At 34.0% G+C, this 123,219-nt stretch overlaps 20 protein-coding genes and 1 pseudogene across 20 annotated transcripts; 5 read left to right on the forward strand and 16 right to left on the reverse strand.

Moving 5' to 3' along the window:
- Positions 1-23,216: 23,216 nt before the first annotated feature.
- On the reverse strand, positions 23,217-24,506 carry LOC106453269 (annotated as a pseudogene).
- Positions 24,507-24,636: 130 nt separating this feature from the next.
- Positions 24,637-27,088, reverse strand: LOC106396297 (SWI/SNF complex subunit SWI3A-like). Its single transcript, XM_013836647.3, has 7 exons — positions 26,868-27,088; positions 26,281-26,786; positions 25,768-26,202; positions 25,486-25,628; positions 25,355-25,407; positions 25,123-25,268; positions 24,637-25,040 (listed from the first exon to the last, which is right to left on the reverse strand). Exons 1-7 carry the CDS (start codon positions 26,950-26,952, stop codon positions 24,864-24,866), a joined length of 1,545 nt encoding a protein of 514 aa, XP_013692101.2. The 5' UTR covers positions 26,953-27,088; the 3' UTR covers positions 24,637-24,863.
- A 236-nt stretch (positions 27,089-27,324) lies between these two features.
- Positions 27,325-28,886, reverse strand: LOC106396298 (60S ribosomal protein L7a-1). Its single transcript, XM_013836648.3, has 4 exons — positions 28,729-28,886; positions 27,900-28,442; positions 27,706-27,798; positions 27,325-27,605 (listed from the first exon to the last, which is right to left on the reverse strand). Exons 1-4 carry the CDS (start codon positions 28,729-28,731, stop codon positions 27,474-27,476), a joined length of 771 nt encoding a protein of 256 aa, XP_013692102.2. The 5' UTR covers positions 28,732-28,886; the 3' UTR covers positions 27,325-27,473.
- A 1,554-nt stretch (positions 28,887-30,440) lies between these two features.
- Positions 30,441-33,328, forward strand: LOC106450443 (magnesium/proton exchanger). The gene is made up of 9 exons (XM_013892097.3): positions 30,441-30,643; positions 30,969-31,403; positions 31,469-31,644; positions 31,747-31,865; positions 31,965-32,131; positions 32,215-32,330; positions 32,426-32,642; positions 32,728-32,857; positions 32,940-33,328. The coding sequence occupies exons 2-9, from the start codon at positions 31,013-31,015 to the stop codon at positions 33,235-33,237; spliced, it is 1,614 nt and encodes a 537-aa protein (XP_013747551.2). The 5' UTR covers positions 30,441-30,643; positions 30,969-31,012; the 3' UTR covers positions 33,238-33,328.
- A 255-nt stretch (positions 33,329-33,583) lies between these two features.
- LOC106450444 (blue-light photoreceptor PHR2-like) lies at positions 33,584-35,432 on the reverse strand. Its single transcript, XM_013892098.3, has 4 exons — positions 34,369-35,432; positions 34,038-34,282; positions 33,896-33,961; positions 33,584-33,804 (listed from the first exon to the last, which is right to left on the reverse strand). The coding sequence occupies exons 1-4, from the start codon at positions 35,338-35,340 to the stop codon at positions 33,720-33,722; spliced, it is 1,368 nt and encodes a 455-aa protein (XP_013747552.2). The 5' UTR covers positions 35,341-35,432; the 3' UTR covers positions 33,584-33,719.
- A 3,776-nt stretch (positions 35,433-39,208) lies between these two features.
- On the reverse strand, positions 39,209-40,628 carry LOC106450442 (U1 small nuclear ribonucleoprotein A-like). Its single transcript, XM_013892095.3, has 5 exons — positions 40,427-40,628; positions 40,184-40,356; positions 39,922-40,015; positions 39,747-39,832; positions 39,209-39,671 (listed from the first exon to the last, which is right to left on the reverse strand). Exons 1-5 carry the CDS (start codon positions 40,548-40,550, stop codon positions 39,372-39,374), a joined length of 777 nt encoding a protein of 258 aa, XP_013747549.2. The 5' UTR covers positions 40,551-40,628; the 3' UTR covers positions 39,209-39,371.
- Positions 40,629-44,066: 3,438 nt separating this feature from the next.
- On the forward strand, positions 44,067-45,407 carry LOC106450441 (RING-H2 finger protein ATL5-like). The gene has a single exon (XM_022718976.2). The coding sequence runs from the start codon at positions 44,367-44,369 to the stop codon at positions 45,054-45,056; it is 690 nt and encodes a 229-aa protein (XP_022574697.1). The 5' UTR covers positions 44,067-44,366; the 3' UTR covers positions 45,057-45,407.
- Positions 45,375-49,483, reverse strand: LOC106450439 (probable pectinesterase/pectinesterase inhibitor 20). Its single transcript, XM_013892092.3, has 3 exons — positions 47,472-49,483; positions 46,765-47,211; positions 45,375-46,208 (listed from the first exon to the last, which is right to left on the reverse strand). Exons 1-3 carry the CDS (start codon positions 48,016-48,018, stop codon positions 45,514-45,516), a joined length of 1,689 nt encoding a protein of 562 aa, XP_013747546.2. The 5' UTR covers positions 48,019-49,483; the 3' UTR covers positions 45,375-45,513.
- A 2,064-nt stretch (positions 49,484-51,547) lies between these two features.
- On the reverse strand, positions 51,548-55,236 carry LOC106454410 (protein SEED AND ROOT HAIR PROTECTIVE PROTEIN). Its single transcript, XM_013896533.3, has 2 exons — positions 54,933-55,236; positions 51,548-52,029 (listed from the first exon to the last, which is right to left on the reverse strand). The coding sequence occupies exons 1-2, from the start codon at positions 55,096-55,098 to the stop codon at positions 51,671-51,673; spliced, it is 525 nt and encodes a 174-aa protein (XP_013751987.1). The 5' UTR covers positions 55,099-55,236; the 3' UTR covers positions 51,548-51,670.
- On the forward strand, positions 52,036-54,685 carry LOC106454409 (transcription factor IIIB 60 kDa subunit). Its single transcript, XM_022720226.2, has 14 exons — positions 52,036-52,188; positions 52,263-52,314; positions 52,436-52,490; positions 52,576-52,697; positions 52,773-52,849; positions 52,927-52,983; positions 53,056-53,162; positions 53,281-53,375; positions 53,463-53,528; positions 53,607-53,678; positions 53,826-53,969; positions 54,052-54,162; positions 54,311-54,456; positions 54,545-54,685. The coding sequence occupies exons 1-14, from the start codon at positions 52,169-52,171 to the stop codon at positions 54,546-54,548; spliced, it is 1,128 nt and encodes a 375-aa protein (XP_022575947.2). The 5' UTR covers positions 52,036-52,168; the 3' UTR covers positions 54,549-54,685.
- Positions 55,237-56,411: 1,175 nt separating the features above from the next.
- Positions 56,412-57,057, reverse strand: LOC125608879 (ethylene response sensor 1-like). The gene is made up of 2 exons (XM_048779445.1): positions 56,903-57,057; positions 56,412-56,802 (listed from the first exon to the last, which is right to left on the reverse strand). The coding sequence occupies exons 1-2, from the start codon at positions 57,049-57,051 to the stop codon at positions 56,631-56,633; spliced, it is 321 nt and encodes a 106-aa protein (XP_048635402.1). The 5' UTR covers positions 57,052-57,057; the 3' UTR covers positions 56,412-56,630.
- Positions 57,058-57,220: 163 nt separating this feature from the next.
- LOC125609575 (transcription factor IIIB 60 kDa subunit-like) lies at positions 57,221-59,574 on the forward strand. The gene is made up of 14 exons (XM_048781091.1): positions 57,221-57,248; positions 57,323-57,374; positions 57,496-57,550; positions 57,627-57,757; positions 57,831-57,907; positions 57,984-58,040; positions 58,114-58,220; positions 58,339-58,433; positions 58,512-58,577; positions 58,656-58,727; positions 58,869-59,012; positions 59,095-59,205; positions 59,355-59,482; positions 59,571-59,574. Exons 1-14 carry the CDS (start codon positions 57,229-57,231, stop codon positions 59,572-59,574), a joined length of 1,119 nt encoding a protein of 372 aa, XP_048637048.1. The 5' UTR covers positions 57,221-57,228.
- An 848-nt stretch (positions 59,575-60,422) lies between these two features.
- LOC106450438 (ethylene response sensor 1) lies at positions 60,423-63,378 on the reverse strand. The gene is made up of 6 exons (XM_048779446.1): positions 63,207-63,378; positions 62,023-62,939; positions 61,587-61,955; positions 61,253-61,519; positions 61,044-61,171; positions 60,423-60,943 (listed from the first exon to the last, which is right to left on the reverse strand). Exons 2-6 carry the CDS (start codon positions 62,926-62,928, stop codon positions 60,772-60,774), a joined length of 1,842 nt encoding a protein of 613 aa, XP_048635403.1. The 5' UTR covers positions 62,929-62,939; positions 63,207-63,378; the 3' UTR covers positions 60,423-60,771.
- A 960-nt stretch (positions 63,379-64,338) lies between these two features.
- Positions 64,339-67,736, reverse strand: LOC106450437 (fumarate hydratase 1, mitochondrial). The gene is made up of 18 exons (XM_013892089.3): positions 67,583-67,736; positions 67,335-67,493; positions 67,143-67,260; positions 66,898-67,047; positions 66,708-66,818; positions 66,531-66,614; positions 66,258-66,356; positions 66,127-66,177; positions 65,998-66,047; positions 65,837-65,918; positions 65,664-65,758; positions 65,513-65,579; positions 65,381-65,431; positions 65,197-65,292; positions 65,012-65,110; positions 64,898-64,927; positions 64,740-64,805; positions 64,339-64,590 (listed from the first exon to the last, which is right to left on the reverse strand). The coding sequence occupies exons 2-18, from the start codon at positions 67,475-67,477 to the stop codon at positions 64,504-64,506; spliced, it is 1,479 nt and encodes a 492-aa protein (XP_013747543.2). The 5' UTR covers positions 67,478-67,493; positions 67,583-67,736; the 3' UTR covers positions 64,339-64,503.
- Positions 67,737-69,609: 1,873 nt separating this feature from the next.
- Positions 69,610-74,517, reverse strand: LOC106450436 (kinesin-like protein KIN-14I). Its single transcript, XM_013892087.3, has 18 exons — positions 74,216-74,517; positions 73,940-74,106; positions 73,733-73,876; positions 73,427-73,660; positions 73,263-73,334; positions 73,067-73,135; positions 72,897-72,971; positions 72,695-72,826; positions 72,519-72,600; positions 72,163-72,432; positions 71,979-72,085; positions 71,721-71,899; positions 71,456-71,617; positions 71,112-71,365; positions 70,867-71,030; positions 70,660-70,773; positions 70,089-70,585; positions 69,610-70,009 (listed from the first exon to the last, which is right to left on the reverse strand). Exons 1-18 carry the CDS (start codon positions 74,334-74,336, stop codon positions 69,907-69,909), a joined length of 2,946 nt encoding a protein of 981 aa, XP_013747541.2. The 5' UTR covers positions 74,337-74,517; the 3' UTR covers positions 69,610-69,906.
- Positions 74,518-78,881: 4,364 nt separating this feature from the next.
- Positions 78,882-81,023, reverse strand: LOC106450435 (nicotinamide adenine dinucleotide transporter 1, chloroplastic). Its single transcript, XM_013892085.3, has 8 exons — positions 80,565-81,023; positions 80,370-80,465; positions 80,147-80,253; positions 80,013-80,061; positions 79,816-79,925; positions 79,495-79,678; positions 79,336-79,430; positions 78,882-79,254 (listed from the first exon to the last, which is right to left on the reverse strand). The coding sequence occupies exons 1-8, from the start codon at positions 80,626-80,628 to the stop codon at positions 79,039-79,041; spliced, it is 921 nt and encodes a 306-aa protein (XP_013747539.2). The 5' UTR covers positions 80,629-81,023; the 3' UTR covers positions 78,882-79,038.
- Positions 81,024-82,564: 1,541 nt separating this feature from the next.
- Positions 82,565-83,921, reverse strand: LOC106395220 (putative F-box only protein 15). The gene has a single exon (XM_013835732.3). It carries the CDS (start codon positions 83,886-83,888, stop codon positions 82,728-82,730), a length of 1,161 nt encoding a protein of 386 aa, XP_013691186.2. The 5' UTR covers positions 83,889-83,921; the 3' UTR covers positions 82,565-82,727.
- A 240-nt stretch (positions 83,922-84,161) lies between these two features.
- Positions 84,162-85,389, reverse strand: LOC106454408. Its single transcript, XM_013896531.3, has 2 exons — positions 85,150-85,389; positions 84,162-84,853 (listed from the first exon to the last, which is right to left on the reverse strand). The coding sequence occupies exon 2, from the start codon at positions 84,804-84,806 to the stop codon at positions 84,381-84,383; it is 426 nt and encodes a 141-aa protein (XP_013751985.2). The 5' UTR covers positions 84,807-84,853; positions 85,150-85,389; the 3' UTR covers positions 84,162-84,380.
- Positions 85,390-86,250: 861 nt separating this feature from the next.
- Positions 86,251-86,912, forward strand: BNAA05G00490D. Its single transcript, XM_013896530.3, has one exon. The coding sequence runs from the start codon at positions 86,405-86,407 to the stop codon at positions 86,753-86,755; it is 351 nt and encodes a 116-aa protein (XP_013751984.2). The 5' UTR covers positions 86,251-86,404; the 3' UTR covers positions 86,756-86,912.
- Positions 86,913-87,554: 642 nt separating this feature from the next.
- LOC106450433 (protein disulfide-isomerase like 2-1) lies at positions 87,555-90,023 on the reverse strand. Its single transcript, XM_013892083.3, has 11 exons — positions 89,765-90,023; positions 89,560-89,644; positions 89,372-89,469; positions 89,223-89,278; positions 88,858-88,975; positions 88,745-88,772; positions 88,556-88,647; positions 88,301-88,457; positions 88,090-88,214; positions 87,899-87,998; positions 87,555-87,803 (listed from the first exon to the last, which is right to left on the reverse strand). Exons 1-11 carry the CDS (start codon positions 89,914-89,916, stop codon positions 87,729-87,731), a joined length of 1,086 nt encoding a protein of 361 aa, XP_013747537.2. The 5' UTR covers positions 89,917-90,023; the 3' UTR covers positions 87,555-87,728.
- Positions 90,024-110,795: 20,772 nt separating this feature from the next.
- Positions 110,796-114,543, reverse strand: LOC106403182 (transcription factor MYB12). Its single transcript, XM_048779447.1, has 3 exons — positions 114,012-114,543; positions 113,117-113,246; positions 110,796-111,960 (listed from the first exon to the last, which is right to left on the reverse strand). Exons 1-3 carry the CDS (start codon positions 114,142-114,144, stop codon positions 111,078-111,080), a joined length of 1,146 nt encoding a protein of 381 aa, XP_048635404.1. The 5' UTR covers positions 114,145-114,543; the 3' UTR covers positions 110,796-111,077.
- Positions 114,544-123,219: the final 8,676 nt, after the last annotated feature.

Below are 123,219 nucleotides of genomic sequence, written 5' to 3' on the forward strand. Positions count from 1 at the left end.
GGGAGTATTACGAAGTTTTGATAAATTAATTGACAAAAACTTAAAACGATGCCCATGTACCATGAAAGAGAGATTAATATACATTAATACAAATGAAGAATGTGTTTAGAAATTTTAAAACTACACTAAAATCATAAGCTTCAGTATATAGAGCATTTACCGAAAATTCAATATTTTCGTAGGGGTTAACACATAGATTTTGAGAAAAATTCAAAAAATATGAAAATATTGTTTTAATGCATAGTTGCATCATTCACCAACATATGACGAAGTTCAAAGAGGTTTGGAACTTTTGTTGTCTTCCTTTCTCTAAAAAATAGCGATTTTATAGTGCTTAGTCCACCAATTTAGGGAGTATTACGAAGTTTTACTAAGTTAATTGACAAAAAATAAAACGATGCCCATATACCATGAAAGAGAGATAAATATAGATTAATACAAAAGTAGAATGTGTTTAGAAATTTTAAAACAACACTAAAGATCATAGGCTTCAGTATATAGAGCATTTACCGAAAATTCAATATTTTCATAGGGGTTACACATAGATTTTGAGAAAAATTCAATAAATATGAAAATATTGTTTAATGCATATTTGAATCCTTCACCAACATATGATGAAGTTCAAAGAGGTTTGGAACTTTGATTGTCTTCGTTTCTCTAAAAAATAGTAATAGTGCTTAGTCCGCCAATTAAAGTAGTATTATGAATTTTACTAAGTTAATTGATAAAAAATTAAAACGATGCCCATGTACCATGAAAGAGAGTTTAATATTCATTAATACAAATGTATAATGTGTTTAGAAATTTTAAAACAATACTAAAGATCATAGGCTTCAGTCTATAGAACATTTACCGAAAATTCAATATTTCCGTAGGGGTTAACACATAGATTTTGAGAAAAATTCAAAAAATATGAAAATATTGTTTTAATGCATAGTTGCATCCTTCACCAACATATGACGAAGTTCAAAGAGGTTTGGAACTTTGTTTTCTTCCTTTCTCTAAAAAATAGCGATTTTATAATGCTTAGTCCACAAATTTAAGAAGTATTACGAAGTTTTTCTAAATTAATTGACAAACTCTTAAAACGATGTCCATGTACCATGAAAGAGAGATTAATATACATTAATACAAATGTAGAATGTGTTTAGAAATTTTAAAACAACACTAAAGATCATAGACTTCAGTATATAGAGCATTTACCGAAAATTCAATATTTTCGCAGGGGTTAACACGTAGATTTTGAGAAAATTTCAAAACATATGAAAATATTGTTTTAATTCATAGTTGCATCCTTCGCCAACATATGATGAATTTCAAAGAGGTTTGGAACTTTTGTTGTCTTCCTTTCTCTAAAAAATAGCGATTTTATAGTGCTTAGTCCATCAATTTAGGGAGTATTACGAAGATTTACTAAATTAATTAACAACAACTTAAAACGATACCCATGTACCATGAAAGAGAGTTTAATATACATTAATACAAATGTATAATGTGTTTAGAAATTTTAAAACAACACTAAAGATCATAGGCTTCAGTATATAGAACATTTACCGAAAATTCAATATTTTCGTAGGGGTTAACACATAGATTTTGAGAAAAATTCAAAAAATATGAAAATATTGTTTTAATGCATAGTTGCATCCTTCACCAACATATGACGAAGATCAAAGAGGTTTGGAACTTTTGTTGTCTTCCCTTCTCTAAAAAATAGCGATTTTATAGTGCTTAGTCCACCAATTTAGGAAGTATTACGAAGTTTTACTAAGTTAATTGACAAAAAAATAAAACCATGCCCATGTACCATGAAATAGAGATTAATATAGATTAATACAAATGTTGAATGTGTTTAGAAATTTTAAAACAACACTAAAGATCATAGGCTTCAATATATAGAGCATTTACCGAAAATTCAATATTTTCATAGGTGTTACACATAGATTTTGAGAAAAATTCAATAAATATGAAAATATTGTATTAATGCATAGTTGCATCCTTTACCAACATATGATGAAGTTCAAAGATGTTTGGAACTTTTGTTGTCTTTGTTTCTCTAAAAAGTAGCGATTTTATAGTGTTTAGTCCACCAATTTAGGGAGTATTACAAAGTTTTACTAAATTAATTGACAAAAACTCAAAACGATGCCCATGTACCATGAAAGAGAGATTAATATACATTAATACAAATTAAGAATGTGTTTAGAAATTTTAAAACAACTCTAAAGATCATAGGCTTCAATATATAGAGCATTTTCAAAAAATTCAATATTTTCGTAAGGGTTAACACATAGATTTTGAGAAAAAATCAATAAATATGAAAATATTCTTTTAATGCATAGTTGCATCCTTCACCAACATATGACGAAGTTCAAAGATGTTTGGAACTTTTGTTCTCTTCGTTTCTCTAAAAAATAGTAATTTTATAGTGCTTAGTCCACCAATTTAGGGAGTATTACTAAGTTTTACTAAATTAATTGACAAAAACTAAAAACGATGCCCATGTACCATGAAAGAGAGATTAATATACATTAATACAAATTAAGAATAGGTTTAGAAATTTTAAAACAACATTAAAGATTATAGGTTTCAGTATATAAAGCATTTACCGAAAATTCAATATTTTCGTAGTGGTTAACACATAGATTTTGAGAAAAATTCAAAAAATATGAAAATATTGTTTTAATGCATAGTTGCATCCTTCACCAACATATGATGAAGTTCAAAGACATTTGGAACTTTTGTTGTCTTCCTTTCTCTAAAAAATAGGGATTTTATAGTGCTTACTCCACTAATTTAGGAATATTACGAAGTTTTACAAAATTAATTGACAAAAATATAAAACGGTGCCCATGTATAATGAAAGAGAGATTAATATACATTAATGCAAATGAAGAATGTGTTTAGAAATTTTAAAACAACATTAAAGATCATAAGTTTCAGTATATAGAGCATTTACCGAAAATTCAATATTTTCGTAGGGGTTAACATATAGATCTTGAGAAAAATTCAAAAAAATGAAAATATTGTTTTAATGCATACTTGCATCCTTCGCCAACATATGATAAAGTTCAAAGAGGTTTGGAACTTTTGTTGTCTTATTTTCTCTAAAAAATAGCGATTTTATAGTGCTTAGTCCACCAATTTATGGAGTATTACGAAGTTTTACTAAATTAATTAACAAAAACTTAAAACGATGTCCATGTACCATGAAAGAGAGTTTAATATACATTAATACAAATGTATAATGTGTTTAGAACTTTTAATACAACACTAAAGATCATAGGCTTCAGTATATAGAACATTTTACGAAAATTCAATATTTTCGTAGGGACACATAGATTTTGAGAAAAATTCAAAAAATATGAAAATATTGTTTTAATTGATAGTTGCATCCTTCACCAACATATGATGAAGTTCAAATAGGTTTGGAACTTTTCTTGTCTTCCTTTCTCTAAAAAATAGCAATTTTATAGTGCTTAGTCCATCAATTTAGGGAGTATTACGAAGTTTTACTAAATTAATTGACAAAAACTTAAAACGATGCGCATGTACCATGATACAGAGATTAATATACATTATTACAAATGTAGAATGTGTTTAAAAATTTAAAACAACACTAAAGATGATAGGCTTCAGTATATAGATCATTTACCGAAAATTCAATATTTTCGTAGGGGTTACACATAGATTTTGAGAAAAATTCAATAAATATGAAAATATTGTTTTAATGCATAGTTGCATCCTTCACCAACATATGATGAAGTTCAAAGAGGTTTGGAACTTTTGTTGTCTTTGTTTCTCTAAAAAATAGCAATGTTATAGTGTTTAGTCCACCAATTTAAGGAGTATTATGAAGTTTTACTAAGTTAATTGACAAAAAATATAAAACGATGTCCACGTACCCTGAAAGAGAGTTTAATATACATTAATACAAATGTAGAATGTGTTTAGAAATTTTAAAACAACACTAAAGATCATAGGCTTCAGTATATAGAGCATTTACCAAAAATTCAATATTTTCATAGGGGTTAACACATAGATTTTGAGAAAAATTCAATAAATATGAAAATATTGTACTAATGCATAGTTGCATCCTTTACCAACATATGATGAAGTTCAAAGAGGTTTGGAACTTTGATTTTCTTCGTTTCTCTAAAAAATAGAGATGTTATAGTGCTTAGTCCACCAATTTAAGTAGTATTATGAATTTTACTAAGTTAATTGACAAAAAATTAAAACTATACCCATGTACCATGAAAGAGAGTTTAATATACATTAATACAAATGTAGAACGTATTTAGAAATATTAAAACAACACTAAAGATCATAGGCATCAGTATATAGAGCATTTACCAAAAATTCAATATTTTCATAGGGGTTAACACATAGATTTTGAGAAAAAATCAAGAAATATAAAAATATTGCTTTAATGCATAGTTGCATTATTCACCAACATATGATGAAATTCAAAGATGTTTGGAACTTTTGTTGTCTTTGTTTCTCTAAAAAATAGCGATTTTATAGTGCTTAGTCCACCAATTTAGGGAGTATTACGAACTTTTACTAAATTAATTGACAAAAACTTAAAACAATGCCCATGTACCATGAAAGAGAGATTAATATACATTAATACAAATGAAGAATGTGTTTAGAAATTTTAAAACAACTCTAAACATCATAGGCTTCAATATATAGAGCATTTTCCAAAAATTCAATATTTTCGTAGGGTTAACACATAGATTTTGAGAAAAATTCAATAAATATGAAAATATTGTTTTAATGCATAGTTGCATCCTTCACCAACATATGATGAAGTTCAAAGATGTTTGGAACTTTTGTTGTCTTCGTTTCTCTAAGAAATAGCGATTTTATAGTGCTTAGTCCATCAATTTAGGGAGTATTACGAAGTTTTACTAAATAACTTGACAAAAAATATAAAACGATGTCCATGTACCATGAAAGAGAGTTTAATAAATATTAATACAAATGTAGAATGTGTATAGAAATTTTAAAACAACACTAAAGATCATAGGCTTCAGTATATAGAGCATTTACCGAGAATTCAATATTTTCATAGGGGTTTACACATAGATTTTGAGAAAAATTCAATAAATATGAAAATATTGTTTTAATGCATAGTTGCATCTTTCACCAACATATGATGAAGTTCAAAGAGGTTTGGAACTTTGATTGTCTTCGTTTCTCTAAAAAATAGAGATGTTATAGTGCTTAGTCCACCAATTTAAGCAGTATTATGAATTTTACTAAGTTAATTGACAAAAAATTAAAACGATGCCCATGTACAATGAAAGAGAGTTTAATATACATTAATACAAATGTAGAATGTGTTTAGAAATTTTAAAACAACACTAAAGATCATAGGCTTCAGTATATAGAGCATTTACCGAAAATTCAATATTTTCATAGGGGTTAACACATAGATTTTGAGAAAAATTCAAAAAATATGAAAATATTGTTTTTATGCATAGTTGCATCATTCACCAACATATGATGAAGTTCAAAGATGTTTGGAACTTTTGTTGTCTTTGTTTCTCTAAAAAGTAGCGATTTTATAGTGTTTAGTCCACCAATTTAGGGAGTATTACAAAGTTTTACTAAATTAATTGACAAAAACTCAAAACGATGCCCATGTACCATGAAAGAGAGATTAATATACATTAATACAAATTAAGAATGTGTTTAGAAATTTTAAAACAACTCTAAAGATCATAGGCTTCAATATATAGAGCATTTTCCAAAAATTCAATATTTTCCAAAAATTCAATATTTTCCAAAATTCAAAATTTTGAGAAAAATTCAATAAATATGAAAATATTCTTTTAATGCATAGTTGCATCCTTCACCAACATATGATGAAGTTCAAAGATGTTTGGAACTTCTGTTCTCTTCGTTTCTCTAAAAAATAGCGATTTTAAATTGCTTAGTCCACCAATTTAGGGAGTATTACAAAGTTTTACTAAATTAATTGACAAAAACTAAAAACGATGCCCATGTACCATGAAAGAGAGATTAATATATATTAATACAAATGAAGAATGGGTTTAGAAATTTTAAAACAACATTAAAGATTATAGGTTTCAGTATATAGAGCATTTACCGAAAATTCAATATTTTCGTAGTGGTTAACACATAGATTTTGAGAAAAATTCAAAAAATATCAAAATATTGTTTTAATGCATAGTTGCATCCTTCGCCAACATATGATGAAGTTCAAAGAGATTTGGAACTTTTGTTGTCTTCCTTTCTCTAAAAAATAGGGATTTTATAGTGCTTACTCCACTAATTTAGGGAGTATTACGAAGTTTTACTAAATTAATTGACAAAAATATAAAACGGTGCCCATGTACAATGAAAGAGAGATTAATATACATTAATGCAAATGAATAATGTGTTTAGAAATTTTAAAACAACATTAAAGATCATAGGTTTCAGTATATAGAGCATTTACCGAAAATTCAATATTTTCGTAGGGGTTAACATATAGATCTTGAGAAAAATTCAAAAAAATGAAAATATTGTTTTAATGCATAGTTGCATCCTTCGCCAACATATGATAAAGTTCAAAGAGGTTTGGAACTTTTGTTGTCTTCCTTTCTCTAAAAAATAGCGATTTTATAGTTCTTAGTCCACCAATTTATGGAGTATTACGAAGTTTTACTAAATTAATTAACAAAAACTTAAAACGATGTCCATGTACCATGAAAGAGAGATTAATATACATTAATACAAATGTATAATGTGTTTAGAACTTTTAATACAACACTAAAGATCATAGGCTTCAGTATATAGAACATTTTACGAAAATTCAATATTTTCGTAGGGACACATAGATTTTGAGAAAAATTCAAAAAATATGAAAATATTGTTTTAATGCATAGTTGCATCCTTCACCAACATATGATGAAGTTCGAAGAGGTTTGGAACTTTTGTTGTCTTCCTTTCTCTAAAAAATAGCAATTTTATAGTGCTTAGTCCATCAATTTAGGGAGTATTACGAAGTTTTACTAAATTAATTGACAAAAACTTAAAACGATGCGCATGTACCATGATACAGAGATTAATATACATTATTACAAATGTAGAATGTGTTTAAAAATTTAAAACAACACTAAAGATGATTGGCTTCAGTATATAGATCATTTACCGAAAATTCAATATTTTCGTAGGGGTTACACATAGATTTTGAAAAAAATTCAATAAATATGAAAATATTGTTTTAATGCATAGTTGCATCCTTCACCAACATATGATGAAGTTCAAAGAGGTTTGGAACTTTTGTTGTCTTTGTTTCTCTAAAAAATAGCAATGTTATAGTGTTTAGTCCACCAATTTAAGGAGTATTATAAAGTTTTACTAAGTTAATTGACAAAAAATATAAAACGATGTCCACGTACCCTGAAAGAGAGTTTAATATACATTAATACAAATGTAGAATGTGTTTAGAAATTTTAAAACAACACAAAAGATCATAGGCTTCAGTATATAGAGCATTTACTAAAAATTCAATATTTTCATAGGGGTTAACACATAGATTTTGAGAAAAATTCAATAAATATGAAAATATTGTATTAATGCATAGTTGCATCATTTACCAACATATGATGAAGTTCAAAGAGGTTTGGAACTTTTATTGTCTTCGTTTCTCTAAAAAATAGAGATGTTATAGTGCTTAGTCCACCAATTTAAGTAGTATTCTGAATTTTACTAAGTTAATTGACAAAAAATTAAAACTATACCCATGTACCATGAAAGAGAGTTTAATATACATTAATACAAATGTAGAATGTGTTTAGAAATTTTAAAACAACACTAAAGATCATAGGCTACAGTATATAGAGCATTTACCGAAAATTTAATATTTTCATTGTGGTTAACACATAGATTTTGAGAAAAATTCAAAAAATATGAAAATATTGTTTTAATGCATAGTTGCATCCTTCGCCAACATATGATGAAGTTCAAAGAGATTTGGAACTTTTGTTGTCTTCCTTTCTCTAAAAAATAGGGATTTTATAGTGCTTACTCCACTAATTTAGGTAGTATTACGAAGTTTTACTAAATTAATTGACAAAAATATAAAACGGTGCCCATGTACAATGAAAGAGAGATTAATATACATTAATGCAAATGAAGAATGTGTTTAGAAATTTTAAAACAACATTAAAGATCATAGGTTTCAGTATATAGAGCATTTACCGAAAATTCAATATTTTCGTAGGGGTTAACATATAGATCTTGAGAAAAATTTTAAAAAATGAAAATATTGTTTTAATGCATAGTTGCATCCTTCGCCAACATATGATAAAGTTCAAAGAGGTTTGGAACTTTTTTTGTCTTCCTTTCTCTAAAAAATAGCGATTTTATAGTGCTTAGTCCACCAATTTATGGAGTATTACGAAGTTTTACTAAATTAATTAACAAAAACTTAAAACGATGTCCATGTACTATGAAAGAGAGTTTAATATACATTAATACAAATGTATAATGTGTTTAGAACTTTTAATACAACACTAAAGATCATAGGCTTCAGTATATAGAACATTTACCGAAAATTCAATATTTTCGTAGGGACACATAGATTTTGAGAAAAATTCAAAAAATATGAAAATATTGTTTTAATGCATAGTTGCATCCTTCACCAACATATGATGAAGTTCAAAGAGGTTTTGGAACTTTGATTGTCTTCGTTTCTCTAAAAAATAGAGATGTTATAGTGCTTAGTCCACCAATTTAAGTAGTATTATGAATTTTACTAAGTTAATTGACAAAAAATTAAAACTATACCTATGTACCATGAAAGAGAGTTTAATATACATTAATACAAATGTAGAACGTATTTAGAAATATTAAAACAACACTAAAGATCATAGGCATCAGTATATAGAGCATTTACCAAAAATTCAATATTTTCATAGGGGTTAACACATAGATTTTGAGAAAAATTCAAGAAATATAAAAATATTGTTTTAATGCATAGTTGCATTATTCACCAACATATGATGAAGTTCAAAGATGTTTGGAACTTTTGTTGTCTTTGTTTCTCTAAAAAATAGCGATTTTATAGTGCTTAGTCCACCAATTTAGGGAGTATTACGAACTTTTACTAAATTAATTGACAAAAACTTAAAACAATGCCCATGTACCATGAAAGAGAGATTAATATACATTAATACAAATGAAGAATGTGTTTAGAAATTTTAAAACAACTCTAAACATCATAGGCTTCAATATATAGAGCATTTTCCAAAAATTCAATATTTTCGTAGGGGTTAACACATAGATTTTGAGAAAAATTCAATAAATATGAAAATATTGTTTTAATGCATAGTTGCATCCTTCACCAACATATGATGAAGTTCAAAGATGTTTGGAACTTTTGTTGTCTTTGTTTTTCTTAAAAATAGCAATTTTATAGTGCTTAGTTCACCAATTTAGGGAGTATTACGAAGTTTTACTAAATTAATTGAAAAAATCTAAAAACGATGCCCATGTACCATGAAAGAGAGATTAATATACATTAATACAATTGTAGAATGTGTTTATAAATTTTAAAACAACACTAAAGATCATAGGCTTCAGTATATAGAGCATTTACCGAAAATTCAATATTTTCGTAGGGGTTAACACATAGATTTTGAGAAAATTTCGAAAATATGAAAAATACTGTTTTAATGCATAGTTGCATCCTTCACCAACATATGATGAAGTTCAAAGATGTTTGGAACTTTTGTTGTCTTCGTTTCTCTAAGAAATAGCGATTTAATAGTGCTTAGTACACCAATTTAGGGAGTATTACGAAGTTTTAATAAATTAATTGACAAAAACTCAAAACGATGCCCATGTACCATGAAAGAGAGATTAATATACATTAATACAAATGAAGAATGTGTTTAGAAATTTTAAAACCACTCTAAAGATCATAGGCTTCAATATATAGAGCATTTTCCGAAAAATCAATATTTTCGTAGGGGTTAACACATAGATTTTGAGAAAAATTCAATAAATATGAAAATATTATTTTAATGCATAGTTGCATCCTTCACCAATATATGATGAAGTTCAAAGATGTTTGAAACTTTTGTTGTCTTTGTTTTTCTAAAAAATAGCGATTTTATAGTGCTTCGTCCACCAATTTAGGGAGTATTACGAAGTTTTACTAAATTAATTGACAAAAACTAAAAACGATGTCCATGTACCATGAAAGAGAGTATAATATACATTAATACAAATGAAGAATGTGTTTAGAAATTTTAAAACAGCTCTAAAGATCATAGGCTTCAATATATAGAGCATTTTCCGAAAGCTCAATATTTTCGTAGGGGTTAACACATAGATTTTGAGAAAAATTCAAAAAATATTAAATTATTGTTTTAATACATAGTTGCATCCTTCGCCAACATATGATGAAGTTCAAAGATTTTTGGAACTTTTGTTGTCTTTGTTTCTCTAAAAAATAGCGAGTTTATAGTGCTTAGTCCACCAATTTTGGGAGTATTACGAAGCTTTACTAAATTAATTGACAAAAACTCAAAACAATGCCCATGTACCATGAAAGAGAGATTAATATACTTTAATACAAACGTATAATGTGTTTATAAATTTTAAAACAACACTAAAGATCATAGGCTTTAGTATATAGAGCATTTACCGAAAATTCAATATTTTCGTAGGGGTTAACACATAGATTTTGAGAAAATTTCGAAAATATGAAAAATATTGTTTTAATACATAGTTGTATCCTTCGCCAACATATGATGAAGTTCAAAGATTTTTGGAACTTTTGTTGTCTTTGTTTCTCTAAAAAATAGCGAGTTTATAGTGCTTAGTCCACCAATTTTGGGAGTATTACGAAGCTTTACTAAATTAATTGACAAAAACTCAAAACAATGCCCATGTACCATGAAAGAGAGATTAATATACTTTAATACAAACGTATAATGTGTTTAGAAATTTTAAAACAACACTAAAGATCATAGGCTTTAGTATATAGAGCATTTACCGAAAATTCAATATTTTCGTAGGGGTTAACACATAGATTTTGAGAAAATTTCGAAAATATGAAAAATATTGTTTTAATGCATAGTTGCATCTTTCACCAACATATGATGAAGTTCAAAGATGTTTGGAACTTTTGTTGTTTTCGTTTCTCTAAGAAATAGCGATTTTATAGTGTTTAGTCCACCAATTTAGGGAGTATTACGAAGTTTTACTAAATTACTTGACAAAAACTCAAAACGATGCTCATGTACCATGAAAGAGAGATTAATATACATTAATACAAATGAAAAATGTGTTTAAAAATTTTAAAACAACTCTAAAGATCATAGGCTTCAATATATAGAGCATTTTCCGAAAATTCAATATTTTCGTAGGGGTTAACACATAGATTTTGAGAAAAATTCAATAAATATGAAAATATTGTTTTAATGCATAGTTGCATCCTCCACCAACATATGGTAAAGTTTAAAGATGTTTGGAACTTCGATTGTCTTCGTTTCTCTAAAAAATGGAGATGTTATAGTGCTTAGTCCACCAATTTAAGTAGTATTATGAATTTTACTAACTTCATTGACAAAAAATTAAAACGATGCCCATGTACCATGAAAGAGAGATTAATATACATTAATACAAATGTAGAATGTGTTTAGAAATTTTAAAACAACACTAAAGATCATAGGCTTCAGTATATAGAGCATTTACCGAAAATTTAATATTTTCATAGTGGTTAACACATAGATTTTGAGAAAAATTCAAAAAATATGAAAATATTGTTTTAATGCATAGTTGCATCCTTCGCCAACATATGATGAAGTTCAAAGAGATTTGAAACTTCTGTTGTCTTCCTTTCTCTAAAAAATAGGGATTTTATAGTGCTTACTCCACTAATTTAGGTAGTATTACGAAGTTTTACTAAATTAATTGACAAAAATATAAAACGGTGCCCATGTACAATGAAAGAGAGATTAATATACATTAATGCAAATGAAGAATGTGTTTAGAAATTTTAAAACAACATTAAAGATCATAGGTTTTAGTATATAGAGCATTTACCGAAAATTCAATATTTTCGTAGGGGTTAACATATAGATCTTGAGAAAAATTTAAAAAAATGAAAATATTGTTTTAATGCATAGTTGCATCTTTCGCCAACATATGATAAAGTTCAAAGAGATTTGGAACTTTTGTTGTCTTCCTTTCTCTAAAAAATAGCAATTTTATAGTGCTTAGTCCACCAATTTATGGAGTATTACGAAGTTTTACTAAATTAACTGACAAAAACTTAAAACGATGTCCATGTACCATGAAAGAGAGTTTAATATACATTATTACAAATGTAGAATGTGTTTAGAACTTTTAATACAACACTAAAGATCATAGGCTTCAGTATATAGAACATTTACCAAAAATTCAATATTTTCGTAGGGGTTTACACATAGATTTTGAGAAAAATTAAAAAAATATAAAAATATTGTATTAATGCATAGTTGCATCCTTTACCAACATATGATGAAGTTCAAAGAGGTTTGGAACTTTGATTGTCTTCGTTTCTCTAAAAAATAGAGATGTTATAGTGCTTAGTCCACCAATTTAAGTATTATTATGAATTTTACTAAGTTAATTGACAAAAAATTAAAACTATACCTATGTACCATGAAAGAGAGTTTAATATACATTAATACAAATGTAGAACGTATTTAGAAATATTAAAACAACACTAAAGATCATAGGCATCAGTATATAGAGCATTTACCAAAAATTCAATATTTTCATAGGGGTTAACACATAGATTTTGAGAAAAATTCAAGAAATATAAAAATATTGTTTTAATGCATAGTTGCATTATTCACCAACATATGATGAAGTTCAAAGATGTTTGGAACTTTTGTTGTCTTTGTTTCTCTAAAAAATAGCGATTTTATAGTGCTTAGTCCACCAATTTAGGGAGTATTACGAAGTTTTACTAAATTAACTGACAAAAACTTAAAACGATGTCCATGTACCATGAAAGAGAGTTTAATATACATTATTACAAATGTAGAATGTGTTTAGAACTTTTAATACAACACTAAAGATCATAGGCTTCAGTATATAGAACATTTACCGAAAATTCAATATTTTCGTAGGGGTTTACACATAGATTTTGAGAAAAATTAAAAAAATATAAAAATATTGTATTAATGCATAGTTGCATCCTTTACCAACATATGATGAAGTTCAAAGAGGTTTGGAACTTTGATTGTCTTCGTTTCTCTAAAAAATAGAGATGTTATAGTGCTTAGTCCACCAATTTAAGTATTATTATGAATTTTACTAAGTTAATTGACAAAAAATTAAAACTATGCCCATGTACCATGAAAGAGAGTTTAATATACATTAATACAAATGTAGAACGTATTTAGAAATATTAAAACAACACTAAAGATCATAGGCTTCAGTATATAGAGCATTTACCAAAAATTCAATATTTTCATAGGGGTTAACACATAGCTTTTGGGAAAAATTCAAGAAATATAAAAATATTGCTTTAATGCATAGTTGCATTATTCACCAACATATGATGAAGTTCAAAGATGTTTGGAACTTTTGTTGTCTTTGTTTCTCTAAAAAATAGCGATTTTATAGTGCTTAGTCCACCAATTTAGGGAGTATTACGAACTTCTACTAAATTAATTGACAAAAACTTAAAACAATGCCCATGTACCATGAAAGAGAGATTAATATACATTAATACAAATGAAGAATGTGTTTAGAAATTTTAAAACAACTCTAAACATCATAGGCTTCAATATATAGAGCATTTTCCAAAAATTCAATATTTTCGTAGGGGTTAACACATAGATTTTGAGAAAAATTTAATAAATATGAAAATATTGTTTTAATGCATAGTTGCATCCTTCACCAACATATGATGAAGTTCAAAGATGTTTGGAACTTTTGTTGTCTTTGTTTTTCTAAAAAATAGCGATTTTATAGTGCTTAGTCCACCAATTTAGGGAGTATTACGAAGTTTTACTAAATTAATTGAAAAAAACTAAAAACGATGCCCATGTACCATGAAAGAGACATTAATATACATTATTACAATTGTAGAATGTGTTTATAAATTTTAAAACAACACTAAAGATCATAGGCTTCAGTATATAGAGCATTTACCGAAAATTCAATATTTTCGTAGGGGTTAACACATAGATTTTGAGAAAATTTCGAAAATATGAAAAATACTGTTTTAATGCATAGTTGCATCCTTCACCAACATATGATGAAGTTCAAAGATGTTTGGAACTTTTGTTGTCTTCCTTTCTCTAAGAAATAGCGATTTTATAGTGCTTTGTCCACCAATTTAGGGAGTATTACGAAGTTTTAATAAATTAATTGACAAAAACTCAAAACGATGCCCATGTACCAAGAAAGAGAGATTAATATACATTAATACAAATGAAGAATGTGTTTAGAAATTTTAAAACAACTCTAAAGATCATAGGCTTCAATATATAGAGCATTTTCCGAATATTCAATATTTTCGTAGGGGTTAACACATATATTTTGAGAAAATTTCGAAAAAAAGAAAAATTCTGTTTTAATGCATAGTTGCATCCTTCACCAACATATGATGAAGTTCAAAGATGTTTGGAACTTTTGTTGTCTTCGTTTCTCTAAGAAATAGCAATTTTTTAGTGCTTAGTCCACCAATTTAAGGAGTATTACGAAGTTTTACTAAATTAATTGACAAAAACTCAAAATGATGCAGTTGTACCATGAAATAAAGATTAATATACATTAATACAAATGAAGAACGTGTTTAGAAATTTTAAAACAACTCTAAAGATCATAGGCTTCAATATATAGAGCATTTTCCGAAAATTCAATATTTTCATAGGGGTTAACACATAGATTTTGAGAAAAATTCAATAAATATGAAAATATTGTTTTAATGCATAGTTGCATCCTTCACCAACATATGATAAAGTTTAAAGATTTTTGGAACTTTGGTTGTCTTCGTTTCTCTAAAAAATAGAGATGTTATAGTGCTTAGTCCACCAATTTAAGTAGTATTATGAATTTTACTAAGTTAATTGACAAAAAATTAAAACGATGCTCATGTACCATGAAAGAGAGTTTAATATACATTAATACAAATGAAGATTGTGTTTAGAAATTTTAAAACAACTCTAAATATAATAGGCTTCAATATATAGAGCATTTTCTGAAAATTCAATATTTTCATAGGGGTTAACACATAGATTTTGAGAAAAATTTAAAAAATATTAAAATATTGTTTTAATGCATAGTTGCATCCTTCGCCAACATATGATGAAGTTCAAAGAGGTTTGCAACTTTTGTTGTCTTCCTTTCTCTAAAAATAGCAATGTTATAGTGTTTAGTCCAACAATTTAAGGAGTATTATGAAGTTTTACTATGTTAATTGGCAAAAAAAATAAAACGATGTTCATGTACCATGAAAAAGAGTTTAATATACATTAATAAAAATGTAGAATGTGTTTAGAAATTTTAAAACAACACTAAAGATCATAGGCTTCAGTATATAGAGCATTTACCACAATTTTAATATTTTCATAGGGGTTACACATAGAATTTTAGAAAAATTCAATAAATATGAAAATATTGTTTTAATGCATAGTTGCATCCTTCGCCAACATATGATGAAGTTCAAAGAGGTTTGGAACTTTGATTGTCTTCGTTTCTCTAAAAAATAGAAATGTTATAGTGCTTAGTCCACCAATTTAAGTAGTATTATGAATTTTACTAAGTTAATTGACAAAAAAATTAAAACGATGCCCATGTACCATGAAAGAGAGTTTAATATACATTAAAACAAATGTAGAATGTATTTATAAATTTTAAAACAACACAAAAGATCATAGGCTTCAGTATATAGAGCATTTACCAAAAATTCAATATTTTCATAGGGGTGTTAACACATAGATTTTGAGAAAAATTCAAGAAATATAAAAATATTGTTTTAATGCATAGTTGCATCATTCACCAACATTTGATGAAGTTCAAAGATGTTTGGAACTTTTGTTGTCTTTGTTTCTCTAAAAAATAGCGATTTTATAGTGCTTAGTCCACCAATTTAAGGAGTATTACGAAGTTTTACTAAATTAATTGACAAAAACTTAAAACAATGCCCATGTACCATGAAAGAGAGATTAATATACATTAATACAAACGTATAATGTGTTTAGAAATTTTAAAACAACACTAAAGATCATAGGCTTCAGTATATATGATGAAGTTCAAAGATGTTAGGAACTTTTGTTGTCTTCGTTTCTCTAAGAAATAGCGATTTTATAATGCTTAGTCCATCAATTTAGGGAGTATTACGAAGTTTTACTAAATTACTTGACAAAAAACTAAAAATGATGAACATGTACCATGAAAGGGAGATTAATATATATTAATACAAATGTAAAATGCGTTTAGAAAATTTTAAACAACACTAAAGATCATAGGCTTCAGTATATAGAGCATTTTCCGAAAATTCAATATTTTCGTAGGGGTTAACACATATATTTTGAGAAACATTCAATAAATATGAAAATATTATTTTAATTCATAGTTGCATCTTTCACCAACATATGATGAAGTTCAAAGAGGTTTGAAACTTTGATTGTCTTTGTTTCTCAAAAAATAGAGATGTTATAGTGCTTAGTCCACCAATTTAAGTAGTATTATGAATTTTACTAAGTTAATTGACAAAAAATTAAAACGATTCTCATGTACCATGAAAGAGAGTTTAATATACATTAATACAAATGTAGAATGTGTTTAGAAATTTTAAAACGACACTAAAGATAATAGGCTTCAGTATATAGAGCATTTACCGAAAATTCATTATTTTCGTTGGGGTTAACACATAGACTTTGAAAAAAATTCAAAAAATATTAAAATATTGTTTTAATGCATAGTTGCATCCTTCGCCAACTTATGATGAAGTTCAAAGAGGTTTGGAACTTTGATTGTCTTCGTTTCTCTAAAATATAGGGATTTTATAGTGCTTGGTCCACCAATTTAGGGAGTATTACGAAGTTTTACTAAATTAATTGACAAAAACTTAAAACGATGCCCATTTACCATGAAAGAGAGATTAATATTCATTCATACAATTGTAGAATGTGTTTAGAAAATTTAAAACAACACTAAAGATCATAGGCTTTAGTATATAGAGCATTTACCGAAAATTCAATATTTTCGTAGGGGGTTAACACATAGATTTTGAGAAAAATTTAAAAAATATGAAAATATTGTTTTAATGCATAGTTGCATCATTCACCAACATATTATGAAGTTCAAAGATGTTTGGAACTTTTGTTGTCTTATTTTCTCTAAAAAATAGCGATTTTATTGTGTTTAGTCCACCAATTTAGGGAGTATTACGAAGTTTTACTAATTTAATTGACAAAAACTTAAAACGATGCCCATGTACCATGAAACAGAGATTAATATACATTAATACAAATGTAGAATGTGTTTAGAAATTTTAAAACAACACTAAAGATCATAGGCTTCAGTATATAGAGCATTTACAGAAAATTCAATATTTACCGAAAATAACACATAGATTTTGAGAAAATTTCGAAAATATGAAAATACTGTTTTAATGCATAGTTTCAATATTAAGAGCATTTTCCGAAAATTCAATATTATCGTAGGGGTTTTTAACACATAGATTTTGAGAAAAATTCAAAAAATATTAAAATATTGTTTAATGCATAGTTGCATCCTTCGCCAACATATGTTGCAGTTCAAAGATGTTTGGAACTTTTGTTGTCTTCTTTTCTCTAAAAAATAGGGATTTTATAGTGCTTACTCCACCAATTTAGGGAGTATTACGAAGTTTTACTAAATTAATTGACAAAAAATTAAAACGATGCCCATGTACCATGAAAGAGAGTTTAATATACATTAATACAAATGTATAATGTGTTTAGAAATTTTAAAACAACACTAAAGATCATTGGCTTCAGTATATAGAGCATTTACCGAAAATTCAATATTTTCATAGGGGTTAACACATAGATTTTGAGAAAAATTCAATAAATATGAAAATATTGTTTTAATGTATAGTTGTATCATTCACCAACATATAATGAAGTTCAAAGATGTTTGGAACTTTTGTTGTCTTTGTTTCTCTAAAAAATAGCGATTTTATAGTGTTTAGTCCACCAATTTAGGGAGTATTACGAAGTTTTACTAAATTAATTGACAAAAACTTAAAACGATGCCCATGTACCATGAAAGAGAGGTTAATATACATTAATACAAATGTAGAATGTGTTTAGAAAATTTAAAACAACACTAAAGATCCTAGGCTTCAGTATATAGAGCATTTACTGAAAATTCAATATTTTCGTAGGGGTTAACACATAGATTTTGAGAAAATTTCGAAAATATGAAAATACTGTTTTAATGCATAGTTGCATCCTTCACCAACATATGATGAAGTTCAAAGATGTTTGGAACTTTTGTTGTCTTCGTTTCTCTAAGAAATAGCGATTTTATAGTGCTTAGTCCACCAATTTAGGGAGTATTACGAAGTTTTACTAAATTAATTGACAAAAACTCAAAACAATGTCCATGAACCATGAAATAGAGATTAATATACATTAATACAAATGAAGAATGTGTTTAGAAATTTAAAACAACTCGAAAGATCATAGGCTTCAATATATAGAGCATTTTACGAAAATTCAATATTTTCGTAGGGATTAACACATAGATTTTGAGAAAAATTCAATAAATATGAAATTATTGTTTTAATGCATAGTTGCATCCTTCACCAACATATGATGAAGTTCAAAGATGTTTGGAATTTTTGTTGTCTTCGTTTCTCTAAAATAGCGATTTTATAGTGCTTAGTCCACCAATTTAGGTAGTATTACGAAGTTTTACTAAATTAATTGACAAAAACTAAAAACGATGCCCATGTACCATGAAAAAGAAATTAATATACATTAATACAATTGAAGAATGTGTTTAGAAATTTTCAAACAACTCTAAAGATCATAGGTTTCAATATATAGAGCATTTTCCGAAAATTCAATATTTTCGTAGGGGTTGTTAACACATAGATTTTGAGAAAAATTCAAAAAATATTAAAATATCGTTTAATGCATAGTTGCATCCTTCGCCAACATATGATGAAGTTCAAAGATGTTTGAAACTTTTGTTGTCTTCGTTTCTCTAAAAAATAGGGATTTTATAGCGCTTACTCCACCAATTTAGGAAGTACTACGAAGTTTTACTAAATTAATTGATAAAAACTTAAAACGATGCCCATGTACCATGAAAGAGAGATTAATATACATTAATGCAAATGAAGAATGTGTTTAGAAATTTTAAAACAACATTAAAGATCATACGTTTCAGTATATAGAGCATTTACCGAAAATTTAATATTTTCGTAGGAGTTAACACATAGATCTTGAGAAAAATTCAAAAAATATGAAAATATTGTTTTATTGCATAGTTGCATCCTTCGCCAACATATGATAAAATTCAAAGAGGTTTGGAACTTTTGTTGTCTTCCTTTCTCTAAAAAATAGCGATTTTATAGTGCTTAGTCCACCAATTTATGGAGTATTACGAAATTTTACAAAATTAATTAACAAAAAACCTTAAACGATGTCCATGTACCATGAAAGAGAGTTTAATATACATTATTACAAATGTATAATGTGTTTAGAAATTTTAAAACAACACTAAAGATCATAGGCTTCAGTATATAGAACATTTACCGAAAATTCAATATTTTCGTAAGGGTTAACACATAGATTTTGAGAAAAATTCAAAAAAATATGAAAATATTGTTTTAATGCATAGTTACATCCTTCACCAACATATGATGAAGTTCAAAGAGGTTTGAAACTTTTTTTGTCTTCCTTTCTCTAAAATATAGCAATTTTATAGTGCTTAGTCCACCAATTTAGGGAGTATTACAAAGTTTTACTAAATTAATTGACAAAAACTTAAAACTATGCCCATGTACCATGAAAGAGAGATTAATATACATTAATACAAATATAGAATGTGTTTAGAAATTTTAAAACAACACTAAAGATCATAGGCTTCGGTATATAGAGGATTTACCGAAAAATTCAATATTTTCGTAGGAGGTTAACACATAGATTTTGAGAAAAATTCAAAAAATATGAAAATGTTGTTGTAATGCATAGTTGCATCCTTCGCCAACATATTATGAAGTTCAAAGAGGTTTGGAACTTTTGTTATCTTTGTTTCTCTAAAAAAAGCAATGTTATAGTGTTTAGTCCACTTATTTAAGGAGTATTATGAAATTTTACTAAGTTAATTGACAAAAAATATAAAACGATGCCCATGTACCATGAAAAAGAGTTTAATATACATTAATATAAATGAAGAATGTGTTTAAAAATTTAAAAACAACTCTAAAGGTCATAGGCTTCAATATCTAAAGCATTTTCCGAAAATTCAATATTATCGTAGGGGTTGTTAACACATAGATTTTGAAAAAAATTCAAAAAATATTAAAATATTGTTTAATGCATAGTTGCATCCTTCGCCAACATATGTTGAAGTTCAAAGATGTTTGTAACTTTTGTTGTCTTCTTTTCTCTAAAAAATAGGGATTTTATAGTGCTTACTCCACCAATTTAGAGAGTATTATGAAGTTTTACTAAATTAATTGACAAAAAATTAAAACGATGCCCATGTACCATGAAAGAGAGTTTAATATACATTAATAAAAATGTAGAATGTGTTTAGAAATTTTAAAACAACACTAAAGATCATAGGCTTCAGTATATAGAGCATTTACCGAAAATTCAATATTTTCATAGGGGTTAACACATAGATTTTGAGAAAAATTCAATAAATATGAAAATATTGTTTTAATGTATAGTTGTATCATTCACCAACATATAATGAAGTTCAAAGATTTTTGGAACTTTTGTTGTCTTTGTTTCTCTAAAAAATAGCGATTTTATAGTGTTTAGTCCACCAATTTAGGGAGTATTACGAAGTTTTACTAAATTAATTGACAAAAACTTAAAACGATGCCCATGTACCATGAAAGAGAGGTTAATATACATTAATACAAATGTAGAATGTGTTTAGAAAATTTAAAACAACACTAAAGATCCTAGGCTTCAGTATATAGAGCATTTACTAAAAATTCAATATTTTCGTAGGGGTTAACACATAGATTTTGAAAAAATTTTGAAACTATGAAAATACTGTTTTAATGCATAGTTGCATCATTCACCAACATATGATGAAGTTCAAAGATGTTTGGAACTTTTGTTGTCTTCGTTTCTCTAAGAAATAGCGATTTTATAGTGCTTAGTCCATCAATTAGGGAGTATTACGAAGTTTTACTAAATTACTTGACAAAAACTAAAAATGATGCACATGTACCATGAAAGAGAGATTAATATACATTAATACAAATGTTGAATGTGTTTAGAAATTTTAAAACAACACTAAAGATCATAGGCTTCAGTATATAGAGCATTTACCGAAAATTCAATATTTTCGTAAGGGTTAAAATATAGATTTTGAGAAAATTTTAAAAAATATTAAAATATTGTTTTAATGCATAGTTGCATCCTTCGCCAACATATGATGAAGTTCAAAGAGGTTTGAAACTTTGATTGTCTTTGTTTCTCTAAAAATAGAGATGTTATAGTGCTTAGTCCACCAATTTAAGTAGTATTATGAATTTTACTAAGTTAATTGACCAAAAATTAAAACGATTTTCATGTACCATGAAAGAGAGATTAATATACATTAATACAAATGTAGAATGTGTTTAGAAATTTTAAAACAACACTAAAGATCATAGGCTTTAGTATATAGAGCATTTACCGAAAATTCAATATTTTCGTAAGGGTTAAAATATAGATTTTGAGAAAATTTTAAAAAATATTAAAATATTGTTTTAATGCATAGTTGCATCCTTCGCCAACATATGATGAAGTTTAAAGAGGTTTGAAACTTTGATTGTCTTTGTTTCTCTAAAAATAGAGATGTTATAGTGCTTAGTCCACCAATTTAAGTAGTATTATGAATTTTACTAAGTTAACTGACAAAAAATTAAAACGATTCCCATGTACCATGAAAGAGAGATTAATATACATTAATACAAATGTAGAATGTGTTTAGAAATTTTAAAACAACACTAAAGATCATAGGCTTCAGTATATAGAGCATTTACCGAAAATTCAATATTTTCGTAGGGGTTAACACAGATTTTGAGAAAAATTCAAAAAATATGAAAATATTGTTTTAATGTATAGTTGCATCTTTCACCAACATATGATGAAGTTCAAAGATGTTTGGAACTTTTGTTGTCTTCGTTTCTCTAAAAAAATAGCGATTTTATAGTGCTTAGTCCACCAATTTAGGGAGTATTACGAAATTTTACTAAATTAATTGACAAAAACTTAAAACGATTCTCATGTACCATGAAAGAGAGTTTAATATACATTAATACAAATGTAGAATGTATTTAGAAATTATAAAACAACACTAAAGATCATAGACTTCAGTATATTGAGCATTTACCGAAAATTCAATATTTTCGTAGGGATTACTAACACATAAATTTTGAAAAAAAATCAAAAATATTAAAATATTTTTTTAATGCATAGTTGCATCATTTCCCAATATATGATGAAGTTCAAAGATGTTTGGAACTTTTTTTTGTCCCAGTTTCTCTAGCAAATAGCGATTTAATAGTTGTTGATCCCTTCCCCCACACAAAGTTCTATTCTACACTATGCCTACACAAACTAAAGTCTAAACCCAAGAAGGACAGTACGTTCATTTCCATCCATCAGGCTCAATTCGAAAGCTCACAATAAGTTTACCTTAGGCATTTTCCTAATTTCCTACTTCTCATGATTCTTTGTCTGAAGATTACAACGCAACGTGGATAGTAAATATTTAAGATCCTTTTATTTGCGGTAAAAAAAAAAGGTAACTTTTTTTTATAAAAAAGAGGGTTTATGGATGCACTATCCAGCTTTCCATGAAGAAGCTACAGGGAGAGATGTAACACCAAAGATGTCTAAAACCATAAAAGGGGCATTCGATTAATTGGCAAAAGAATGGCAGAAAAACTCCAGAGATGCTTCATCTCATGCAGTTGCTATCACAAGATTCGTAAGATCAAACTAATTTCAAAGGAGGAGAAGATAACAATTTGGATATAGTTCAAAAAGTAACATGTCTCTGATAGTAATATAGCAGAAATTTCTCCAAAGAGAATTAATACATATAACAATCTCCAAAAAACTAGTTCTCGATATCTTGAGGTGGAATCTGATAAGGAACACTATGTGGACCACTTGCACTATGGAGATAGAAGGGGATGTCAGACACATCCACAATTCCCATTTCATCATAATCATAGATGATAAGGAACATGCTGCCAGGAAAGGAAGAAGCAGGGACACAGAAAGGTTCAGACATTGAGAGGAACATGGCGAGATCTCCCATGTCTTGAGTGTAGACAGCGTTTCCTTCATCGTCTAGCTTGAACACCATTAAAAATTCTGTTTTCATTATGTCAACACCTTCCTTGTTCTTCGCTGTCTTCTTGTACTGCTTAACCAAGAAAGTCTCACGGGTGGGTCTTGACTCAACCAAGTGCTCGATCGTGAAGCACGAATCCATAAGCTCACGTGTGGCCATGTGAAGCTTAGTAAGGTTTTGGAACTGTACTTTGTGCAGCTTGGGGTCATCGCTGCCAGCAAGGGTCCCATGACCCGATGAGGTGTCCTCCAGATCCGAGAACATGACACGGGAGGAGGAGCAGAAGCAAGGGTTTTCGATCTTAATGTTGGTCCACTCGGGACTCTGACCAGCTGGTTTGCAAAAAGCTGAGCTGAGGTCCTAAGAACTTGACAGCCACGACACAGTCCTCATCATCCTCTGGAGAAGATGATGACATTGACACGTTGGTGATGATATTGGTTTGGCAATGAGGAAGGGTCACAAGAGGAGGCAGAGGGATACGTTTCGGATTTGCATCCGATGCTACAGGGTTTAGATCGTCTACGAGACGCAGGATTCCATCTTCCTTCAGAGTAGCTATCCACCCATGAGATGCCCCTATCGTTAGGGTTTTTTCATCATCATATTCTTTAAACACCAACTCCAAAGGTATCATCTTGTCAAGATCAGTCACGGAACGTTGATTAGCATAGGCAACTTCGAGTCTTCCTAGACCGTTTTCACTAGGAATAGCGCCCATGATGGAACAAGGAGGGGTTTGCCGCCGCAAGGAATTAGTTGACAAGGCCTTAGAGAGAAGAAGAGAAACAGAGGAGGATCTTCTCACTCCAAGACGGCTGAGAAACAAAGACATATGAGTGAGTGCTGTTAAACCAAAAAACAAAAAAAGCCAAGAGAGAACTAATGATCTTCAATCTTCTCCACCTAAAACATCTCCCATTAATACAGAGAAATAGCCTTGCCCACCAAGTTTTTTTTTTAGGTCTGATATTATTCACTATTTATTTTTATTGATACAGCAAAAAGAGCCTTACTCATTACTGCCTCGTTTCTTTTATACTTGTATTTTTTTTTCCTTTATTGCCGTTTTGCTACTCTCGCGGTCAATGTAGTGGAGATCGTTGGACCTCACACCCATTTTTAAACATTCAATTATTTCTTTACCGTAGTCTCTCTCATACATGTAGTAACAACAAAGAGACACCATAAAGAAAAGGCCAAAAGTGAACACAAACAAGTCCATCTTTAATCTCTCAACCATCAATCCTCCCCTCCTACGGACTAACAAATCCTTGATCTACATTAATTAGAAGGATCATTATTTATTTCACGCAAGTATGATCCCAACGTTTGGTAATACCGCCACTAAACGCGCTTTGCAGAACGCTAATCCTCTCTTGGATAATTGTTTCCTTTGCCCCCTCCATCACTTTCTCTTCCGCATCCATTATCACTTCCAACTCCTCCAGAAACTTCAACTTGCTCTTCATCTTCTTCAGCTTCATTTCAATTAAAAAACAGAACGACTGTGGTCAAGACACAACACAACAAATAATCTTCTGTTCGAACCAAGCAACCTACCTGTTGGTCAATTACACTCGCAACTAACAATTCCATCTCTCTTTCTTCTTGATCAGCCAGGACTTTTGCATGAGCAGCCGCGGCTCCAAGAGCTGTTGCCACTGACACTCTCATCCTTAAACCTACGGGTAGGTCCTCAAGCCCCTCTGCATCGTTAATTAATAAGTATTATAAAAATCTAAAAACGTCTTGAGCTTTTCATTATAAACACTAATTGGATAATAGAATTTACCTTTCTCTTCTTGCTGTTCCTCAATATCTGATGTATCTTTGTCTCCAACAGATCTGTGAAATATCGAAAGCTTAACATTTAGACTTGGCAACGATATGAGAAGCAAATTAAGGAGGGTTGGAGAATCAAACCTGTCAGCCGCAGAATTTTTGTAATCACTGGTTGTTTCGAAAATATCTTTAGGACAAGAGGCTTCATCACAAAGAGCAGCAATTGCAGCTTTTGCAGCAGCGGTTGTGACAGATGGACCAACTTTGCATGCCATTGCTGCGACCTGTTGCACAATATATGCAAATATTGAAATCTCTTTTTGGTTCCAGTAAAGCCACTCTTTGCTACAGTTGAGAAGTCCGAGTATTACACTCAACTATGGAAAGATAATATGATGAACACAAGGCAAACGGTTTATTAACCTGTTTCATAAGGTAACTATCACCATCTGACATCATTGCAGCACGTTTCCTTTTTGCTGGAGGCTCATCTTCTTCATTTTCTTCCCTCGTCTCTGTTTCCTTGTGTTCTTGTCCGTCAGTTTTCATCTGTTGCACAAGATTGGATGGAGACGAAAGGTGTTCATCCTCGGTGGGGACAGAGGATCTGAGTCTTCCGGAGGCAGAACCCATCAGAAAGTCTCCAAACGGGAGCTCAATGAGCTTGGAGATACAGTCAAGTCTAGACTTGGTAGAAACACTTTGTGCAACGAGTTCCCAGTCATGTCCATGTTTGAGCACAGATTCTAGCAAGAGAAGGGTCTCTTCCTCGGTCCAGGCAGCTGCAGCAGAACTGCCAATCAACTCTGCGGAATTGTTCTCCCCCCCATTCTTGAAACACTTGTCGCATAAGTTACTCTGCCAAACATCTTGTATGTTAAGAAAGAAAAGACAAGCCAATCCATAAACAAACATAGAAAAAAAGGAAAAAGTAACCTTGTTATTATGTTCATAGAAAGCAGCAGAATGAGAAGGACAAGGTTGTCCACAAACCAACGCAGGCTTCTTGAAAACATCTGAGTAAGAGGTCAATGGGGGAAATGTGAGGGCAGGCTCAGCTCTTTCCTCAACAAGGGGAGGTGCGATAACAGGTCTCGTAGAATTAGGGGTAGAAGTAACTCGAATCCCAGCGGGGGTGGTCCCTTGTTCGATCTTAGCTTCACTCTCCTCCACTACCACATCATCACTTTTCTGGAGGAAATTGATCAAACCCCATTTTTCGAGGAAGAGAAACACTTTGCGGAGCAAATTGACATCGCCGATGAGGTACTTGCGGATGCTGGTGAAGGTGAGCCTGCGAGAGGTGTCTTCTCTGTACTTGTTGATGATGAAATCTCTGTACTCCTTGTAGACCTTTGGGGTTCGAGTGATAGAGCTCTCACTGAAGAACTCAGTAAACTCGCGTCTCTCGATTTCGTGTATATCATCCCATACGAACCAACCTATCACCAACCATTATCAATCGCAAAATAGAAAGATCTAAAACGATGTTAGAGATATATAAAGAGTTGAAGGAGACATACTGGATTGAGCAGGGATGGTGTAGAGCTCAAGCTCAAGCTCAAGCTCTGCGTCTTTGCTGCTGCTTCGATCTGTCGTCACTTCCATCTCCTCCTTCCTTACAACAACACAGATTCCCTCCAAATCTATTCAGCCCCCTTGAATCTCTCTCTCTCTCTGTCAATATCACTATATCTAAACTTCTGACACGATAAATTAAAATCAAAGGGTCAATTTCCTAATTACTTCTTCTAACCTTGCAGGAACTTGGGTAAATTTTAACAAGAACCAGGCCCAAGCTGTTAACCTCTTTGTCAAAGCCCAAGAGTCAATGCCATTATCTATCGGATTCGAGCCCATTTATTTTTTTTGTCCAAAGATTCATTTGACTTGGTTAATTTTGGCAGTGTCATTTTAATCTGCTATTTGAGTTTTTTTTTTTAATCAAAAGGGATTTGATGTCAAAATAACCACCAAACAAGTTTAAAATTGGCAGACACACCATAAAGATAATTAAGCTTCAAGAAGATGGGAACGGTCCGAAGAAATTGCAAAACATCCATAAAAGAAAACAAAGAGTTCCAACAGCTAAACAAAAAAACTTCGCAATAAGAAGAATAGATCCCTTCTTAGTTCATCCTCTGGGCAGCCTCCTTTGCAAGAACCCTTTCCTTGGCCTTTGTCTTGGCCTGTGATTTGGATCCCATGATGCCTCCACCCCATTTCTTCCTGTACTCCTCGTACTTGTCGTTGAAGTTTGCCTCCACACCCAAAAAAACAAAAGTTAAAACATCATAATTTAGTAAAAATGTTTTCTGCAATTCACCATTATTCTATTGTCAACGGAAGAAGCCAATTTACCTTGATGGCCTCAAGGATCTTGCTGAACTCTAGCTTGTCCTCGTTCTTGACTGTGGTCAAACACAAGCAAGCAGCAGTCTTCTGGTGAACGACCTGGATGTAATAATAAATCAGGGTTAAGAGTGTAGTGTGCAGACAAACACTAATATGAAATGTAAAACCTATGTAGAGAGAGGCGAGTTATATAAACATACCGTTCCAAGACGAGATTTGCCTTTAACAATGCAGTAAGGCACTTCCATCTTTCTGCAAAGAGCAGGCAGCCAGACGACCAGCTCGATGGGGTCAACATCGTGAGCAATGACAACAAGCTGCGCCTTGTTCTGCTCGATGAGGTAAGTGACGTGGTTGAGCCCATACTTGACGACAATGGGCTTCTTGGATTCAGAAGGCTTTCCCTCAGCCTCGGCTTGAGCCTTTTTCAGAAGACGATCCTTCTTAGCGGCCTTGTCCTCTGGCCTGTACTTCATCAGAACCTTGAAAAGCTGGGTTGCAAGGTTCTTGTCAAGGGTCTTGGTGAACTGGTTCAATGCCGGAGGGACCTTGAGCCTCTGCTTGAGGATACGCTTCTGCCTCTGGAGACGGATAGACTTGGGCCATTTGATGTAACGAGTCAAGTCCTTCTTGGGAGGCAAAGCACCACCAATACCAAATTGCTTTGGCCTCCTCTCAAATAGAGGGTTGGTTACTTTCTCCGTCTTCTTCTTGGCAGCTACCTTCACTCCTTTCTTGGGGGCCTAACAACCAAATCGAGGCGTAATCAGTTCAAATGAAGTTCGGAATGCATTCATTAGCTCTTTTATACCAAACCTAACAATCCGCAAAATCTAAGCAGGTCAGTAATGCTAGTCTTCACCGTAAGTATGTTCAAGCGAAAGCATCTAGGAGGATGTTAAAATGGCTCATACCATACGAATTGAGATCTATTCCGTTGATTCTACCATGGAACTAAACTACTACTACAAGATCTCCATCAAATCAAAAGAACGTATAAACAAACAAAGAGAGCGAAGAGAGATGTACCATCGTCGCTCTCCTGTGCTGCACTCCAAATGATGTGGTCTCTCAAACGGACGGCTGAGTCAAAAGGAAATGTTTCTTAGGGTTTTGCCTTTATATATAGCTCAACTGATAGGGTTTCTTTACTTTTGATTCAAGTTTAAATTACATATATACCCTTATTTCATTTTGTCACTAGATTTATTAACTTACTACTTACATGTTTATTTTCACGTTGCATGTCAACAAGGCAACAACAACAATTCAAGTTTTTTTTTAAAATATATTTCTAAAAAATAACAACAATTCAAGTTCTTCAATGTTTTATTCGTTTTTCTTCAAAAGGAACACTAACACCAAGTTATTACAACATTAAAACAGAAACGAGTTAAACCATAAGGAGAATTGGAGAAACAATAGCAATTCCGACCTACACAAGGCTCGTTATTGATGATGATCTGATCATTGATAATACCAAATGCAGCTTGATTCGAATAGTCTTCTACTTATTAACAAAGACGGTTCGAGTTAATTGGTATTAAAAAGGAGGGAGAGAGTTGAAGCAAAATGTAGTTTTTTTAAACGGCGGTGACGTAGAAGCTTGTTATCAAAATTGGCTTGACCGTAAGACGTTGGCTACTGAATCCAATTACACTGCTGCGCGTATATCATCAAAATGATATCTCGATAAAATTAAAATCTATATAATTATGACGTGCGTTGGATGATATTAGCACGTAATAACATACCATGACAACGAACACATATTTTGGACAATTTGGAGTCCCACAAATTACACGTGATGAATAGGTCATAGGTGTCACCGTGTCATGAATGTCACACATCAACTACTACTATTAAATAGCTAAAATAAGCGAATGTGCATCAACTATTTGCTAATCACCGCAAAATAATTATTTTCTTATGTATGTATAAATGATACATAAGTTTACCACCAGGAATATTAGCAGATATGTATCCAATATTACATAGTTTTGGTTTCACGTGACTCTCGAAGCAAACGTTGTATGGACTATGGTTCATGGTTGACAAAAATAAGCAAATATGTACAGGCTCCGGGGGATAAATCGCAAAACTATCGTCCTCGTGTGAGATTCTCTTTTTCTTTTTTCTTTTTTGGTAAGCAAATGTTGCAATGTTCTTTTAAAAAAATGTTTCAATGTCAATATTGATCTTTCTAGTTTACACGTGATAAATAATAAGGTGGATTGCTGTCAATCTCACACATCAGATAATATTAAATAGCTCACTAAATATATCAAAGAAAAGTGTAGACCAACTACTCAAATAATTATGATTTACTTATGTGAACATATATATCGAGGATGTAATTCCCAAAATTACTTGTAGTTTTGGTTTCACGTGAGGCTTGCAAAAATATTTATAAGAAAATACAAATTTTAAGCAGATATAAATACTAGCTCGGAGTCGGAGGCATAAATCTCAAAAATCTTGGTCTCATATGTGAGAGATTTTATGTTGGAAGCAAACGTTTCAAGGATGATATACAAACTCATTAATCGATTAGCACAAATTAATTTGTGCATGTGAAAAGATATGATGCTATAAATTATGTTATTCTTAAAATTAATAATAAAAAAAATTATAATAAGGGTCTGATATTCTTATAACTTGCCAAATTAAGGCGATAAAGTAAAATCTCACGAAGTCAACAAAGACATCAAATAATTTGTGGCCACGTGTCGGTCACAGATCCGTGCAGAGATACATTTGTGGAAGAGTCGTCCGTCATGCAGGGATGGGATTTTGATTTTCGATTAGAAAGAAAGCCTTGATTACAAACAATATAAATAAATGGCTCGCAAGTCGCCACCGCCAAATCCAATCAACTTGTCTCCTCGGAATCCTTCTCCCGTGATCGGCGGATTGTGAATGCCGTTCACCGAGATTTTCTCCGGTACGTTAGCATTGATTTGTTTCTATTTCTATTTCTTCCATTTCCACACGTGGTGGTTATGAGTTACTCTGTTTCTTCAGATTTACCTTCTTCATTGCTTATATGCTCTCTCTCTTCTAACTTGCCTGAGATTTGTTCGTGAGGTTTTAAGAACCCAATCTTTTGATCTCTGTCTGGATTTTGATTTCACACACACATGCAAATCTCCCGAGACTAGAAAGTAGCTTTTTTTTTTTTTTTTTTTTTATTCTGGTACATTGGATTTTTACTTGCATGCTCCGTTTGTTTCGCTTTTATATTGGATTATAATCGTTGCATGTGGCAGATTCTTTTCCCCAGTGAGAGCACAAGTGTTATCATCATCCTACAATGGCCTCGATTCTTAACCAGACTCAAGAGCTGCAGCAGTCTTCTAAGGTTCTTGGCCATGTAAGATGCGAAAGCTACTTTCTATTCCCCGGAGAAAGCAATCTATCTGATGGTCTCCGAGCTGTCTTGTATTTTCTCGGTCTCGCCTACTGCTTCATCGGCTTGTCAGCCATCACCGCAAGGTTCTTCAAATCTATGGAGAATGTGGTGAAACATTCCCGTAAAGTGGTTTCAGTTGACCCCGTTACTAAAGCTCAAGTCATCACCTACAAGAAAGTTTGGAACTTTACCATCGCAGACATCAGTTTGTTGGCGTTTGGAACTAGCTTCCCTCAGATATCTCTGGCTACTATCGATGCTTTTCGCAACATGGGCGAGCGCTATGCTGGAGGTCTCGTCTTGTACTTGACTTTTTAGCTCTAAAAGTCTTGACACATTGTTGTTTTGTTTGTATAGGTCTTGGTCCTGGAACACTTGTTGGCTCGGCTGCTTTTGATCTTTTCCCTATCCACGCTGTTTGTGTCCTGATGCCAAAGGCTGGAGAACTCAAAAAGATATCCGACTTAGGTGTTTGGCTAGTCGAGCTGGTTTGGTCTTTTTGGGCTTACATTTGGCTATACATAATCCTTGAGGTAGTGTTTACTGTGAAACTACCTGCCTAAACATGTTCTGTTGAAGTTTAGTACTCAATGAACGTGGTCTTAAGATGGTGTTTCTTTTCATGTGTCACATAGGTCTGGTCACCAAATGTAGTTACACTTGTGGAGGCATTATTAACGGTCCTGCAATACGGTTTACTTCTAGTTCACGCGTATGCGCAAGACAAGCGTTGGCCTTACTTGTCTTTACCAATGTGGGGTTTCTTCTCCAGCCTATAGTACTACTAGTTTCTGCAAAATGGATTTCCGCTAATGATTTGAATCTTTGTGTTTGTATATGATTATCAAAAAAGGTCAAGAGGTGATAGGCCAGAGGAGTGGGTTCCAGAGGAGATTGATACATCAAAAGATGACAATGATGTTCATGACGTGTATTCGGATGCTGCTCAGAGAGCTGTTGAATCAGGAAACAGAAACATTGTTGATATCTTCTCTATTCATTCAGCTACCAATGATGCAGGTAACTTCAGCGTAATTACTAATCCACGTTATCTCTGTGACTGTTGTATATTAAAACTTCCCCTGTAACAAACACCTTTGTAGGCATCACATATCATACAGTGGCAGATACTCCAGTAGGATCTTCTACGAGTAAGCGTATGGCCAAGAATGCTACTGTTTTTGACATTTGGAAACAGCAATTCGTAGATGCAATCACGGTAAGAGTCTTCAGCTTACCGTGTGCTTTTGTTTTAGATCATCATCAACACAAGTGTCTTAACTTGTTTCTCTTCCAATTCCCTAATCAAAACAGTTGGAAACATCTGAATCCAAGAAAATTGATAGCATTTACCTTCGAATAGCCAAATCCTTTTGGCAATTGGTCCTTGCCCCTTGGAAAATTGTTTTTGCATTTGTGCCACCTTGCAACATTGCTCACGGTTGGATCGCTTTTATCTGCTCGCTTCTCTTCATCAGCGGAGTAGCCTTTGTTGTCACAAGATTTACCGACCTTATAAGCTGTGTCACTGGTACACACACACATAAAGCTCTGAAAACTTCCATCAAAAGATTCAATATGATATTAGCTTTTGAACAATTGTAACACTCTTGCAGGTGTAAACCCATATGTGATAGCATTCACAGCACTAGCAGCTGGAACTTCATGGCCAGATTTAGTAGCAAGTAAAATTGCTGCAGAGCGACAACTCACAGCAGATTCAGCCATAGCAAACATCACCTGCAGGTTAAAAAGAAAAAAACTCAAAAGCCATTTCAAACTAATCAAAAAGATGTTCCAATGATCTTTTTTTTTTTTTTGGTTGCAGTAACTCGGTGAACATATATGTGGGGATTGGAGTTCCGTGGCTGATAAACACAGTGTACAACTACTTTGCATACAGAGAGCCTCTATACATAGAAAATGCGAAAGGACTAAGCTTCTCTCTGCTGATATTCTTTGCGACATCAGTGGGATGCATAGTGGTGCTGGTGTTGAGAAGGTTGATTATAGGAGCTGAGCTTGGAGGTCCAAGGCTGTGGGCTTGGCTTACTTCTGTTTATTTCATGTTGCTTTGGGTCATCTTCGTTGTTCTGTCTTCTTTGAAAGTTTCAGGCATCATATAAAAGAAGAAGCAAACAAAAGCCAAGGAGAAAGGAGCTACTTTGTAATAATTTGCTAAACATATGTATTACAAGTCTAAAGAATATTGAAAATGAACTGGGGTTGTGTCATTGGCTATATATAGAAGGGTTGGTCAGATTTAATGGACTGGTTTTTCTACGATCCATTCACGCATGTCTTAAAGATTAAAAACAGTAGTAGTTAGGATTGCAAATTTGATTATTTTCGTGTGCTTTTACTTTTATTAGTATCTCTAATACATTCTTAGCCCTCTCAACGTGGTGATAACACCAATGGATCGGATCGGATCGGATCAAAAATGTTTAGAACTAGAAAGCGGCAACTTGATTAAGCAAACAAAATGAGATTATAATTCAATTCTCCGGACACTCAGGGATGTAGCAGTTAAGTCCTGCCTCAGATAGCAGATAAATTCGCAACTACAAAAACTATGGGATACACCAGATAGTTATAATTTTGAAGGTTAAGCAAGAGCGCCGGTACATGCTGTAGCAGGACCAGCCTCCTCCACCTGCGTCTTGGCCGAGCTGTACTTCTTGGTTATAAACCTGTTCCCAAGTTATCAAAAGAAGATAGATTCAGACAAAAGACAAATTCTACAAGTGGATATAATTTAAAAGTAAGCAGGAGCTCGCTCACCTGAAGAAATCTCTCCATAGCAACTCATACATCAACCAGTTCAATCCCGTATCTCCTGGTCCGTTCCTGATAAAAATCATTTTCAAAGTATTTGCTAAAACTACCCCTTTAATATGTCAACCTTGAAAGAGCGACCATTTACCTTGGAGTAGAGGGGGTGGTTGAAGCAGAAATAGTTTTCTTGAGCTCGTCAAACATGGAACGAGGAGAGATGCTTCCCATGGCTAACCAAGGAGAGATCTTGCAAGAGAAGTTTGCACCAAACACACTGTTATTCCCTCCTTTCTGATTGCCTCCCTTGGTCAAACGAGCTTGACAATCAGCTGCAAAGCTCTTTAGCCTAGTCAACGCCTCTGTCTCTCCTCCAACCATCGTCGGTTTCCCCTCCTAGACAGAACAAAACGTTCAAACAAAGTTTCCACCTTTCTAAATGCTAACACATAGTAGGGGGAATCAAATAAAGCACAACAAACCTGGCTGGTTCGGGCACTAGGGTTGATGCCGAGGTCCAAGAGAGAAGGAATATCGCCAAGCTGAACGTCTCCACGAGAGGGCAAGCTTTTCAACTGATCCAAAGCTGCGATCGTCTTCCTAATCTCAAGCTTCTGAACTTTGTCCTTGAAGGCTCCGTAGTTGGAAGGCAAGTCTTCAACTTTGAAAGGCAAGTCGTCTAAATGATAGAGAGTGCTTCCCCAAAAGAACTTAACTTCAACGCCTTCCTCCTTCATAGCACTCTCTATCTTCCCTTCCGCCTTAACCTCGTCGTGAGACACTTCCCTGTGAGCGTAAACCGCGTCGGCTCCGATCTCCTTAGCCAATTCCACCAGAACAGCTTCCGGTTTCCCGACCCTGACGACGAGGTTCGACCCTCTGGCCTCGAGATTCTTCCGGAGCTCGGAGACGGACTCGATGAGAAACTGGGCGCGGAAGGGACCCGTCTTGTCGAAGCCGGAGGAGGATTTGCCGTAGTCGCGAGGGTCGAAGCAGTAAACGGGGAGAACGGAGAGGCACTCGTCGTTGGCGGAGGTGAGACACTCGTTGTCGTGGACGCGGAGGTCGTTCCGGAACCAGACGACGGCGGATCGGCGGAGGGCGGCGGCGGAGGAGGGGTCGAGGGGGCGGCGGGGGACGATGGAGAGAGGGGAGTGGAGGGGGTTGGCGGAGAAGGTGGATTTGAAGGAGATTCGGGAAGGCAAAGGAGGAGAAGGAGACGAAAGGGAGGAAAGGGAGAGGTGTGTGAGGTAAGAGGCCTGCGTTGGGATCTTGACCTTGTTTGGATGATGTGCGAAGAGGTGTGAGAATCTAAACTGTGTTGTTGTTGTTGATAAGGGAGAGAAGGAGAGAGACAGCGAGGCGATTGGTAGACAAGGACAAGTGACAATGGCGTGTGCTTCTTCTTCTTCTGTCGATTTCGTTTCTGCGTCCACTACCACCTTCGATTCCATTTTTGAGAGAGAGAGAAGAAGAGAACACTGTCTGAGATAGTGAGGACGATAAGCTATCGTCGATTCTCTACCTCTTTTTCTTCATTTCTGTTCATCTTCTTTGTTTTGGTCGTATTCAAGCCCAATGGGTATCAAAGGTAAAGAAAAAAAAGGCCCAAATGTATATCATGTTTTTTTAATAGAGATGTTGGTTTTCTTTTCTGTTGACATTTACAAAAAAAAAAAAAAAATATATATATATATATATATATATCTATTTAATTATTACATTACTTGTGTAAACATTTACATTGAAATGTTGTTTTATTTTGAAACAACAATTTTTATAAATAAACTAGCATAGACTTTACGAAGACAAAGCTTGAATAATAAGAGAATTGAAATTTGGATGATGTAATGTTTTTTGGTGTAATAGTTTCTCTTTGCTATACATTTCCACTGTTATTGATCATTTCTTTCACGTATATCAAAGATAATATTAATACCATATTATTCTCTTTGCTTGTATAGTATCACTAGAGGAAATCACACATAAAATATACAAAATAAATTCAAACTATTGGTGTCCAAAGACAAGAAGATATATATTAAGCTAGTTGAAAGCTTCCTAATAGTTAATTATCCTTATGCACAAATGATTTCATCACTTACAAAAAAAAAAAAAAAAATTAAACGTCAACTTAATTGTTAAGAAAGGTTGGAGTCAGTACACACTACTACTGAAACCTTTTCTTCAACTTAGCAGCAAAACATTCTAAAAATTTCAACATCAGTCTCATTATATTCATACATGTGCATGTGCTTAATTCCCAAGAGAAAAACTAACCACCATATACAAAGAAACTGTGCAGATCAACCAACCTAATTACTGGAACCATTCGCAAACAGACTTTCCTGAAAAGTAAATATCTGTATATAGTCTCAAGTCCACTCTTACTACCGCCAAATATAGTTTAAGTTTAGCAAACGCAAACACGCATACACATGACTAAACATCCATATATATACACGAGAATTTACTAACCATTAAATTTAATTCATATAGGTCAGTAACAAAAATAATTAATAGGAGTTAAAGACCAACAAAGAAAACGTGAGCCTTGGCTGTTCTGAACCCGATCATGTTGGAGAGGATATGTCAAAGAAAGGTTGAAGGATATAACATCAATGTCAATGGTGAGGAGCTCATGTTGGAGGAGGGGAGCACGTGCAAATTACATGAGATAGATCTCGTGTTTGTTGGTTTGCACGTGCCCTGCTTCTCCAACGTGGAGGTTCTCATCCGCATTTCCAAGAAGATATGTGATGTTTTGTAATATGAGGAGGTGTGGTTATGGAAGCTTTGTATATATAGGCCCAAAGATCGCATTAATGGAACATATATACACGAATATGTATAATGCATATTGGCGTGACTGTGTTTTACGTAAGGCAAAAGAACCATGCCATGCTATGATGGCACCTCACGCAAAAGAAGGGCTGATGAAGAAAAGTGAGAGAGTGAAGAGCGCTAAAAAGAAACTAGATCTAAACAAATCAATTGTCTTATAATACTTGCTAGTGTACAAGCTTTTATTTTCATTCAAAAAAAAAAATTAAACGTGGGTCTTGTCTGTCCTTAATTTCACAAACTCTATATAAACCGTAGGTGTACCATATGAAGTGTTGTTTGCAGGATCCTATGCAGCCTGTCACACTTTGACAAGCAATATCTTAGGCCTACCTCTCTACTAATCTTATAGCATCTACACTATAATAAGAAACATAATTTCCTCTTATTAATTAATTTATTATACATCCGTCAAATTTTCTATAGTTTTTTTTTGTAAAAAGAAAGATTTAAAAAAATTTGAAAACCAAACAAATGCTATAGCATATCGGAATGTCAGTATTAAATTAGAATTCTGGATGTTTACTCGATTCTAGTATATTTTATAGCATATATGAAGGATATTTGATTCTAACTAACTAAGATTGAAAAAAATAGTTCAAAAAAAAAAACTAACTAAGATCGACCAAACATATAATTAAAGTTCCTACTATCCAAGTATTCGACTACTCCCGAAACATATACAAATGTTTTCTTTTAATCACGGATTCATCAAAATACAACTGATATTATAATTATCTATTTAGTGGTAATCTACATTACATTTTCTTAAGCTATTGTAGTATATTTTAAAGCTTTTACATTCAAATATGAAATTATACATTTTCTCTCTGTAACGTTTATATTGCATACATAAAATGTTATCATAGTTTTCTCTGTATATCATGATGACAAATGCCAAAGTATAATAGGAGACTCATTTGAATTAATAACATACGTGTGTGTGAGACAGAGAAGGATCAAAAAAAGGGGAAGGTGGGTCGTCAAAGACTGTTGGGGGCAAAAGAAGAGAAGAATAATGAAAGAGTGCACGTAGGGCTTTGCGTGTTGGCCTAACTTTCTCTAACACTAAAGAAAAGCATTCAAAATATGATGAGATTGTAAGGCCCCTATGTTGATATCATTCCTCCCTCTCATATTAATTGTGTATAGTATTTGGTCTATGTATATACTGTTGAATCCTCGACGCTTGTGTAAACATAGACTCTGGATAGGTAAAGTAATTTGTGGTCTTACTAAGTTACAAGCTAGGTAAAATCCTATATTAATTGAAGAGCCTAATCGGCGAATGTTTAAAGGTATCCAATAGTTGTACATATAGTATAGTGACATCAAATGTACATGTTTAGAGTTCACCTATTGTGAAAAAGTATTAACATGTACATGCAGTTTTTTTGGTCTAAACTTTTTATTATTTTTTGGTCTAAATGTACATGCAGTTTTGGTTGATAACTACTAGAACGATGGGAAGAGATAGTGATTATAAAGATTTTCCTTACATATACTAACATGTAGTATTATAAAATCATGATCTGTAACATTAGATGACGAACTCCCGTGCTTGCACATGCATCTACATGTGTTATAGTACGTAATTTCGCCGTTTGAAAATATAAAAGGTTTTAGGTAAAATAATGTTTTAGGTAAAGACATACATATTAAAATGATTTTATTTTAAAAATATCACTACAACTTTAAATAAAATCTACTTAATAAATTACAAAATAAACTATAAAATATAATTTATTACAAAATTTCTGATTTAATTAAAGTTTACTTAGAATAGAAAAAACATCTTAAATACTAGAATCTCCTAAATACTAAAACATCAAAAATCTTTATTTTTCAAAAAACATCAAAAATGTTTTTCAACATCCTACATATTAGGAATAAATGGAGTACTCTCATAAGCTTTGGCCGATGATTAAAAGAAACACAAGATGGAAGAGCAGCAAGAAGTGAGTGCGATACACGAATTAGATGGTGTCACCCAGAGAATAGATGAATCAGCAAAGAAATCTTTTTACTTGTAAAGAAAAAAAGAGGAGACAGAGAGTCTGACAATGAAGTCATCACCAAATCTATAAAACACATTAAAAGCTTACGTGTCCGTATCACACTCGTGTTTCCTACTATAAATGCTCACTGCCATTTAATATGGGACATTGTCTAATGAATGCTTAGTTTTGTTGTTCAGTAACTTAAATGCATATGGAGTGTCCAAAAATCTCAAAAGGGTTTCGAGAGAGCTCACTCACTCAGTTCTATTGACGACGCAGGAGTGTTGACCTGGCTAAGAACCGCTGACGCCATCAGAAACAAAGAAAAACAGCTACACAACAAAGACTTTTCTTTGACCAATCCAACATCAAATAATGATTGCTTATTCTTTTCTTTATTCTTGAACGATAGTACTACAAGAATTCATTTTTTTTGTGCAACACTACGAGAATTCATAAACACACCACAATGCTAAGCTAAAGATAAATTGGGTCAATAAAAGCCCGTTAAAAAGGCAAATTGTCTCTGTTGTTTAACTGGATGAAAGTTTTATAAGTTAGATAATTGTAATATATAAAAATCTCCAACAAAAAACAGAAGACAGAGATGCAAAGACAATACTACAACCACCAAATGGTGTTTATTTCTTAGCATAGGTGATGCGCATAGGGGTTTGCTGAATGGTGAAACCTTCCAGTCCGTGCATGGCAACCGTAGACTGCATCTCATCAGCAAACTCAACAAAGGCAATACCAGGCTTGGCTGCAACCATCCTAACCTCCTTGAAGCCATGGTACTTGTCGAAGAGATTCTGAAGAATCTCAGGAGTGGTGTCGTGAGGAAGGTGTTGGACAAAGAGGATGTTGTTTGGGGGTGCCGGCGCCTCCGGAAGATTGCTTTTCACACCACCACCACCACCAGAGTATGGTACTTGGGAAAGCTGCGAGACAAATTTAAGAGGAGAAGGATTAGAAGAGAATGATAGTGAAAGTGAGAAAGAAGTGAATTGACTCACAGGAGGTGCAGATCCATAGACACCAGGATATGCTGGCATGGCCACACGTGTAGAATCATGGTGCTGCTCTTTCTTTTTCTTACCACCTGCAACAAAGATTCATCAAATGAAGAATGTACATGCACAACAGTTGCAGCAATGCAAGAAAAAAAGAGTAACAACAAGTCGCACGCACCTTTCTCCTCGTGTCGCTTTCGTTTCTCGCGAGGAACAAAAGTACCATCGGCCTTGGCGATAACATCTGATTTTGTTTTTGCAAATTGTATTCTCTGCCAAGGAAAGAAGATTTGATATGACACAGCCAAAGTGATTGATCATAAACTACGAGAGAACATCTCAGCAAACTTAAACATAACAACCTAAAAAATTCCAATTTTTGACTAGTAGCAGCAAATCACCAACAGAGCTTCCTAAAGGATCAAAAGGAAGGGGGGTACCATGGGTTTGTTGTAGAAGGGGTATCCATTCATCTTGGAGATAGCATTGGAAGCAGATTCGGGATTGTCGAACACAACCCAAGCTTGTCCTTTGTGCTTCAATGTCTTAAACGCCAACACCTCCACTATCTTTCCGTACGCTGAGAACACTTCCTTCAGCGACTTCTTCACCTCTGTAATTAATTACCGTTCCCATTACTACTAAGAAGACCAATAAGAAGAATAAGAAGAAGGTGATATTACCATCGAGCTTAACTTTTTCGTTGAGATTATTGATGTAAATCGTCTGGTTTTGAGTTACCTCCGATCCAGCCTTATTAGCTGCTGCCGCCGCCGCCGCCACCTCCTCCTGCTGCATCATCTCCATTCTTCTTCGCTAACCCTCCCTCCGCCGTTATTGAGAATTTGGGAGATTTCAAGACCACCTTCACCACCAACCCCCCCCCCCCCCCCCCAAAAAAAAAAAGTATTCGTAAAGCTCTAAGCCCACTTATTAGCCCATCCATTCTGTTTAATGGGCCCATTTGTTAGACCTTTATTTAAATCTTACCTATCTTTTAACCCCACTCCCTGGTGCTTCAAACCTAACTCTACATTACCTCATGCTTGCAAAGCACTAGCAGATTTGGTTTCGTTTAGTAAGCAAAATGGGATAACACTACCTTTATTAGAAGCAAAATTGTGTTATCGTCCAAGTCATGCATGAAGATGTGTCTGCTATGCAGGGCCGGCTTACAAGGGGGGACAAGCAGTGCGACCGCCCCGGGTCCGAGTCCGTGTCCCCCCTTGTAATGATAAATAAGGGGCCCAAACTTTTATAAATCTATATTTTTATATATAAAAAAAATTATAAATACAATAAATAAAATTGAAAAGGGCCCAAAATTATTTGATATGTATATAGTTTTATTTTCATTACAAAATATACAAAATATTATTGATTAAATTTTAAAAATATTTTAAATATTATCTTTATATAAATTTTAGAGAGTAAAAAATTTTTTTTTGCCCTAGGGCCCCTATCAGTGTTGAGCCGGTCCTGCTGCTATGCGTCCTTGCAGTGAATTATGAAATGTCATGTTCGTTCCAACTTGATTCAACACACTACTACTGATGATTTTAAAGTGGAGGATAATGGAATACAAATGTTCTCAGAGCCTGTTTGGTTCGGCAATAACTTCAATCTAGATTTGTTACCAACATCACATATATATTGCAGCAAAAAAAAAAACCTGAAAAACAAGGATGAGAAGAAATATAATCTCAGTAAGTTTTTTTTTGAACTGCTTTCTATATATATGTATATATTTTTTATATTATATAATAGAGTTACACTATTTTAAAAAATTATCTCAGTAAGATAATTGCAAATATTCTTAAACTTCATTCATAGAGTTATGGTTCACTTGAAAATGTGCAAGATTATGGAATTCTACTGTTTATCAATCACGGTGAACATTCGTACATGATATTTTGATAGATTTCTAGATTCCCATAGAACTCTATCCCAACTTGGGGAATGTTTTGACCAATGGAGAATTTTATTCTCTTTATGATCATACTCATATAATCACCCTTTTCTCTCTATGATTGGTTAAACAATAATAATTCGAATAAAGTTACCCCAACATGGCAAAAACTGAACACCCATTGTTTCGCTATTTCTACGGCCGCCGTAAGAGCCAACCAAGTGGATACAAAACCAACCGTGTGTACATTAAAATCTATATTATTAAAAGAAAAGTACAAAATAGAAATACCCCTTAGTTTTACCACTTATTTACATTAAAATGCCATTGAGATATTTATTGAACCTATATTTAAGCATGCTTGTCTTTTCCTAATTTAAATAATAGATTTAAGCATTTAATGTCTTTCCAAAATTTAAATAATAGATTTCTTTTATCAAATCATAACCAAAATAAATTTTCTAATGTATTTTGTATTAACATATTCAATATTTTTAATATTTATAAGTAATAAATAAAAAAATAAAAAATCACACATCATAATCAATTTATATAACATATAAATAAAATATAAAATAGTTTATTCATATATTAGTATAATGCTTTCACAATATAAGTCCAATTAGTTATAAATATTGGATTTGTTTATATTATACATTGTGATATAATAGATGATTAAAATCACAAAATATAATTATTCAAAGTAATAAATGAAATTGTTATGTTTAAAAATGTTATATTAACAAATGTGTAGTAAATATTCATACGGTCACGGGTCAAGCTCTAGAAATAAATAACAACAGCAAGATTATTTTTCTTTATCAAATTTATTTTAATAGAAATTATAGTTCCAAATATATTTATATATTTTATGTACTTATAAATTTATTTTCTTTGTCTTTAAGGAAACTTAGATTTTGAAATTGGAAAAAATATGACCACCTCTATATTATTTTAATTAGGAAATTTAAAATTTATATCAAAATATTTTATTAAAATTTTAATTTTAATTTTTATTATAGCTGCAAAGATTAATTTTCAATATAAATTTATGTTTCAATATTACAAATGCATCATTTAATATAAACAAAAAAAACTAAAAACATAAAAGAAATACCCGCCCGATCTAGTACTTATTAAAATAACATTTTCACCAAACTTGTTGTAGATTTATAATAGTTGTAATGGTGTTCAACATTAAGAGTGAGAAAAGGGGAGGAAATAAAAAGAAGAAAAAACGGTGAAGGCAACTAATAAGAGACGAGCAAAATTCATTTAACTAATTCTAGGATTAGACCCATGTTGTATGTGGGCGAAATATTATTTGATCATATAACAGTTCAGTTTAAAATTAAGATGAAAATATAGTAAACATTATTAAGCAATATAAGCTTTAGTGTTTGAGTTTTAATTTAAAATACATGTTATATTTAGGAAAATCAGAATATCCCAGGCTAGTGATATTATATTTGAATGACGCAAATGCCAAATTATGTTATATATATTGTAGACCAGTGTTATTTGAAGTAAGACAGGAAAAGGCGTGGAGCATTAAGGTCTTTGTCAATTTGTAAAACAGAAAAGAAAATTCCAACGGAACCCAAATCATATCCTCTTCACGACAAAGCACTTATTAGGTTCTGATGTGTAAAAATGGTCTTAAAGCCATATTCTGAAAATGACTCAAGCTAAAGAATTAAAAGCTACGTACATTTGATGAAAATATAAAAAGAAGAAAATAAATATTCATTTATAAAAACAAAGAAAAGAAGTGCAAGATCCATCAAAGCAAATGAGGAGGGAGGGTCGACGATTGAGACAGTCTCTTAGCATCTAAGCAAGCACACTTAAATGACAATATTCCTATGCGTATGTTAGTTTAATTATGATTTTTTTCCAATTCATATCTATATATAATTCAGGCATGCATTGCGTTATATCATCCCCTGTTTTTGCCATATAAAAATTTACACTGCATGTAGATATAGTCGCTGTCTGGTATTACGAGATACACAAACCATCATAATAGTTAAATATGATATGTGATAATATATGGATGCTTATTTCTGGTTATGGAGATTCTCGGCACGGCTTTGTGTTTTTACGTTCTTTATTCTTTCTATCTAGTATATTTACTTTAATGCAAGAAAACTGGTATATATATGAATGCTCAAGTAATTTTCAATAGACTGAGTAGTCACAAGCGGGTTCAAGAACTTGTAGACTTTCTTTAGGCGTATGACTAACTCTTTGATTATGATTTATGAAGAAAGTGGCAGACACTTTTCTATATTGACCCAAAAGGAAATTAGTTTCCAAATACTTACAATAATTATGACACATCAATTTCCAGCTGTGATTACTAGCTAGTAATTATTATGTTGACTGTGTAATACACTATACCATCCATTGATATTTTCCAGACGTTGGTTGATTAATGTGTTACATGATACAATCCCATAAGGGATAGTTGGTCAAACACCAAAAAAACACACACAATTATTTGAATATCAAAAGTATATAACAACATAAAATTATACTTTTTAGCAAAAAAAAGAAAACAATTTGAAAGTTTGGTTTTTATTTTTTTGTTGCGGTAGCCTATATAAATAAGGGGATCTAAAACCCATACAACATATAATAAGCAGCTATACTCTCTCTGCCTAAACACTTTCCTTTTATATTCGTAGTCTTTCTCCTCTCTCTTAGAAACCATGGGAATCGCAGAAGAAAGCAGCAAGCCAATGTGGGGGAGCATCAGCCATGCGTCTCCAGGCCACGCTCTTAGTGGCAAAATCATGATATCCTCCGTGATCATCCTCTCCGTCGCCCTTATTATGATCATCTGCTTCCACAGCTACGCCAGATGGCTATTCCGTCGTCAGAACCGTCGCATTCGCCGCCGGATTCGTGCTCACCTCCGTGCTCTCTCCGCCTCAACCATCTCCTCCTCCTCCTCACTCTCCCCTCTCGATCTAGCGATCCTCGAGAAGATTCCGATCTTCGTTTACTCCTCGGAGACTCATCATCAAACGCCACTGGAGGAGTGTTCCGTTTGCTTGTCGGAGTTCGAGGAAGAAGACCAAGGCCGTCTCCTCCCGAAATGTGGCCACGCTTTTCACGTCGATTGCATCGACACTTGGTTCCGTTCCAGTTCCACTTGCCCGCTTTGCAGAGCTCCGGTTCAACCCGAGAATATGTCCACCGAACAAACCACTCCGGTTAAACCGGTCGAGGACATAGAAACCGGAAGTTCTTCTTCCTCCTCTTCGCCGTTGAGGTTTCCTATGGAGGCGTGTGAGAGGGAACCGATCGATTTAGCTGGTATCACGGTGGAGGTTCCCACAGAATTTGAAGGCTCGATTAACCCGGTTTTATCATTGAAAAGTCTATGGAGCATCTAAACCGGATGTGGCTTGTGGGCCAAGAAAGGAAACTTCAAATGGTTGTATTTTTCGCCAAAACCGCATGAAATTTCAACACGTGGCACTAATGCGGGCCCACGCGGCCGTCACTCCTGGACCCCCGAGAGCGCCGCCTCCGTCACCTAGTGCCTGTGGTTGTGGCCTACGAAGAGCTTTTTATTTACATTAAAGTTTCATTTGTCATTTATTTAGTGTTGTCTCTTGAAACCCGTTGATTTAAAATTCATAAAAGATGAGTCGGTTGTGAATGTTGCAGAAAAAGAAGTTGTAGTAATTTATTAAGACAAATCGTAGTCATTGTTGGAGTGGGAATCAGACACCACTAAGTTATATTGACCCGAATTCACAATTATTTAAAGAAAAAAAAAGAACATATGAATGATAACTAAATGATATAAAGAAACATAGTATATATAATGTTATAGTATAAAGTTAATTATGCAATCATTCCACCCACGAAAGGCACCCCGGTTTGTCCGATCCAACCTTCGCCAACAAGAAAATTGGTGACGGTGAAATTTGAAGCATCAGTAGCGTTAATGACATGATAACCTGGCCAAGTGACTCTGTTTGTCGTGCTAGAACCAGGTCCTGTGTTATTGTATTCCGCATAGTAAAGTGTGCTCAATGCGAAATTTCCAGACCATGCGTTCCAGCCAGTCGGGTCAAGAAACCCGTCTATGTAAGTCTGCATAACAACGCTTCTCGAATATTCCTTCCACGGCCGACCAAGATAAGTTTTTACTCTATAGCTGCTCGAAGCCAAATCATCCGCGGGTCTTATCGTACACCCATGTAACACAGTTCCAGTGTTCTGGTTCGGGTCGGTACGACCTTGAGCTGTAACCTCGTTCGCCTGACCTTGACGAGGCTGACGTGGATACAAATTACACTTTTGTAACACCACTGCAGCATTGCCGAATATAAAATCAACCGTGCCATAAACATCACATTCACGATAGAACTGTCTGAGAGAATGCGTATATAAGGTATCTTGATAGGCTTCAAAACTACAACTATAGAATACAGAGAAGTCTCCACCGCTCCTTAATGCGACGGCTTGACCCTTGGTTGGTCCTGCCGTGTTGCGGATTGTTATGTTCACGCCAATAAAGTTAGGACCTGTTAGAACTGCGGTTTGTGAACAAAATGTAGAGTTAGTTGATTATTTCACTCAAACAAACCTACCAGGTTCAAAGCAAATATGATTAGTTGGTTAGCGAGGGTGGTTATATATGATAAAGAATTCTAATGGAAATAATTATAAATTATATGTAAATAAATTAAAGTTTGATTAGTTTAATGGATTATGGTATTAGGTTAGTCGAGGACACGACGAATTGACGTGGAGTCAAGACTTTCGGTGGACCATCCGACCAAGTCGCCTTCTATTGCATGGACCAAGTCTAGACTTTCGGTGGACTTGCAATAATTTTTAAAATAGTTCTATGTGACAAACAAATGTTTCTAAAATTCTAATTATAATATGCCTTGATCATATTTTCAAATATTTGTTTACTTTGTGGTAACTAAAACTCTAAATATAATATGTTCATCCAATTTAAGCCACATATTATGTTCTACGTTTTTCACGTATAACACTATGTTTTAAAGAATAAAAACGAATATTTTTTACTATATAGATTGGTTTTTACTTTATGTTTTGTGAGATATATGAAGTACTTACTAAATGTGGCGGACTTGAAAGTGGTCCATCCATCAACGACGCTCCGGTTTCCGGTGATAACAGTTTGGTTAATGCCGTCACCGATCATCATCACATACCTCTTGTACTTCGGAATCTCCACGTATTCCTCGTACAGTCCCGCCGTTACGTATATCAAGAAATAACCGTTACTACCGTCAGTTTTATTAGGCGCGGCAGCTACAGCTTCGTTTATAGTCGTGAAGTTTCCCGTCCCATTCTGATTCACCGTCACGATATCGCTGACCTGAACAGCGTCTACTCCAGTTTGGAGAAGCTTTCTCCCAGACCTAGTCACGGTGTTGTAAACGGCACGCGTCCTTTCCGTCATCTTTAACGGTAATCTACCGTTACGGAAGCCGGAAAACTTTTTGAAGCTGGCTTCTGGTTTCCAAACCGGGCTCGATCTTTTCCTTTTTGGCACCCAACCTACAAAGTGAAAACACCAATCCATAATTTCATGTGACAGTATAAAAAAATGGCTATTCAGCTAGAGATTATTATTCTACATTTTTCTGTTGTGAGTAGGTCAATGTGGTAATCATTTCTAGAAATAAAACATCAATCCCACAAGTATGTAGAAATAAAATACAGATATCGTGCCACGTTATAGAAAATTACGTGCTGAGTAGATTATAATAAATGGAGAATACGTGCATGTTAATTTTTTTTTTGTTTTGTTTATATACCTTTGGAAAAGAGGGCAAGAGAGACCCCATAGAGTTTTGTATCGTTGTAAAGATCACCAGAGAGACCATTTTCAGATGCCGTGGATTTAAGTCCTTCAAGGCAAGTCTGTTCGTTGGTGATCGCAGCACTTAGGAAAGTATGAACATCGTCAGCCCTCGAAACCGACAGCGTTTTGGTTGCATCTACGGTCTGTGAGCTACTAAGGAGGAAGTCTATAGTCAGGCTGGCTAGGAATTTGCAGTCTTCGAGTGCCCGCACGGTGGATTTAACAGCCACTTTGCCTTTCCGGTTTAGTTGATAGTCGATCATTGAGATGAACCGCCTGGCACGTGAGATGGACCGTCTGAGAGAGAAACGACCGTAGGAGTAAACATCTCCGGGCTGGTTTGGGAGAACCGATCTACAGTAAGATGGATCCGGTGCGTAGCGACATACATCTGATGGGGACGTGGTGTTTCCGGTGGCCTGAAGTCTTGCGGCGAGAGAAGGAGATGACAATATGGAGAAGAAGCTAAGGGTGATCAAGAACATGAAAATTTGAGACATCTTTTGATTTTTGTTTAGAGCTTTATTGTGTGTTCGGTTTGAGGAATTGTGTCAAGTGTGTTGGATTATTTATAGGGATTTTAAGAACGTTGATTTCTGAATACATACAAGTTCAAGTCAATAATTGTGTGTGTACATCTATAGTTTGACGGTGTCACAAAGTTCAAACATATATATCATATTACTGTTATAATAATATCCACACGTATATATATAGATCTGTTTCTCACTAAAACGATTAGACAAATAGTTACCGTAACTAAAGCGTAATTAAACTACATCCTCGACAATCATAAATTGGTGTCCAAGTTGAAGATTAATTGATCTTTAATGACTTTACTTGTATAATAAAATTTTGACCAACTTTTGTTTTCGCAATTTATAATTGTCAACCAACGTTAGGCATTTCAAGAAAAAATTCGACTATATATATAACATGTTGGTAAAACAGCACATTACACATCAACTAAAGTCAAGATCTTGATTGACATTGTTAACTTTGATAGACTACAGACTATTGTAAATAGAATTCGTTTTACGACTTTACCTTATGCTGGCTGGGAAGTTTCCATGCATGTGAGAGTAAATGAGATAAACACTTATTCCCTCCATTTCATATTATATAACGTTTTATAAGGTTTTTGATATTTTAAATTAAGATGTTTTAAGATTTTAATGTTAATTTTAACTTCATCGGAAACTATTCAGTTAGTCAATTATTTAAGTTTTATAGTTTTTATGATTGATAATATTTTTTTAAAGTAAGTTTTTAATCTTTGTGCTTTCAGAGCATCTCCATTAGGAGTTCACTCCCAAATCTCTCACATTTTTCAAAAAAAAAAATCTCACATTTTCCAAAAAAAGAAAATTACTTCCTCTGTTTTTAATTATAAGTAGTTTTACTTAAAAGCACAAATATTTAGAAAGTTGTTATCTAAAAAGATATATCATTTAATCAATTAATTCAACCAATTATAAAAAGTTTAACATTATTTTATTGGTCACACAATATCCAATAAATGAAAAAATAGCATTGAAATATATAAACTACTTATATTGTGAAACAAACTCTTTTTGATAAAACTACCTACATTTGAAAACAGAGGGAGTATAATATTTATGAACTATGAACCTGTCTCGCAGAAGTATCTTATTGTGAACCTGTTTCATCACTATTTCGTCGACTCCACGCCACGTAACGACCCGCAATTGGTTCAGTTATTTCTTTTTGTCATAACATTATATATTATTACGAATCAAATGGAATATAATTCATGTGACATGACGTTGTATTTGACAACATGAATTGAGTTCCAAATATAAATTGACAAATGAAATGTACATACATATATTTTGTTCTCAACAAACGAAATTTTTTATTATTGTGATATATAATTGTAGCAGCTTTAATTATTGATAAATTAACTAATTTTGTCGCATTAAATTGGCTGGGTATAGAACTTTTGTTCTTGAGTTAAGACTTAATTAGAGGACAGCCAGGAGATACATATTTGGATTTTTTTTTTTTTTTGAACAACTCATATTTGGGTATGTTTGTATATATAATAAGTATTTGATCAAAAAAAAAGTATATATAATAAGTTAATAACACATGAATCGCATCAGTTTGAATAGAATGTACTAGTAGTAGATATCAATATCTTTTTCTTTTCTGATAATTGAATTCATAAGCCACACATGCATATGGCCGTAAAATCGTTTCAATATGAATTAAGGTTAACTTTTTTTGTATTTTAGGAGTTAGGGGTTTCTTTTACTTGATGGCAAACATAACTTGATTTTTCTTTTAATGTCCTAAGTTTTTAATTTGTCTCCCAGAAAATATGTATATCTTCCAACCCTAAGATATCTCTCTAATTTTAGAATTGAAGCCTATCCTTAGCTTCACTCTAGTAGATATGTATAGGTAGGTATAAAATCACACAAAATTATGAGCATATACAGTAGGACCTGGAACTAAACTAGTATAACTAATATTTTTCTTATGTTTTTACAGAAATCAATTATGGTTTTTATAGATTTTTCTTATTTCACAATATGTATTTTAGTTTTTATACATTTTTAATTAGCTAATGAGATGAGTTTTAAAACTAAAAAAATTAGCTGAAAATTTTAAATTAATATCGGTTTGAAGTCATAAAATATTGTTAAAAGATACAAAATAATTACTATGTTTTAAATATATGTGAAACTTTTTGAAAATTTATCAATTGAAAACGGTAGTGGTAGTAAACATAGGTGATAGATCAGAGAAATAATTTTTAAATTTTTTGTTAACTACATCGTGATGGTCTATTAGTTTTCACTAGAAAATGAATTGTCAAGTTGATCTAGGCAAGAGACAGATTCTCCTTTATTACAAAATTATTAGCTACACGTGTGACCATGAATATATAGATCCATTGTTTACGGTTTATTTGAATATGCGAGAGAAGGTTTATCTATAGGGTGCACCTCCATTTGGAGTTAGTTTAGGTCATTCTATAATCCCCTTTAGGCGGATACCTTCAAATTAACATTAAAAATAAAAGTAAGAGTTTTTTCGTATGGATAAATCGTAAGTCCAAAACGAAATAGAATGAAAATAAATTTGATAGGACATTGACGTTGACTTATTAGTAAATTTAATCGTGTCTCAATTCTCAAGTTTGGGATCCCATTTACACCCAAAAAAAAGTTTGGGGTCCCAAGTCACTTCTCTCTCTCTCTCTTTGAATAAAGAAAGTCTTGAAACCGCGACGTTATTCTCATACAACGCGTGAAGAATTTCATGCAATGCCAAAGTGTTTGCGTAACTAAGATATATGTAAACGACTTTCGTAATCGAGTTGAAGATCATTTATATGAAGTATAGTTTTCGGTTAGTATATTGTATTTACTTAAGCAAAATCCACTAGCAGTGCTAGTTGGTCGAATTACGCGGATTAGGCATGTGCCTTCTTCTTGCATTATTTGACAATGAATACTCTTTTCCGCCGGAATGCTGGCTACTTTGAAATAAGGTCAATACAAGTACATCAAGCATTTTCCCTAAGTGTAATATATAGTTGGATATATCATATATGTATTGCCTATTCAAAAACACATTAAAAGAGGTATCTATGTCTGTACAAACAGTATAAGCAGATTCTAAACGAAAAAAATCACAATACAAGTACTTGTACTAGCTGCTTCTAATCAGAGCAACTACATCCATTGGTATGAAAATGTTCTCAAAAAGCGAATAGATGGTGACTATTAAAAAAAAGTAATAGATATATAGGGTTTTCGGAATCTTAAATTTCCATCCAATAGTTTCAGAAACTTTATTTTCATACCATGGATGAAAATGTTTTGAGAGGTTATATGTTTCTCATAATTCTCTTTTTGTTTTGTGTGGTAAAACCTTTGCTAATATATTCATCAATTTGTTAGCAAGGTGTTGCTGAGAAAATCAATATATGTATATGTAAGAATTTGTATTTGAAAATTCATTATAACCACTCGATACTGCCGATTTCAAAACAAGGAAGCAAGTGATGGATGTTAAACAAGAAAGAAAACAACGTTTGACAATTGTGGGATCACAAAATTATGTGTCCCACTGACGCCCGTATAAGGCATGTATAGAAAAAGGATCGTTAAATCATATTTAGTAACCATCGGGGATAGACTTGTCCTGAGTTTCCTCAGGTGAGAACACGAAAGGGCCAACGGTGAAGAGCTTCATCTTAAGCTTGTTTTCTAAGAGACGATATGTCTGGAGAATGGCTCCGCTGATTCCACGGTTGATCTCAGTCGGATAAGAACAGGTATCAGCTGGAGAAAGCTCAAGAAACGCTCTGCACTCTTTAATCTTGATTACCTTCTTCTTCAACCCCTTCACCTCCGATGGAGAAAGCGTCGCCAGGAAATAACCCTTAGCATCCGTCGCTTGGCTAAGCACCGTCACGTCCTCTCCCTCGTAACCGTATTCGTCCGCCGTCTCGCATGTCACCCTCGCCACCGCACCTGTCCACGTATTATACTACTAATTATTATAGAGGCCTGCGGCCCATCTAAAGAACTAGGACGACCTTAGGGTTTTGATATAAAAAGCGTGACGAGTCCTCATTCTCTCAGCCTAATAAAAATCCCTCTCTCGGTTGCGATGATGGTGTGCGGTCTTTTGTAAGTGTATATCGATTTGAAGGTTTCAGTTATGATGGATGATGAGCTTCTCGTTTATGTGTTTATGATTGTAGGTTATGTGATTCATGTCGGGTAGTCCTGGAAAACTTCAGTTTTGCTGGACAGGTAACCCTAATCCCTCCCTCCCGATGTTTCTTTGTTATAGCCAGATCAAGCTTTAACTCTAATAATCGTACCATCGACATATCTTTTTATTCGACCATTTGGTGTTGCCTTTATGCTGCAGAGCCATAGTGTTCAGTGTGGGATTCGAAGCACATATGAGAGTAGAACTAGTGCAGGTACTGTTTTTTTTTTCTCGGTTAGTGCATTGTTTGTTACCTTTTGTGTCAAATTTTGATCTTTTGTGTTTTGTTTTGTGCGCAGTAAGAGAAGAGCTTATGAAATTTAAAGATGCCTTGCAAATTGGCGATGGTGATGACAGTGATGACAGTGATGACAGTGATGACAGTGGTGGTGTCGTTGGAATTGCCTCCCGACTTTTTGTGGTATGTATCGTCGCTTTTTTACATATCTGGATTCTTCTTTCTCAACTTTATATATTTAATCTTTTATTCTCAAAGAGGTCAGATGACAAAAACTTCATCAAAGGGCGCAGATCTGAACTAGTACTCGCTTCCTGTCTCTACTATGCTTGCAGGTTTGGATTCTTATTTTACAGATTTTCTAGTTACATTTTTTTTTTTTGACCAAAAAACTTTTCCTCCTCATCTGCAGGAAATACGAACTTCCTCTTCTTCTTATTGATCTTTCAAGCTACCTTGGAGTTGCCGTGTAAGTTGAGCAAATCTTTTCCCTTTTGTCTACTGACTAATGGTTTTATTTCAAAACTTTTTTTTTGTCTAGTTGCGAGTTAGGTTCTGTGCTCTTGCAACTCTGTAAAGAAGCCTTCGGTGTGGATTACTATGAGGATCTTGTTGATCCTTCAGTCTTCATTCCTCAATTCACAAACGGTAAATTATGTCATTCTTTTGGCTCCCATTCTACTTGTTCAAGTAGTTGTTGTGAGTATCAGTCAAAATATAAACACTTGTATCGAATTCTTATTTCATCACACACACACACTTGCAGGCTTATTGGAAAGTGGACTTGACGATGAATCAACAACAAAGGTCATTGGAACGGCTATCAATATTATGGCTAGTATGAAGGGAGATTGGACGCAGGTGTGACTCAACTCCTCTTTTAATTTATAGTTACCTTCATTACTACATGTTCTTTGTCTTAAGAGTAGTTATTTTTCTGGCTTGCAGACCTGCCGGAAACTAAGCGGAATATGTGGTGCAGCAATTTACATAGCTGCCCTTTCTCATGATATTGTAAGAATATCTGATTATTTGTTATAAGATTAATAGAGCAGCAGTGATGATGTTTCGATTTTGATGTGTGTTTCTCAGGCAGACGTGGGTGAAGAAACAATAACCTCTATATTGATTGAGTTTGCTAATACTGAAGCTGCATGTTTAACTGTGAGTTATTTCATTTTGCAGTATATGTTACATACCGTTTCCTAGTTGTAAGAGCTATTCGCTAACTAGATGTTTTTTTTTTTTTTTTGCCTCATTGTACTTGTTTATGTTGATTGTATTTTCAATTGTTGTACATGCTTGGCATAGGTTGAGGGGCTCAAAAAAAGCGACAGTACATTGCTTGAAAAACCTTTTACGCCAAGACCAAATTCTGACAAAGAAGTTGTGAACTGTAAACATAAGGATTCAAAAAGTTTTGGTTATGGATTATGTGAGGTCTGTCACGTTAAGGTAAAGTCTCCAGACTTGTCTCTTTCCATTTGCCCTTGACAAGTGGAGTCGACAATAAATTCTTTTTGAAATTTTCTTCCAGTTCATTGAAGTGTATGCTGCTTTCCAGCAAGCAGTGAAGGAGAGAAAGGAAAAAGAAGAAAATGAGGAGAAGAAAAGTGAAGCTTTAGATGACCTCGATGGTGATCCTGTGGTGAGCAATAATACTTTTGCTCACTTTTGTGTTGTATGTTTAACCTCTGTGGTGGTCATACTATTTTCACTGTGTCCCAATAGGCTATCTTGTCTTGTATTTCCTTCTTAAATTGTTAAAAGCTTACCAAATTTTAATTGTTTTGTAGGAATCTAAGAAGCTTTCGCATCCCGCATCCACAGCTTGGACCAGAATGCATCAGAGCAAGGGACGCTTCGATCATTCCAGAATTAAGAAAAGGAAGATAAAAAAGAGGATGAAGAACAAGACAAGAAGTAATACCAAAGACAAGACGTAATACCGATCTATAACTCTCTGTTTCCTGTTGCTATTTTATTCTTTACTAACTCCCTGTTTTTCTTTTCTTTATTGGTTATAACAGGTGAAAGGAGACTAGAAAACAAGGGAAATAATCTATTGTCTCTGTTGCAACAGTTTTTATAAAACTTATGGAGATGTTTGTTCTAAGACTTAACTGTTGTGTTTTGCTACATTCGTTTAATGCATTATTATATTACTTAATTAAGAAATTAATTAATGCATTATTTAATAAAAAAATATCTTAAAATTTTAGTAGAATTTTATTAGATTTTTGTTCTCAACTTTAAAATTTATAATTAAAATTGATTTATTATCAATATTTTTATTGGTTATTATGTCATATTATGCAATTAATAAAATAGACCTAGTAAATTTTTTATAATGGTAGATAAAAATGGTATTTTTGTTTTAACAGAGAAAATATATTATATAGAGATGAAGAAAATTACCTTGGAGAGGGGTAAGCTTGGATCCTTGTTTACAGTATATGAGACCTTGAACTCCGATCATGGAAGAAAGTATTTCTCCGTCGGTGATTGTGGCTGCTCTGGCGGCGACCAGGGACGAGAGAAGCAGCATGCAAGGAATGAAGAAAAACGAACATTGTAGGGCCATTATTTTAGTTTTTAACTTGCGAGAGAAGCAACTTTCAACTGTATTAGAGTTGTATAAATGTGTTCTGAACGAGATGTTGTGCAATGAGAGTTATATAGGGTTCTAGCGACAAAGTTTAAAAGTACAAAATTATAGATGAGAACAAGGGATGTGAGTTGGGAGCACGTTTTAGCTCATATGATCCCCAATCATTTGCATGATTATGCATTAGAGGACGTGCGTGAGGCCACTAATTATAGATGATTTAATTAGGTTCAATTTTATTCCACGATTATCTTGTCTCTTTTCTTTTCCATACGAAAAAAAATCGTTAAATATAAAAATATTTTATATTTAGGGCATGCCGCCATGGTGTCGTTTATTAGAGTACTCACAAAATACAGTCCAAGCTCTGACCTATACTTTGGGTTCTTGGCTACGGCGTGATAAGTTTCTTGGGCTTTCAACTTAAAATCAATTGGCTATTAGTAGAGTGTTCCAAATCTCTTACATATTACTCATGTCCCTTACATATTTTCGATGTGGGATCTTCTCTCCAATATAGACAAAGAAAAGAAACGTTATATATTTGCTACTAGTTTTAGGGCATGATCAAAGCTTGTCCATCATATCTTACATAAAAAATAATTGGCGGTGGTCATCTGATAATGCTTTGCGAGTCTCCTCCTCTTCCTCCTAAAGTCTAAAGACAAGAACCAATTAGTCTCAAAATGGTGTCGGAAGAGAAGACTTTTCATATGATGAGTTTTGAGGCCAAGCTAGGCGAGTAGAACGACTTGCTCAGGTACAAACCAAACCTATCTTCTGTAAATAACGAAGAGCAAATGTACGTATTTGTATTGAAGCTCTTTTATTTTATAGGCTGTAACTGGAAACTTAATCTAGGAATGTATGGAATAAATGGAATTGGAATCAATGGAATAAAATGGAATGGAATAGTGATAATTTTTGGAATTAAAGGAATGATATATGTATTTATTTTTTAATTATATTCAAATTATTTCATTCCATCCATCCCTTTCATTCCTCCTCTTTTTTTATCATGAATGATTTTTAACGTGATTCCTTTTTTTCCTCATTCATCCCACAGGAATTTATGGAATCAAAATTTTTGTTTTTTCCACTTAACTGGTGAATTTTTTTTGGAATGTCTATGAATGACTAATTCCACATGATTCCATTCATAAAAAAAGCATTCCAGTTACAGCCATAGGCTCCTGCTGTTCAAACAGCACACAGCGAGTTCATCTTTGAACTAGTAGTACATATGCCATGTTCTCTCAAGATATAACTTCAACAGACGCTGATCAAAAGATAAAAATACACCTCCCGGCATACACATATAAATATATATATCTGTATGTATTTTTTTTATTTACAAATTACATCCAACAAAAATTCCAATAAGTTAAGATCAGTTCCAACCCTTCCGTCCATTTATATAATAATACATTCTCCTTTCTCTTCCGGCTGCGTGTGATAGTTACCCAAAAAGCTCTCCTCAATGGAAGTCACCATCCATGGTAATGTTATCACCAGTTCCATGGTCTTGTTTGTGATTTAGCTGCAAGACGTAGCGCCATTGAACCGCTGCTACTGCCAGGACCGTTGCAGATACCCAGCCTTATTATGAACGAAGCCGTGCAGCCTTTCTCTATCCCTTCGCTTTCTATCCATATGCATCCTCCCATTAGCCCAACGAACCTAGCCAAAGATCAAATGCTCTCACTCTTTAGCTCTTTTGTTACACCACCACATGCTTTACACTTCATATTAATACATGATATACTTTTGAGTGCATTACCGTTTGCAGAGAGCTAGACCGAGTCCTGCACCCGCATGGTTCCTCTGAGCTCCAGTCCGAGGCTGCACAAATTTGGTGAAGAGAAAAGGAATGTCTTGCGTGTGAATTCCACACCCTGTGTTCTTCACCTGCACCCACATCATTAACATTTTTTAGAAACAGATCGAACTATGAAGCAAATAACTATATGTGGATTGGTTGTGACTAACCTGCACGGCCCATCTAAACAACTAGGGCGACCTTAGGGTTTTGATATAAAAAGCGTGACGATTCCTCATTCTCTCAGCCTAATAAAAATCCCCTCTCGACTTTCTCTCTCGGTTGCGATGATGGTGTGCGGTCTTTTGTAAGTGTATATCGATTTGAAGGTTTCAGTTATGATGGATGATGAGCTTCTCGTTTATGTGTTTATGATTGTAGGTTATGTGATTCATGTCGGGTAGTCCTGGAAAACTTCAGTTTTGCTGGACAGGTAACCCTAATCCCTCCCTCCCGATGTTTCTTTGTTATAGCCAGATCAAGCTTTAACTCTAATAATCGTACCATAGACATATCTTTTTATTCGACCATTTGGTGTTGCCTTTATGCTGCAGAGCCATAGTGTTCAGTGTGGGATTCGAAGCACATATGAGAGTAGAACTAGTGCAGGTACTGTTTTTTTTTTTCTCGGTTAGTGCATTGTTTGTTACCTTTTGTGTCAAATTTTGATCCTTTGTGTGCGCAGTAAGAGAAGAGCTTATGAAATTTAAAGATGCCTTGCAAATTGGCGATGGTGATGACAGTGATGACAGTGATGACAGTGATGACAGTGATGACAGTGATGGTGTCGTTGGACTTGCCTCCCGACTTTTTGTGGTATGTATCGTCGCTTTTTTACATATCAGGATTCTTCTTTCTCAACTTTATATTTAATCTTTTATTCTCAAAGAGGTCAGATGACAAAAACTTCATCAAAGGGCGCAAATCTGAACTAGTACTCGCTTCCTGTCTCTACTATGCTTGCAGGTTTGGATTCTTATTTTACAGTTTTTCTAGTTACATTTTTTTTTTTGACCAAAAAACTTTTCCTCCTCATCTGCAGGAAATACGAACTTCCTCTTCTTCTTATTGATCTTTCAAGCTACCTTGGAGTTGCCGTGTAAGTTGAGCAAATCTTTTCCCTTTTGTCTACTGACTAATGGTTTTATTTCATAACTTTTTTTTTTGTCTAGTTGCGAGTTAGCTTCTGTGCTCTTGCAACTCTGTAAAGAAGCCTTCGGTGTGGATTACTATGAGGATCTTGTTGATCCTTCAGTCTTCATTCCTCAATTCACAAACGGTAAATTATGTCTTCTTTTGGCTCCCATTCTACTTGTTCAAGTAGTTGTTTGTGAATATCAGTCAAAATATAAACACTTGTATCGAATTCTTATTTCATCACACACACACACTTGCAGGCTTATTGAAAAGTGGACTTGACGATGAATCAACAACAAAGGTCACTGGAACGGCTATCAATATTATGGCTAGTATGAAGGGAGATTGGACGCAGGTGTGACTCAACTCCTCTTTTAATTTATAGTTACCTTCATTACTACATGTTCTTTGTCTTTATTTTTCTGGCTTGCAGACCTGCCGGAAACTAAGCGGAATATGTGGTGCAGCAATTTACATAGCTGCCCTTTCTCATGATATTGTAAGAATATCTGATTATTTGTTATAAGATTAATAGAGCAGCAGTGATGATGTTTCGATTTTGATGTGTGTTTCTCAGGCAGACGTGGGTGAAGAAACAATAACCTCTATATTGATTGAGTTTGCTAATACTGAAGCTGCATGTTTAACTGTGAGTTATTTCATTTTGCAGTATATGTTACATACCGTTTCCTAGTTGTAAGAGCTATTCGCTAACTAGATGTTTTTTTTTTTTTTTTTTGTACTTGTTTATGTTGATTGTATTTTCAATTGTTGTACATGCTTGGCATAGGTTGAGGGGCTCAAAAAAAGCGACAGTACATTGCTTGAAAAACCTTTTACGCCAAGACCAAATTCTGACAAAGAAGTTGTGAACTGTAAACATAAGGATTCAAAAAGTTTTGGTTATGGATTATGTGAGGTCTGTCACGTTAAGGTAAAGTCTCCAGACTTGTCTCTTTCCATTTGCCCTTGACAAGTGGAGTCGACAATAAATTCTTTTTGAAATTTTCTTCCAGTTCATTGAAGTGTATGCTGCTTTCCAGCAAGCAGTGAAGGAGAGAAAGGAAAAAGAAGAAAATGAGGAGACGAAAAGTGAAGCTTTAGATGACCTCGATGGTGATCCTGTGGTGAGCAATAATATTTTTGCTCACTTTTGTGTTGTATGTTTAAACCTCTGTGGTGGTCATACTATTTTCACTGTGTCCCAATAGGCTATCTTGTCTTGTATTTCCTTCTTAAATTGTTAAAAGCTTACCAAATTTTAATTGTTTTGTAGGAATCTAAGAAGCTTTCGCATGCTTGGACCAGAATGCATCAGAGCAAGGGACATCATTCCAGAATTAAGAAAAGGAAGATAAAAAAGAGGATGAAGAACAAGACAAGAAGTAATACCGAAGACAAGAAGTAATACCGATCTATAACTCTCTGTTTCCTGTTGCTATTTTATTCTTTACTAACTCCCTGTTTTTCTTTTCTTTATTGGTTATAACAGGTGAAAGGAGACTAGAAAACAAGGGAAATAATCTATTGTCTCTGTTGCAACAGTTTTTATAAAACTTATGGAGATGTTTGTTCTAAGACTTAACTGTTGTGTTTTGCTACATTCGTTTGCTGTAATACTCAAGAATCTAAATATTTTATGTTGACTTTCGTAAAAAAGTTGCAACCTGCCCCCAACCACAAATTATTTTATCAAATTGCATGTTTGTGAATTTGTAGTCACAATTGTATCTTCTTTCCTTGTTCAACAAGTTTTTGTCCCTTGTTGTTTCTTTCATCAAAGGATTTAGCGTGCTCTGTCTTTGCTTTTGATAGTTTTTTAAGTTATTGGCTACTATGGAGTCTTGCTTTGAGTTTACAAAAAATGAGACAGTTGATAGAAGTTATTAGACCAAATCTTCATATATATTCTACATCTTATTGTCTTCGGTATACTTGTATGATCTTATTTCAAAAGAAACTAGAATGAAACCCATTAGTAGAGTGTTCCAAATCTCTTACATATTACTCATGTCCCTTACATATTTCCGATGTGGGATCTTCTCTCCAATATAGACAAAGAAAAGAAACGTTATATATTTGCTACTAGTTTTAGGGCATGATCAAAGCTTGTCCATCATATCTTACATAAAAAATAATTGGCGGTGGTCATCTGATAATGCTTTGCGAGTCTCCTCCTCTTCCTCCTAAAGTCTAAAGACAAGAACCAATTAGTCTCAAAATGGTGTCGGAAGAGAAGACTTTTCATATGATGAGTTTTCAGGCCAAGCTAGGCGAGTAGAACGACTTGCTCAGGTACAAACCAAACCTATCTTCTGTAAATAACGAAGAGCAAATGTACGTATTTGTATTGAAGCTCTTTTATTTTATAGGCTCCTGCTGTTCAAACAGCACACAGTGAGTTCATCTTTGAATTAGTAGTACATATGCCATGTTCTCTCAAGATATAACTTCAACAGACGCTGATCAAAAGATAAAAATACACCTCCCGGCATACACATATAAATATATATCTGTATGTATTTTTTTTTATTTACAAATTACATCCAACAAAAATCCAATAAGTTAAAGATCAGTTCCAACCCTTCCGGCCATGTATGTAATAATAATACATTCTCCTTTCTCTTCCGGCTGCGTGTGATAGTTACCCAAAAAGCTCTCCTCAATGGAAGTCACCATCCATCGTAATGTTATCACCAGTTCCATGGTCTTGTTTGTGATTTAGCTGCAAGACGTAGCGCCATTGAACCGCTGCTACTGCCAGGACCGTTGCAGATACCCAGCCTTATTATGAACGAAGCCGTGCAGCCTTTCTCTATCCCTTCGCTTTCTATCCATATGCATCCTCCCATTAGCCCAACGAACCTAGCCAAAGATCAAATGCTCTCACTCTTTAGCTCTTTTGTTACACCACCACATGCTTTACACTTCATATTAATACATGATATACTTTTGAGTGCATTACCGTTTGCAGAGAGCTAGACCGAGTCCTGCACCCGCATGGTTCCTCTGAGCTCCAGTCCGAGGCTGCACAAATTTGGTGAAGAGAAAAGGAATGTCTTGCGTGTGAATTCCACACCCTGTGTCCTTCACCTGCACCCACATCATTAACATTTTTTAGAAACAGATCGAACTATGAAGCAAATAACTATATGTGGATTGGTTGTGACTAACCTGCACGCATAGGTAGAAGTGATTGTCACTTGGAACTGGATAGAAGTCTGGAGATGGTAATTCTCTCAAGGACTCAGGTTTCATGATAGAAGCTATGATGGAGACGTGGCCTTCCTTGGTGAATTTCACTGCGTTCCCCATGATGTTGAGAATAGTTTGCATCAGACGTTTCTCATCACCTATAGCATAAGCCGGCAAGTCTGCAGATAGGATCAGATTCGTCGATAGTTTCTTCACCGACGCGATTGGCTTTATCAGAGAGATGACCTACAGATTCAAAGCTTTTGTGTAAGACAATAAACTTCACTGCTTAATCTATATAATAAGTAGTTACCTCTTCAAAGATGGCTTGGAGACTGAACGGTTCGTTTTCCAAGAGCAAGCTCCCATCCTCCAATCTCGACAGATCCAGAACGTCGCTGATGAGCGTAGCCACGAGATTGCTACTTTTCAGTATAGTCTCGATCATAACTCTCTGCTCTGGAGATAGCTCGGTCTCAAGAAGGAGAGAAGAGAGAGAGATGATGGCATGCATCGGTGTCCTCATCTCGTGGTTCATGACAGCTAGGAAGTCATTCCGAGCATGCACTGCCATCTCTGCCTCTTGACGAGCCTTGTCTAACGCAAAGTTCTGCTCTATAAGCTGGTCACGAGCGTGCATTGATTCCTCCAGAATCGCTGCGTGTGAAAGAGCCACCGCCACCTGAAATCAATAAAGCGAGAGTCAGAGACTAATTACAAAAATCAAAAACATATATGAATATATAGACCTGATCGGCCACAACTTCGACAAGTTCCAGCTCATGGTCTCTCCATTTCCTCGCGCCATCAGTGGGGAGAATCAGGACCATGATAGCGTAACCTTTCCCAGAGAGATCAGACCAGTCGCTCCCCTGGAAATTCGAGAGATGCAGAAGAGGCACACGGACAGAGACAACCTCAGGAGGCGCATATCTCCCAACAGGAGGCCCAATCTTAGCCAAGGGACACGTGTGAGGTATGTGCATGGCTTGAGCGCTGTTGAAGAGCTGGTTAATAATCGGGAGATTAATAGGCACACTGCTTCCGACTTGTATCTTATGGCTCAAAGTATGAGAAAGCTGAAGATACAAACCACTCTGCGAGGGCATCCACAAGGCGCACTCCTCGAGGCAAAGAGTCTTACCAAGCTCAACGAGCGTGGTCCTTAGGATAGTGTGTCTATCGAGCGTGCTTCTGATCTCATGAGTAAGCATCCTCACGTGCCTCCCGGTCTCCTCCTGGGTGAGAATCAGACCCATCTCTCTGTCAAGCTCGTCGGCCTTCTTCTTGAGAAACAGCTCCCTGTTCTTGACGCTGAGAAGATCAGGGATGATGTGAACGAGCATGAGGGCGGTGGCGCAGGAGACGGCGGCGCAGGAGACTTTGGCGAGGGTCATGACGATGGCGACGACTTTGGAGTGGTTGAAGAACATCCAGAGGTTGATGAAGTGGGTGGCGCCGCAGAGGATGATGAAGGCGCCGAACTGCATCAGGACCCATTTGTAAGGGAAGAAGGCTGACTTGTTGACGAAGTAGATGAGCTCTAGTGGGATTGAGAAGTAGGCGAGGGCGATTAGCGCGTCCGAGATGTATTGGTATTTCACTAACAGATCGTCCTGATTCGCATTCGTCTCGAAACAATCACACGGCTCCATTTTTTTTGGACCTGCTCAAAACACACACACACACATCAACAGTTTTTTTTTTTTTTTTTCATTTTAATTCTCCAGTAACGTTCAAGAGACTTGGAGTAAATCGGAATCAATACAAAAAAAAACGATCCAAGTCCGATCTGAGAAACTTAACTACACAGATCGATTAGAAGAAATGTTAAATCAGTGAAATCAAACTACGCCTAAAGCTACGGAGATTCTCATCAAACTTACAAAACTTGTACAGATGAAATGAAGAAGAAGGAGAAGAGATGACAAACCTTGGAAGGTCGTAGCTTATGAAGAAAAGGGAAAGCTCTCTTTCTCTCGGAGAGTCAGAGATCTCTCGTCTTAGCTTTCATGGAAAAGGAGACGACAGACAGTGAATCAAAGTGAACCTGGGAGGGAGAGAGAAAAAAGCGTCACGGAGAGAGAGAGTCATGGCACGTGCCAAAGCTGACGTGGAGGTAATAACTCACTCCATACGTGGGAATTAGATGACGTGTCGGTAGATTATTGGACGTAGTTTAGGGCCTCCCAGCCCATACTTCAGAGTCCAATCTCAAGTGGTACGTTCAATTATATATTTTATTCGGGTTTTCCTTTATCGATTTCTCGATGTTCAGATGCAATGTTTCTAAAACTTTCTACTTACTTTAAGACATATAAAATGCGCTTTCTTTCAGTGATCTGTATTATATACTAAACACATGCCATGCATTAGCCAAAGTTGGTCCAAAATAATGAACTAGTCTAACAAATACATATTCTTAAAGGGAAATAAAACAAGTTTTGTTCATGATTTGAAGAAAGACAATTAAAAAAAAAAAAGAGAAGAAGACTGAAAAGGGAAGATACATTGAACCAACAATTGATTGATTGAGACAGGAAATAAATAAAAATCCAACAAAAACGGAAAAGTGTTCAGACAGATACATTGGACGCCCTCTGTTTTCTATAATTTTTATTTAAACAAATATTTTTCTGCCCTACAAGTGGGGGCGCTGCGATCCACCCACACGCGCGCCTTTTCTCCTAGATCCTCGGTTTAGCGCGTACGTTTGTTTGCGCATGGCAAAATCTCATTTCAGGCTTTCCGGATGTATTTGAACTAAATTTTGGGCTACTTTGACATGGCCCCATACTAAATAAAATCTGATTTATAATAAAACCGATTTCTTGGCTAGTTTAATAGGCCCATATTAAACAAATTGATACAGACCAAGTTGTAAATGTATCCTAAAGCCACAAAAGGCCTTCGAAAATATTGGCAAAGCGTCAACTCATCGTCAAGTCCTACCCCAGCACCCGTCTCACACTCACCAAAGCTTTACCTTATGTAACACAAGCACTCAGTCTTCTCCTTCCTTCATCCTGGCATGAATAAATAGTTTACTTTTTCTTGTTTTGGTCTAAACATGAATAGTTGCTCTTTTATTCAACATAAAAGTAACTGTGTGATACATAAAGAATTGAATCCTTCCAAATGCAAAATTTGAGTCTGGGGATTTGCTTATTTGTCATTACAACCTCTTTATCAAGAATAAAACATGGCAAAATGAAGCTTTTGGCTCAACATCAATCGGAGGGACCGATCATCTTCTCGGGAACAACAAGGGTATCAAACTCTTCAGAAGTAAGAACACCTAACTTCAGAGCCGCTTCCTGTATGATAAAAAAAAATTAAACTCAGAGATTTAACAAACTGATACAGCCTAAAAAACTCTGTTTATTTTCTTCTTGCAAATCAATTTTAACCTCTTCTCAAGTAAGTTTGATTTCCTAATGAAGCATAAAGACTTTGTTGTTTTTACCTTCAGTGTCGATCCTTCTTTGTGAGCTTTCTTGGCAACTGCTGCAGCATTGTCATATCCGATTTTCTGGTAAAGTAAACAATATGGTTTAAAAATTTCGCACTGACTTAAATTTTTTTGTAAAAAAAAAAAGCAGAGTTACACATTTGGAGACTTACCGGATTCAATGATGTCACAAGCATAAGAGACTACAGATCCAGAAAAAAAATCATTATTTCATATTGGTGAATACTTTTGAGACCAGAAAAGTAATGAGAAGAAGACCTATATACCTCGTGCAATAGCTTTGAGATCCTTTCTCTGTTGGCCTCAATACCCCTTACACAGTTTTTCTCAAACGAAGCTGAAGCATCTGCTATTAACCTCACGGACTGTCAAAGACGCAAGTTCAATAGGTTAATATATTGGTACATTTTATAAGAAATATGTGCACAAAGGGAGAGAGAGATTAACGTACATGCAAGAGAGCGCTTGCAATCACCGGCTTAAATACATTCAGTTCGAAATGACCATTTGACCCACCAACTGTCACAGCTACATGGTTGCCCATTACCTGCAATTTTGTAGGATGCAACTCAAAAGAGTCAGGAACAATTTAGACTCCTATGTCAATAAGAATGTACTGATCAACAGGAACTTACCTGAGCACAAACCATAGTCAAGGCCTCACACTGTGTAGGATTTACCTTCCCCTGAGAGACAGCCAACGATTAAAATTCATTTGAAAAAAAAGTATCGACAATGACGGATATAAAGGAAGACTGCATTCATACAGGCATGATGCTGCTTCCTGGCTCATTTTCAGGCAGAACAAGTTCACCAAGACCACATCTTGGACCACTATATAAAGACATGTTTGATCCATAAGAACATATTGCAACTCTTGAATAAAGATCAAAATTAAAACAAATCCCTGAAGATTACCTTCCAAGAAAACGTATATCATTGGCAATCTTCATCAACGATGTGGCGATTGTGTTAAGTGACCCACTGGTTTCAACACAAGCATCATGTGCAGCCTGGAAAGAGCAGAAAAACTCAGAAACTGATTTCATGTAGCAACAATATAAAGCATATTATCTCGTTTAGAGGCTAACCAGAGCTTCAAACTTGTTTTCTGCAGTGACAAACGGCAGGTTTGTTTCTTCGGCTACTGCAGCAGCTATCTTTACATCAAACCTGAACAGATATTACAAAAAAAGTGGACTATGAGGAGATGAACTTGGGATGGAAATAAATATTAAAATGAGACATATACCCTTTCTTGGTGTTTAATCCTGTCCCGACCGCAGTTCCACCTTGTGCAAGCTGGCCAAACATTTCTGGCAAGTTAGAGCTCAGTGAAAATTGGACAAAGCAGATCCTCAAAAGATATCATTTCACAAACCTGATAGAGGCGGGGTAGAGTGCATGTGACTCGATTAAGTCCATACTTAACCTGCGAACATGAGGATCCAAATTAAAAAAAAAAAAAAATTCCTGACTGCACATGAATTTCAATTTTGGTAGAGAGCATACCTGAGTAGCATAGCCACCAAATTCTTGTCCTAGCGTCAAAGGAGTAGCATCTTGAGTGTGAGTTCTTCCAATTTTCACAATATCTTTAAACTCGAAGGACTGCCAGAAAACAAGATAAGTTTGAAAGATTTCAGAATACAGAGAGCAAAATTAACAAACGCAAGAGACATACAAAGAGGAATATCTAGAAGAAAAAAAAGAACAAAGCGCAGAAGATGTTCCTTAAAACGCAACATCTACAAAGCAACTGTCAGTTGAGAAGAGAGGAGAGACCTTAGAGTCGAGAGTGGTATGCAAAGTTTTCAGACTAGGGATGAGCCTCGAATTAATCTCGGTTGCAGCTGCAATGTGCATGACCTAGACAAAACCAAAATCAATACGAGACAATTAGTATAGAAGAAACAGCTTAAGCAATTCAACAAATAGCAGTAACTAAAAGCAAAAGCTTACGGTAGGGAAAGTGTCGTTAGAAGACTGAGATCTGTTGACATGGTCATTAGGGTGGACACATTTTTCACCACGTTTGCGACCAAGAATCTCAGCTGCTCGGTTAGCAATGACCTGCAGAGATTAAAAGCAAAACATAAACACAATGCCCTTGTATGTATTGTACCACTAAACAATGAGAGAAGAAAGTGACCTCATTAGCATTCATGTTACTCTGAGTGCCACTACCAGTTTGCCAAACAACAAGGGGGAAATGATCATTGAGCTTGCCCTCAGCTACTTCCTGAGCAGCTTCCATAATCGCTTTCCCAATCGTTGGATCAAGTCCATACTCCATGTTAACCTAAATTAAAGTTACTCAGCTCATCACCAACCCAAAACGACAACGCATAGATGACAAGAAAATCTCCAAAACCTTTAAGAGTATAATAGGTGTACCTTGGCAGCGCACTTCTTCAAGACGCCAAAAGCGCGGACGATTGGCTCGGGCATTCGCTCGCGCTCGCCGCCGATCTCGAAGTTCTGCAGCGATCTCTGCGTCTGGGCTCCCCACAACCTGACGACGCAGAAACAACAACGATTAGACAATACTGAGATAGTCAAATGGTAAAAAAAAATGAGATCCCGAACTTATCGGAAGGAACTTGGATCGGGCCGAAGGTGTCCCTCTCCTCCCTGAACGAGGTCGAATAAGATCTCAGAGCAGTGGCATAACGCAGCGTCGCCGCGGTTGTTCTGGCGGAAAGCCGCCGTGACGCGACGTAAATCGCCATGGGGTTCTTCTTCTGCCTAATAGTAGACGAGGGAAGAAGAGTTCATCAGATTAAGCATTTCTCAGATCAGAAGAACACTGCGACTTGACGAATCTGTAAACGTACCTTGGGGAGACGAGATGGTGGAGAGTTGCGGGCGCGATGTATCACGTTGCAGAAGATAGGGCTAACAAATGGCAAATTATTATATTCCAGAAACGATTCAACGAACCAACTCTCAACTTGGTTGGTCGAATTTTGAAATGTATTGTATTGGGCCGATAAAACTATTTTCTATAGTATTAATAATGCCTTTTCTATCAGTTGATAATTCTTTTTGACAATATTCTAATAAAATCTATTCTATTAAAACAGCAGTATGACCAATTGATAAAATGTTGTGTCCAATTTAAAAATATAACTGCAATGAACTGATTAAATAGAATATATCAATATATTGTTATTTGTCCTGATATGTTAATAACTGCAACGATCCATGTTTTTGTAACTGCATTCAACTGATTAAATAGAATATATTATTATCTATAGTGATGTAACTGCATCGAACCATATTTTTATAACGGCATCGAACTGAATAACTGCATGAACTATTTGTACACTTCGTAAGTTGGAGTATCTTTACAGTTATATCATTGACATATCTTTTTATAATGATATGTTAATTGTTTCTCATAATCTGGGTTAAGAAGTATAAAATGTAATTATTAAATTACACACTTTATATTTGTTAAGAAATACAAAAGAAAACACTTATAGTAGTTTTACTTTTTATTTTCACCCCTAATATTACGAAAGAAAATATATACTCTTTTCGTTCTCAAAAGATCCATGTTTTAATATTTTCACATTTTTTAATAAAACATATTAAAACTAAGCTACAAATACATAGTTTTTTATAATTTTATATTTCTTATATTTTTAAACCAATAAGATTTTAAGAAATACAATTATTTTTTTAATTTCTCATTATTAGTTGACAAAAATTGCATTGAAAATATAGAATATGTATCTTTTTGAAACATTTTTTTATTTAGAATATAGATCTTTTAGGAACGGAGAGAGTACTATTGTCACTGATTATTACATCATAATATCTAACTATAATAAACTTTGATATATTTTTCAAAAATCATTATCACACTACAGTACACATAACTTATATTTCAATCCAAAAAATTGAGACTTATTCAATCAGACATTAATTTAATCAAATTTGAAATATTCTACACAAACATTAAGTTTATCGTTTAACAAAGCACGAGATGTTAAAATAAAGTTTAACGGGGTTTAAGTGAATTTTTAATTGAAATAAATATTCATATAAACTCATTTAGTACAATAGGTTTTAAATAGGTTGTTCGATTAATTTTTTTTATTAAATATGATCTTACTTCAAGTTAGTGAAGACCATATATATATATATAAATAGTTGAACACTTTAGAAATAAATTTTGAAAATAATTTCTGAAATGTGTACGGCACAAGTGTATAGTTATGCAACTTTACATATTTAATATATTTACTAAAAAATATTAAATTAAATTTATAGTAAGCATGAATATGATTAAAAACTCAAATAGAAAAAATTAAATTTCTCAAAAAAAAATTAAAACAAAAAATATACAAAGGGCGGGTTAGAAGCTATTAATATGTTAAAACTGTTTTTTGCTTTTTGATTTTTACACGAGTCTAACAATAATGGTATATATAATCAATACTTTTAAATTAGGAACATGACCTATTCATAGGTGTGGTCTAACTATTTTTATAAAATTATAAAATCTTTTATTAATTATTTAAAAAATATTATACAAAGAAAAACACAGATATAACTAAAAACTAAAATATAAAAACTAAAAGTTATAAAAATATAAAACAAAAATATACCCGCCCTTAAGGGCGGGTCATAATCTAGTCACTTTTTCATTTTTCAACAGATAAATTGTCTGTATTTTTTAATTTTTATGGAATGGTAGATGATCAGAAGATAGCAAAAGTTGGCAACTCAATAGAAAAAATGCATTAACTAAATATTCTGGCCTCTGATTTGAAAGAATTAAACATGCCCAGTTTTACCTCTGCAAAATCAAGGAGAAAATAAAAGAAAACTCCAAACATTACATAAAAAAATCTCAAGCAAATAGTGTTACATACAAATCTCGTTTATGTTCAGCTACTGAAAGAATATACATAGAAGAACAGACAAAAGAAGAAAACAAAACCCAAGAATGAGAAGAAGAGCAACAAGAACAAACTATTGCTGCATTCTGTAGCTATCAACCATTGTCTGTGTTATATATATAGAAACATGCACAGCCAGAAAAAAAAAAAAAAAAGAAGAAGAAACCAGAGTGGAAGAAAATAATCAAATAAAGAACCAGGTGTCGACTGTATTGTATATATTTATGCGTGTGTGAGTGAATGGTCTTTCAACGTCTGACGCTTGCTTTTCGCTTCATATCAGCAGCAAGACCAACCTGTTTCGTGCCACGAGAACCATTCGCTAAAGGACGTGTCACCGTGTTTGAGTTCCTGTTAATGAAAAACTGTTAAAAAGAGATTCTATATTCTTGTTTCACAAAGAAGTTTCAATGTAGTAGGTGAAAAGAACCTGAGTTGAGGACTTCTTATCGGTCTTGAGACAGGTTTCTTTGCTTTTGTTGACTCAATAGTGCTTGTTGTCGATGACATCTTGGAGGCGGATTGGTTATATTGCCAGAGCAAGTCTGGCTCAGATGACTCACTTGTGGCTGCATCTAGATCGTCTGCGCTGCTGTTGTTGTTTCCCATGAAGATGTTGTAAGAATGTTCAGAGAATATTCTTGAACTGTCTGAAGACACATCTCTCCTGTAAAAATCTTCCGGCAGAACACTTATCCCATTGTCTGTCATTCCTCCTCCCCAAAGACTCTCCACTCTCCTCATCTCGTCTTGCCTGTTATTCACCATAACCTTATCAACCCACTCACTTGACCCGAAACTTGGGTCTTCCTCTCTGTAGGTTTGGCCTGGACTGGCTACCGGTGGCCAAGGTGGTGAGTTTACTGTAATCTCCTCCACTTCACAGCTCTCTGATTTCTTTGTCATGATACTACTACTGTTATGAATCTGCAATCACAATATCCAGTTTGAGACATGGTTTTTAAATCAGAAGACTGAGTCTGAGAAGAGCGTAGAATCACCTCTACTTCACCAGTTCTGGCTTTGTGTTTCTCAGAGCCACCAGGAGTTGTTAATATATTGTTCTGTTGTGAACCTGCTTCTTTTCTAGCGAGTGCTGCTTTAAGAGTAGCAATCTAATAACATAGCAAAGCCCAAGTATGAGTCAGTTTAATCTACTATCAGCCAAGAAACTAAAAACCATGAGATTCAGTTAAAGCATACAAGACCTGTTCCTTGAGTTCCTTAACATCTGAAGTATCATTGTTTACTCGGGCAGCACCAAGCTCAACTGTAGCTACTCTCTCCGCAAACTTCAAAGTGCTTATTGTTTCTCCAACTGCATCTGCTTCAGGACTAATGTGCACAAACATCAATGTCTTTGCTTGTCCTCCTGATATAACATATGATCACAAACATAGTTAAGAACACAACGAGTTCTAAGCTGCAAAATGTTCAGGAACAAATACTTTACCAAGAGAATCCTGAAGGAGTTGTGTGAGTTTGCTGTTTCTGTAAGGAACATGAGGGTTCTTGTGAGCTAGTGAAGCAATCACATCTCCTAAAGCAGATAGAGATTTATTGATGTGCTGTGCTTCTTTTAATCTGTCTCCAGTAACTTCGGATTTATCTACCCTTTCACTGCCTGCTAGATCCACAAGGTGCATACATCCACGAAGAACAGCTCCTGAAGTCAAGTCTCTTCCTTGAACATGAACCGTCAAGCAACTGCAAAGAAGTTGACCATAATTTGCATAAGACATTTCAAAGATTAATGGGTTCTCTCTCTCTGCTCTTGAAAATATTTTTCCCTTTTACCTATGAGAACGGCTGCTTCGATCATTCAAGGCTGTTGATCCAACAGCACGATTCTTATGCCCAAGTTTCATTAGATCAATCACGTCACATGTTGAAGAAACCGGCACAAGACTTGCATCCGGTACACTTAGACCCTTTTGAGAGCTATTCCTGATCTCTAACGTATCAAAGACGTTAAGGAATATGAAACTAAAACATATAAAATGAACTCTCTCAAACCAAAACATTAAGAAGCAGAAACATTCATGAATAAAGAAAAGGATATCTTTTGGTGCTTCCATCAGTAACCAGAAGGTCTCTGACTTGTTCATTATAAATTTCAATCATCTGAACAGCAATATCATAACGGAATGTGTCTTTTCTTTGTTCAGCAAGAAGAAACAGGTCACCTAGTGCTCTGTAATTAACTCCTTGGCTCTTCTCCGTTATATCTCTCGGTCCACTCTAGAGAAAATTATACAAGGGGAAAACATATAAGATCTCTTACATTCAAAATGTCACAATCTTCCAACTATAATCTTACCATTGTGTATGTTTTCCCGGATCCAGTTTGACCATATGCAAATATGCAGACATTGTATCCATCAAGAACAGAACGGACCAGTGGCTGCATATCAGAGAATACCTCCTCTACAAAGAGCAAGAGATATCCTTCAGAATCAACTCAATCACTGGAGAGTAAGAGAGAGGCATTTTAGTTTCTTTACCTTGAGTCGCAGATGGGCCAAAGACTTTATTGAAACTGAAGGATTTGAGTGATTTTCCATGTCTTGACGCAGTGTTAATCCCTATGCTATCGTCCTGCATGCTCCCAATTGTACTGGAAAAGCTAGATTGTCCAGGCAAAAATGGTCGTACACGACAATACACACGGATGCTACCCTTGAGGTCTTGCACCTGATTGTAAAGTTTTCGGTTTTCTTCAAGAACTCGGTGATAGCCAGAAGCAGCGTGAGCTAGGCCATGAATGTGCATGCCTGTGGACATATATTGATCCATTAATTTCAAATTATTGGATAACCAAAAACTATCTCAGAAAGTAAGAGAATAAAGATGTGAATACCAAGAGAAGAGAACTCTTCTTGAAACTTCTTCTGCATAAATTTCATACCAGCTTTTGTAGTGTAGAGTGTCTGTCTTAGTCCCTATAAAACATAAAGAGCAGTGGACACACTCAGAATCTGTGGTATGGTATCTTAAACTCGAAGAAAGTTTGAAATGGAGTAGTGTAGTGCTTACTTCTATATCTTCTTGCTGTTGGTTGAAGATTGTCAGTTGTTTAAATTGTCGATTTTTCAACTCTTCATCAAGAACCAGGCTTTTCTGATTGGTTTCGTCTTTCTTTATTGCTCTGAAACTCTTCTCTTCCCTCTACAATGACAATCAGCAATCAGTGAAATTCCCAAACCTATCTTTTACAGAAAAAGTGTGAAGACTTTACCTCTCTTGCACCAACAGGTTTATGAAATGATCTGCTGTTAAGTGAAGAAGTTGATTCTGATGGGGCTGCTTGGGCCTTCATGTGACAGGAATATTTTGATTAGAAGAGTTTTGACACAACCGAAAAACATATTTTATGAACCAAGAGACAGAAGAAAGTTAAAAACATACCAACTTATACTGGTTTGTAACTCGATTTTCAAACTCCTCGACAACTTTGCTTAGCAGAGATTCAATCAGCTGTTATCACAACATTAGGCCGTTAGATTAAGAACATAACAAAGCCACATTACTTAAAGTAACCAGAAGAAACAGAAATGCCAAAGTTATATAACTTAGAAATTAAGTGAAGTCATTTGATACTCACTTTGGGCACTTCCTCAGGCCTTTTATCTGATAGAACAGCGCGGACCAGTGTGCTCAATGAACCTGAATTGGACTGAAAACAGAAATACAAAGACACTTAATACATCAAGCACTCTACTTCAGAAGACAGTACCAACAACCAGAGACACAGTTAAAGAGGCTAACCAGGTTGTTAGAATCAGTCTCAGAAGGAGACTTCTCGTTGTTGATAGAAGAGGTTCTGGATAAAGAGTTCATGAAGGGCTCCGAGTTTTTCCTCACGAAAGATGATGCTTTAGCCAGTGAAGGAGGCTTAATGCCACCACCAAACTTCCAAACACCAATTCCACCACTTTGTTTCCATTCATCATACGACTTAATTGCCAAAACACAATTCACTATACGAGAAGCTTTTCCTCCCTACAAATTAAAAAAAAAAGCCTATCAATGAGCAGTTCTTGAAGATTCTAAACAAGTTTTAAAAAATCATACTTGCTCAAGATCAGAAGCTTCAAAAGTAGGAAAGCCCATATCCTGGATAGCAACAAGGAAGTTCCTAACATTCTCAAAATACTGAAACGCTGATAAAGGAGCTCCATCAGCAACAAGAACCGCGTCACAAGGACCTTCCACAACCTGATCCAACAAACTAATAATCAAAACCTGTTCCTACAAATCAAAGCTGGAAAAGTTAGTTACCTTGGAAACAGCACCAGGGTGAACCTTATTGAGGACTTTGCAAAGGATGATTCCACTTCTTAAACCAAGCCTAAAACCTTCTTCCGTTGGCTCAGCAGGCAGATCTTTAGCTCCCACCACTCCTACCATCTTCCTCAGCCAATTAGCCGCCTCGTATCTCCTCGATGCTACACAAAATTCACAAGATCCACATTTATATATTCAGCAAAATGATCCAAAGCATTCTCTGTAATCATCAGCTAGACGCTAAGAGGATAATCATAAATGGAGTATTACCAGCTTCTTCAGCACGACGAGAGTCTAGATCATGATCTCTAAGGCCGTTTCCGTGTTGCTGCAACACATCCTCCATTACTGATGCCACCGTGAACCTCATTGCTCCATCCTCCGTCGTCATCTACCCCCTCCCCCGTCTAAGTTGCTCCAGAGAAAATGGAGAGAGAGAGAAATTGAGTTTATTATTATGATGAAAAAGGTAATGTGAGAGAGAGAGAGAGAGAGTCTCCTTTAGTATATAGCAATTGAGAGGAGAATACTCATAAGCACCATGAATGAATGCTCTCAAATACAAGGTTGTAAAGCTAAACTCTCTCTGCTTTATACTCTGTCTTCTTCACTCTTCCTTCTCATTCTCCGAACCTCCAGCTTCGGAGTTTATTAAAAACAAAAACGTATTTGAAGTTTTTTTTTTTTGCTCTTTTTTTCCCGCGCGTGTGGAGCAAGCGAGAATCTTTTTCGGTTAAGCCTCCCACTACCGTTTGGATTTTCTAACCTTACTTACTATTTCTATCGATTTTTAAGTTTCTTACTAATTATTTATTTATTGTTGCGTGAATTGGATGATAAATGATAGTTGTTGTTGCTATTATTATTAGATTTCTTTAATTATACTAGTATAGTCTTTGTCGAATCCAAATTTTATTGCAACTTTTTTTTCCTTGGAAGCAAGATATTAAAAATTGTCATTTGGAAGTAAAATATGTGGGATCGTGTTTTGATTGTATTATGATTATCTTTTGATGAACATAGTGCAAATCTAATGTGGTAATTGATATGGCTAATTATTAAAAATTGTTTTTTTTTTGTTTTACTAGTGTTTAGTCTACTGCATTTTATTAATTTTAAGGAAATTCAGATATTGGTTATATGTAAAATTCTCAAGATTAGTTAAGAAGAGGGATCGTTAAAATGGGCAACAAATCGATGTAGATGGAACAGTAGTTGTGAATAAGTTGATTCCATGTGTCTTTGCAATGCTTTAGAAGCAAAGAAATAAGGTTTTACGTTAGCATTGAGTGACCTAAGCTAAACATTTAATTACAATGAATGCTTATTTATTTTTTATAAAGTTGTTTGTTATATAAGTAGTAGAATGTTTGGCGAAACATTCCTTTCCTAATACACAGTTACTCCATTTAGGTCCATTACCCAATCTCTTCACTATTTTATTCCCCATTTTTTCTAGTAAACGATCCATTTCATTACATTTGGTAAGTTGCATAGGATTCTTTCCCCCAACTAAGTTATATATATAACGGCTGGCTAATTACTTTACCTTTTTTGTATATATAACTAGTTAACTCTTTATTATTCCTAAATATAGTACTTTTTAATAGTACTTAGTATTTTCTTTAACAACAAATATAACATAGTAAGTATTAGCATGATCCTAAAATATATTACCATCTTGATACATGATTAAGATATTTATTTTTAAGTCGAGAAAATATAAAAGATAAAAGTGAGAAAACTATTCAATGAATTTCATATGGCTAATTTGTTTTTTGTGTTTTTGCTTTAACTTTGGAATATGACTCATTTATTAAACAATGTTGTATACCAGATAGATTTTTGGTCTTTAAAAAAGACAATTAGACAAATATATATTGATTAACTGGTAATGACAAATCCTGTGATTAATAATTTGATCATTTCTTTTTTGGTCCATAACGGACGCACTTAGTTGATATGGAAATTTATTATAATCACGGTCTGAATTCCATGTTGATAATAAAGAAAACATTGTATATGGGCAACATATCAACATCCGACGGTGTCGATGAGATCACCACACCACCAAACACTGACGGCAATATTTTTGATTAAGATATCCGGTTAGGCTATTACATATAGATTTTATAGTAATCTTATTTAGAAAAGGAAAATGCGCATAGACGAACCGAAGTGGGTTAGCTTCAACGTTCAAAAAATTCAAACTGCTGCCTCGGACCCGAACTTAATCAGGTTGGGAATGCGAGCCTAGCAGGTAACCCCACGTAGAGCGTTTCTGACGGGGACCACGTCGCACAAAGAATTCAACTATGGAGGGTACTACGACCGACGGTTACCTAAGTCAATAGAACAAGCGAATAGATTTTTGACACGTCTCTTATTGACATTTTCTATTTAGTCGTTTTGTATGAGCAAATGACCACTCGCCTGAATAATTGAAAACTATATATTTTGAAATTTCAAACTGCTACCTGATCAAAGAGTCGACTAATAAAATATATTTTTGACTTTGGTTATGAAACATGAGAATTATTTATATATTGTCCTTATGTGTAAACTGTTGGGATTGCGAAATCCCGTGTCCAACTCTATCTTATCTTATTAGTACGATATTGTCCACTTTGGGCCTAGGAGGCTAGCCCGCATGGATTTACTTTTGGTTTCCTTCCCAAAAGGCCTCATACTATTAGAGTTGGACATCTCTTTATATATTAGACACTCCTTGTCTAATTATCCAATGTGGGACTTGGATTGACATCTCTCATTCTCCCCCTCAAGCTAAGGACCACACACCTTGTGCCCTTTTTCCTCTAGCGAATCATCTCGGTGCCTTGTCGCATCTTCGACATTCGACACCCTTAGTCGCAAGGTTACTTTGAGTTGCTTTGAGAATGTTCTTCCCACAATTCCAGGATCTTCTGACTAATTTCTGCCGAACCTCCCTTTCCACCTTGAAGGGTCCCATTCCTACTCGAAGGGTATTTTGGTCTTCTTGCAGATTTCTCGTCAACCGCTCTCATAATGATTTACTGCATTTACCTTTATAAAAACTTTAGGTGGTTAAACAAAACTGAGGAGAAAGAAAAGAATAAAGAGGAGAAACAGAGCATGTGAGATTCAATCATACTTCCAAGAAGACAGTTTTGATGTTTCGATGCCCCTTTATTTTTCTGGTGAATTAAAGCATCTTTTTATCCCCTAATAATCCACTTTATTCCATTGTTTTAAAGAGATTAACCAAAAAACATTGATATTTTGTATATATCAACAATGATGATAACAATTATTCTGATTATACTTTCCAAGAAAAAGATAGTACCTAACATGGACACTGCTAAGAAAAGCTACATCTTGCACTATAAAAAATCATTACTAGAAAGAACTGTTTTAACTAGTATTAGCATTGTAAATTTGAAAAGAAAAAAAAATCATGCGGCGTCATTTATCCATCATCCTTGTGTTTTGCACTGGAATCACGACATGAGAGATGATGAGTAATGTTGATTAAAGCATCAGCTTACTTAGGCTTAGGCTGCAACTGGAATGACATTTTTTTGAAATAAAATCATCATTCCATAGAATTCCATAAATTAGATACCATTATTCATGAAAGTTTTCATAACACAATTTCTAAGCATTTCTCTTTTCGAATCAAACAAAAAAATAAATCATTTGTAAAAATTATTCCTTTTATTCATAATTCTAAACTGTCGTGAATGCATAGAATGTGTGAAATCTCTATTTCATTTATAAGTTTAGTTTTTATTTCATTTTTAACATCATTCCAATTTTTATACTCCACAAAATAATCATTTTTTTTATTCCTAATATTCCTATTAGGAATAACCAGTTACACCTTTAACTTTATTACTGTAAAACATGATATATTTTTGTCGTTTTTATATTAGCATATAGTGTTGGTCAAAAAAGAAATTAGTATATAGTAAGAGTATATCACATGATTCACATCCTATGAAAAAGAAGAAAGAATTTTTGAATTGATGATTTCACCGCACTCACATCACATGTAATGCCGATCCGATCCGATCCCACAAACAAACATGGTTGTTAAATCGTATGGAGCTAGCTACTACGTACAGAATGCTGCGATCACATGTTGTCATGACTATGATGCTTCTTCACAAAAGATGTACTTTCGATTCATATGATTCCTTTTTCATACTTTCTTTTTTAATTTGGTTTCCCTTTTTCGGTTTCTTTTTTGTTGTTTAGCTTAATCAGGAATTTCGACAAATAAAACTTGTATATATAAAAAAAAAATGTATGCAAATGTGTGGACGTCGAGGAGCAGGCACGTCCTTAGTATTGAAAAATCATACATCATTTCATGTGTTGGTTTCCTGTTTAGAGAGTTCTGCCCTATTCATGTAATAATGCACACTCTATTTCTACTTCACTAGGTCGCAGGATTAGGTGCCTAAATGAAGATGAAGATATTTGTTGGATTGAGCAAAGCTGTGTCCCCATATGTTTCTTGTCTCCCATCTCAAAATTTTTGAGCTGAAACAGTATGATGGAGCAGAAATGAAAATAACAAGTGGCGATTTATATTTTCAAAAACGCTAGGCGGTTAGAGCATTTGAGCTTACAAATGGGCTCAAGAAAAATACTATAACCAAATGTGGTGAACTGTCTAGTAGTTAAATGTTGGTTATATATCACAAGCTACATCTTACAGGAGTAACATGAAGTCCAGCTGGTCGACCATCACTGGCGACTTGAGAGACCACAAACTCTCTCTCTTCATAAAAATATGAAAAGAAACAAAAAAAAAAAGAAAAAGAGAGAGAGAGATAAAAGAATCAGTCTCTCCAGGTTTCTCTTCTTAAGAAACCACTACACACACATCTTCTGATTTTTCCAACAGAAACATAAAAGCATGTGAGCTGAATCTAAGGCTTTGTCCAAAAACGTAACTCATGTTTTGATCTATTCAACCCCAAAAAAGGGAGTAAATAAACTTCTTTAATTCTGTAAAAATAACCCTGTTTACCTCTCACTTAACCACACATCTATTCGTCATCATCATCATCATAAAAAAAAACAATCTAAAGTATAGAGCTTAGCTATGAAGGTAAGTGAGTGACAAGGAAACGATGAACCATTTCGAAGCTAGTGAAAGTGATAGCAGCAGCAGGAGTTGTTCTCAGGAGATTAGTGGCACATCCTCTGTAAAAACCCCTAACACCATCTTTCTCAAACACTTTCTTTATGCAATCTCTTACCCCCGAGTAACGTTTCTCACTATGGTGTCCTTGCTCCTGAAGCCTAGCTCTTACCACCTACAGATTCAACACGTCATATATACTAAGCTGAATACCGAACTATAAGAAATACGGGACGATGGAAGTAGAGGTTTGTACCTCGTGCGGGTAAGTTAGTGTGGAAGCAAATATCTTTGCAATTGAAGAGGCAACTGCTACATCACGAGCATTGAGATCATCGATTGATTTGTTACCTGTTAGGTTTACACACTTTCAGTCTCATCTTATCCACAAAGACTAATGGGATAATAAAATTACCTTTGTTGGCCAAGTAGGTTTTGACCAGCTCATAAGTAGGAAACTGGATGGCAACGTGACTGATACCAGCTAGTGCAGGCACAAGTCCACTGTACAACCCGCGGATCCCTTCCTCGTAAGCTATTCTCCTTAAAGCAGAGAGTGTACTCTTGTATGGCACTACACCCTCTCTCATTCCTTGTGTCTGGAAGACGAATCAATATTCTAAATTTACATCTATGTGCGGTGAGGTTCTATAGGAACAAATGGCAACGCAGCTTGGTACAATTTTTGCAAATTAACAGTTCCTTTATTTTCACTAAAAATGAAAAGAAAACGGACCTGAAGACGAGTCTTGACAACCCAAAGAGGATTAGTGGCAATAGTAGTAGCAGCTCCAGCACCAGAGGCAGCCATTACGTTAGCACCAACGCTAAATTTGTGATCCTTATCTATTATTGTATGTTAAAAATAAAGAATATTAATTACACTTTTGATAGCAAACAAAGAAACAGGAGCAGAGGCAAGTAAGGACTAACCATTTGAGATTAAAAAGCTCTTGAGCTGGTCATACATTGTAAAATAAACCTGCCAAAAAAGAAAAATTACAACTTGTTTAGAACAAGAAAATCTACTTAAGTTCCTCCAGGATCAAAAGTTGTAACGAACTCACCGCCCAATTGGAGAGAAGAGCCATGACGGTAGGGGAAAGACCACGGTATAAGCCACGCATGCCTTCTTGCTTGAAGATCTGCTTAAGACTCCCAACAATTATACTACCTGACCGACCAACCAAAGGACAAGACAAGACAAGACAATCATCGGGGTCATGAAACAGAGCATTTTGGTGGGTGACAAGAAGACATATATAGAAAAGAACAAAAAAAAGGAGAAACCTTTGATGTTGGGATGAGCAAGCTTAGGGAGGCCATGAACCTGAAACCTCGTTTTAATAACGTCAAGAGGACACACAAACGTTGCCGCAAATACCCCTACCCCCAATCCAATCCCCAACAAACAAACAAAAAGTATTCAGCTTTCTAAATCGAGAGGAGATAAGTTTCAATTTCCTTACTAGATGGGAGAATTACCGGCGGCGGCACCGGCGGCGGCATTACAGAGGACATTGGTAGTAGGATGAGAATTAGCGGACATGTCTTGGATCTGAACGGATAAGAAGAGACTTGTGGAAGATTACTTTCGAAGAAGAGAATGACAAAAAGGTTGATTCCTCTCTGGAGAGGGATATGGCGGCGGCGAAGCAGCGTCGCATGGCCGAGGAAGAGGATCTCGAGTCAGAGTCGGAGTCTTATTTCTCCCTCTCTTACGATAATCTGAGTCAACGGAGTTAAAAATGAATCTGAAGGAAGATGATCATATCAATTATACGACAGAACAGAACAGAACATGGGGAAGAATCTTTAGAGAAACAGAACAGAGCCGTGTTTGTGTTTTTTTGTCTGTTCAACGAGAGGAGAGGAGGGAGAGACGACGAGAAAAATTCAATTGTTTTTATTTGATTGGCTCTCGTTTTTCTACGAAAAAAATTATTAAACGAATCAGAGCCAGACCCAACCAACTAACCAATCACCAAACTCTGGTCCCGTCACCATGCCGTAAATGCTTGTAATAATTTTTATTTTATTAATGCTTAATGGATGTGTGTGTAGGCTTGGCTTGACTTTATGGACCTCACCTGACCATGTTACTTTATAAGCCTGGCCTATTAATATGGGCCAGTAGAATTCCAATTTGGGGTGGTCCTCTTCCCACCTCCACCATCAATTTCTATCTATTTACTAACCCATGAATTTTTGTTTAATGGTTCCAAATATTGACTTTTACTTTGGGCCTAAGGATTATTTACGGGGCTTCTAAACATTATAATTACAAACTAAACTGTTGAGCTAGCCTGGACGTCGGAGCTGTTTCGGTTGATTCGAATTTCCGATTTTCGATATTATGCTCATAAGTCTCATCCGGATTTTACTAATATTAGGTTCGTTTCAGTTTTTTACAGATTTGGTTCATCGGATTGTAACCGATGTTTTAAATCGTTCAAAAATATTTATTTAAAACCTAAAAAATTAAAGAAAAAAAATCAAATTATAAAATTTATTCACAAATCTAATTAAAAATTAGTTAAACTATCAAAACTAACTAAAAATTATTCAAAATAAAAATAAAACAAACTACAAAATCTTTAGAATGCTATAAAATATCTAAATTACTTTAACATATATTAAAAACATTAACACATCTATCATTGAGTCGCTGTATATGATGTAAGCAATGACGGTTCTTAGAGACTTGATGCTTTGGACACAACCAATTACTCGTAACTTGTATAGTGTTCTTATAATTGATCACAACATGTATGTGCCTTTACTTGGAACTCAAGCTTAAATTAGGTCTCTTAACTATTATCTCACTAATTCCTTGAGACCTTGGATGATAGGCGTATGAGCTCATTAGATTCACTCTGTTTTGGCAGATACACTTGGACTTGTACCAATAAACTGACATTTGATACTATCAAAAGAAAGTCCCTTTTCTTTGTGTCCATTCTAACGTTTTGATAGTGGTTTTCACTTATGCGTTTTTAAATGATCTGTGGGTTTGATTATAGGGAGCATGACTCACTAGTCCAGAGTATAAACCAGAGGAGAGTTATTATATTATGTTACAAAGGTGCATCAATGGGCAACCTCTTGAACAAGAAAATTATTATCAGAAGACTAAGCCCATACCAGCACTGAAAGCAACGTTACCATTACTGAGACACACATGATATACTAAGAGCATGTTTATAGGGGTTGCTTACCCTTGGTTTTATAACCAAAAAATTAATTAAAAATTTGTGGGCCCCACAGAAGACACAAAAGACGTTGCTTGTGTATGCAAAAGAAGGGACGTTTTCGTTCCGTTGCTTAGACTGTTTTGCGGGCCCCACAACACGTGGCGGTCCGCGATTGATCTTTTTTTTCTTTTTTTTCTTTTTTTTTTTTCTTTTTTTTTATCAGCCAAAAAAAAATAAAAATAATTTTAAGAAACCTAAGCTAAGAGACAAACTGATAAACATGCTCTAACAGTGCACTTGTCAAGATTGTAATACAAAAACCAAAACTAACGTCAACATCTGCACAAACACATGAGTATCATATAGTTCCTTACAAGATATACATGGCAGAAGATCATCAAACAAATACAAGAAACAAAAGCTTAAGACACGAAACAAACCCATATTCACTTATTCATGGAGGAAGGATCATACTTGGAACATACACATGCCCACAAAGGAAGGCGCGAGAATAGTCACGCATGTAGTTTCGTTCTGTCTCTCTTTTACTCTTCACCCCACCCTCATCAATCTCGTACAGAGTACAGCAAGTAAAAGCCTTATCGGTACCTTGTCCTTCAACTTCCACGCACCAGACGATGACACTCTTAGGCTTCACAAAGCAGTATACAGGACGAGCCGCATTTGCATGGACCCGTAACGCCGGAAGACCAGGACCGGACAAACTGAAATATTTGCTAAACGAGACATCACCATCACCGCCACCCAACTTGCTTGAAACCCACACCTCAATGTTTCTTGACACTTGGTCTTGTTGTAGCAAAGACAAGCAATCTCCATTGAAACAAGATAAATGACTATTAACATAAGAGGTCGGACACAAACATATGTCCTTGAATGTTTCATCAGAGAAATCGAAACCACAAATGATCTCTTCTTCATCATCATCTTCTTCCTCAACATCTCTAAAAGCAATCCAATACATGTTACCCATCGCAGCCACACAGAAAGGCAAGATATGTACATCCATATCAAGCTCGACATCGAGAGTCCTCCAAGAACTCGTCTTGCACTCATAAATCTCAATCTCCCAAGGTCGACTAGCAAACCTCAAGATCTTGTAACCGTCGCTACGATTGTTCTTGTCGTATCCAATCCCGTGGTAATCAGAGGTCGTGATACTTCGTGAGGGCTCGATCCATCGGATGTTTCTCAAAACAGGATTCCAAAGCGCGAGGTTGGCGTGTCTTGATCCGTCGTCTCTGCACTTCCACATATAACTACCAACCAGCATGAGTCCATCGCAGTGAACCAAGAGTGGGTGCACCGAAGTGATCTTATTCGGATGCTGTCGTAGCTCGTCTGGGACTGGTGAAACTGAGCTTGTTGTGGTCACCGGATCCATGATTTGGACCGTATCGAAGATTCTTAGGAAGTGTTCTTTGGAGCGGTTGAAGTGTTGGTTGATGAAAGTTTCGTCGGTGAGGAGAGCGTACCATTCCTTGCACGTCGGTTTTGCTCGGACGAGAGCATCCGCCGGAGTCTTGTAAAAGATTTGTTGTAATATCACCGGTGGCATCAGGGGCAACGACCACGAACGCCTTGAGGCAGCCATGAGCGCTTTGAGAAAGATTCGACTCGTATTAGAGATTCTTGGACGAGAACTAATAAGAAGGAAACGACTAAACAATGCGCTTCTTTTTACAGTTAAAAGTTAAAACAGTTGAAGATTCAACTGAAACGAACCAAAAACATGAACCGGTTAACCTTATTGATTGAATGAAGCAAACGAACCAGTTTAGTAACCGTTCGTTTTATAATTGGTCGGTACTCACAAAATCATAACCACATGTAAAGATACGATTGTAGTTGGTCAAGCAAACCAAAAGTCAACCAAATACTTATATTATTCGAAAACATTACACTAAATTATTCTCCATGCCAACACCTCATAAATGCAAACCATTTTATAAAAGGCTGGATCCACTATTATTTGATTAATATAGTATTTGATAGTTTCAGAACTGTAACTTTAACACAGATTACAATCACAACTTTAACATCGATAATCCCCATATTTTGTTTTAGTGCAACTAAATCGATGTAATTACATAAGAGGTGAGAGTTTTATAGAATCAGCCGAAAGCTTAGGTACGTCGCGGTGTACGAGAGACCCCTGCGCCATCAACATGGATTTGTAAATCTCCACCAGCTTCTTCTCATCATACTCCCTCGACGCTAACCCCGACCCGTACCCATATTCACCGAACCCGTAAGACGACTCAATGACCCGAGAATTGGCGAAGCTCAGCATCATATTGACGTAAGCATCTCGAAGCCACGTTAAAAGCTTCTTAGGCGACGCCTTTTTCAAGACCCCCAGCTTCGGCACTATCTTGATCCTCCAAAACCGTCTCTTCCGGGTGGGATCAAACTTGACTCGCTTTACGTTTCTCCCACCAGATTTGGCCTTCTTCGCCGATCCATCAAGCCTTTCGTATCCTCTAGACTTCTGCCAATACCTTATCTTCATTGCACTCTCTCACCGTATATATGTAATTGTATTTATTATCTACAGATCTAGAGAGAGAGAGAGAGAGAGCAGTGGGGGGGTTTTAGTTAAAGAGAGGGAGACTTCTTGGTTTGTTTATAAAGAGCATGGATCGATGTATTTGCATATTCGATTACGTAAATATCATGCGATATACTTAATTAATTATTTTTATTCCGAAATAACAAAGTCTTTCATGTAGGACAACTTTTAAAGTTAGTAAGCATCTATCGAGTTTCTCATCCGACAAAACAACGAAACTATCCAGAATGAAAAGTCAAGACTAAGCTTTTAATTAAAAAGCATAAAGAGATATATATCATACAGCAAGATGATTGCTGTTGCAATAAATGTTTGTAATACCATCAACCCCTTGAAAGAATTTTAACCCTTGGATCTCTTTTCGTCCCTTCTGATCATGTGAATTGCACTTTTCCTTTTCTCTTTATGGATGATGATTTAATGTTTGTTTTGGACCTTGGTTTAATCATCAATTGGGAATATGACATACCAGTCAAGGAAAAAAATGTTTCTAGTATTTTAAATAGTATATGTGTGTCAGCGTATAATAATATGAAATATGGGAACGTAAAATTTGAATGCAGAGAGACTGATATAAAGGACCAACCAAAGATGAATGTTTCATGCTGCTTTTTGTGCGCTTATTATAGAAAATGGAACAAAGAGTGTGACGACTGACGAACCAACTACACAACACCACCAACTCCTTGCATGTCACTTCTGTGGTTCCGGAGTGTGCAATGTGTATAGGCCTTACTCAAAGTTGGCCTATAATTGATTTACAAAAGCCCTAGTGCCCATTCTACTGAATTGATTACAGTTTCACTAGCAAAAACACCAACTTACATTTTTGGTCCACATTATGAAGATATCCTTATTTATTTGTTAGCTGATAAAACTGAAACTGAATCCAAACAAAACAAAAACTTAATCAAACTGTATGGAACTAATCTATATGATTTTTTTTGTCTTTTATGAGATTAGTAGTTGTTTTTATACAAAACAGAAAGAACTCAAACTAAAAACTGGAATCAACACGTATAATAACGTATGCACAGTCTCTTCCTAATTACAACTGTAGAAATTAGACATTTTAGATTTAATTAACAGTTACTTTTTTGTTTGTGCATGCATGACAGCGTATATTTAAAGGAATCATTTAAATTTTTTAACTGTATTGAAAATGAACAGCTGCCATATCGTAAAAAAGAATATAGTAATATACATATTCAACAGAATGGTTACTACCTAAACGAAAAACAAACAAGTACAGTGAATCCAGAAAAGTACGTGAATGTGACGGTAGATTTAGTACGACAGGTGGTTCAGGTATCCTAAGCTAGTAGTGAGCTGTAAATGCATGTTGATTACAGTTTTACTAATATAAATAAAAACTTAATTTTATTTAAACGTAAAAAAAAAACAAAAACTTCACTAAAAAATAACGACAAAAAGACCAGACAGGAGTTCGAGTTCTCCACCGCCTGAATTTCTTTCTGTATCTTCTGCCATTTCTCCTCGAGTCTAATTAACCCGAACGCTCCGGAGCAAGGGAGGAAATGGCCGGCCAAGTTGGGTATGGATCCGGGTCGGGTCAGAGAACCTACGTCGTTGACCGGAGGACAGAAATCGTGAGCGGTAAAGGCTACGGCGTTGGAGGAAGTAATCAGATCTACGGGACTCAAGATTTTCCTCCGTCTTTGCATACTCCGCCGGGAGAAGTGGCGGCGCGTAGGAGCAATGCATCGTCGACGAGGCCGTCTTGGGGTGTAAACGATGCGGAGATGAAGAGGAAGAAGAGAATCGCGAGGTATAAAGCTTATACGGTGGAAGGAAAAGTTAAATCGACTTTCAAGAATGGATTCCGATGGATTAAGAATAAGTGTTATCAGATTGTTCATGGTTTTTGACTTTGCTTTGTATTCATTTTTTCTCGACTGAGTTTTTGTTGAAGGCTGTCTCTCCCTCCGTGCATGCGGTGGTTGCCGGCTTTTTAAGAATATGAATAGTTTTGCTCTGTTTTTGCGTTAGGGACTTTAATTTGATTTTACGGTATATGTTGTCACATGCATTATGCATTTCGAGTACTATTTACTCTTTCATTAAAGCTTCGGGAAATCATTTTCACAAACTGAACTATGTTTTACAATCAAGTACACGATGTGTCTATGAGGTAGGAATTAGAAATGGAGATAGTGCATGTATATATTCAAAATTTGCAGAGGAAAAAATGTTTTATTATGATTTTAGATGTGCCAGATTTATAATTTGTATCGGATGAGGCTGGCCCATTTTTGTTGAAAAGTAGTCTCCTTCGGTTGAAAAAGGCCTTTTAAATAACTTCAAGTTTCTTTCATTGAACATATACAAAAACTACAGTGGACATTTGAGATTACATTTGATATTGGATTTGATTGATAACCACAATAACAAAACTACGAAGAGCACATGTGATCTTCTTAGTAACCGGAGTGTTACTTTTAAAGAGGGATGTATTCACGCAGAGATTAGTTGATGTTCATTTGGAGAATTGGTATTACTAAGAGCATCTCCAACCCATAGCTATTTCCATCTCTATAATAGCATTTAGAGGTAAAATTACTCTAATCCATCACCTTTTCTTTTTACTGATTCATATAAGTGTACCATGCATTGGACAACTCACATTAGAGAATTTATAAGAGCTGAAAATTTGTAACTCGCATTAGAGAAAAGCAAAAACAAGTTTTTTTTTTTATGATTTATCGTACGAAAGACAAGAAACTTGGTTCAAAAGAACAACCACAAATCTCGACAAACAGACATAAAACCTCAAAAACACCAGGTTCGAATCAGTTATATATAAAGTCTATCGACGACTCCTATTCTTCAATCGTTTGGCTTCTAAGAAGAAGCAACAAACGTGTTCAGGATGTTTCTCTTGAGAGTCAACTCATCAGCTTTCACCGGACTCATCGACTGCACCGAAAACACCATTAAAAATGTCAATACAAAAGTCTCTATTGTTTCTAGACTGTAAAGCAAATAGAGAGAGAGAGTAATGATGTTTAGACCTTGCTAAGGACGCGTCCAAGCCGCTCAGCTTCTTTGGTAGCATAGCCTGACCCTTTTTCTATGTACTTCTTTGCGAGTGACGAGTAAAGCTTTCCATACCTATTATATAGAAAGACCATCATCATTTAAGCTCAGGAATTAAAAGAAACAACCATCCTTATTCTATTTAAACGCTATTACTACAACATACCTTGCTGTGGAGCCCTTAAGGTTACTAGCTTCCTCTTCAATGCGAGACAAGATTGCCTTCTTCTCATCTTCACTGGCTGCAACTAGCTCCTTTACCAACGCATCTAAGCTTTCAACTACACCAGCCTATATCAAAAAAAAGATATCAACAAAAGCTTACAAAAGTTAGATTGAATTCTGTGATTCTACAAGAGACATGTTTTTTTTATTACCTTTGAAGTAAGCTGCCCTTTACTGTCTCTGCTGGTTCCAACTTTCTCATTGATGAAGGTTACAAAGTCATCCAAATCCCGTCCACCGTCATAATCTTGACCGGCTTTGTTGTCCTTTGGGAAGAACTTTAATGTTGGGAATCCACTTACTCCATACCTGTGGAACAAAACAAAGGTTATCTGTTTTCATCCTACGGTTCTACGAATATAATACAGTAAATATCAGTGAAGTAAAAAAGTCCTTGTAAAACTTACTTCTCGCCAAGGCTCTTGTGTGCATCAGCATCCAAGTTGGCTATGACTACACCATCTTCCTGCTTAAACACCGTGGCTACCTTTTCATATACCTGACGAATTAAAAAAAAAAAACACAACAACATTAGTAAGAAAGGAAAAGTAGACTATTGTTATCACAAAAGTAGACAAATGGTTGAGAGAGTATACAGGAGCGAGGGACTTGCAGTGGCCGCACCTGGAAGATGTAAAACTCAGAAATTAGAAAACGGCATGAAAAGCAAAACCATGAGACGGAAGAAAGAGATAGTAGTACTAGTTACCATGGTGCATAAAACTCGACCAAGACATCTTTGTTCTGATCCAGTACAATCTCATCGAAGTTATCAGGTGTTAACACAACTACATTCTGTGGAACTGCAGCTAGTTTGACATTGGTACCTGAAAACATATTTGTTCAGCAAAAAGAAGTTGTTTGCAGCATAGGTGTAAGTACACAAGAACAGATATGACTGAGGATTAGAAACAAGAGTAAAAATGAATAAAAACAAGTCTAAGAAAACAAATCAAATCAAATATTCTCCAGAAACAAATGATTATGAACAACTCGTCAACTTAATATAACTCATAAATAATGCCTAAACATTAGACTAGCTTAAATATCAGTATGATGAAGGAGAGAGAGTACCTCCTTCCTTGTTGACAAATTCAGCCAAAGCTTCGGCATTGCGTGGACCCTCGTACCTGTTAAATAAATATACATAAGAAAACTGTATATCCAATAATAGATTAGCTTCAAGAATCATATTAAAAAAAAAAAAAAAGGTAGGTGAATACTTTTGGGGTTCAAGGGAGCCTTTAGGGAACCACTTAATAGTGGGATATCCACTAACATCATACTTAGTGCAGACACCCTTATGCTCATCACAATCAACCTGCAATACAATACACACACACACAAGTTAATAAGTAAAGAAAATCAAATCAATCTGTATAACAATGGAGAGTGGTCTTGAGACAATGACCTTAGCAATCAAGACAGACTTAGCCTTCTTGAAGCTGGCAGCAAGCTTTTCATACTCTGGAGCTAGTTTCTTGCAGTGCCCACACCTATTTAATCAATCAGTAACCATATAAGACTGCGATCCACAAATCAAAACATTCCCCCCAGATAAATCTACGAATCTAATACTTAGGAATCTCACTGAATAGCTAGAATGATCCAATTACCAGGGAGCGTAAAACTCGACGAGAGCTCCTTTATCTTTACCAACCTCCTTCTCAAAGCTATCCTCCGTCAGCACAACCACATCGTCCGCTACAGCTGAGACCACCAGCAACGCCACCAAGGCTAAGCCAAACCAGATCTGAGATTTCGCCATTCTTCCTTCTTTCACGGTAGAACAAGTGCGCTCTGTTATTAAAAACGTTTTCCCTTAGAGAAGAAGATACATTAAAATGAGTTTTAAAAAAATTCAAATGATGACATGGCGTCATCTGAAACGTCCATTTATAACGAACGGTGATCGATGGTTCTTTCTACGTGGCTTGGTTACATGTCCGATGATGACTGGTTTGCCCACTCCACATCTTTCTCGGAGAAGACGAGCGAATAAGTCTTTCCAAAACTGCTAGGAAGACCCTCAACTTTATATAAAGTTTTGATATACGCCTCTACTTTTAAATTTTGTCAAATCTAACCACCCAATCGAAAACATACTATCATTTTAGTCACATTTCTAACCTTTTCACTTTATAATTTATTATATGTCCGTGAAGGATGCAACTATGCATTAAAAAAGTATTTTCATACTTTTGATTTTTTTTCAAAATCTATGTGTTAACCTCTACGAAAATATTGAATTTTCGGTAAATGTTCTATATACTGAAGCCTATGATCTTTAGTGTTGTTTTAAAATTTCTAAATATATTCTAAATTTGTATTAGTGTATATTAAACTTTCTTTCTTGGTACACGTGCATCGTTTTAACTTTTTGTCAATTAATTTAGTAAAACTTTATAATACTCTATAAATTGGTGGACTAACCACTATAAAATCGTTATTTGCTAGAGAAACGGAGACAACAAAAGTTCCAAACCTCTTTGAACTTCATCATATGTTGGTGAAGAATGCAACTATGCATTAAAAAAGTATTTTCACACTCCTAAATTTTTTTCAAAATCTATGGGTTAACCCCTACGAAAATATTGAATTTTCGGTAAATGCTCTGTATACTGAAGTCTATGATCTTTAGTGTTGTTTTAAAATTTCTAAACACATTCTAAATTTGTATTAATGTATATTAAACTCTCTTTCATGGTACATGGGCATAGATTTTAATTTTTTGTCAATTAATTTAGTAAAACTTCATAACAGTCCCTAAATTGTTGGACTAACCACTATAAAATCGTTGTTTGCTAGAGAAACGGAGACAACAAAAGTTCCAAACCTCTTTGAACTTCATCATATGTTGGTTAAGGATGCAACTATGCATTAAAAAAATATTTTTATATTTTTGATTTTTTCTCAAAATCTCTGGGTTAACTCCTACGAAAATATTGAATATTCGGTAAATGCTCTACATACTGAAGCCTATGATCTTTAGTGTTGTTTAAAAATTTCAAAACACATTCTACATTTTTGTTAATGTATATTAAATTCTCATTCATGGTACATGGGCATCGTTTTAATTTTTTGTCAATTAAATTAGTAAAACTTCATAACAGTCCCTAAATTGGTGGACTAACCACTATAAAATCGTATTTGCTAGAGAAACGGACACAACAAAAATTTCAAACCTCTTTGAACTTCATCATATATTGGTGAAAAATGCAAATATGCATTAAAACAGTATTTTCAAAATTTTAATTTTTTTTCAAAATGTATGGGTTAACCCCTACGAAAATATTGAATTTTCAGTAAATGCTCTATATACTAAAGCCTATGATCTTTAGTGTTGTTTTAAATAATGTATATTAAACTCTCTTTTATGGTACATGGGCATCGTTTTAATTTTTTGTCAATTAATTTAGTAAAACTTCATAATACTCCCAAAATTGATGGACTAACCACTATAAAATCGTTATTTGCTAGAGAAACGGAAACAAAAAAAATTCCAAACCTTTATGAACTTCATAATATGTTGGTGAAGGATGCAACTATGCATTAAAACAGTATTTTCATATTTTTGAATTTTTCTCAAAATCTATGGGTTAACCCCTACGAAAATATTGAATTTTCGGTAAATGCTCTATATACTGAAGCCTATGATCTTTAGTGTTGTTTTAAAATTTCTAAGCACATTCTACATTTTTGTTAATGTATATTAAACTCTCATTCATGGTACATGTGCATCGTTTTAATTTTTTGTCAATTAAATTAGTAAAACTTCATAACAGTCCCTAAATTGGTGGACAAACCACTATAAATCGCTATTTTCTAGAGAAACGGAGACAATAAAAGTTCCAAACCTCTTTGAGCTTCATCATATGTTGGTGAAGGATGCAACTATGCATTAAAAAAATACTTTTATATTTTTGATTTTTTCTCAAAATCTATGGGTTAACCCCTACGAAAATATTGAATTTTCGGTAAATGCTCTACATACTGAAGCCTATGATCTTTAGTGTTGTTTAAAAATTTCAAAACACATTTTACATTTTTGTTAATGTATATTAAACTCTCATTCATGGTACATGGGCATCGTTTTAATTTTTTGTCAATTAAATTAGTAAAACTTCATAACAGTCCTTAAATTGGTGGACTAACCATTATAAAATCGTATTTGCTAGAGAAACGGACACAACAAAAATTTCAAACCTCTTTGAACTTCATCATATATTGGTGAAAGATGCAAATATGCATTAAAACAGTATTTTCAAAATTTTAATTTTTTCTCAAAATGTATGGGTTAACCCCTACGAAAATATTGAATTTTCAGTAAATGCTCTATATACTAAAGCCTATGATCTTTAGTGTTGTTTTAAAATTTATAAACACATTCTAAATTTATATTAATGTATATTAAACTCTCTTTTATGGTACATGAGCATCGTTTTAATTTTTTGTCAATTAATTTAGTAAAACTTCATAATACTCCCTAAATTGATGGACTAACCACTATAAAATCGTTATTTGCTAGAGAAACGGAAACAAAAAAATTCCAAACCTTTATGAACTTCATAATATGTTGGTGAAGGATGCAACTATGCATTAAAACAGTATTTTCATATTTTTGAATTTTTCTCAAAATCTATGGGTTAACCCTTACGAAAATATTGAATTTTCGGTAAATGCTATATATACTGAAGCCTATGATCTTTAGTGTTGTTTTAAAATTTCTAAACACATTCTACATTTTTGTTAATGTATATTAAACTCTCATTCATGGTACATGTGCATCGTTTTAATTTTTTGTCAATTAAATTAGAAAAACTTCATAACAGTCTCTAAATTGGTGGACAAACCACTATAAAATCGCTATTTTCTAGAGAAATGGAGACAATAAAAGTTCCAAACCTCTTTGAGCTTCATCATATGTTGGTGAAGGATGCAACTATGCATTAAAACTATATTTTCATCTCTTTAAAGTTTTCTCAAAATCTATGGGTTAACCCCTACGAAAATATTGAATTTTCGGTAAATGTTCTACATACTGAAGCCTATGATCTTTAGTGTTGTTTTAAAATTTCTAAACACATTCTAAATTTGTATTAATGTATATTAAACTCCTTTCATGGTACATGAGCATCATTTTAATTTTTTGTCAACTAATTTAGTAAAACTTCATAACAGTCCCTAAATTGGTGGACTAACCACTATAAAATCGTTTTTTGCTAGAGAAACGGACACAACAAAAATTCCAAACCTCTTTGAAATTCATCATACGTTGGTGAAGGATGCAACTATGCAATAAAATAGTATTCTCAAATTTTTAATTTTTTTCTCAAAATCTATGGGTTAACCCCTACGAAAATATTGAATTTTCAGTAAATGTTCTATACACTGAAGCCTATGATCTTTAGTGTTGTTTTAAAAATTTTAAACACATTCTAAATTTGTATTAATGTATATTAAACTCTCTTTCATGGTACATGGACATTGTTTTAATTTTTTGTCAATTAATTTACTAAAACTTCGTAACAGTCCCTAAATTGGTGGACAAACCACTATAAAATCGTTATTTGCTAGAGAAACGTAGACAACAAAAGTTCCAAACCTCTTTGAACTTCATTATATTATGGTGAAGGATGCAACTATGCACAAAAACAATATTTTCATATTTTTTGAATTTTTCTCAAAATATGTGGGTTAACCCCTACGAAAATATTGAATTTTCGGTAAATGCTCTATATATCGAAGCTTACGATCTTTAGTGTTGTTTTAAAATTTCTAAACACATTCTACATTTTTGTTAATGTATATTAAACTCTCATTCATGGTACATGTGCATCGTTTTAATTTTTTGTCAATTAAATTAGTAAAACTTCATAACAGTCCCTAAATTGGTGGACAAACCACTATAAAATCGTACTTGCTAGAGAAACGGACACATCAAAAATTTCAAACCTCTTTGAACTTCATCATATATTGGTGAAAGATGCAACTATGTATTAAAACAGTATTTTCAAATTTTTAAATTTTTCTCAAAATCTATGGGTTAACCCCTACGAAACTATTGAATTTTCAGTAAATGCTCTATATACTGAAGCCTATGATCTTTAGTGTTGTTTTAAAATTTCTAAACACATTCTAAATTTATATTAATGTTTATTAAACTCTCTTTTATGGTACATGGGCATCGTTTTAATTTTTTGTCAATTAATTTAGTAAAACTTCATAATACTCCCTAAATTGATGGACTAACCACTATAAAATCGTTATTTGCTAGAGAAACGGAAACAAAAAAAGTTCCAAACCTTTATGAACTTTATAATATGTTGGTGAAGGATGCAACTATGCATTAAAACAGTATTTTCATATTTTTTAATTTTTATCAAAATCTATGGGTGTTACCCTACGAAAATATTGAATTTTCGGTAAATGCTCTATATAATGAAGCCTATGATCTTTAGTGTTGTTTTAAAATTTATAAACACATTATAAATTTGTATTTATGTATATTAAACTCTCTTTCATGGTACATGGGCATTGTTTTAATTTTTTGTCAATTAATTTACTAAAACTTCGTAACAGTCCCTAAATTGGTGGACAAACCACTATAAAATCGTTATTTGCTACAGAAACGTAGACAACAAAAGTTCCAAACCTCTTTGAACTTCATTATATTATGGTGAAAGATGCAACTATGCAATAAAACAATATTTTCATATTTTTGAATTTTTCTCAAAATCTGTGGGTTAACCCCTACGAAAATATTGAATTTTCAGTAAATGCTCTATATATCGAAGCTTATGATCTTTAGTGTTGTTTTAAAATTTCTAAACACATTCTACATTTTTGTTAATGTATATTAAACTCTCATTCATGGTACATGTGCATCGTTTTAATTTTTTGTCAATTAAATTAGTAAAACTTCATAACAGTCCCTAAATTGGTGGACAAACCATTATAAAATCGTATTTGCTAGAGAAACAGACACAACAAAAATTTCAAACCTCTTTGAACTTCATCATATATTGGTGAAAGATGCAACTATGTATTAAAACAGTATTTTCAAATTTTTAGATTTTTCTTAAAATTTATGGGTTAACCCCTACGAAAATATTGAATTTTCAGTAAATGCTCTATATACTGAAGCCTATGATCTTTAGTATTGTTTTAAAATTTATAAAAACATTCTAAATTTGTATTAATGTTTTTTAAACTCTCTTTCATGGTACATAGGCATCGTTTTAATTTTTTGTCAATTAATTTACTAAAACTTCTTAACAGTCCCTAAATTGGTGGACAAACCACTATAAAATCGTTATTTGCTAGAGAAACGTAGACAACAAAAGTTTCAAACCTCTTTGAACTTCATTATATTATGGTGAAAGATGCAACTATGCAATAAAACAGTATTTTCATATTTTTGAATTTTTCTCAAAATCTGTGGGTTAACCCCTACGAAAATATTGAATTTTCGGTAAATGCTCTATATAATGAAGCCTATGATCTTTAGTGTTGTTTTAAAATTTCTAAACACATTCTACATTTGTATTAATGTATATTAAACTCTCATTCATTGTACGTGGGCATCATTTTAATTTTTTGTCAATTAAATTAGTAAAACTTCATAACAGTCCCTAAATTGGTGGACAAACCACTATAAAATCGCTAATTTGCTAGGGAAACGGAGACAGCAAAAGGTCCAAACATCTTTGAACTTCATCATATATATGTTGGTGAAGGATGAAACTATGCATTAAAACAGTATTTTCATATCTTTGAACTATGCATTAACCCCTACGAAAATATTAAATTTTCGGTAAATGCTCTACATACTGAAGCCTATGATCTTTAGTGTTATTTAAAAATTTCAAAACACATTCTACATTTTTGTTAATGTATATTAAACTCTCATTCATGGTACATGGGCATCGTTTTAATTTTTTGTCAATTAAATTAGTAAAACTTCATAACAGTCCCTAAATTGGTGGACTAACCACTATAAAATCGTATTTGCTAGAGAAACGGACACAACAAAAATTTCAAACCTCTTTGAACTTCATCATATATTGGTGAAAGATGAAAATATGCATTAAAACAGTATTTTCAAGATTTTAAATTTTTCTCAAATGTACGGGTTAACCCCTACGAAAATATTGAATTTTCAGTAAATGCTCTATATACTAAAGCCTATGATCTTTAGTGTTGTTTTAAAATTTATAAACACATTCTAAATTTATATTAATGTATATTAAACTCTCTTTTATGGTACATGGGCATCGTTTTAATTTTTTGTCAATTAATTTAGTAAAATTTCATAATACTCCCTAAATTGATGGACTAACCACTATAAAATCGTTATTTGCTAGAGAAACGGAAACAAAAAAAATTCCAAACCTTTATGAACTTCAAAATATGTTGATGAAGGATGAAACTATGCATTAAAACAGTATTTTTATATTTTTGAATTTTTCTCAAAATCTAAGGGTTAACCCCTACGAAAATATTGAATTTTCGGTAAATGCTCTATATACTGAAGCCTATGATCTTTAGTATTGTTTTAAAATTTCTAAACACATTCTACATTTTTGTTAATGTATATTAAACTCTCATTCATGGTACATGTGCATCGTTTTAATTTTTTTGTCAATTAAATTAGTAAAACTTCATAACAGTCCCTAAATTGGTGGACAAACCACTATAAAATCGCTATTTTCTAGAGAAACGGAGACAATAAAAGTTCCAAACCTCTTTGAGCTTCATCATATGTTGGTGAAGGATGCAACTATGCATTAAAACTATATTTTCATCTCTTTAAAGTTTTCTCAAAATCTATGGGTTAACCCCTACGAAAATATTGAATTTTCGGTAAATGTTCTATATACTGAAGCCTATGATCTTTAGTGTTGTTTTAAAATTTCTAAACACATTCTAAATTTGTATTAATGTATATTAAACTCCTTTTATGGTACATGGGCATCATTTTAATTTTTTGTCAACTAATTTAGTAAAACTTCAATAACAGTCCCTAAATTGGTGGACTAACCACTATAAAATCGTTATTTGCTAGAGAAACGGACACAACAAAAATTCCAAACCTCTTTGAAATTCATCATATGTTGGTGAAGGATGCAACTATGCAATAAAATAGTATTCTCAAATTTTTAATATTTTTCTCAAAATCTATGGGTTAACCCCTACGAAAATATTGAATTTTCGGTAAATGTTCTATATACTGAAGCCTATGATCTTTAGTGTTGTTTTAAAATTTTTAAACACATTCTAAATTTGTATTAATGTATATTAAACTCTCTTTCATGGTACATGGGCATCGTTTTAATTTTTTGTCAATTAATTTACTAAAACTTCATAACAGTCCCTAAATTGGTGGACAAACCACTATAAAATCGTTATTTGCTAGAGAAACGGAGACAACAAAAGTTCCAAACCTCTTTGAACTTCATTATATTATGGTGAAGGATGCAACTATGCATTAAAACAATATTTTCATATTTTTGAATTTTTCTCAAAATCTGTGGGTTAACCCCTACGAAAATATTGAATTTTCGGTAAATGCTCTATATATCGAAGCTTATGATCTTTAGAGTTGTTTTAAAATTTCTAAACACATTCTACATTTTTGTTAATGTATATTAAACTCTCATTCATGGTACATGTGCATCGTTTTAATTTTTTGTCAATTAAATTAGTAAAACTTCATAACAGTACCTAAATTGGTGGACTAACCACTATAAAATCGTATTTGCTAGAGAAACGGACACAACAAAAATTCCAAACCTCTTTGAACTTCATCATATATTGGTGAAGGATGCAACTATGCATTAAAACAGTATTTTCAAAATTTTAAATTTTTCTCAAAATGTATGGGTTAACCACTACGAAAATATTGAATTTTGAGTAAATGCTCTATATTCTGAAGCCTATGATCTTTAGTGTTGTTTTAAAATTTATAAACACATCCTAAATTTATATTAATGTATATTAAACACTCTTTTATGGTACATAGACATCGTTTTAATTTTTTGTCAACTAATTTAGTAAAACTTCATAATACTCCCTAAATTGATGGACTAACCACTATAAAATCGTTATTTGCTAGAGAAACGGAACAAAAAAATTCCAAACCTTTATGAACTTCATAATATGTTGGTGAAGGATGCAACTACGCATTAAAACAGTATTTTCATATTTTTGAATTTTTCTCAAAATCTATGGGTTAACCCCCTACGAAAATATTGAATTTTCGGTAAATGTTCTACATACTGAAGCCTATGATCTTTAGTGTTGTTATAAAATTTCTAAACACATTTTAAATTTGTATTAATGTATATTAGACTCCTTTCATGGTACATGGGCATCATTTTAATTTTTTGTCAACTAATTTAGTAAAATTTCATAACAGTCCCTAAATTGGTGGACTAACCACTATAAAATCGTTATTTGCTAGAGAAACGGACACAACAAAAATTCCAAACCTCTTTGAAATTCATCATATGTTGGTGACGGATGCAACAATGCACTAAAATAGTATTTTCAAATTTTTAATTTTTTTCTCAAAATCTATGGGTTAAACCCCTATGAAAATATTGAATTTTCAGTAAATGCTCTATATACTGAGGCATATGATCTTTAGTGTTGTTTTAAAATATATAAACACATTCTAAATTTGTATTAATGTATATTAAACTATCTTTCATGGTACTTGGGCATTGTTTTAATTTTTTGTCAATTAATTTACTAAAACTTCGTAGCAGTCCCTAAATTGGTGGACAAACCACTATAAAATCATTATTTGTTAGAGAAACGGAGACAACAAAAGTTCCAAACCTCTTTGAACTTTATTATATTATGGTGAAGGATGCAACTATGCATAAACAATATTTTCATATTTTTGAATTTTTCTCAAAATCTGTGGGTTGACCCCTACAAAAATATTAAATTTTCGGTAAATGCTCTATATACCGAAGCTTATGATCTTTAGTGTTGTTTTAAAATTTCTAAACACATTCTACATTTTTGTTAATGTATATTAAACTCTCATTCATGATACATGTGCATTGTTTTAGTTTTTTGTCAATTAATTTATTAAAACTTCGTAACAGTCCCAAAATTGGTGGACAAACCACTATAAAATCGTTATTTGTTAGAGAAACGGAGACAACAAAAGTTCCAAACCTCTTTAAACTTTATTATATTACGGTGAAGGATGCAACTATGCATAAACAATATTTTCATATTTTTGAATTTTTCTCAAAATCTGTGGGTTAACCCCTTCGAAAATATTGATTTTTCGGTAAATGCTCTATATACCGAAGATTAGGATCTTTAGTGTTGCTTTAAAATTTCTAAACACATTCTACATTTTTGTTAATGTATATTAAACTCTCATTCATGGTACATGTTCATCGTTTTAATTTTTTGTCAATTAAATTAGTAAAACTTCATAACAGTCCCTAAATTGGTGGACAAACCACAATAAAATCGCTATTTTCTGGAGAAACGGAGACAACAAAAGTTCCAAATCTCTTTGACCTTCATCATATATTGGTGAAGGATACAACTATGCATTAAAACTGTATTTTCATATCTTTGAATTTTTTCTCAAAATATATGGGTTAACCCATACGAAAATATTGAATTTTCGGTAAATTCTCTACATACTGAAGCCTATGATCTTTAGTGTTGTTTTAAAATTTCTAAACACATTCTAAATTTGTATTAATGTATATTAATCTCTCTTTCATGGTACATGGACATCGTTTTAATTTTTTGTCAACTTATTTAGTAAAACTTCATAACAATCCCTAAATTGGGGACAAACCACTATAAAATCGTTATTTGCTAGAGAAACGGAGACAACAAAAGTTCCAAACTTCTTTGAACTTCATCATATGTTCGTGAAGGATGCAACTATGAATTAAAAAATATTTTTATATTTTTGATTTTTTCACAAAATCTATGGGTTAACCCCTACGAAAATATTGAATTTTCGGTAAATGCTCTACATACTGAAGCCTATGATCTTCAGTGTTGTTTAAAAATTTCAAAACACATTCTACATTTTTGTTAATGTATATTAAACTCTCATTCATGGTACATGGGCATCGTTTTAATTTTTTGTCAATTAAATTAGTAAAACTTCATAACAGTCCCTAAATTGGTGGACTAACCACTATAAAATCGTATTTGCTAGAGAAACGGACACAACAAAAATTTCAAACCTCTTTGAACTTCATCATATATTGGTGAAAGATGCAAATATGCATTAAAACAGTATTTTCAAAATTTTAATTTTTTTCTCAAAATGTATGGGTTAACCCCTACGAAAATATTGAATTTTTATTAAATGCTCTATATACTGAAACCTATGATCTTTAGTGTTGTTTTAAAATTTCTAAACACATTCTACATTTTTGTTCATGTATATTAAACTCTCATTCATGGTACATGTGCATCGTTTTAATTTTTTGTAAATTAAATTAGTAAAACTTCATAACAGTTCCCAAATTGGTGGACAAACCACTATAAAATCGCTATTTTCTAGAGAAACGGAGACAATAAAAGTTCCAAACCTCTTTGAGCTTCATCATATGTTGGTGAAGGATGCAACTATGCATTAAAAAAATATTTTTATATTTTTGATTTTTTCTCAAAATCTATGGGTTAACCCCTACGAAAATATTGAATTTTCGGCAAATGCTCTACATACTGAAGCCTATGAGCTTTAGTGTTGTTTAAAAATTTCAAAACACATTCTACATTTTTTTTAATGTATATTAAACTCTCATTCATGGTACATGGGCATCGTTTTAATTTTTTGTCAATTAAATTAGTAAAACTTCATAACAGTCCCTAAATTGGTGGACTAACCACTATAAAATCGTATTTGTAGAGAAACGGACACAACAAAAATTTCAAACCTCTTTGAACTTCATCATATATTGGTGAAAGATGAAAATATGCATTAAAACAGTATTTTCAAAATTTTAATTTTTTCTCAAAATGTATGGGTTAACCCCTACGAAAATATTGAATTTTCAGTAAATGCTCTATATACTAAAGCCTATGATCTTTAGTGTTGTTTTAAAATTTATAAACACATTCTAAATTTACATTAATGTATATTAAACTCTCTTTTATGGTACATGGGCATCGTTTTAATTTTTTGTCAATTAATTTAGTAAAACTTCATAATACTCCATAAATTGATGGACTAACCACTATAAAATCGTTATTTGCTAGAGAAACGGAAACAAAAAAAATTCCAAACCTTTATGAACTTCATAATATGTTGGTGAAGGATGCAACTATGCATTAAAACAGTATTTTCATATTTTTGAATTTTTCTCAAAATCTATGGGTTAACCCCTACGAAAATATTGAATTTTCGGGAAATGCTCTATATACTGAAGCCTATGATCTTTAGTGTTGTTTTAAAATTTCTAAACACATTCTACATTTTTGTTAATGTATATTAAACTCTCATTCATGGTACATGTGCATCGTTTTAATTTTTTGTCAATTAAATTAGTAAAACTTCATAACAGTCCCTATATTGGTGGACAAACCACTATAAAATCACTATTAAAACTATATTTTCATCTCTTTAAAGTTTTCTCAAAATCTATGGGTTAACCCCTACGAAAATATTGAATTTTCGGTAAATGTTTTACATACTGAAGCCTATGATCTTTAGTATTGTTTTAAAATTTCTAAACACATTCTAAATTTGTATTAATGTATATTAAACTCCTTTCATGGTACATGGGCATCATTTTAATTTTTTGTCAACTAATTTAGTAAAACTTCATAACAGTCCCTAAATTGGTGGACTAACCACTATAAAATCGTTATTTGCTAGAGAAACGGACACAACAAAAATTCTAAACCTCTTTGAAATTCATCATATGTTGGTGAAGGATGCAAGTATGCAATAAAATAGTATTCTCAAATTTTTAATTTTTTCTCAAAATCTATGGGTTAACCCCTACGAAAATATTGAATTTTCAGTAAATGTTCTATATACTGAAGCCTATGATCTTTAGTGTTGTTTTAAAATTTTTAAACACATTATAAATTTGTATTAATGTATATTAAACTCTCTTTCATGGTACATGGGCATTGTTTTAATTTTTTGTCGATTAATTTACTAAAACTTCGTAACAGTCCCTAAATTGGTGGACAAACCACTATAAAATTGTTATTTGCTAGAGAAACGTAGACAACAAAAGTTCCAAACCTCTTTGAAATTCATTATATTATGGTGAAGGATGCAACTATGCACTAAAACAATATTTTCATATTTTTGAATTTTTCTCAAAATCTGTGGGTTAACCCCTACGAAAATATTGAATTTTCGGTAAATGCTCTATATATCGAAGCTTATGATCTTTAGTGTTGTTTTAAAATTTCTAAACACATTCTATATTTTTGTTAATGTATATTAAACTCTCATTCATGGTACATGTGCATCGTTTTAATTTTTTGTCAATCAAATTAGTAAAACTTCATAGCAGTCCCTAAATTGGTGGACAAACCATTATAAAATCGTATTTGCTAGAGAAACGGACACAACAAAAATTTCAAACCTCTTTGAACTTCATCATATATTGGTGAAAGATGCAACTATGTATTAAAACAGTATTTTCAAATTTTTAAAAATTTCTCAAAATCTATGGGTTAACCCCTACGAAACTATTGAATTTTCAGTAAATGCTCTATATACTAAGCCTATGATCTTTAGTGTTGTTTTAAAATTTCTAAACACATTCTAAATTTATATTAATGTATATTAAACTCTATTTTATGGTACATGGGCGTCGTTTTAATTTTTTTGTCAATTAATTTAGTAAAACTTCATAATACTCCCTAAATTGATGGACTAACAACTATAAAATCGTTATTTGCTAGAGAAACGGAAACAAAAAACATTCCAAACCTTTATGAACTTTATAATATGTTGGTGAAGGATGCAACTATGCATTAAAACAGTATTTTCATATTTTTTAATTTTTATCAAAATCTATGGGTGTTACCCTACGAAAATATTAAATTTTCGGTAAATGCTCTATATAATGAAGCTTATGATCTTTAGTGTTGTTTTAAAATTTATAAACACATTATAAATTTGTATTAATGTATATTAAACTCTCTTTCATGGTACATGGGCATCGTTTCAATTTTTGTCAATTAATTTACTAAAACTTCGTAACAGTCCCTAAATTGGTGGACAAACCACTACAAAATCGTTATTTGCAAGAGAAACGGAGACAACAAAAGTTCCAAACCTCTTTGAACTTTATTATATTATGGTGAAGGATGCAACTATGCATTAAAACAATATTTTCATATTTTTAAATTTTTCTCAAAATCTATGGGTTAACCCCTATGAAAATATTGAATTTTCGGTAAATGCTCTATATACCAAAGCTTATGATCTTTATTGTTGTTTTAAAATTTCTAAACACATTCTACATTTTTGTTAATGTATATTAAACTCTCATTCATGGTACATGTGCATCGTTTTAATTTTTTGTCAATTAAATCAGTAAAACTTCATAACAGTCCCTAAATTGGTGGACAAACCACTATAAAATCGCTATTTTCTGGAGAAACAGAGACAACAAAAGTTCCAAACCTCTTTGAGCTCCATCATATGTTGGTGAAGGATGCAATTATGCATTAAAACTGTATTTTCATATCTTTGAATTTTTCTCAAAATCTATGGGTTAACCCCTACGAAAATATTGAATTTTCGGTAAATTCTCTACATACTGAAGCCTATGATCTTTAGTGTTTTTTAAAAATTTCTAAATACATTCTAAATTTATATTAATGTATATTAAACTCTCTTTCATGGTACATGGGCATCGTTTTAATTTTTTGTCAACTAATTTAGTAAACTTCATAAGAGTCACTAAATTGGTGGACTAACCACTATAAATCGTTATTTGCTAGAGAAACGGACACAACAAAAATTTCAAACCTCTTTGAAATTCATCATATGTTGGTTAAGTATGCAACTATGCACTAAAATAGTATTTTCATATTTTTGATTTTTTTTTTCAAAATCTATGGGTTAACCCCAACGAAAATATTGAATTTTCAGTAAATGCTCTATATACTGAAGCCTATGATCTTTAGTTTTGTTTTAAAATTTATAAAAACATTCTAAATTTGTATTAATGTTTTTTAAACTCTCTTTCATGGTACATAGGCATCCTTTTAATTTTTTGTCAATTAATTTACTAAAACTTCTTAACAGTCTCTAAATTGGGGACAAACCACAATAAAATCGTTATTTGCTAGAGAAACGGAGACAACAAAAGTTCCAAACCTCTTTAAAATTCATCATATGTTGGTGAAGGATGCAACTATGCATTAAAACAGTATTTTCATATTTTTAAATTTTTCTCAAAATCTATGGGTTAACCCCTACGAAAATATTTGAATTTTCGGTAAATGCTCTATATACTGAAGCCTATGATCTTTAGTGTTGCTTTAAAATTTCTAAACACATTCTACATTTGGATTAATGTATATTAAACTCTCATTCATGGTACATGGGCATCGTTTTAATTTTTTGTCAATTAAATTAGTAAAACTTCATAACAGTCCCTAAATTGGTGGACTAACCACTATAAAATCGTATTTGCTTCCAAACCTCTTTGAACTTCATCATATATTGGTGAAGGATGCAACTATGCATTAAAACAGTATTTTTAAAATTTTAAATTTTTCTCAAAATGTATGGGTTAACCCCGAAAATATTGAATTTTCAGTAAATGCTCTTATACTGAAGCTCTATATATTAATGTATATTAAACACTCTTTTATGGTACATGAGCATCGTTTTAATTTTTTGTCAATTAATTTAGTAAAACTTCATAATACTCCCTAAATTGATGGACTAACCACTATGCTAGAGAAACGGAAACAAAAAAATTCCAAACCTTTATGAACTTCATAATATGTTGGTGAAGGATGCAACTACGCATTAAAACAGTATTTTCATATTTTTGAATTTTTCTCAAAATCTATGGGTTAACCCCTACGAAAATATTGAATTTTCGGTAAACGTTCTACATACTGAAGCCTATGATCTTTAGTGTTGTTTTAAAATTTCTAAACACATTCTAAATTTGTATTAATGTATATTAAACTCCTTTTATGGTACATGGGCATCATTTTAATTTTTTGTCAACTAATTTAGTAAAACTTCAATAACAGTCCCTAAATTGGTGGACTAACCACTATAAAATCGTTATTTGCTAGAGAAACGGAGACAACAAAAGTTCCAAACCTCTTTGAATTTCATCATATGTTGGTGAAGGATGCAAATATGCATTAAAACATTATTTTCATATTTTTAAATTTTTCTTAAAATCAATGGGTTAACCCCTACGAAAATATTGAATTTTCGGTAAATGCTCTATATAATGAAGCCTATGATCTTTAGTGTTGTTTTAAAATTTCTAAACACATTCTACATTTGTATTAATGTATATTAAACTCTCATTCATGGTACATGGACATCGTTTTATTTTTTTGTCAATTAAATTAGTAAAAGTTCATAACAGTCCCTAAATTGGTGGACAAACCACTATAAAATCGCTATTTTCTAGAGAATTGGAGACAACAAAAGTTCCAAACCTCTTTGAGCTTCATCATATGTTGGTGAAGGATGCAACAATGCATCAATACAGTTTTTTCATATCTTTGAATTTTTTTCAAAATCTATGGGTTAACCCCTACGAAAATATTGAATTTTTCTCAAAATCTATGAGTTAACCCCTACGAAAATCTATGGATTCATCATATGTTGGTGAAGGATGCAACTATGCATTAAAACAATATGAATATACTGTTTTAATGCATAGTTGCATCTTTCACCAAAAACTTCATAATTTAGTAAAACTAAATTGGTGGACTAACCACTATAAAATCGTTATTTGCTAGAGAAACGGACACAACAAAAATTTCAAACCTCTTTGAAATTCATCATATGTTGGTGAGGGATGCAACTATGCACTAAAATAGTATTTTCAAATTTTTGATTTTTTCTCAAAATCTAAGGGTTAACCCCTACGAAAATATTGAATTTTCAGTAAATGCTCTATATATTGAAGCCTATGATCTTTAGTGTTGTTTTAAAATTTATAAACACATTCTAAATTTGTATTAATGTATATTAAACTCTCTTTCATGGTACATGGGCATCGTTTTAATTTTTTGTCAATTAATTTACTAAAACTTCTTAACAGTCCCTGAATTGGGGACAAACCACAATAAAATCGTTATTTGCTAGAAAAACGGAGACAACAAAAGTTCCAAACCTCTTTGAACTTCATCATATGTTGGTGAAGGATGCAACTATGCATTAAAACTGTATTTTCATATTTTTAAATTTTTCTCACAATCAATGGGTTAACCCCTACGAAAATATTGAATTTTCGGTAAATGCTCTATATACTGAAGCCTATGATCTTTAGTGTTGTTTTAAAATTTCTAAACACATTCTATAATTGTATTAATGTATATTAAACTATCATTCATGGTACATGGGTATCGTTTCAATTTTTTGTCAGTTAAATTAGTAAAACTTCATAACAGTCCCTAAATTGGTGGACAAACCACTATATAATCGCTATTTTCTAGAGAAAAGGAGACAACAAAAGTTTCAAACCTCTTCGAGCTTCATCATATGTTGGTGAATGGTGCAACTATGCATTAAAACTGTATTTTCATATCTTTGAATTTTTCTCAAAATCTATGGTTAACCCCTACGAAAATATTGAATTTTTGATAAATGCTCTACATACTAGCCTATGATCTTTAGTGTTGTTTTAAAATTTCTAAACACATTATAAATTTGAATTAATGTATATTAAACTCTCTTTCATGGTACATGGGCATCGTTTTAATTTTTTGTCAACTAATTTAGTAAAACTTCATAACAGTCTCTAAATTGGTGGACTAACCACTATAAAATCGTTATTTGCTAGAGAAACGAACACAACAAAAATTTCAAACCTCTTTGAAATTCATCATATGTTGGTAAAGGATGCAACTATGCACTAAAATAGTATTTTCGAATTTTTGATTTTTTCTCAAAATCTATGGGTTAACCCCTACGAAAATATTGAATTTTCAGTAAATGCTCTATATACTGAAGCTTATGATCTTTAGTGTTGTTTTAAAATTTATAAACACATTCTAAATTTGTATTAATGTATATTAAACTCTCTTTCATGGTATATGGGCATCGTTTTATTTTTTTGTCATTTAATTTTCTAAAACTTCTTAACAGTCCCTAAGTTGGGGACAAACAACTATAAAATTGTTATTTGCTAGAGAAACGGAGACAACAAAAGTTCTAAACCTCTTTTAACTTCATCATATGTTGGTGAAGGATGCAACTATGCATTAAAACAGTATTTTCATATTTTTAAATTTTTTCTCAAAATCTATGGGTTAACCCCTACGAAAATATTGAATTTTCGATAAATGCTCTATATACTGAAGCCTATGATCTTTAGTGTTGTTTTAAATTTTCTAAACACATTCTAAGTTTGTATTAATGTATATTAAACTCTCATTCATGGTACATGGGCATCATTTTATATTTTTGTCAATTAAATTAGTAAAACTTCATAACAGTCCCTAAATTGGTGGACAAACCACTATAAAATCGCTATTTTCTAGCGAAACGGAGACAACAAAAGTTCAAAACCTCTTTGAGCGTCATAATATGTTGGTGAAGGATGCAAATATGCATCAAAACAATATTTTCATATCTTTAAATTTTTCTCAAAATCTATGGGTTAACCCCTACGAAAATATTGAATTTTCTGTAAATGCTCTATATACTGAAGCCTATGATCTTTAGTGTTGTTTTAAAATTTCTAAACACATTCTACATTTTTGTTAATGTATATTTTACTCTCATTCATGGTACATGTGCATCGTTTTAATTTTTTGTCAATTAAATTAGTAAAACTTCATAACAGTTCCTTAATAGGTGGACAAACCACTATAAAATCGATATTTTCTAGAGAAACGGAGACAACAAAAGTTCCAAACCTCTTTGAGCTTCATCATATGTTGGTGAAAGATTCAACTATGCATTAAAACTGTATTTTCATATTTTTGAATTTTTCTCAAAATCTATGGGTTAACCCCTACGAAAATATTGAATTTTTGGTAAATGCTCTACATACAGAAGCCTATGATTTTTAGTGTTGTTTTAAAATTTCTAAACACATTTTAAATTTGTAGTAATGTATATTAAACTCTCTTTCATGGTACATGGGCATCGTTTTAAGTTTTTGTCCATTAATTTAGTAAAACTTCATAACAGTCCCTAAATTGGTTGACTAACCACTATAAAATCGTTATTTGCTAGAGAAACAGACACAACCTAAAGGTCCAAACCTCTTTGAACTTCATAATATGTTGGCGGATGATGCAATTATGCATTAAAACAGTATTTTCATACTTTTGAATTTTTTTAAAAAAATTCAAAATCTATGGGTTAACCCCTACGAAAATATTGAATTTTCAGTAAATGCTCTATATACTGAAGCATATGATCTTTAGTGTTGTTTTAAAATTTCTAAACACATTCTAAATTTGTATTAATGTATATTAAACTCTCTTTCATGGTACATAGGCATCGCTCTATTTTTTTTAACAATTAATTTAATAAAATCTATATATTGTTTAAATCATTGGACTAACCACTATAAATATATATTCTCCATTGAAATGGCCACAACAAAATATTTTAAACCTTTTTGACCATTAACCTATGTCAGTGCAGGATGCAATTATGCAATAAAACAAGATTGTCATAATTTTTAAATTTTATCTCAAAATATGAATGTTAACACCCAAACGAAATTTGATTTTGGGTAAATACCCTATATAATAAAGTTTTCTCTGTTTAGTGGTGTTTAAAAAATTTTAATCACATCATATATTTTTATTAATGTATTATAAACTCTCTTTCATGTATATGAGTATTGTCTTTAATTTTTTAACTGTTAATTTAATACGATGTACATTACTTTGTACACCTTTGTATATGCAACGTTGTACACTACGGTGTACGCTAAGTTGTACACTACAATGTGTGCTATGTTGCATACTATGGTGGTGTACATTGTAATATACGCCCGGTGTACACTCCTATGCACGCCCAAATGTATGCCATGTGTACGCCGGCGTACGCCTTGTATGTTCTAGTGTACGCTCACGTGTACACTCCGATGTACAACCTAGTGTATGCTATGGTGTACACCCTAGTGTACGCTATAGAGTACACCTTAGTGTACGCTATAGTGTACACCCTAGTGTACGCTATAGTGTACGACGTGTACGCGCATGTGACACTCCAGTGTACGCTCACGTGTACATTACAGTGTACACTCCGATGTACACCATAATGTACGCTACGGTGTACACTACGGTTTACAATGTGGTGTACAACCGGTGTACACTCTAGTGTACATGTAGTGTACGCTCCGGTGTATGCGCTTGTGTACACTCCGGTGAGTGGCCATGTGTACGCCCTTGTGAATACCATTGTGTACGTCCAGTATAAGCACGAGTGTACGCTCCGATGTACATTTTAGTGTACGCTCTGATGTACATTATAGTGTATGCTATGGTGTACATTATAGTGTACGCTTCGATGTACATTCTATTGTATGCTACGGTGTACAATCTAGTGTACTAGAGTATATACCGTACACTCTAGTGTACACTATGATGTACAGTTTGTTGTACATTTTAATGTACAATTTGGTGTACGTTATTGTGTACACCTATGTGTACGCTTCCGTGTAAGCTCTTGTGTACGCTGCGGTGTACACTTAGTGTACTAATATAGTGTATAAGGTACACTTTGGGGTACACTATGTTCTACACTTTGGTGTACATTGCGGTGTATGCCCTTGTGTATGCCTCTGGATACACCCCAGTATGCGTCTAGTGTATGCTTTAGTGTATGCTATAATATATACCTTAATGTATGCGACGGTGTACATTCTAATATACTATTACATTGTACACCGTACACCAAATTGTACACCTTACACCATGTGTATGTCTGTTGTATGCCTTCCTGCTCCAGTGTACGCTTAAGTGTATGTTATGGTGTACATCCTAATGTGCGTGTACGCCTTTGTGTATGCTACAGTGTACACTTCAGTGTACTATTAGAAGGCAACGGACCTCCCGCTCTGGTCCAACCGACTTCGGTGGTGGCAAAAGGAGAAGAAGCAAGACTACAAGAAGAAATTCTAAGAAAATACAGAAAATAGAAAAGAAAAAAAGTACATGACATCACGTGGGCGTTCCAAAGATTATGGAACCAAGTCGGACTATAAGAAAGAGACTGTTTTATGTTATTCAAAATATCAACTTAATAATAAAACAAAAACTTTTATGTTGTAAATGCCAAGTTTTTTTTTTTTTTTTTTTTTTTGGTAAAATGTAAATGCCAAGTTGCCAACTGGTATTTCATAAATCAATCTTCCGAACATAAATTTAATGCGTGGGTCGTTCCCTCGAAAATACTATATTGGTCCCTCCCTTTTATAATTTTGTGTTATGAAAACTCGTAAATGCATCCTAATTGCTAATAGTTCATATACTTTAAACGGTTCTACTCATACATCTTGTACCTCTTTATTAAATTACATAAAAAATGGTAATAAGTCGGACGGGAAAATATATAGGTTTTCCTTTAGAAACGATGATATGTTATTTTGATCTTTCAAAACCCGTTTTATTGCAATAAGCATACCAGAAGGCATACGCGCACAAGTTGAGATGACACCACATGGAGTGGACTCCAAACTGTAGTTGCACGAAAGACTACAAACTTAACACAAATCATTAACATCTTCAAGACAGAAGCCAAGCAACCAACGCATTTTCCTCGTCATGATCCAACGGTTCCCCAAATTTTTCGCAGTTAGTTTGCCCGATCGTGGCCTCATCGTCACCGTTCAAAAGCCACGACATTACTGGATCAGAAGCCTCTTTCTCATCGCAAAGTTTATTGCTCTTATTACCTTCTTGCCAAACACATTCCCAATCAATAAACTCATCCGTCAATGCATCGTTAACTTGATGCTCGTAGTTGAGAAACGACTCCACCGACCGACAAGGCTGAAGACAGTCGAGGTAACCTAGGTTTGAAGTCTCTGATGACCCTCTGGCTAACGTAGAGTCTCCTAAAGGACTCAACTCCCCATCACCAACACTCGATGTAAACACGTTGCCTGGATCTGACTCGTCCAACAAAAGATCAATGATGTCATGTTCATCAAAGGACAAAACTCCATTGTCACCATTAATGCTCATGAGATTATTATTATTATTATTATTAGTATTGCAACAATCTCCTCTTTCGTGACACGCTCCATAGTAGTAGTCATCACGTGGTCCTAGGTCAGCCTCGGCTCCACTTAACTCTATCATTAATGCCTCTTCTCCCACCACCGCGTTAACTACTACGTTGGAGTCTAGCTCTGGCGATGCAGACGTTTTCTTAGTTTTTCTAGTTTTTGGTTTGTGAGTTTTGGGTTTCATGGCGGATCTGCTGGTTCTCCCTAGTCTCCGTTTCTCCGGCAGACGTTGTGACGTCGGAGGAGCGTTCATGATTACGGCGGGGACGTCGTGAGACTTTCTGATGTAGTGGAGTTTACGGCTGAGATGAGAGTTCCAATAATTTTTTATTTCGTTGTCTGTTCTCCCGGGTAGATGACTCGCAATCAGTGACCACCTAATATTGCATTATATTAGATCAGTATCAAATATTATTAACCCTCTACTAGCAATTTTTTATATTTATGAACAACCTTAAAAACAAAACAAAAATATCTTTCCGAGGAATAAGGGAACTTCGTGGCCCAATGGGAATCAACAGAAACGTTGATATGACGGCTGATCAAACCATGCTTCTAAAAATACATGCATATATAGTACTACTAGAAAATTACTCACGCAATGTGACCAATGTTAATAATGAGTGACGGTGACTCGGATCTACGTTTAAAAGATTTTTTTTTAAAGGGTCTGGCACTATTCAAGGTAATAAGAAAGCAGTGCAAGGAAAGATTAACCAACCTGCCAAGCCAAAAACAAACGAAGAGCATAAAGAAGTTTTTAGTATTATTAAATTTTATTCAAACTGCTAATAAAGATGCTTTGTGCATTGACTATATATGAAAGTTGTTGAAAGAAAAAAAATATCATTAAATTTCTATATAAATTAACAAAGTGCTATATAAACTATAAGATATCCATAAACTTAGAAATCACATAACGAAATGTCATTTGTGACGAAATCAATACATACTAGCTCTCATGATAAGCCAAAAATATATTTAAAATGTCATATATACTCGAATTAATGCTTATGCAATAATGTGAAATATACATTTATTAGAGTCCTTTTAGTTTGTCTCAACTAAAAGAGAAAAAGTTTTGACAACCAAGGGTTGTAAAAGCATCGAGAGGGAGACCCACAACGAAAAAAATCATGATATGTCTTGCCTAATGCCTTATTATGTTATTTTTTTACTATTCTACCTTGTTGGATTTCTTCATCTGCTTTCATTAATAAAAATTGATGAAAACAACTTTTGTAATCTACTGACTTAGATCAACGAAAGATGGTTAAGCCAAAAGAGAGAATAAAATTAAGTCTTAAGTGTAAACGCAAACATCTACCTCCTGCTGCTATGTCTTTCTAAATTCGAATGAAAAATCATAGCTTGTATTATTTACATGCATTTTAGTGGAATATCCTCTAACAAAAATAATAATAATAACATTAAGCCTTACTTATTTGGTCGATAAGCAATCATTATTATATGATACTCTGAATATAAATCATTTGTCCGAAAATAGATTGGAAAATTAATGGACACTTGTACCTGTTTCCCAAAGTGGAATGCATTTTGACAACGAGTTCTTCTTCTTCTGGAGTTATGTTCCCACGCCTGAGGTCAGATCTAAGATAATTAACCCATCTCAATCTACAGCTCTTTCCACACCTTTTTAATCCTTTTTACAAAAAAATAAAAATTAACAAAGTAATAATACACGTCGAATTTTAAATATAAGTAAGCATTTAAGATATTTATTTTGGTACAGGTTTATTTTTGAACTATTTAATGTATTTGTTGTCTAAATAAATATGGGGTCTGATATATGATAATGATATGACTACTCACGAGTTCTTTAGCATTCTGATCCTTGTATTCGTATATCATATACATACACAACTACAAATTATCTCAACAACTGCATTAATTAATCATGTCTTTTAAAGCGAGTTAGATTTTTAAAGCGAGTTGGATATCAAATCAAAATTGGTCATATGGATTTGATCTGATTCATGCTATAATATACAAAGGACAAGATATCAAATACGCCTATATTTGCATTTCTCAATAAACATTAGTCTGTAATGTATACACCATATATATAAAGTGCATACATCCAACTTTTTAAAGCGCACACGTGGCAGCACTTTATATACATACGTACATTCACAACTCACTGTGACTGTGACACTGACCAATAACCAAAGACAGAAATGAAACTGAGACGAGATTAGTGTTGAGATTAAACTTCTCATCTTACACTAAAAATATAGTTAACCCAAACTAACTAACAATCCATGATTTCATGAGATTACGAAAAGAGCCAGGATTACTTCTCTTCTCTCTAACTCAGTGCCGTAGTTTGAAGTTCATGTTACATGGTATTGTTGTATTTGTAGTCTACCATTTGAAAAAAACAAAAAAAATGTTTAAATGTTATTACCGGCATTTTTGGGGAGAGATCTCCAAGAGCCTTCGCCATTGGATTGAATGTAGCTGGAGAGAATCTGGTCTTCCTCCGCTGTCCACCGCCCTCTCTTTATCCCGACCTTCTCGCAACACGGCGCTCTTCCCATCTTCTCCGGCGGTGGTTATATATACGTGTGACTATTTATGATTCTCTCACTGACCACAAAAGTCAAGCAAATGGGAGAGAGAGTGTGTCTATGCACGCCATAAGTTACTGTGTTACAGACAATAGAAGGAATAGTGACTGAGTTGGTATTTATAGCGAAAGATCGACAATTAATTAAAAAGATGACTAATGAGCTCGAGCTTTCGAGGGGAATGGAGATGATGACACGTGTATGGTATAGGAGGTGCCACGTTGGCGTAGAAGGAGACTGAAGTCGTGGCTTATTCACCGTCGAGAGACTCGTGATCGGTCCGTTTAGGCTCGTCGTGGTTCTTTTAGACGCTAATTGTATAGTGTGCCTGCCTAGATCATTGTCATCGCTTTTCCTTTTCGTGGTTCTTTTAGACGTTAATTCTAGTGTGTGCCTAACTAGATCATTGTCATCGCTTTTTCTTTTCAAAAAGTTTTCTTTTGATTTCTTAACCATTTTTTTGTGTATGTACCTACGTGTATGCATAAATTGAGAGATGTATATAGTTGTTGATGGTCACGTGAATACGTAGATCAAATAGTAATCGCATAATCTGAATATAATATATAAATATCCGAATCTTGATCCGTTGAGGTTGACCAGATGGTCTTTGACGCTTTGCTCGAACTACATAACACGTGTGCCTTCGTAAATATGCGTAAGCTTACATTAGCGATAAGCCGGCACCATTTCAACTATGCATACATCATATCAAAATTACGAGAACAAAGTTTCCTCACATCACACTATATATTGATTAGTCCAAACTACAAGTTGTAATACTCATTTTTTTACCTTAATGGCAAAAAAGTTTGTTATTAAGAGAAATCGTAGACAAAAAACCTCAAAACTCTCGATTAGATCTTCCTCTTGTAGAATTATCACCCGTTTGCTTTCTATATGTGCATCGAAGCAAAATGTAAAAGGAGGTCATTTTAAATTTGAAACTTAAAACAAAGTGATAAAATGTAGTCGCTGTGTTCAGTGGCAGAGCCAGTTCAAGAGGGGATCATCTGACCCACATGAAATCTATAAAATTTAAGTTATAGGCTTGTTATCATAATTATTATTGTGGTGAACTGGTAAAACTTTCTTTTATGACCCATGTCTTGAGTTCAAATACTACACTTCCCTTTTTAGCTATAATAAATGAATAAATGACCCATGTAAAACTAATGTCTAGCTCCGGTTGTGTTTGGTCCTAATCAAGTGAAACGAGTCACATTGGTTAACATATACATGCAAACAACCTAATTAAGAGGTATCATCGGCCATATCCTTTGGCAGTACAAATACTGAACTACCAATTATATATTCGTAGGGATCTTATGGAATCACTAGAGAATTAAATTTTACAAGTTTCCTTATCTAACACATTACACGAAAGTATGAGGACAACCAACAAAAATATGTTTCCCATTTACTGCTCATTTAACTACGTGTTCCCCACATGCCATTTATTTGCCGTTTCATATTGTGTTGAGAAAGACCATAGTACATAGTACTACTATTCATTTTCCTAATTGCAAGTTTTTTTAGTAGTATACCAAAACCCAACTAATCTTCGCTCGAACAACTATATAGTCGAGCTAATATTGGTTGGTTTTATTTCGAGAATCTCCAAGAACAAAGAAAACTTAGCTATTATGCAATACTAAACTTTGTTATAGACGATGAAGACCCTACAATCATAAACACAATTGTAAGAAGTTGAGAGTATCAGTGATTTGTTATACAAGGAGTACCAACTCTACATACATGCTTGTTCATCTGGGGACGATTGTCTATGTTGTCGCCTTTAGCTTTCTCCATATGAAAAACCTTAGGAACCACAAACATCGATCATCCTGCCAAGCTTGCTCTTCAGTCTGATCTCTACCATGAGTTATATGTCTTGCTTTTTATGCCTATGCGGAGAGAATATAGTGCAGTTGATTTGTTCAACTCCTTCATTAAACCTGCTATCATTTTTTTTCATCAAACTGCTTCCATTAATCGTAGGTAGAATTGGTGAAAAAAACAAAATAAAAACAAAATTAGATTTCTAGAAAGAGGAGAGAGAGATAGGAAGAGATGAAAGTTTTGGTTAATTATTTAATCTGAGATTTTTGTTTGGTTATAGGGTGCAATTTTTCTATATCTTAAAGAATACAGGTACACTCTTCTGTTTACCAACAAGAATTTAAGTTTAATCAAGACTTACGACCCAGTCGCCCCTATGATTTTGGGCTTCCATCCTGGACCGGGTCAGGTAACAACTAGGAAATAGAATAACATTTGTAAGCTAAATATTTTTCATTTGAGTTTTAAAGGTATGACACTATGACATGCCCCGAAAAAAAGAAGAAGAAAAAAACGTTATGATTGTTATAAAACATGTGTGGATTGCCATTAACCAAGACAAGAAGAGAAGAAGGCCCAACGGCCATGATCAGGCCCGACCGCGGCCGTGTCCTTAAGGAGAGAGAGAGCCGACCTAGAGGAGAGAGAGAGGCGGCCACAAGCTTAGAGAGAAAAGGAAACTCTTTCCTTTTCCTAGTAGATGTAATCTTTCCTTTTATGTATTTAGTAGATTTCCTATTTCATGTAGGATTAGGATAAGTACTCTTTCCATTTATCTCTATCTTGTAGTCCTTATATAAGGAACCTCTTTATGATTAATAATAACAAGCACAAAATATTCAGTCTCAAATCCTTCTTTTACAACACGTTATCAGTACGATAGTCTCCGTACCCTGAGACAAAACCATAAACCAAAATCCGTCACACATAAACCCTAAATCAGGCGGAACTTCAAATCGATCGATCTCTCCAACCCCGACGAACCAGACGACGAGCCACATATCAAATTGAAGCTCTTGACGAGACGAATCTATCACCGCAAACCGTTCGTCGATCCGATATCAGACGCGCCCACACTCGCAGAAACTATACACGGCGCCGACCTAGTTCTTGGAACCCTAATCCGAGCCAACAAGATTTTCTATCCAAATTCAAATCTTGTGAAAGATAAGTTTATCATACCTTAGTTATTTGATGATACCTTGTTTAGATTATGAAGTTCATGTAATCTAATACCCCTTGTTTTGTTTCATGAGCTGAGAGGAATTGGTGCAAAGATCTAATCCCGACGAACCCTAATTCGTCGTAGCTCGCGTTCCAGCTCGTCAGCATTCGATCAGCTCCAGCCATAAGGCGTTCCTGATCCTAGACGATTTCAGCTTCCTGTTCAGAACAGAGCCAGCTCACGATTCACATCACAGGCAGCTCGAGTTCCCAATCAACCAGCTCGCAAAGGAAGCAACCCGCGACCCGATAGGAGGCAGCGTCCATCCAGCTCGCGTCCGAGGTTTATCAGCCCATCTTGGAGGTCCGGTTTCTACAATCTGCAAGACAAAGGTAATCCTAATTCTGAGAACATGAATCGAACCTGGTTGTTTTGTAAAGATTGAAACCCTAAAAGATAATCTCTAAACTAAAAGCCATAGGATAATAGATCAATACCCTATGAGTAAATCGAAGCTCTAAAAGTTCGATCTAAACCTAAGAAAGAGATTGATCCATTGATCAATTAAAATCAGAGCCTTAAAGGTTTTTGAATCTCAAATCAAATCCCCTTGATCAAAGATCAAAGTATTCGAAATCCCATAAAACCCTAACTAGAAAATCGGTTTTAATTTTAATTTGAAACTTGAGTGTTTTGATTGATCACCTCGAGATGTTATTAGAAAACTCTAAATTCGAATTTAAAGATCCTAAGGCCTTGAAACCTTAAAACTTTAAAAGATTGAAAAGGTTTTGTTATCAAATGAAAGTTAGGTTGCTAGATTACCTAATAGATATGCAATAGGATTGAAAACACTTATATTAAATAATCCCCTATTGTATATGGCCGTATGGCCTAGCATCCGGATGGTTATAGAAACCGGATTGCATAATGATCCAATCCTTAGGATTGATGTATCACATAAATACCGTGAAGCTTAAGGCATCACAATGTATGACCGAATGGTCTAAGAGAGACATCATACCTGAATGATCATGCGACCTTGTTTGCATATCTCATGAACCGATCTTTAAGATCGCTGTATCACTAATATGATCGTGTGATCTAAAGCATCACATTACAAAGCCGTGTGGCTTAATACATATCTAAGTGGCTGCATAGCCTAGCATCCGGATAGTCACATGACCCGGACTGCATCATGATCCGATCCTTAAGATCGTTGTATCACATAATAATCGTGAAAGTCTAAGGCATTACATTGCAAAGTAGTATGGCCTTATATCCGGATTGATATATAAACCGGATTGTATCATGAACCAATCTCTAGGATTGTTGTATCACACTAACATGGCCGTGTGACCTGACTCACACCATGATCGATTATTTTCATAGATGCGTAAGAACTTGTTTGTGGCCGAGCTTGCTATATCATGCGGCTGCATGACCACATTATGAACCTAAAATTTTAAATAAAATGTGACTCAGATATCGAAAAGGGACTTGGTGATATAATTACCAAGGACAACAATGAGAATGAATTGGTACATGATTCCATCATCTCATTGAAGGTCTAAAAGATCAGTACATCATTATGGAAAATCCACTAGACTTTGGGTATGCTTCACAGCATAGAAATTACCACCATAAAACGGTGTTGCTTCCAAAGGCTAGAAATGACTAGAAGAATCTAAGATTCTTGGATTACAAAGTCATGGATGAGTACAACTCAGTCTTGTTTAAGACAGTCTCAATGCTGAGACTTTGTGGTGAAATAGTAACCAAGAAAGAGTTACTAGAGAAGTCCTATTCCACATTCCATGTGTCGAAAGTCATACTGTAAACAACAGTATAGAATAAAAGGCTTCACCACTTATACTGATCTAATCGCATGACTGCTTCTTGCATAGACCAAATTTTCGATACGACTAGTCTTATTGCTTTATGATTGCAATTGTGTTTTAACCTAAGGATCATTCACGATTTTTATATATAATGGAATTGGTTTTTAAGTTTATTGAATCTTGCCTGATCTTACTTGAACATATGGATGTTTTAAAGTATTGCCTAAAGGGCATAAAACCAAGAAACCATGAATGGTATAGCAAGCATAGTAAAGAAACTATGGCTACGGCATTTGCCTATAAGGCATTATATACACCCAAAGAAAACGTGGTCCATTGAGTTATAATGAATGGTTTCCAAATAAGAAACAATGGACAAACTAGAAGGAAACAAGTTCCTTCAGATTTTGAAAGAAAAATCGCCTAAGACCTTGAAAGAAAGTGATCGAAAACTATACCAAATGATTCCTACTGATTTAAAACTATGCTACAAAGATCAGTATGGTAAAAGAGGCAAGAGAGGTGGTGACTATAAAGACATAGCCCACGAAATTATACACTATATGACAAGATAGGATTAGCCATCCTAAAGTATAAACTTGATGCAAAGAAATTGAAAAGGCACAAAGTTATCCCGTAAAAATCTCACGTTGTGAAACATGTACACATAGGGAAACTCATTAGGCTTAATAATCCCAAAGCACCACGACCTTATAGTATGGTCATGAGGGGGAGAGAGGATAAACCCATGATCAATACTACAAGTTCGTGTACTATGGTCTAAAGACCATGTTATATGGCTTGGCCATTACTCGGCCATAAAGGGCCATTACCCGGCCAAAGAGAGACCATGATACAAACGGCCAAACCAAAGTGGCTATCACCTATAAACAGCTTGGCCACGACTTGGCCATGACTTGGCCATGACTTGTCTGAATAGTGCAGGCTTGGCCGCACACAGTCCATGACTCGGCCAAAGAGGCCGAAGAGACCATGAGAGACAACGGCCTGGCTGCAAAAGCCATAACCGGCCAAAGAGGCCATCACTTGTAAGTGATCGGCCATGTAAGCCATTACCTAGAAGACTAAGACTCTAAAAGTCTATAAGCTTGGGGACATTATGAAGTTACATGTACAGGATGATAGTATGCATCAGGTCATATAAGTGAGCATAGATATTCCCATCTAAAGAATGAATACGGGTCATTAAAACCAGACATACACCATCTTAAGAGTTCACTGAAATAAACCACCACATACATATGTGTGCCGTCTAAGATGGAACCTCAGAAGAGGATTGGAAATATATGTTGGATAGGAGTAACACTTTCTCCACGAATTCAAAGAGACCTTGAGCCAAAACATGGGTGATTGAATAAAGGCCAGGTACGGATTGCATGACCAAAAGCATCCGACTATCCAAACATTAAAGGAGAAAGATTATAAGCTGGATAAAGAGTAAAGGAATGATAAGAATGGTTTTAACCATCATTGTCTTGGCAAGATCCTCGGACCAGAGAATATGATATAAGACGTCCAAAGAAAGATAATATAAAGATAGCCAGTTGAGAAGCTAATCGAGATGCCAGACACTGACCCGAAAAGAATGATTAAGTCATAACCAGCTTAGCACCAAATGAAACGTCCTAGAAGAGACATAATCAAGTTGCTATAGAGTCTATACAAGATAGACCAAGTGTTCCATAAGAGAAAGGAAACTCGGATAGAAAGAAAAGGTGCATAGAATGATAGATCCGAAGTTATAAGAGAAACCATACAGACATTGAGAAAAGGCTGCGCAGCTACACATCTAAGGTACCAAACTATGTAGTCTTGGGACGCCAAGCTACTAGGTAACAAAGGTCCTGGATAATGAAATCTCAAAGTGATCAGATCATGTCTGGAACATAATGGAACCACATGAAAGTGTCGACACACACACACACATGAACATCTATATAAAGATGCATAAGAGAATAGCACTTGAACATAAAGAGATAAGCGAGGATCAGAGAACCCACGAATGAGTACTCATCATACAATCATAGAATCATAAAGATTATAAAGAATATAAAAGATAGACGTGGAGGTTCTAAGTATCTAAAGAGAGATGAGCGTATTGGCCATGTACATATACAGAAACGCCATCCGATAAACCAATGAAATAGATGGATCTTGTGAGATAAAGAAACCGTGAGAGAAGACACATAATCACGTGACCTAGAGTGTCCATGTCTTCATATTGACAGCATTAGATCATAGCTTGCACAAGGTACTCACAAAGATCAAAGGAACAGATTATAAGGAGATGAACTCCTATGTGGTGATTGCTGCTACAGATTTTCGATATTAAACCAAGTCTGGTCATATGAAAGAAAATAGATACAATACTGATGTAGTAAGCAGCATATGGATCACTGGATAAGATAATATAAGATAAGAGAACAGCTTTGTTCCTAAGCTGATTCATGGACTAAACAGCAGCTGCATATAGTAAAAGGAATTGATCACACATGATCATTGATTTTGGAGTTGTATAAAAGACAATCCAATAAACAGTCCATATACATAAGAGGTTTTATAAGAAATTCCTTGTGCTTATACTAAACCTAAAAGAGGTTAGTAAATATAGAATGAAATCCATGTAGGTGACTGGCTAAAACGTCCAGCACACCAGCTGAGAGCGTCCGGCTCTCTGGCCAAAAGCGTCCAGCCCTTAGGCTATAAGCGTCCGGCTCTGTCCATCCAAGGGCGTCCGGCCCCTTCTACCAAAGGACATCCGGCTCATATCCTTTGATCACGGCTAGTATAAAAGATCAACCAACAGGTTGTAATCCGACATCAGATCCCTTAAGGATCCGGCATAGCATAATAGTTTACTGCTGCTGTATAAACTTTGTCGAAAGGTTAAGAGGAGATATTTGATCTACCCTTCCTGGTCGGATACCAAAAGTGTTATAAGCCCGTGAAGTCAAGATCCATGACCTAATAATGTATATTAAGCATGTGATATGATCCACAGCAACTAAGGTCATGAGACGCCATCATAAGTCATTACCTAAGGCAAGAAAGATCGATGTCCATACATGAGAGTGTTCGGCCGCAGAGCCATGATAAGAGATTGTAAACCTCAAAGCAATAATCATTGAACACTCATAAGATTAGTGAGTGGACAAGTATGGACGTGGTCTATGAACTAGACATGGATCGACCAGATTGAATCATGGTCGAATGATAACTGTCCATAAGTACTTAGTCTATCCGACTAAAGTAAAAGAATTTGATAAGTAGACAAACATGTCTAGACCATGGACAGATACAAACACGTTTTGTAAAGACCAATAAGTGATCCCTTAGGACAATGTGATTGACATTGCTTAGCACACATGCTTTACCGGGACACTCAATGTCAAAGGACATGAGAAACGACCTAAGAGGTCTAAGTGGTCTTAATTACGGTGCAGTAATGAAACTGGCCGATTACTCCCATTCTATACCTACAGGATAGATCACGCATTAGATGCGTAGTATGTAGAACCTACACCGAGGTTCACATCAGGGGGAGTAGTGCGTGTTGTACTCTTTTTCCTTCATCATGGTTTTGTCCCACTGGGTTTTCCTGATAAGGTTTTAATGAGGCAACATTAAAGCGTACTACAAATCCTGTATGGTTATGGCATCCAAGGGGGAGTGTTATAAAACATGTGTGGATTGCCATTAACCAAGACAAGAAGAGAAGAAGGCCCAACGGCCATGATCAGGCCCGACCGCGGCTGTGTCCTTAAGGAGAGAGAGAGCCGACCTAGAGGAGAGAGAGAGGCGGCCACAAGCTTAGAGAGAAAAGGAAACTCTTTCCTTTTCCTAGTAGATGTAATCTTTCCTTTTATGTATTTAGTAGATTTCCTATTTCATGTAGGATTAGGATAAGTACTCTTTCCATTTATCTCTATCTTGTAGTCCTTATATAAGGAACCCCTTTGATGATTAATAACACGCACGAAATATTCAGTCTCAAATCCTTCTTTTACAACAATGATATGGTTTTTCGAGTTTTTTTGCTTACGTGTGTTGCAAAGAAATCGAGGGGGGTTCGATCCCGATTGAGGAGATGGATGAGTTTTACGTCCATAGTGCCTCAACTTAAAAAAAGAGAGCTAAGTATTGTTGATATTAAATACCAACGACACATCTCACTAC

Source organism: Brassica napus, chromosome A5 (assembly GCF_020379485.1).
Source record: "Brassica napus cultivar Da-Ae chromosome A5, Da-Ae, whole genome shotgun sequence".
Classification (NCBI taxonomy): Eukaryota; Viridiplantae; Streptophyta; class Magnoliopsida; order Brassicales; family Brassicaceae; genus Brassica; species Brassica napus.

Coding starts and splice junctions, on each gene's coding strand:
- LOC106450443 (XM_013892097.3), top strand. CDS start 31,013: ATGGCCTCGATTCTTAACCAGACTCAAGAGCTGCAGCAGTCTTCTAAG. Junction 31,404..31,468: donor GGGCGAGCGCTATGCTGGAG/GTCTCGTCTTGT, acceptor TTGTTTGTATAG/GTCTTGGTCCTGGAACACTT. Junction 32,643..32,727: donor CCTTATAAGCTGTGTCACTG/GTACACACACAC, acceptor ACACTCTTGCAG/GTGTAAACCCATATGTGATA.
- LOC106450444 (XM_013892098.3), bottom strand. CDS start 35,340: ATGGAATCGAAGGTGGTAGTGGACGCAGAAACGAAATCGACAGAAGAA. Junction 34,283..34,368: donor CTAGTGCCCGAACCAGCCAG/GTTTGTTGTGCT, acceptor TGTTCTGTCTAG/GAGGGGAAACCGACGATGGT. Junction 33,805..33,895: donor CTATGGAGAGATTTCTTCAG/GTGAGCGAGCTC, acceptor ACTTGGGAACAG/GTTTATAACCAAGAAGTACA.
- LOC106450437 (XM_013892089.3), bottom strand. CDS start 67,477: ATGGCGATTTACGTCGCGTCACGGCGGCTTTCCGCCAGAACAACCGCG. Junction 67,048..67,142: donor TGAAGAAGTGCGCTGCCAAG/GTACACCTATTA, acceptor ACTTTAATTTAG/GTTAACATGGAGTATGGACT. Junction 66,178..66,257: donor TTGGTGGCTATGCTACTCAG/GTATGCTCTCTA, acceptor TCATGTTCGCAG/GTTAAGTATGGACTTAATCG.
- LOC106450442 (XM_013892095.3), bottom strand. CDS start 40,550: ATGGAGATGATGCAGCAGGAGGAGGTGGCGGCGGCGGCGGCAGCAGCT. Junction 40,016..40,183: donor CCTTCTACAACAAACCCATG/GTACCCCCCTTC, acceptor TTTCCTTGGCAG/AGAATACAATTTGCAAAAAC. Junction 39,672..39,746: donor TCTATGGATCTGCACCTCCT/GTGAGTCAATTC, acceptor TTTGTCTCGCAG/CTTTCCCAAGTACCATACTC.
- LOC106450435 (XM_013892085.3), bottom strand. CDS start 80,628: ATGTCCGCTAATTCTCATCCTACTACCAATGTCCTCTGTAATGCCGCC. Junction 79,679..79,815: donor TTGTCAAGACTCGTCTTCAG/GTCCGTTTTCTT, acceptor TTCGTCTTCCAG/ACACAAGGAATGAGAGAGGG. Junction 79,255..79,335: donor CACTAACTTACCCGCACGAG/GTACAAACCTCT, acceptor TTGAATCTGTAG/GTGGTAAGAGCTAGGCTTCA.
- LOC106403182 (XM_048779447.1), bottom strand. CDS start 114,144: ATGGGAAGAGCGCCGTGTTGCGAGAAGGTCGGGATAAAGAGAGGGCGG. Junction 113,247..114,011: donor ATCTCTCCCCAAAAATGCCG/GTAATAACATTT, acceptor TTTTGTAAAAAG/GATTAAAAAGGTGTGGAAAG. Junction 111,961..113,116: donor CATTCCACTTTGGGAAACAG/GTACAAGTGTCC, acceptor ATGCAATATTAG/GTGGTCACTGATTGCGAGTC.
- LOC106450436 (XM_013892087.3), bottom strand. CDS start 74,336: ATGACGACGGAGGATGGAGCAATGAGGTTCACGGTGGCATCAGTAATG. Junction 73,877..73,939: donor ACCCTGGTGCTGTTTCCAAG/GTAACTAACTTT, acceptor TTGTTGGATCAG/GTTGTGGAAGGTCCTTGTGA. Junction 71,900..71,978: donor CCGGGAAAACATACACAATG/GTAAGATTATAG, acceptor AATTTTCTCTAG/AGTGGACCGAGAGATATAAC.
- LOC125608879 (XM_048779445.1), bottom strand. CDS start 57,051: ATGTTAATGATGTGGGTGCAGGTGAAGAACACAGGGTGTGGAATTCAC. Junction 56,803..56,902: donor GGTCTAGCTCTCTGCAAACG/GTAATGCACTCA, acceptor ATCTTTGGCTAG/GTTCGTTGGGCTAATGGGAG.
- LOC106450439 (XM_013892092.3), bottom strand. CDS start 48,018: ATGTCTCAAATTTTCATGTTCTTGATCACCCTTAGCTTCTTCTCCATA. Junction 47,212..47,471: donor TCTTGCCCTCTTTTCCAAAG/GTATATAAACAA, acceptor TTCACTTTGTAG/GTTGGGTGCCAAAAAGGAAA. Junction 46,209..46,764: donor TTTCAAGTCCGCCACATTTA/GTAAGTACTTCA, acceptor CACAAACCGCAG/TTCTAACAGGTCCTAACTTT.
- LOC106454409 (XM_022720226.2), top strand. CDS start 52,169: ATGATGGTGTGCGGTCTTTT. Junction 52,189..52,262: donor ATGATGGTGTGCGGTCTTTT/GTAAGTGTATAT, acceptor TTATGATTGTAG/GTTATGTGATTCATGTCGGG. Junction 52,698..52,772: donor TTGCCTCCCGACTTTTTGTG/GTATGTATCGTC, acceptor TTATTCTCAAAG/AGGTCAGATGACAAAAACTT.
- LOC106450441 (XM_022718976.2), top strand. CDS start 44,367: ATGGGAATCGCAGAAGAAAGCAGCAAGCCAATGTGGGGGAGCATCAGC.
- LOC106450433 (XM_013892083.3), bottom strand. CDS start 89,916: ATGGCGAAATCTCAGATCTGGTTTGGCTTAGCCTTGGTGGCGTTGCTG. Junction 89,645..89,764: donor GTCGAGTTTTACGCTCCCTG/GTAATTGGATCA, acceptor TTGATTAAATAG/GTGTGGGCACTGCAAGAAAC. Junction 89,279..89,371: donor GGCTCCCTTGAACCCCAAAA/GTATTCACCTAC, acceptor TTTATTTAACAG/GTACGAGGGTCCACGCAATG.
- LOC106454408 (XM_013896531.3), bottom strand. CDS start 84,806: ATGAAGATAAGGTATTGGCAGAAGTCTAGAGGATACGAAAGGCTTGAT.
- LOC106396297 (XM_013836647.3), bottom strand. CDS start 26,952: ATGGAAGTGACGACAGATCGAAGCAGCAGCAAAGACGCAGAGCTTGAG. Junction 25,408..25,485: donor AAAAATTCTGCGGCTGACAG/GTTTGATTCTCC, acceptor GATATTTCACAG/ATCTGTTGGAGACAAAGATA. Junction 25,041..25,122: donor CGAGTGTAATTGACCAACAG/GTAGGTTGCTTG, acceptor ATTGAAATGAAG/CTGAAGAAGATGAAGAGCAA.
- BNAA05G00490D (XM_013896530.3), top strand. CDS start 86,405: ATGGCCGGCCAAGTTGGGTATGGATCCGGGTCGGGTCAGAGAACCTAC.
- LOC106450438 (XM_048779446.1), bottom strand. CDS start 62,928: ATGGAGCCGTGTGATTGTTTCGAGACGAATGCGAATCAGGACGATCTG. Junction 61,172..61,252: donor ACTTCTACCTATGCGTGCAG/GTTAGTCACAAC, acceptor ATGTGGGTGCAG/GTGAAGGACACAGGGTGTGG. Junction 60,944..61,043: donor GGTCTAGCTCTCTGCAAACG/GTAATGCACTCA, acceptor ATCTTTGGCTAG/GTTCGTTGGGCTAATGGGAG.
- LOC106395220 (XM_013835732.3), bottom strand. CDS start 83,888: ATGGCTGCCTCAAGGCGTTCGTGGTCGTTGCCCCTGATGCCACCGGTG.
- LOC106454410 (XM_013896533.3), bottom strand. CDS start 55,098: ATGGCCCTACAATGTTCGTTTTTCTTCATTCCTTGCATGCTGCTTCTC. Junction 52,030..54,932: donor CAAGCTTACCCCTCTCCAAG/GTAATTTTCTTC, acceptor ATACGTGGACAG/GTGCGGTGGCGAGGGTGACA.
- LOC125609575 (XM_048781091.1), top strand. CDS start 57,229: ATGATGGTGTGCGGTCTTTT. Junction 57,908..57,983: donor TGTCTCTACTATGCTTGCAG/GTTTGGATTCTT, acceptor CCTCATCTGCAG/GAAATACGAACTTCCTCTTC. Junction 59,206..59,354: donor ACCTCGATGGTGATCCTGTG/GTGAGCAATAAT, acceptor ATTGTTTTGTAG/GAATCTAAGAAGCTTTCGCA.
- LOC106396298 (XM_013836648.3), bottom strand. Junction 27,799..27,899: donor GCAAATCTCGTCTTGGAACG/GTATGTTTATAT, acceptor TATTACATCCAG/GTCGTTCACCAGAAGACTGC. Junction 27,606..27,705: donor AGATCCTTGAGGCCATCAAG/GTAAATTGGCTT, acceptor TTGGGTGTGGAG/GCAAACTTCAACGACAAGTA.